At 39.8% G+C, this 144,179-nt stretch overlaps 1 protein-coding gene across 1 annotated transcript; it reads right to left on the bottom strand.

Annotated features, from left to right (window-relative positions):
* Positions 1 to 23,376: 23,376 nt before the first annotated feature.
* On the bottom strand, positions 23,377 to 122,839 carry LOC116489111 (rho GTPase-activating protein 7-like). Its single transcript, XM_032187228.1, is given in 19 exon segments — positions 23,377 to 25,320; positions 25,923 to 26,096; positions 26,234 to 26,451; positions 27,158 to 27,379; positions 28,523 to 28,637; positions 28,988 to 29,201; positions 31,610 to 31,649; positions 31,651 to 31,809; positions 32,050 to 32,209; positions 34,164 to 34,340; positions 35,406 to 35,547; positions 35,550 to 36,576; positions 36,579 to 36,781; positions 36,784 to 36,827; positions 39,761 to 39,792; positions 39,794 to 39,830; positions 46,763 to 46,844; positions 49,413 to 49,484; positions 122,538 to 122,839. Coding segments are annotated over 19 exon segments (3,354 nt in total). The 5' UTR covers positions 122,653 to 122,839; the 3' UTR covers positions 23,377 to 25,199.
* Between the last annotated feature and the right edge of the window lie 21,340 nt (positions 122,840 to 144,179).

Genomic DNA, 144,179 nt, shown 5'->3' with positions numbered 1-144,179 from the left:
TACTGGAGTGTTGCCTGTAGAACAATCATTTTTGTCTTCCTCATAGCTTGGGATCCTTATGCTTTACCCTTCCCAGGTCTCTTCCAAGTGCCAGAGGCAAATCCGTGCATTCCCCACTGCCTTTTGAAAAAAAACAATGTGGTCAAAGAAGCATGCATTGGACACTTTTGAAATACTATTCCACTGTGTCTGAACCTTACTTCAGAGCAGTGGCAATATTCCCTGCATCGCTGGGTCCAGCTGCTCCCTGAGCACAGCTCAGGGGCTGGTCCTGCTGCATCTTCAAGCTCCCATTTTAGAAGCACAGTGTGAAAATGCCCATGCAGGTGTATTGCAGAGCCAGTATGGGTCATGCTCAGCTCCACACCTCATCTGCAACATCCTCACATCTGAACCTCTAAACCTGAGGTTTACCTCATTTGCTGGAAATTTTTGGAGGAGATTGAGCATTTAGAAGCAAACTCAGTTGCTTCCAGATTAGATATATAGGGGATATTCAGCACCCCTGGAATCTGGGCCGTATGTAGGAAAGAGGTAGTTGGTGATCATCCTGTATCCAATTCTGAAAGTTTGTTCTTAAACTCCAACATGCAGAAGCTCCATTCCAAGCATATATGAAATTTCTTATTGAAAATTATTAATCTAAACTGACAGGTTTATTTAACTGGGAGAATCAACTTTCAATTCTGTTATCTGTACTTCTACATTCTACCTGTACAGTATTCAGTGTGTAAATAAGCAGGCCAGCAAAATTTGGGGTAAATTAAGAAAAAAAAGGCTTCCATTCTCTTTACAATGGAGACTTTCTGCCCCTGTAAAAGGCTGACTCTATGTTTCAGGCTCTACTAAAAACTTCCTGCTCTATTTGCTGTATGAGTAAGATCTGTCAGCCACTAAGGTATTTTAAAATGCTTTTATGTTTGTAGACTTTCCCTGTGTAGTTTGGGTTGAGATTCTTGACTGGAGATACTTTTCACAATTATTTGTTTCTGTATTTCCATTTTTCCTGTTCTGAGCAGATGTCACCAAGCTGTATCACATGAAAGTTTGGGCTGTATTGTCATAAATTCCTTGGTGGGGTGGGTGTTTGGTGAACTGTTTTCTTTTTGTTTTTGCTGTTGGACTTGGTGATCTTTCTAAGTCCTTCTAACTGAACTGTTCTGTTCTGTTCTGTCCTGTTCTGTTTGTAAATTTCTCATTTTCCTCTGAGAATGTATAGTCACCAAGTAACACAGTTTTTGAAGATAGTCATGAACCTCAGGTCTGCCCAGCAGGCATGTGAGTCAGGCCTTTATTCCCATGTTAAGTTTCCCATTTACCCATAAGAGCTGCCTAGCTTTGTAACATCTTTATCATCGTGTAAGAAACCAGATTATCTCTCTCAGAGCATGGTGACTGTCTCTTTTGATTGGTTTCCCTGTTGATGAGAGCCTTCTTAATCAAAATGTAATTCCCAGAAGGATCTGTGAGATCCCAATCTTTAATAGCTTGCATACATCCTTAATGTCTTCAGAAAGGCATGTGTGCAATTGAAAAAGTCTGTAACAAGTGAATGAATAAATAAATAAATTCCAGTTGTCCCTATGTGCTCAGAAATGCCCAAACTACAGGATCTTACTGCTGTAAGGTAACGGGCAAATGTATTCTTGTATTTCTTGTCTGGTTTATGGTCAAAATTCTCACCCTGTTTATGGCAATATCAAGCCCAATGCTGACTTTAGTGGGCCAGGCTTGCTCCTAAGCTGCTCATCTGCCCTTAAGTGGCACACAGAGATGTCTTGATTACATGAGAAGAGATGCCCTGTGTTTTTTTACAATTTAATTTACCAATATTGCCATCAGTCTGAACTGGCTGAACAAAAGCTGCTGCTACGTTAACTCTTATGCACTGTAATCCAAATGCACAATTGCAATCAAAAGGGTGCAACTGAACAGAGCTGTTTCTGAAGCACTAATACAATTGCAACCTTTGATAAATGACATTTAATACATAAAATATTTATATTAGAAATGCAGATGTATTTTTTTTTCCTACTAATGGCAACTAATTTACTTTCTTCCAAGCTTGTGGTGTAGGAACTCAAAAAACACAGGTGAGGTATGAAAGCTGTAAATATTCTAGCAGATTTTTTTTCTGGTACATATTGTTATACAAATTACTTATGTGCACACTGTAAAATCATACCCGATGAAGAGCTGTGTATGTTACACCAGCAGAACAGCTGTAGTGAACCACCTGGGTGGATGCTGAATAGAAATAATGGCTCTGACCCTGGGCCTCTCCCGTGCTGTGTCTCCGTCAAGCCGCATTCGTGTCACCGTTGGGCTGTATTGGTATCGACATTGTGTTGAACCTAGTGGTCTAGCCATTTTCTTGCTCAGCACTTTGACAGGATTTGTGGCTGTTTTAGTATTCCAGGAAAATGAAGTATGTCAGTGTTAAATATATGCAGTCGTATATCTATTTTGTGAGATCAGCATTTCTTATTCTTGAAGTATATTCTGGCAGCTACCCGTGATTTTATCTTCCGACCTCCTTGTCAAAATCATGCATAGATACTGCTCTGTAATCAGCTCTTTGTCCGTACATGGAACCTATTATCTAGCATTTGGCAGAAAATATATCCTACTTGGTTCAAATGTTATTTCCTACAGAACTTCTGTGCTTTAAGATTAGTTAATAAATATATTAGCCACTGGAAACTCTGTGTCTGGGAAAGTTCTTGATGAATGTTAAATTTGAGCAGACTCTGTCAGTGCCATTTGCTCAGTAAGAGGTAGACCACATGGGGCATGGGGCTATGAAGCCAGGGACTCTGTCTTTGCTTTAGATGTTCGTAGGCAGCCTAGCCGTAAATGTGCTCATTTGAACTAGGTAAATAAAGGTGATGAAATGTGATTTTCAGCCACTTCAGTACTATGCGTCATGCTGATGATAGAAAAGGGTGTATCTGATGGGCCAGCAGGGTTATCTGCGACAGAGCTGCACTTCCTGCCCTTCTGATCTATTTACTGTACTCCAGGACTGTGCTCTGGGGCATAAGATAACACTGAAGTATTCCTTTGGGATTGTTTGCAGTCTTTTTACCCCAATTTAAATCAGAAGAGAAAAATACTATTATCAAAAATAGGCAATTTCCTAGTGAGGTTAGAGCTATAGTGAGTTAAAAGTGGTTTTGTGGGTACTGTGATCATCAATTGCTTAGTGATTGCTTATATGATCGCTTATTGTACTGATATGTTTGTCATACTAGTGACTGAGGACCTGCTAGTAATTAGGCACTATCCAGGTAAGCATTCATACACGCCTAGCAGTACAGAGCATGTAACCTAACCGTGCTCAGCTTGTGGGAAAGCTGTGTGAGCACAGACTGGGCAATGGGATGGTAATAAATACAGTTTTAGTGAGATACAGAGTGGTGTCTATGAAGAAAGAATGAATGAAATCTGATGCAGTGTTGAGAAAGGCTAAGGAGAAAAAAGCAAAGATAGGAAGGAGAAAGAGAAATGAAGGGGAATGGCAAAGGTGAGAGCAGTCACAGCAGAGAAGGCACAATCAGCACTGCTGGGTATGCCTAGGGTAAGCAGAGGTCTCTGTTTGGACAGCTCTTATATTTCAGAGGGTCTGGTTGATATTGTCCTGCTGTCTTTACCCATGAGCACATGCAGAGGAAGCAATGCACCGATGCACCTTTTTCCCACCACTTTGAGTTCAGTACTTGTGCACTGTCAAGGCTAGGCATATGCAGAGGAAGATTGTTCGGGATAACAATTTTTCCTACATTTTTATCTACATTGAAGCATGCTCTGTTTTGTCTCAATCAATATGACCTAGATTAAACTCCCTCACAACATGGGGTTGCATTTATTTTACTCTTCTACCATATATTTGCACTAGTGCAAGTTTTTCTTTTAGAAATAGATATAAGGACAGATTAAAAAAAGCATGAAGGAACAAAAAGAGCATAATTGCAGTTGTCAAGGGATACTAGTGGCTCGCTGTGATTACCTGCACAGTAACTGAAGTATATTAATTACCCCAAGTAAAGAAAGGATTGCCCTGAGACTCCCCCTTAACAAAACAGGTACATGTATGTGTGTGCTGTAGAAGACTGTTCCAGGTATCTTGGATAGTTAATTTTCCAGATCCGCCAGGAGTGATTTCCTAGATGCTTGGTTTGCTACTATGGTAGTAAATATACTTAGCATTCTGCATTCAGATGCATGTGATTGCACAGTTCCCCTTTTGCTAAACTAATAATCAAGGGCTCCACTATTCCTGTTTATTTCATTTCTATTTCTTTCTATCTCTAATTTCACTTATTTTCTTCTTTCTGAGCACTCCCTTCAAAGACTCTCCAGTTCAGCCTGCCTCTTTTCTATTCAGAGAGAGACAAAAAAAACCACAGCAGTAGCACCTCAGGATACCACAAATATGTGGTATCCTTACCCTTAAATCATTACCCTTAAACCTTAATCCTTAAATCCTTACCCTTAAACCATTTTTACCATTACATCTCCATTTATGATGACACTTTCAGGGTGTTCTCATACTTCTGTCTCTGACAGCTGAAGACAAAAATGAGAAGATGACTCCTTAATGCCTCAAAGTGCTATAGCAAACCTTATTACAGGGACTAATTTACAGGATTGAGGACAATTTACATCTCCAATAGCGCAACAAATGATGGTATCATCTACACATAATTCCCTCTTCACCCTTTTCTCCTGTCAGCTGTAATTTATCCATCATTGTCTTTGTTTGGGTACCTTCTGAGCTCTTTAGGTTATGCCTACATCTTCAGTGTCAATTCTAGGCAAGCCTGCAGCACCTGCACCTGCTGCTTCTCCCAGTGCCCAGCCTGGCTCCTGACTCTTAAACCTATCATCTACCCCCGTAGATTATATAGATATTATCTAAAATAGAATCCAAATAATCTGTTTAAACAAGTAAACAAACCAAACATGGCAGGGAGGTTGGAACTAGATGATCTTTAAGGTCCCTTCCACCCTAAACCATCCTATGATTTTATGATTCTATTAAAAAGTAATATAAAAAAAAAATGAGCAGGAGGAGCTTCAGCACTTGTGATCATGTCCTAACAGAAGCAGAAATGTGGGAGAAAGAAAGAAAATATGGATATTATGAGTGGTGCTCCTGTCTTTGAAAAGATTCTTGGATCTAAGTTCTTCACCCCATGTGTCATGGTTGACCAGGAGCAATACTCTGCTTTGAGGACGGGTGTGTGGATGGGACCCTGACCGTGGGAGCTGTGAGATGGTATAAGGTTGCCCTCTTCTGTTGTGACAAGGTAGGTTGACTTCTGCACAATATAAACTGCTTTCTGCTCTTTGTACGGCACCTAAAATTCATTTCCTGGAATATCGGAGCCTATGACTCCAGGCATTTTGAAGTCTTCATGAATAAAAGAGATAAAGAAGGGGGATGTAAACAAGCAGATGATCTGGCTAAAAATATCTCTGCCATATCAGTGTGCTAACAGAGACATCTCTGTGTGCACAGTCAGACTGAAAACTGGTGTTTCCTCTTCCACAAGATAAAAATAGGAGTCATCCAGGGGAGTCTTTTGGGTGTTCTTTTCTGTGTCTCTTTCTGTGTCTTTATATAAGAGACTGTGTGCTACATGTCAGAATTACCGAGAACAAATTGACCCATCAGTACTCGCGTTTCCTTACTGTAGACTGACAGTTAATTATGAACAATCTGGAGGGCAAAGTAGTGTTTCCCCTCTACACAAAATCAGGGAAAACAGATAGTTTTGTGGATCACTGGCCAAAGCCACTTTCCAGCATGTGTAAGAGAATGCCAGAGGTAAGATGGTGAGGGCATTGATCAGATCACCCAGCATCTCCAGGCTGCTCTAAATGGATGCTTCAGTCAGTGGCATAGCCTGGTGAGGGCATTGCCTGTACTGAGCAGTAGTGGCTCCCATCAGTATTAATAATGATCAAGAGTGCTCACAGCCTCTTGGGACCTGGCCCTGTCTGTTTTAAGAAGATTGTGCCGCCATTGGAACACCTTAAAGGTTACTCAAACTCCTAACAGTTTTAAATAAGAAACTGCTATTATGTTTTATTGTTTATTTATTTAACTGTTTTATTCAAAAATACATCTATATGTAACATTTTGATACAACCTTTTTTCTGTTTTAATATATGCAGAGAAAAAAAAAAAAAGTTTTACCTATTTTACAATGCAATGGAAACTAGTGCTTGGTGCAACTTTTGAAGGGCAAGCTCATTTGATTATAAGGAAGAAAGGACGAAGGCATGGGTGCGATTGAACTACCAACCAGGTCTTGCTTGGATGGGGTAGCAGGAAGGAAGGAGAGGGTCTTAGGAGAATCATGTTATAACAGAAAAAAAAATAATTACATATATATTTAAAAAAAAAATAATAATTTTTTTTTGGCCAGTGTAGGGAAATGTCTGTATGCAACCTTGCGTGTACTCAGATTCACCTTTGCCTTTCAGTTCAGACAGTTTACAGGAAACATGAAGTGATTTAGTGCTGTGCAGAGAAGCCTTCCAAATATGAGCTGAATTTATAATTGACGTGTCTATGAAATATTAAACAAACCATTAGTGTCTCTGAGCAGGTTACTCACATGAGCACTTCAGTCTGTGCCGGATCATGTCTCTGTGGTAACATATTAGGCTCTGGCTTATTGAGAGTAAAGAAGCATAAATGAGAGCTCACTGGAGACAGACTATCAAAAAACACATTTAAGTGGATAAATACCAAAAAGAGATTTAATACAGTGGTTATATAAACAGCTTTAGCATTCCTACAATGAAGTTTGAAATAAAGAAAAAGTCATGTGCAGCGATAGCCACTTGATGATAATAAATGTGAAGATTTCAGAGATGATTACAGACCGCTGTTGGATGGAGTAGTTGTACGGGGAGGCTGTGTCTCTGTGCACTTGGGTCATTCCCTATGTAGAACAGGCCACAGGACGCCTACATGAAATCATGGGATGGAAGGAGGGCCAAGCAAGGGGGAGAGGCACGCACCTTCCCAAACGCTATGCAGATGGCTGACAGGGGACATTTCAGGAGCTCTGGGACAGTCTCAAAGAGTCTGCTGGTGTCCCTGCCCGGCAGCCCCGGTGTGCTTGAGCTGGGCTGTCCACCAGTCCAGGATACTTAAGACTTTTTTCCAACCTGAGTGGAAAAACAAAGAAACAAACAAGAAAACAATGGCATCTGCTAGCCTTGGCCCACCAGGCACAGCTAGAGAGATGTCCCTCTTGGTGAATGGCTCAGCTGTGAAACACTCATGGTCCCCTTCTCATTTCCTGAGGAATGAATGATGATGATAAGCCATTGGCATGGTCCATAACTGAAACACATCTTTGCCAAGGGATATTAGATAGTCTGTGCTTCTCCGAGATGTCAGCTCACCAAAGAGCACATCGGTTAGCTTGCATTCACAGTATGAAAATCATTGCTGTAGCCTCTCATCTCTACAGACCTGCTTTTTGTTGTTGTTGTTTGTTTGTTTGTTTTCCCTAAATACAAGTGGTAGAGAAAGGTAACATTGAGTGAAATACCAGCACACAGTCTGGAGTAAGTGGCAGCTGGTTTGCTCCCATCAGTTTGCATACACCAAAACCAGCCTTCCCTGCACTGGCTGGGTGTGCACGGAGAATGTATGCTGTAACATTTTTCTGCTGAAGCCAAGGTCATTGCTAACAACATCATAGCAGTCTCCTGCGTTTGTGTGCCAGCTTCCCTTCAGAACAAGTGCAAAGGTCTGAATGAGTAAGTCGGAAGGATTCAGAAATGGAAGAGAGAGAGAAGATGGCAAAGCAACAGCGAGGAATATTCCTAACAGTGCTGGAGAATGTCACAATTAAGAAAAAAAAAAAAAAAAAAAACAAAAAAAAAAACAAAAAAGAAATAGAACTAGTTTTTGAAAAGTATTAAGAGAGAGGAAAAAAAGTATGAATATGAAATATCAGGCAGTGTTTTTCTTGTATGAACCGGCCAAGAGTCTGTACAAGGAACCACAGGAAGTTTCTCAAGATTTTATTTTTTATTTTTTAATTGAGAACTAGAAGCTCAACAAATAAATGTAGTTTCACTAAAGTCTAGACTAAAGACACTACACCGCCTGAGGGGATTAAGTGGATAATCAAAAACATTTAGTGGTTTCTGCTGTTCCCAGAGACCAAAACTAGGGACAGAGGAAAATCAGAGGTCATAACTGAGCCAAACTGAAAAAAATCCCAAAACCCTGCAGAAAAAGATGACTTTCCCATATCCAGTTAGAGGCCAACTTGAAAGTAGCTAAGTATTATGAAAGACAGAATGCAAACACAGGATCTACAGCTGTGATCTGAAGTCCTTTCTTCTCCTTGTAGGAATATAAATACTCAGAAGAGTTTAATGCTCTTTTAAGCAACTATTAATTTTTTAAATATGTGACTCAATACAGCTCTTTGAATTTATTAAAATTGTACTTGGCAAACTGGAATGAGAATATGAAGACTGATTCTATAATGTAACATGTCTACTTAATTATTTTGATAGGTAAAATTAGAAGTAAGATCTACATCACTGTGACTGGAGAGCAGAAGCTTTTATGGGGAAATTAGTCTGGGATTTTTGGTAGGAAAATTACCTTCTGGGTAGCACTGCCTTTAGCAGACTTGGCTTGTAAATCAGGTCTCAGGCCCTAGTTATATATTAAGATCTGGCTATTCAGATCAATCATTGTGTTTTTGTCTGTTTCCTCTAGATCATTGCATCAAACGTAATATTCAGACCTTTGGGATTTGGGTGTGAATGACGCTGTTGGTAGTATCAAGTTGTACTTTCAATTAGTCACTGTAAGACCAAGTCTTCTCCAAAAATGACACGTAAGATTACCTCTAAATGCACACGTCCCACTTGGCTGAGACAGAGGGACCAGCTCACAGGAACATGGACTTTCTGGGTCAGGATCTGACAGTTTAGATGACTTCAGAAATTGTGGGCAGAGGCGCTAGAAGAATGGACATGCTGTTCTAGGGAAGCTCAAACCAAAGCCTCTCAGTGCCACGGAATTATATTTCGAGATTTTGTCCGCAAGAGAATCCCTACTGTTTAATTCTCCTCCAGCTGGACCTTGTAAAGAGATTTCTCAGCAAGGCCTGCAAAGCACAGCATTGCACCAATCAAATCTATTAGTCACAAGCACATATGGGTGATGCTACCTACATCAGGCTGTGGGAACGCTGCAGTCAGCTAAGCTATGTTTGGCATTTGTTTTGTGTTGCAAAATCCCTTCACAGATGCTGAACATTAGGCGACCACTGAGACAAGAGTCTGAAGCATGTACAAATCCTAACGACAAGGCAAAATCAGCTTCACATTCCTATCATTAGTTGGGCTAAATGATACCATAAGATGAACTTCTCTAAGTCCATTAAAAATAAAAATTTAGGGAAAAACTACCTTCCATTTCTTAAATGTTTATGCATAAAACATTAGCAAGGGAATCAATAATTCTGGATTAGTAGAAACAACAACTCCAGAAGGCTGACAGTTTTGAGAATAAATTTATGTTTATTGGTTGGCACTTCAGGGGCTCTCAGAGCTACGTGTTCCTGGTCTGCGCTCAGTACAAGGATGGGTTGTGCTGTGGTCTCATACCAGGCTCATTCATTAATCAAAGTGTCTGCGTGTATTTTAAATGAATTGTTGTTGATTGTCCTGCCTGTGATTATATTGAATATCTGTATACGCTCATAAAATAAAGGTAAAATGCAGGTGGTAATGTTATTGTTTTCTACAATAATAGTAATATAAACTGAGTCAATTTAAATACTGCCTAAAATGTTCCACTCAGCAGAATAAGAGAAAATAAAGCTTGTTTTCCACTAGGTGTCAGTCAATCTATTTCTTTGGGTAAGTAAGGTCTGTCTGCAGACGAAAATTGAGAGCAAAATGCAGATGTAGAAGTGCTCCAAAAATAGTTATTTTTGTGAGCCACCAACCAAAAGTATTTTGAAAGACTGAGACTGAATAGATTATTTTTTTATTTTACTTGTGCCTCTGTGTTTTCTCATTTGTTTTACATTTTCCATTTAGCAGCAGTCAAGAGAAACCCCACAAACTCCAAGCCTCGTACAGCCCATCCATGAGCAAGCAGTTCTGGGAAACCAGAAAGCGGGGAGGAAGAGCAGAGGCAGGCTGGTGTGGTCTGCAGAGCCTCCATTTTGTAATTTAATGTCAGTCCTGAGCCAGCAGCAGCAGGATCTGACCTCTTCACGGGGAGGATGCCTCAGCTACTGCTTGTTGCAATGGAAAGCAAACTCCAGCAATTTTCAAGGGAGAGCAAAGTATCAAGCCTTCGAACTGCCACTGCATTAAAGAGAAGAGAGCACCCTTCAAGACAGTGCAAGGCATGGAAATGTTCTTGGGAGAGGTCTGAGAGTGTAGGAAGGGTGCAGCAGCATAAACCAGAAAGTGATTGCCAAAGGGAGGAGACACTCTAATTTTTATTTTATTTTATTTTATTTTATTTTATTTTATTTTATTTTATTTTATTTTATTTTATTTTATTTTATTTTATTTTATTTTATTTTATTTTATTTTATTATTATTTTTTTTTTTCTACTGCCTTTCCCTCTGTCCCCCAGTTATTTAGTTACTTACCTAAGCCGAGTAGCTCTTGCCTACCCCTCCCTCAAGCCTTATGCTTTTGTTCTTTAGTCTGATGTGTTTCAAACCAAACCCTTACAGTTTTTTTCAGTCAAAAAGTTCTTAGAGATTATTTATAGAGAGGTATTTCTTTGTGGTACTGCGGGGCTGGAGGAAGTGGCTGATGCTCTCAGGATGAGCCAGGAGCACCCACAGGGGACTTCATGCCTACGCTGCCGTGTGTGGCTTCGCCTTTGATAAACCTACAGGAACCCAAACTCAACAAAACTAGCTGATTGTGTTAAAGTTGTAAGTAAGTGATTAAAATAGTAAGTCTACTTAAGAGTGATGTCTTTGGTGCTGGAATCTGTGCTGCTCTGAGGCTGTGCTCTCCTCCTGCTGTTCACAAACATCCCCGATTTCTTCCCAGCTGACAAAAATCTTGGCTCTTATATATGGGAATAAAACTTGGGATCTATGGCAGTCACTGTTGTTTCACTGTTCAAAATTTCACCTCTGTGAAATCATTCCAGAAAGATATTTTTATTTATGAAGTTTTATTTATCTGCTATTTCTATGACACGTACCTCAGAGACTCAAGAACCCTCCTTTGTTTTCCTGTGTGTATCCAGCTCGTTCCCAAGAAACGGAGCAGCAACATACTTATTTGAGAAGGAGGCATGAGGGAAGTGTTGGCTCCCACTGTTCGGCCCCGGTTCAGCAGATGGGAGCTGCACATTTCCATTTGCCTCTGTGGAGCTGTGTAAATACAACTGTTTCCTATAGAGGTCTTCAGGGCAACCACTTTCTCCTGTGGAGATGCTGAGATGGGAATGCTTGCTGGCTCTTCTCCTTCAACAGCTTTCTAGTAGCTTCCAATGAGCTCCGAAATGCCAAGTGGCTGAAAACCCATCCCATGCCTCCTCCTGTAGGGAATATCGGCCACAGGACAGAATTACTGATCCTTAATTACTGTGTCTGTACAGACAATGATCTGCCTGGAGCCATAAGCAGATAGAAAAGGGCTCCGAAACAAATCTATAGAGTGAGTTATGTATTTATGTGAAGCCCTGGTGATGGTGAGGGCATGCCAGCACAAGTTATTAATGACACTGTATGTTTATCATGTGAATATGCCTGTATCGTTAGTGATCATTAGGGTTTCTGGACATAGCCTCACAGCTACACAAACAAGAAGTTATTTCAGCCAGCCGGTTGCATTTGACACAGAATTTCATACTTGCAATTCTGTGGTGAAAGGAGCTCGCTATACTTGAGGGGAAAGAGAAAGAAGCAGCTTTTCTCTGATTTTTTGGAACAACTGCACTGATTTGGTGTCTGTAATCCCCCGAGGAAGCCATGTCTCAGCTATAAATACCCTCTGAGCTAGCTCAGTGGTTTTATCTGGACTGGGATTAATTTATAGGTGTTACATGGGACTCTCTCAAGGGGGTATATTTCTTATCCTCTGTGGAGCAGTAATGAGGAAAAATGACTAAGGAAGAGTTTGGGATATCTTTAATGAGCAGCTTCATCCGTCGTTACTCTGTCCTCCTCGGAGAGCCTGCAGCTGTCCCAGAGCTGACAGCCAGGGGACAGCTAGCCCCTGGGGGCAAAGTGTCACCTGAGAGCTGCGGGGAGGGTAGGAGATGATGTATCAGTATGTTCCTTTGTCACTGAATGCGTCTGGTTTTATATAATAAATCTTCTCAGCCAAATCCAGATAAAGCTGCCCCTGATTATCTACATCCCCCTTGCCATCGCAAAGCAGGAGGAAGGCTCTGGTAATGGTAGACTGGTTTTTAGCTGAAGGCAGGCACCTGCCTAACTTGCTGATATGTCTTCTATGTTGGAAGAGAGCAGGAGAGCGATGCAAAATGTGCCATCTGGGTGTGCAGATATCCGTTCGATTAAAGGAAGTTAGAAATGGCTATGAGGTTCTGGCAGAGAACAAGGTAAATTTAATGTGGGGTCGGCTCTTGCAGAATACTCAGAGGAGAGTTGCTGGTGCTAAATGTCCTATCATGTGTTTTTCCCCTCATTTTAAAGGCACTGGGATTGAATCCTTAGGTGCAACATTATTAGTACATACACAGGACCATGTTAAGTTCAACTGTTGAAAAGCCTCAGGAAGGGATCAGTACTGTCACTGTTCTTCTGAAGTCACTGCATGATCTTGACGAAACTGATGAGTCACTACCAAAAACAGAGGATGAGACAATATGGAGAGTCCATGCCAGTGCCTAAAGAAAGATTATCTCCATCCATGAAGCTGTAGGTCCAGGCTTGTTCATGTTTACTGAGAAAGAAAGTAAATCTTTTCCACCCGTCAGAGCTGTATCATGGGAAATGTCAGACAAAAAGATGTTTCTGAATGCCTAATTCATTTTTGCCAGACCCAGAAATACCATGTTGTGTAGTGGCTGACTCCTTAGAGGATAAGTGGTCAAGTAAGGCTGCCTCATTTGCTTTCTCAAGCACTTCTGAAACACTTGGGCACACGGTATCAGTGGGAAGCAGCTCTGGAGAAATGCTGTGCTGTTGTAGTTCACTCTCTGTATACTTACTCTCTTAAAACCTTATAAATGAACTGAGAACAATAGTTCTTTTCCTGAGTGGGTCCCAGTTCACCAAGAGCAGCTGAGTCATGGTATAGGACACACCAGAAACTAAAGGTTTTATTGATTTGGGGCAAAACCTGTCAAATACCTTAGAAGAGACAAATACTCTTAGATGACCCTAAACTTGTGGGTGCCTTGTTTAGTAACTTAGATCTCTGTGCTTGAGAATAACTAGCAAGGCTTATATATAATTTCTGATCAGGTTCTGGTCGAGTTCTCCTCTTGTCCCAGCCAGGGAAACTTCTGGGTAATTCTCCCTTTAGCAGAAACTCTTGCATTTCAGGGGAGAGGATGGCTGTGGGGAACTCGAGCTTTCCAAGAGGGTGATGACAGGCTCCTTACCTCCAAGTACTTCTAAACACGATCCAATCTATAAGCAATCGAGGCCACCTAGACTGAGCTGTGCGAGTGTCTGTGGAAGGTTTTGCATCACACTGGGGCAGGAGAAGGGCGAGGTACCAAGGACTGAGCCTGGACTAGCTGCAGTGCAGGCCCTTCAAGGATCATCACAAACAGGCTAAGAACACAAGCAGCAGGAAACTGTCCCAAAAAGAGAGCTCACATGATCTAAAAGGACAAAAAGTGCAGATGTAGAAAACATCAGGGCTGTGGCAGCAAGTGATTTCAGGAGCCATTGCTGCTCAGCCGTCTGCCTGCAGCTGCAGTGTTTTACAGTGGTGAACTGGAAATTTATTTATTTATTTATTTGTGTGTGTGATTTGGAAGCTTTGGGGGGATTTTGATGGTTTGTGAATTGTACCTCTTGAAATCACATAAAGCATGCTTGATCAACAGTTAAAGAATAAAAATAGTATTTTTAGACTGGTGAGCCCTAAGGAGGAGCACCCTAAGAAGCATTTCCTTACAATGATCGTCCTGTTGCCTATTCTGTTTCATGACTTGAAACAACTGCAGACAGTATGTATCTTAGTTTATGATCCCTGGATCATGATTATAGGTATAAAATATTAATCTGATTTTCCTAAAAATTTTATTTCCCTCCTCTTTTTTTTTTTTTTTTTTTTTTTTTTTTTAGCAGTACAAATCTGGGCACAGCTGATAACCAAAACGTACCGGCCTTATCTCTTTATGGAGCTTGCTGGACGCGATGCCATCCATCAGCAGTGATGGGTGGTTCCTCAGGCACAGATGTGCACGTATCGCCGTCTGTGCCTGATGACGACCAGACCCCGCTCTGCTTTCTGTCTGCTCTCCTGCACGGCGAGGGCAGAGCAATGCTCTTGACAAATCCTCCACAAATGCTTGGGCTGCTCTCCTGTGCAAGTTTTAAACAAAGTCAAGAAACCTGGGCTGGGCTGGCTGCAGGGCCTGAGTGGAGACTGCAAACAGGACTGCGCTCTTACAGACAGGCCAGGGCTTTGTTGGCAGTGGGGTTTCCCTTAGCATCACAGAATCATTATGGTTGGGAAAGACGTCCAGACCATCTGGTCCAACCATCCCCCTACCACCAATGTCACCCACTAGACCACCTCCCCAAGCGCCAGGCCCAACCTTTCCTTGAACACCCCCAGGGACGGTGACTCCACCATCTCCCTGGGCAACCTGTTCCAGTGCCTGACTGCTCTTTCTGAGAAGAAATGTCTCCTATTTTCCAACCTAAACATCCCCTGCCTTCTTTTGGCTGTTGGGAAGCAGCCCTGAGGGTTGGAATGCAGTGACAGCCCTGATGGGCAGAGGGCACCCACAGGGGCCCAAGGGGCTCAGCCTTGGGCCCTCCTCCTGCTGCCACCTGCTGCCTTCAGGCTCAGTAACTGCTTTGAGGTAAACATCCACCTGTGGTTTCATCAAGCTGGGACGACTGTGAATAGAAGTTACCAAAGAAATGGGGAAATACTTTTAAAAACACCCTCATAATCTTCTGAATTACTGTATTTTCTTTCTTTACACTGGTGCATTTAAGCATTTTTTAAACGAGGTTTGTGGGCTCTGACATGTCACAACTCGTTCCTGTGATTATCATGTGATATTGAGGTTGTTTTTCAAATATTATAGTTGCATCTGTAGCTCCCAAACCTTTACCTTTATGCTTGAGCTTCCCAATGGGGTTGATAGCACATATGTTTCATCTCTTGTCTATCAAAATTAATTTGATTTAGAAATCCTTTGGAGTTTTGCATAGGCAAGAAGCAGCTCAAAGGCAACATTCTCAGCTTGGCCTCTAGGTATTTTTGTTCCAATTTCTTGTAAAACCTGAAGTTTTTACTCATGATTACTGAAGCAAAAAATGTATTTTTTTTTTTTTTTATGCCTTGAAGAGCTGGATAAATCTAAGTAGGGAAACTGAGACACAGCAGGACAGGAGGTCCACCTGGGAAACCAGACCAAGGGATGGGCTTAAGCCTGGAGCCTGGGCTGGGTTCCCACTTATGCTAATAAATGGGGTTATTCATTCATGTTTAACTCGGGAATGTGTGGCAGAGCAGTAGGAACAGGAGCTGGTGGGGAACCGAGTGCTGCAAAACCTGGGAAATACTGGAGTTTTGAGTGCCCAAACCCCTGGGAATGGTTCCTGTAAGAACGCGGGAGAAGAGAGGGACAGAGAAGAGCAAGCCTGTTTGTTTAGCTACACAATGTTTGCCTTTATGTCCCTCCATCTTTTCTAAGGGCCGTGACGGCACTTCCTTCCTAGTGCATTTGTGTTGCTGCCTGAAAGGGATGTGTCTAAATAGGGGTCAGAGTGACTGTGGGGCAGCTTGCTTGTTTGTTAAACAATATGGGAAGAAAACAGAGGCCATGAAGGATACTTCCCGCCCCCCTGTGCCCCGGGGAACATTCTTTATAAAATTTGGCAGCAGCTCTTTCAACAGAAGTCAGAAAACCACTGCATGGAGCACCCGGCTCTGGAAACTGTTTTAGCCATTTAGCAAAGAGGAAGAGGAGGCACAGGAAAGAAGCTTAAATAAAAAAGTTGCACAAAGACTCCAAAAAAAAAAAACAACAAAACAACCCCAAACTTCTAAATCAGTAAACATGGTGTATAAATGGTAAATAAATAAATAAATATGTATATAAGTTATCAAGAAATTAAAAGGAAAAGCAGTCTTTGTGCACACTGCATTGCAAACGGGAGCACAATATTTATCACGTCCTGTCCCAGGTCATGCTGCCCATCAGCTCAGACCAGCCCTGTCTCTGGCAGTGACCACTGCAAACCTCTTCAGAACACAGCAAAGGAACCCTCCTGAGGCCTCCTGTGAAGAATGTGGTCATAGGCAAGCCCAAGACACTAGTGGCTAGTGCAGAAACTGAAGCATGAAAAAAGGAGGAGGAACTTCCGTAAGTATATTTGTCTCTAAGCTCTGAAAAAAACAACCCTAAAACAAACCACCACCTCTGAAGACTTAAATAGTGAGTGACAAGCGTTAATGATGATCTGAGCATAATTACTGCTGTAGCAGAGCTGATGGGTGACCTTTCCAGGAATCAGCTTGTGTTGCCTTCGTTCCTGAGATGACTTGGTGCAGCTCTGCCTCTGTGCTTCTGGGCTCTGCCCCAAGCACTAAAAAGGGGTTAGGGTGGTTCTATCCAAGTCTAAAACTTTAGATGCTTCAAACTCTCCCAGGCCTGCCAGTTGCTTGTGTTTTTCTCAAATAGGTGGTAACAGCCTGTTAGCCATGATGGGCCTGCTGAAATCCCTGCAGCTCTCAGTGGCGCGGCCTCTGAACTGGATCACTGCCATGGATGGGCCATCCCTGCCCTCATCTGTCCTGCCTTATCCAGGAAGATGTCTGAGGCTCTGCGTTTTCTCTGTCCCTGGTCCAGTAAGTCTGATAATTGAATGTAGTTTGGTAACACTTCGGCCTGATGCAGGTCATAACTAACACTGTGAGGCATGTGCTCTACCTAGAAGTTGGATGCTATTTTAATACACATATATTCTTGTAGACTGGAAAGGGGAAGAGATCAAATATTTTAAATATATATATATATATATATATATATATATATATATATATATATATATATATGTATATATATATATGTATATGTATATATGATATATATATTATATAAAATATATGTGTATATTAAATATTTATATATATATATATAATATATGTGTATATTAAATATTTATATATATATATATTTAGACTATGGTTCAGGCACTCAGGAATAAGCAAGAAAACCTCTCTACTTTTCTACTTGCTCAAGGTCATTCCTAAAAGGCCTCCAGACATTTTACTGTGTTTGCTGAGGCTTCCAAAGCCAAATCAGGGAGGCTGAAGACCAAGCAGTTTGTAACATCAGTGCTGCTGAGCACTTTCTTCCAGTCCTGGAATCCATGAGCAGTTATGCGCCCTTCTAAATGAGGTTTATTTGCAATTTAATTGAATACTTTTACAACGCCATAAGAAATACGTGTTTCTATGCCACATGTAGCATATGATCCAATGAGGAGTGTGGCACAGATTTCTCATTTCAGTATTTGGCATGTGCTCCTCCCAGGTGTTAGGTATTAGCCATGTAATGACTATGTAGAGGGAGAGCAGGTGCTGTTTTCCAGACACATTACCTCAATGGACCTCCTTCTCTCTTCAAGAAAGACTAATAAGGTTTTCAAAATTGTTTTTCAATGCACTACAAAGCAATTTTCAGTGATATCTGCTGGTGAACAAAATTGTACATGGGTTGCAAAATTTCACTATTTTCTTTACTTAAGTAGTGCTTTTAATTTAATTCTAGCTTTGTAGGCACACCATGTAGATGGGATATTCAAAATTAATTTGGATTAGTATTTGTATCATCATTACTGAATGCTTTATTACTTGTTGTATGCTTTAGAAGCCCCAGCTGATAAACAAAGTGACAAAGGCCTCATTATGAATTTCTATCCTTTTGGCAGTGCTAGTAAGGACTATACATTGTAGAAATGTTAAGGGCATACACTGCAAAGTTCCCTAAAACCTTTTTATATTCCAACAAAAAATACATTCCTATAGACTACTGAAAACCCCATGGGTACTCTTCAGAGATTCTGTTGTAATGTTGTTGTGCTGGCAGGTACTTAGAGAAATGGAAAGAGTACATAAATACTGCTTGAGACTAAATGACAGAGGAAAAATAAAGATTTTAGTGTCTCTACATTTTAAATGTTTAAATGGACTTCTTAAAATATGTGCGGTTGTACAACTTTCCCAAGTGGGAAAAAGGTGGCCTATAGGGATTTCACTGAACATGCTCTGTGTTTCCATAAACTTAAACTAGGGTTTAGCAGAAGGTTATGTGTTTAATCAGATCACAACAATGCCCTGACCTAAATTTATTTTCATTGAACTGTTTTCTTGAAACAATGGAGAACTCTGACCAGGTGACCTGTGGTTTGTTATGAATAGATACTCCAGACTGCTGTTCCACTTAATGGGATGCTAGAAATGTCAGCAATGTTTGGCCAACTGGCTCCTCATCTTCCTTTTAGAAGAGCCCCTCTGCTACTGCTGACACCCTGCACACTGTCTTAGTCTGGGCTGTGCTATGAACGTGATCTGTTTTTGCTACTAGCTGGCTTATTTAAAATGTATCAGTTTCCTAAAGTGACATTCAAGTGATTTAACTGAAGCCACATTTTCCTCAAATTCTCATTTCACTTGCTAGTGGTCTTCCAGCTTCTCCAATAATTGAGGCCCAAGCCCCCTCAAACCTTTACCATCTCTGCTCTACCACCCTGCATTCATTCTTGCAACAGGCTTATCTCAACAACTTGTGGAGGCTGGCTGTCATATCATGGAAAATGTTATTTAATTTAGCTCCCTGGAACATGAGGAATATAATTCAATTGTACTGGCACTTTTAACATGGCTTCTTTATATTTGATTTTTGGAATAGCAATACTCTTTTAATGTGGGGATGGCAGGAAGAATTCTGCTCCTAGGGGACTTCTCCCTTTTTAGTATTACAAAGTCTTAAGAAATGGGTAAGAAGCAACGATGGTGTTCAAACCCATCACATCACTTTTTTATTACTTGAGCTAATGGAGACTTGTGTCTGGAGAAGGCTACACACCTACAGATAGGCTTTTTCTTCTCCTTCTAATAACAAAACAAAAGATTGAGCCTGTGGAATAATGGATTTAATACTCACTGTTCTAGGGAGATTGTGATTATTAGTTATGGGTCTTCCTGCTGACTTTCAGCTCCTGATTTTAGCTCCTTTTCCCACACCTACCCCACCTCATTCACCTCTCCTCTCCCTTGCTACCAGACTGCAGGAAGGAGAGCATTACAGAGAGGGACAGACTCCCTCTTTCTAGTTGCTGTGCGTGCACCATCCCACTAAGCTGAGCCACAGTGGGGAGATTTCCATTCAGCCCTGAATAAATCAGGGTGGGATGGCACCTTCTGCCTGCATGGCTCAGTGTGAGTTCCCCAGCCTGTAGTGGGTATGAACAAAGCACGCTAGCAGAGCTTCCTAATTGGGCTGAGTTGCAAGTAAATGTTAGAAAAACAAAAGACTGTCCCAGTTCTCAGGCAATGTTCCCACCGAATCACAGGTTTATTTAGGATGGACAAGACCTTCAAGATCATTAAGTCCAACCATCAACCAGACCTACCGCGTCCCATGCCAATCTTCATGTTCTTGACTCATAGCACGTAGGCATTGTATCTTATTAAAACAAAGAGCCACTTCTGCAAAACATAAGGACACTGCAAGCCACAGCCTCCAATGTAACTTGTACAGGAAGACTTGCTCACTAGCAACTTCCAAACTAATTGGTTTACTTCATGGTGACTTTGTTTTTGACACCATGTTGTTTCCTACTTGGGAGGGCATCATTACCTGACACTTGCAGATGGAAACCAGTGGTCCGTAAATCCCGTAATCATGTCAAATGATGATGAGAGGATTTCTTTTAGGTGTTCATGGTGCTTTATGGAAATTAGCACAAGAATGATTCCAGGGTATTAGCCTGTGATGCTTTAAATGACTTATGCTCTTGCTTCTCAGGGAGAAATTGTCCCACAGCCTCAAAGACCTCTTGCTGTGTGGAAAATGTCTTTTCCTTTCCTTCTGCCTCAGATTTTCCATTAAGAAATTTTTATCCCAACTTGTACACCCACTCAGCCTGTCTGAACTCTTCCTCTGTGTTTTTATGACCTTCCAGTGCGAGTAGACATTTACTACATCCCTCTTGTCTAGTGGCCAGATTATGTGTATTGAATCTTTCTGTATAAATGTACCCCTTCGATGCCTTAATCTCTTTTGATGGATTTTTTTCTTTTTTGAATCCTTTCCCATCCTTCACTGCTCTTTACAGTCCATGGCCTCAGCTTGGAAATTCATTTCCTGCAAGCACTCTGGAAGCCTCAGGCAATCAGGAAAATAGAGTAGGGTGGTAGGGAGGGTAGGGGAAATTGAGCAAGCCTGAAGTGCCTGGGATAGTGCTCAATGCAAAAGAAGCATGGATGCAAAACTGCATATTATCATCAAGAGTAAGAACAGCACTTCAACTCTAGTCATCATTTTAGACTTTGATACTTTTTTTTTTTCCCTAGAAAAAATGAAATAGCTCTGGACTGACAGATGAGAAATACCCAAAAATAATTTTTCTGAAATATTTCCTTGTATAATGAGTGCAGTCAATGGCTGTATTGACGAGTTATGGTATAACATGAAGGAATTGGCATTTTGCCTTTGTGAATTTAATGCATTGGTCTATTAAACCATTATCCTGATTTCATATGATCGTAGGGCACTTTGCTTCCAGCACTCAGCAGGAAGATCTGTGTAACGTTTCATTTTCATATGTATTAAGCAAAAGTATCTACCTTTTATTATGTAGCCTTGATTATAGTCGTGGATTGCATGGGTTGCATACTGACTACACCCTTGCACAGACTGTTGTGGATATATAGTAGGTCCTGCTTGCTCTAAGGTTTGGTGGTACTGTTGTGAATCATTTCTAAGTTTCACTTTGGTCCTAGACTGTGTGTGTATTAATGGCATTGCCAGTGATTATTTATGGCTTCATAAATATTTAACTGTGGGGTGCAATACTTGAGGAATGATGAGAAATGAGTGACAGCAAAAAGATTACTTTTCCCATTTCATTTTTTTTTAGAAAGCAGTGCTGAATATCAATGTTAGGAAGCACGCAGCAGGTTGGAGCCCTGCCACATGTAGGACTCCCTGCGTGCCATGGGCTACACCAGCAATCTGCCAGAAATGAACAGGGACCCAGCCTGTGCTCACCCTGCAGCAAGTGCTACTTCATGCAGGGGACTGTCCAAGCAAGAGCCAGTGTGAGGGACACCTGGCAAGAAACACAGACACAGAAATTTGACTTAGATTGTCCAACTGCACCATGGACATCTGCAAAAAGATTCCCCAAAATATTCAAAACTTTCAGGAGCTTGAAGCTATTTGGGTAAGTCAAAATTAACTTATGTTTTAGACATTTAGGTAAATGGAAATTTGAAAGTAACCTAAGCACATTTTAAACAGAATTCAGAGTATTAAAGGACCTGAAGACTATGCAGTGCATTAGTGTGCTTAAAAAAATTATTTTTCTTTATAATGATGACTTTGGATATGTCCTTGCTCTTCTTGCTCCAAGGATCCAGGACTGTGAATTAAGATGTGGCTTAAAAAACAAAAAAAGTTATTTTATTTTATTTTTAGTATTGACTTGACAAGAAAAAGAGATCCCGTAACAGCCAAAGAAATTCCAGTCCCTTATCAGTCTTTCTCTAAAAGACACTTTGGTGTGTGAGAAGCAGTGCAATGACAGCAAGGGGTTTATTTTTTTACCAGCCTGTGAAGCAGCCTGTCTCACTGCTCCTGCAACAGAAGAGGGGAACTGACAGTGATCTGGACTTCAGGATGCTCAGGTAGAGAAAGAGTACGATGGTGTTGCTAACTGAAAAGCAGCAGTCTCATTCCAGTGACTATGTCAGACAAGCCTCACAAATCAAAATCCTCTTTCAGATGCCCAAATTATATTTCTGTTGGCTAAGACTTTAAAAACTTTCTAAAGTTGCTTGAATTAACAGCTGTCTTTGGCTCAATTTTTCACCTTAGTCAGTTGTTTGTATATCCTCCTGGCCTTCTCTTTGGCCTCATTTCACTTTCTCCAATTACTTTCACACTTGTATTTTATTTTACTTTTTTACGAGAACCTGTGACTGCAGAAATCTCCCTGCCCGCTTTCTCACTGTAAGAAATAGGAAAGTGGTGAATTATTTTTCAGCATTACATATACCTGTTTATCAAGTAGTTTACTTTGCTTCCTGTTAAATCGAAGAGTACGTTTCTATACAACAGTAGAAAAACAGGTTTCCTTCTGCTTTGAAGCACACAAATCTGTTGACCAGGGACCATTTTTGTCCAGCTGTCCACCATCATGGAGGCAGGCATGTCTTCCAAAACTTTTAAAATTGTGCTGGTAACACAATTTTAGTAATCAAAAATAGTGGTCTGGGAGAGGGCAGAGGAGCTTGGGATTTGCCAGCAGTATCTATAGAATTGATGGCAATCAAAGTTGCCTTTCTTAACAACTATGAAAAGTCAGATAAAGTACATGTACCAACCCAATATAAAATAGACCTCTGAAATTAAAGACACTTTTGTCATTCATCAATTTTCTTTAAAAATATTGATTTCTTTAGGTTACTGATTGCTATTTTTTAAATTATTTTGATGTATTTTGCTAGTCATGTTAACAACCTACATGAAGCTGCATCCTGGTGCCTACAGCTCATTAAATACAAGAGCCCTATTGTGGAAAAACACAGGCTGGAAGTTAAGATGTAGGTGCAGGTCAGTTATTGATATGTGAAGACAGCAAACTTTCCCAAATGTGTCTCACCAAGGATGGTTTTCCCTTTAACCTGTCATCCTCAAAGTCTCGACAAATACAGAGTTCCTTAAAAAACCTAAGAGCATCTTACTATGCCATCTCGAAGTGACTCCCATTGGTGTGAACTACCCTTTGCAGGCTTTGAGCCTAGGCCAGGGGATGCAGTGGAGTTCAGATAAGACTGGAGAAATCATTGAGGGTGTTGATTCTGCTGGTTCTGCTCTCAGAAACAGGCTGCAGACATGAAAGGGGAAGGAAGGATCAAAAAAAAAAAAATTACACTTCTCCAATTTTAAACATTTAATAGTGCACTTATTGAGTATATTCTGTACAGACATCTATAGCAAGTTAAACATCTTCCTTTCTCTCACTTAGATCATAGTCATGTAAAGCACATTTACAATAGAAAACATACTTGAGGTACAAAAACCCAAAAAGAATATCTGAGGTATAAATACAGGTATATTTTAAATAATCTTTATCATGCTTTATCTATGTTTGACAGTACACTGTGGGCAAGTATACATGTTTACAATAGAATGGTATGTACAACATACAATTTTACAAATTCAAAAGTGTTTGATGTAGAAGAATATACAAGGCTTTCCTACTCATGAGGAACATTGTTACTGGAAGTACTACATTATTTGCCATAATAAAAAAATCTTCTTCAAAAAGCTTAAAATAATACTGACAATGGTAACAAAGTCTCAGTCAAAATTCCATCTTGCAACTCATTCATACCCTAGCCACAAAATACATTTATCACTTAATACTGCACCTCGAAAGCAAATCCTTACGTTTACAGTAAACCTACAGAAAGACACCTTTCCAGAGGACCTCAAGACTTCCTACAGTTCATGTAGTTTGGTTGTCGCAGAGGGGAGAACATCCCAAAGGGTTTAAAAACAAACAAAAACAAAAGAAAAAAAATGTCCCACCTTCCTCTCTGCCCCCAAATACAACCCTCCAAATTGCTAGCATTCAGGTTCTGTTCACATTAATGTGCAGCTATAGGAAAACAAGCAACGTAGAGAGAGAAAGGGCACAAACTCTTACAAATCTTCCCTTCCCACCCGCCACAGTCTGCCTGCTGCTACAGGAGTCCTGCCACATCCCAACACCAGGACTCCAGTGTTTACTTTTTACTCTGTAGTGTTAAAAGACAGTAAAATATATAAAAGCTCATTAAAACACATAGTTAACACAGATAGGAGTAAAAGCAACAAACATTTTTTGGCAATATAGCAACTGACATTACTGGCTCTCTTGACCATTGCATAAGCATTTCAGTTCTAAGCTGCAGTGTTGCTTGGAAATATATTTACTTAAAATTGCTATAGAATTGCTAATCACTCCCAAAAGATCATCTGGATAAGGAGTGAACACTAACCAGAGCAAGCCTATTGTAATATCTGCGTAGGTGTTTTAAATACATTAGAGCTGAGGAAAACGCAGAACTGGCAAATGGGAAGGATGGCAACTCGTGGTCCACGGAGGAGTCAAATTCTAGGTTCAACTGTATCCAGTATATTAAAATCCATCCTGGCTGCCTATCAGTGTACCAGACACATTTCAAATTCAACTTCTGCTATCCTTTCAACCATCAACACACTCATTCACACTTTAATCTCTGTGCAAACCTTTCTTTGCTTATCTCAGTGAGAACACATTGAAGAGTACCAACTATTCCAGTGGATACACCAGTCCCTCAACGCACTACACATAAAATGACATGGGTATGTACATAAAGCTAAGTATTTCACATGGGAATGATGAGCCTTCACCATATTTCATAATATATTTTGCATTTAAAGAATTTTGCTTCTCAGAAGCAAATCAAACCATCTAATAGTACAATACTTATTTCTTTGCACAGTCCTCCTATGTATTCCAGTCGAGGCCTACACTATAGGCCTTACACAGACAGGAAGCAGCTTTAAAGTGTATGGTATGGCCACAGTCCTATAGTAATGCTCACAGTCAAGTTCTCATGCTGTCATCCCTTCATGACATGACTTTCAGATGGTCTGCAGCAGACGAGCCTCAGTTTTGGGTAATATCTGTGCTGCTGAGGTGTGGAGCGCACGGCTGTTCCTCTTCAGTAGTCACCTGGATTTTACTTCCTTGCTCTCAAGACTCTGATGAGTGAAAGAGTCTCGTATCTTAACTACTTCAGATGCACACAAGTGTCCAAAAGACTTGGTGTACCAGTCTGGCATGTGGCCCCTGATGGGTGGAGAAAAAGGAAAGAAGAAACAAGTATCAGTAACATTGCACGCATTTTCTTAGTCAGAATCAAATATATATCTACTTGGTTAAATTCCTGACTGGGAATTTATTACTCTTTATTACTTTATATCTCTCTTTATTACTGCTTACTGCTCAGCTCAGCCTTACTAATACACAGATTTGCTCAAAAATAAATCTGCTGCGGTGAGGAAAAAGTTTCTTTTTTTTTAAGTTTTTGAGAGCTTGGTCTGCTTTACTAACTTCTCATTAAAGTTAACAAGTCCTTGCATCTGAATACATCTGTTAGATGAAGGAGTGGGGTTATAGTACCAATACCTGTGGTGGTGCACGTATCAGGAGCTTCTAATGTAGCAAACCATCCCCACTGTTAGACATGCACTGAAGGCAATTTTGATCCTTGTGGGTCCCTTCCAAATCAGATATTCTATGATTCTATGATTTTATGACATCTCAGAGTCCTGCGTGTATGCATTTGAAAACTATGTACTACTGCCTAAGCTGTAGTCTTGTGAACTGTCAAAATTTTGCACTCTAAAAGACAATTTACTGTTGCAAAAGGACAAAATGGAAATTCATACCTTAAATCAATTCTGCACATGTAGGTAAGCTTAGATTTTCCTGACCCGCAGGGCTCAATCAGATACCTAGACAGGAGCACATTGACTCTGACACCTGCCACTGGAGCACGGTCATGATCCACTGAAGTTGCTAAAAGCACACAAGCTCCTTTTGGGAAGTTTGTTCTCCATGTTCTATGAATAAAACGAAGAAAAAAAAAGTCTCATCTTTGAAAAACAGGAATTCAAACATCTAATAAACTTTAAATCATACATAAATAAGCAAGGTTGCTGGGGGGAGATAATAAAACTACAGCATATAAAGATCTTACCTTAAGACTACAAAGTCCCTGGCTGGATGAGGTGCCATGCTGTTCTGGACATATTGGTAGATATCTGTCTGGCTGTCCAAAGGTTCAATTACTTTTGAATCTATAAGATCTTCATCCCAAAGATGCTGCTCCTTAAGTAAACGATTTAAAACTTCCTCTGGTGTGGCAGCGATTTCGATGGTAGTTTTCCATAACCGGAGTGGGGGTCCTTCACATGCCTGGGGAAAATCAGCGCAGAGTCCTCAGTTCTACATTTTCTCTACATTTTATATTATTGGATAAACACAGCAAATTAAATACACGCACACATACACACAGAAATACACACATATATTGTACTAAGGCTGTCGTAAAGTTCAGACTGAGGTTGTTTTCGTAATAGCCAAAGGCATCTGCACACTGACTTCCAAATGGTTTTTACATTATAGTTACATTCTCCAGCATGAACTGCTATTAAATTGTGATGCTGCAGAAAAAATGCCCTTGTTTTCCAAATTAATTTTTTAAAACGTCCTAGCTCAAATTTCAATGAAACAGTTCTCCCTTCTCTAGCTCTGAACTGTGCGAGATTAGAGCAGAGAAACTTCATTCCTGCTGCCTGCATAACGAAAGTGCTTGGAGGCTTCAGTCAGCCTGTCAAGGCTTTGCACAAGTGAGTGAGGGCGTGTAAATGCAACGCAGTGAGCATTCCTGGGCTGCATAAACACAACAACTCAATTCAATGCATGTTCTCTGACTACTGCTGAAAGACATGTTGTTTTTAGACAGTGCACAACTATGTCAAAAGATCATTATTTTTTCTTAAATCTATCCACAAAATAAAGGTGTGATATCCTTCTGTAATATCCCACGTCAAAAGCTGGCTTGTATTAAGGGAAGATAAGCTAAAAACCAGAGCAGCGGACAGCGTTACAGGATGCATACCTTCTTGTAGGCCAGTTCTGCTTGCTCTGAGGTGGAACAGCTGACCCAGCCTTTAAACTTCTCCTTCATTTCCTTCAGTAAATCATCCACGCAGTCCTGGAGGTAGCAGTGGTAGTCGGAGGGCTCTGTGGTGCTGCTGTTGCCCCTGAGCTCCTCCAGGCTGAGGGGACGCAGTTCCTGCTCTGTGTACGAGTTCCGGCCCCGGCTCATTTCTTCGGGTATCTGAGGGGTGACAAGGACAAATCATCCTCTTGCAGCTCTCCCCCCAAATCCCAGAGTTAGCCTAGCAGCTTCACAGTCACTGTAAGATGGGTACACTAGTTTGCAAGCTGTGGGATATATGCATTAACACGTGCTTTAACATGCAGTTACTCTTTCATTTTTCTTTTTAAACATCATCTTGAGACTGCAGCACTCTTCTGTTGATAAGATGCTCACTGCCTACTTCATTCACTCTGAAGTTGGCAGTAGTCACATCCATTGGTAGAAAAGGAGATGCCTAGAGAGGTTTACTTGCCTGTGGAATTATATCTGCAAGTTACCTGATCTAGTATGCAAATGGTATTCTAAAAGATTTATTTGTCAGGTCAAGCAGTCAATGTGAAGAAATATCAAAGTCTGTGTCTTTGTGACCTTGATTTGACACAGATTAGTCCCTCAGTTACAGTGTGTCTTTTGGTTTTTAGTTTTTCTGTGGTGTATCCCCTCTTTGCTCTACAACTCAGACTCATTCCCATAGCAAAGCTTATCCTGCAGATTGACTGAAGGAGAAGCCAGCTGTCAGCTGCAAGAAGAGAGACAGGCATGCCTTCAGTTGTGGGCTCTGAAAAGATTTGATGACAGTGAGGAAAACCAGGACGCAGACTTGTCTGGTTCTCCATGCTGGGCTCTAGAGGGAGCGTGCTTTAGTTGTTATGGAGCCTTCAGTCGCCAGTCTGATAGTGTCACGTTCAGGATGCTTTTGTGGCCTAGCCTTGCCTTCCCTTGGGAATTTCAGTATAAAGCAAGCACTGAAATTCTTGGAAATATCTTCTTGCTTTGTAATTAGAGCTGAAGCTCACAGATCCTCATGGCTGCACAATAGAAGTTTGAACACACGTTTCGAGTGCAGCTGGGATGTCACAAAAATGCCCCAGACCCCACAACTGCTTCATGTCTTTTGAGTGCCAGTGTCAACAAAACATATCTGGCACCACTTCAAATTCACACATGCACTCAGATAAGGATGCAAAGATTTTTAAAAAATTATTTACATATACTAATCTTTATTAAAATAAAGAGAAGTTCCTAGGTCTGCTGTATAATGGAAAGCTAAGTCATGTTGGCCAACATTGCACCCATCAGTTTTGCAGATCCGTGTTTTACCTGGAAGAGTTTCTTGCATTCAGCAATCATATGGGCTAGCCCCTGGGTTGCAGCCAAATTTTCATTTAGGTCTTTCTGATCAGGTTTTCCCAGGCTTGGTTTTCGTTGCATCACCCTTCACAGGGGAGAAGAGCACACACACACAAATTCAGTTATTTAACACAGAGCAAGAGAGACATTTAGTAAGAAAACAGTAGGATTCCAGAAGCTGCTGGTGATTTAGAGCAGGGTTGCTTGGGACTAAATCTTGGCATGCTGTTACTGACTTCTTTTGCTACTCATACTAAACTTCTATGGAGTCCCCCCATTTCTTCCCTTTTGTGAGCTAACATTTTAACAAATCTGTTAAAAAAGTAGGGTCACATAACCATTCTGTACCTCGTGCCTTCTGAGGTGTTCAATGGGATCAAAAGTGGCAGGGTCAACAAGACCAGCAGCAATGAGCTGTGCTCTCCTGAAACGTACCTTGGGGAGGAATTCTCTCTTTTGAGAGTGTTTAAGTGGAAAAGAGAAGGTGCTAAGCACACCGCCAGGTTTGTTGGTGTCATCTGGTTCTCCTTCACTGCAGCTGTGACATCACTCAGGAAATAGAGAAGAATCTGGAGGACCTCCCTGTTCTCATCAGGTAAAAGCATAATGGCAGCCTTGATAGCCTGGAGACGCTGATCCTTTGGCACATCTGCATAATATTAGTAATTCTCTCATCAGCCCATTGATTTTCCACACACACAGCATGAATACATCCCAAAGCAAACTCCAGCTTCAAATACTTGACTCGAGTTTGAAGTGATTTCCTTCAGGATGCATACCATTCGTAGGAAACATGAAGGATTTTTTTTTAACCCGCTAGTTTAACTGCCCTCAGTTATTTCCTGCCTCACAAGAAATGCAAGCAAGAAGAAGTTGTGCCTAGGCCAGAGTTAATTTTAGATTTAATTTCAACAGCTACTTGCACTAAAATGACAGAATCCTGGACTCAGGCAGCGAACAAGCAAACACAGTCCAGCCAATTTAGAAATTCTTTGGCTTTCAAAGAAATTCAAAACAAATGCATTTGAGAATAGGTGAATTAATTAAATAAATTGGCTAGCAGACCTTTTTAACAATGATGTCATAAAAGAGCCAGAAAGTGCTTTACCAAACACACAGGGTTACTTTATTGAGTAGATCATTCAAAGTCATGCAGTGGAAAAAGAAAGTCAGTGCTGTGAAGCCCCATACCATTAAACAGCTCCTTGGTTACTAACAACAAACATCCACTGGAAAAATTTGACGTGTGTCTTTATATAAGGCCTTCTCCTCCAAACTTGAAGGGAACAAATAGTGAAATAACCCAGACCAGATCTGCTTCTTATAAAGGGATTTCCAACAGGCCATCCCTGAAGACAACATGAGAATTTGACTCCTGGAGCATTTATATCATCATTAGTACCATGCTGCCCTGGCTGCATGGCTCATAATACATGCGTTGCTAACCAGATATTTAACTGGTATTTACTCTGGGCTTCAGCAATTTCATAAGGCTGGCAAGTGAGTTTAGAATGCAATTTTAAGAAAAATCTACTGTTCTCTGCTCACTCCCTTCAATCAGCTCAAAGCACATTTAAGCTTTGTACGGGCAATTCCAGAGTGCAGCCTGGTGCATAACTCTAAAGCAAAGAGAAATTTTGTCCTTTGCAGGGAAGCAAAATTTACAGCTGCTTTAAGGCTCTTTGCTTTGCATGGAGATAATACTTCCCGACCACCTCTGGGGATTCCTCAGACCTACCAGCTGTGAAAGGAAGGGAAAGGAAAATATACTTCTGCAATACTGTGTCAAACTTTTTCTGGCACTAAATCAGAAAGAGTTGCTGTTTAATATGGAAGTGGAAGGAATATGCAAGGAAGTGGAGAGTCTAATTCATTTTTTCCGTAAACTTTCTTGGGAATTGAAACAAACAAACAAAAAAATGTGCTGTGAAATAACAGTACATATGTTCTTATTTTAAACTGTCACCTCCACCTACAGAGGTCTGAAGGAATTTCCTGGACAGAGCATTTGCATCATCACAGGGAAGGCACAAAATACAGTAATGGCTCAAAGGAAGTATTTTTGTATCAAGCTGTGTTGTAGCTGTGCCACCATGGGAAGAATACATGGGGTGGTGTTAGAGGATCAAAGTGCCCATAGTGCATCAGTTTGGACCTCCATGAATATTTCAAAAAGCTTTGGGGTTTTCTGGTCACCAAACATTAATTCATCTTTAGCAGTTTAATAAAATGCTTTTATAAAGCATGCAAGTATTCCTAATGAAACAAAAATGAAAAACTTTTGAAGGGCAACTGATTTGGAAAGATCCAGCACAAAACATCCACGTATACAGAACTTGATTTATCTAACTCACAATAGGGAATGTATCTCTAGCTGGAGTTGAACCTGACATCCCAGCAAGATGAATTCTTTCTTTCGAGGTGTGTTGATAAATTCATGTTTTGATGTTTTTTATTCTAAGCACATTCTGTTTATGGTACCTACCAGTAAAGTAGCTAAAAATTAGTAACAGAAAAGTTTTCAACTTAAAAGGTTGCTTTCAAAAGTTGTGGTGAGAGATAGAATAATATGAATTTTAAGAAAATACAATTCCTTTGGTAATCTTACTCTTTAAACCAAAAACAAACAAAAAACCCCATCTCGGTTATTCAGTGGATTTTAATCCCCTCAAAAGTCCCAAACTCTGTGAACGTAATGTTTGCACAAGCCCTCTACTTAGCCACATCAGACACAGTTTATCTTCAAACTGTAGTGTCAAGTATGCTCAAAGAACAGAGGAAACTACAGCAAGTGATGGAGGATTTATTTGTTCCTTGAGGGAAACTTGAGGGAAAGGTGAAATTAAAAGAACTTGTCCTGTCCTATGAATCATTATACAGTCAGAATATCAAAAAATCAGTTCTTTATGTGGCAGCCTGAAATATAATGGCTGCTAGAGAAAGAGAAAGACCAACACATGCAACATGCATAGTGCCCAGGGGAGCAGTGTTAGAAAGTCTCACCCTTGCTACACAAATGACAGTTAGCCATTTAGCTTTAGAAATCTCAGTACTTACACTGGTATATCTGTAAGAAGGTCTCAGAGAGTTTGTTGGTCCATGAGGGGCTCAGGTAGGTCACGGAAGAATTGCTTTAACATGTCTGCTACATCGTAAGCAGACTGGCCGTCATAGTTGACGCTGTCTGCTGAACTCTCATTCATTTGACGTAAAGCCTGAATTCTTGATTTGACTCCAGATTTCCTAAATAGTCCAACCTAAGGGTAATTGTATATGGAAAAGTAAACACATTTACATTGAGTATAGCAAAATTGAAATATAAGTATGTTCTTTAGCCTCTTACGTATGAATTCTAATTTCATGGAAAGCTTTCCTTGAATTATTCATTTTGTTCTGAGTCTGCTTTTTCAATCTGACCCAGAAACAACAACAAAATCAATGGAAGGCTGGGCATTGGGTACTGAATGAGAAGGGGATGAGAGTAGAGAAAAACCTACCTGATCCAGGCAGTGGTTGCGAAGGTACCGCATGGCTTGTTGAATGCTCTGTGGAAGAGGCTGCCCAGTGCGCTGCACATTGATTTGTAGTGGTACTCCAAATACGTTTCGGTCTTTATAGTCTGGCACCTTTATCCTTTTCATAAATTTTGGTACTGCCCTATTTAAGCAAAGGGAATAACAAAATTAGATTAAACCTCTGTCGACCATTTATCTTATAGATTTCCAGTAACTCACGAAGTGAAAATAAGTGAAATATTTTAGTATGCTGAGTAATATGAAAAGTAGTGAGAATATAAATAAGCTAATTCATTCAGGGATGGGAGGGGAGAGAGGACAGAAAACAGTTTCTCTAAGAGAAAGGCTTAACATTCAGAGCTGTATGCTGCCTGTACGTATTAATGTGGTGCTACTCTATCAATATTAGTAGGACAAAAGCTACAGGGAAAAACTGCAGGGGCCAGAGTGAATTGCAATGGAGTCAAAATAAATCCTGTGGTCAGTGACCCCTTATAACACTGCTTCTTTAGGTTTCAGGAAAGATGGGCATTTGAACAATGAGCTTTTGTATGTCAACTACTTGTTCTGCAAAGTCCTCAAACTGGGTCCACCACCCACCAGTGTGCATAACAGCAGGAAACTGATGTAATACATTTGAGATTGTCAGCTAAAAACTTCAGCTCTATAAACAACCCCTTTGAGGGACCCCCCTCCTTGTCAGGCAGTTACTGTTGTTACCCCTACCTCCCACTCCAGTTTCAATGAGAGGCCTTTCCATTTGCTTTTGACTCCAAGGAAAAAGTTACTAAATACAAAGGAATGATTTACCCTGAGGTCCCCAAGTGTTGCTTTCATAAAGGAAAAAGAGCTATTAAAATGTGAAAATATTGAGATCATTCTCCTAAACAAGGAGAAAAGCTAATGTATGGTATAACAGCTCATAGGACACAGTAACACTGGAGAACAGGGAGACCTATTTAGCATTTCGATATATACAGTACAGCTATACAAACAGTGCCTTGGATTTACAGCTGACTAATCTGTTACATAGGAAAACAGAACCAATTTGTATTGCCATACAGTTAAGTTTAGGGCATTATTGATATATGCACGAATAATACTTGCTTTGTCAAAAAACATGCCAATGGAATGTGAAAAAACACATTGCGATCTCCACCGAGAATCTGAAGCATGCAGGGATAACTGGTCAATACTTATTTCTGTCTTTCAGAACAAACAACTTCTGTATTTAGAAAGGCTGACATAATAACAGCCTTTGAACAGGAGGTACTTTGATGCTGAAGCTAAATACTCTCTATGACTCCTGGGGAAGGGAGGAGGCTGGCCTGTGGTAGGGAGAAGAAAAATTTTACTGCGTCTTTTGCATCCTGAAGGTTACACAGGCTGTACTGCAGATACAATAATAAAAAAGCTTTCTATTTCATTCTTCCAACAAAATCCAAACAAACAAAACAACAACTTAGATACAAACACCTGGCCAGAGCAGATATTGCTGCCTACAAAAAAATTCATGATTCTCCCAACCTCCATACCCTCCCCCTTTTATTTTCAAGTTAAGTGGATCCATAGTGCTGGATTTATAGTCCTTTAAAGAAGGGAGATAGTTGTTGGATAACAAGACACTAGAACTAAACGACGCTTATGTTATTTAATGACATGATTAAATAGAGAAAGCTATGCAGGAAAAAAATAAGAATAACTGAAGCATCTTCAGATCTATTGAGCTCTGTGCCACCACTCACTAACTCTCTCAATATACCACTTGTCCTTCTCTTGCTACAGATAGTGGACATCTTGCCACGCAGAAAGCTGGCCAGCTGGCCTGGACATGATTGCTTTTACTCCCTCACATGCCTCCTTGAACATAGCCCTCAATCCTACTGAGATTACGTTTATGTAAAGGGTTAGTAATGTTAGTTAGCACCGTCTTAGGAAACCACAAATCATTGTTAGTGCAGGCTATAGGAAGAAGTGCAAATATGGAAAAAAGAAGGATGGAGGGATTTGTTGTATCTTTCCAAAAGTTAGTTAGGACTAGTGAAACTGTTGTGCTTGGACAGATGGCCTGTCTACACCTGGCATTGTGCCCTTACCAGCTGAAACCGTGCTTGTTGGAAGGTGTGTACTTCTCCAGCAGAGCTGTTAACTTGAGGAGCGAGTACTTCTGCAGCAGGTTCATCTGTGCCACGGACTGGCAGTTGATCTGCAGAGACGCCGAGCTGAAGCTGGGCCGGTGGGAGCTCTGGAAGCTGTGCCACCTCAGCCTGTGCCTGCAGAAGTGACAGGGAACAGAGCAAGGACAGGTCACTGAGACATTCGCCTCACTCCCTGCAACGTGTGTCAATAGGAACATACACTCTGAGCTGACCTATGTGGCCTTGCACTATCAGACATCCTCAGAGGGCTCCAAAAACTTTTTTTTTTTTTTCTCCCAGAAACCCTTTCAGTATCAAGTCAGTCAGAATCAAAAAACTCCATTAAGAAAAAAAAAAAAAAAAAAGCCTCAAATTTCAAGACACATCAAACGGGAACTAAGCTCTTCTAAAAGACCCATTAAGTTATACAAGCAGCTGTAGGCAACTAAGGGACAACAGAAACCGAGCCCAAAATGATTTGCACCAGTTTTAAAAGAAAACTGGAAACAAAGTTAGAAAGAGTTCAGCCCCTTGCTCTATTCACAATATAAAATACGTGGTGAAACTCCCAACAGAAACTGTTGGGAGTTTGTTGAACTGTTGAAGCCTCTGGAGCTCCCCCAAGCCCCTACTGTGCTACAGTGATCAAGAAAAAGTAAACAAGCCCCATCTTCCCTGCAGATTTAGTGCCCTAGCATGCTATTAAGAAACAGCCTGCTACTGAAAGTGCATTTTTTTTGAGACAGTCTAAAAGTCCAGGCTTTTACTATACGCTGACACAAAACAGACCATACTTCCACTGCTCTCCTAGCCAATTTGAAAAGTGAATAGTACTACTTGAGGTCCTTCTCCCTCCCACACACCCTTTCGGTTTGAAGAAGTCCCACCCCCCAGACCTGCCTAACATTGCTCCAAACACTGACTTGCTGAGCAGGCTGTTTTTCCAGTGATGACTTGAGCTGAACATATAAACATATAGCTATGAAGTGTGGGAATCACTTATCTACAAGTGTTGTACAAATACTTTCCTTGGCTATAATGGTTTTTGGAAGTGATGGGAACAGCACATGTGGTGCTTCAGTGGCCCTAACTTCTATTACAGGAAGGCCTTAACCGGGTGTGGTACAGCTACTGCAGAACCAGTGGGTCTGGAGAGGACCTCAGTGGGGCCACCCCAAGCCCCAGCACTCATGAGCTCACCTGCTAGACCGTGTCAGAGATGCGCCCACCCCAGAGTCCCTTCTGTCTTGCATCCCTGAAGGCTCTTCTGTTTCATTAAGTGAATTCCCTGTGCTGTCAAGGTCACTCGGTGTTGTTCGATCATTATCTACGTCAAGGTGATCTGCTTTGGGGAGGAAGGACAGGGGGAGATGGAGTCGAGTGCTGAGTCAGAGTCCCCTTCATCCGAGAACTTCTCTGACCACTGGTTTACTATTCTCTGCATCCCTTTCACGTGGTACAGGATGTCGTCTAGTTCTGGGAATATGTCTTCGTTTTCAAGGTCGGCCAAGTCACTCGTACTGGAATACAGGATCGAGCCTGGCACGTTGTCATAAATACTCAGGCGGCTGCTCACTGAGCTAGCGGAGTTGCGCCGTTTTCCCATGCTCAGCTCTTTGGAGCTGTCTCCACTGTTTTCCCTCCGGAGGGTGAGATGGCCATGGCCATGGAAACTCCCTGTCCTCCAGTTCACGGAAGCATTGCTTTCTGTTGGGGAGAAGTTGCCATTGGAGAGTGCTTTGGGAAAAGTGCCGGGCTTGTGATCTTCTGGGATAAAAAACACGGTGTCTTCTGCAAAGCTTCCCCTGTTCTTGAAGTTCTGCTCCATCACATCACTGAAGGTCGACTGGTTGAAGGGGTCAAAGCCTTCCAGGTACATGCCCACCCTTTTATTGTACGCACTGAGGCTGCGCGTTCGCGTGACAGGGCTGGGTGTGCTGACGGCACTGCTTGTCTCAGACTGACTGCTGCTGCTGCTGGTCTGGGTGGAATTGGAGACACTCCTTTTTCGTACCATGGGGAGGCTGATGTGGTTGCCATTCAGGGCAGAAATCTCCACACAGTTAAGTTGCTTCAGCTTATCTTCGTCCATGCCCTCCTGCAGGATGGGCCCGCTAATAATAAGGCCGAGCTTTGAAGGAGCTTTGTTCTTGCCATGGTGAGAGCTCTTGATTTTCAGGCTCTCCATTCTCTTGAGCAGGCTCTTTGTTTTAGACTTGGTGTTCTTCTCATTTGCTTTTGTGTTGAAGCTGAAGCTGTTCAGTTCCCTGGGGGAGGGCAGGCTGCTGAATGAGTCATCATTTGCTACGAAATTGCTTGACGAACAAACGCTCACGACGGAATTTGTCCTGGTGGTAGATGCCTCACTCTGCAGGTTGGTTGGTGGCTGCTGGTGCTGCTGATGCTGAGAATTGAAGCCACCTCCTGCCGCTCGCTGAGGTCTGTGAGCACGCTCTCACGGCTGGCCGCGTTTGTAAGGTGGGGAGCTTCTGGGGAGGAGGTATTCAAGTCTGGCTTTGGAGGGAACACATCGAACTCCTCAAGCCTCGACCACCTCTTGCTGTCCCTTTGAAAGTCCATTTGCCACTTATTGCACACGGTTCATCTTCATCTGAGTCTTCACTCTGCAGAGAAAAAGAACCCTGGAAATAATGCTTGCAAACTGCCAACATCACAAATGCAGCTGCATTTAAATACAATGCCTACTAAACTGAGTTAAGCACGACCTGGTTCTCATGAATTTAAAGCAAAAACAGTCTCTTACTTCAGGGAGAGGAAGTTTAGGCCATAAAGCCTGTCAGAAGAAAAGATTACAGAGGACAGACAGTACTTTTTAACAGTTTTTAAATACAAAGGATATGTGCTTCGTAAAAAGAAACAAACAATGCAATCTGCTTTAAATTGCTCTTTTCTGAAAACCTTAGTATCCATAGACTTTTAATTAATTGGTCACAGTGGATAGCCCTCAGATCAATGGAAATTCCTGGCATGCATAAAATTTTAAACTGGAGTCAGTCCGGGGTTGGGGTCCCTCTGGACTCTCTCCAAAGTTACACTCTTTTGATAGTGGCTCTGTGTTTATACTCCTCTTTGCAATTAAGAGATGTTTCTCATACATTGTGAGTTGTTGCAGCTTAATTCCTTACCCATTCTGGAAGTTTAAAAGGTCTCCTCACTGTGACTAATGAGACAGCAAAAGAAACTCTTGCACTGCTACAGTCTGATGCCTCCAGGCTCCTACCTGGTCCACTCTTCCTCCCACAGGCTAGCAGCTAACATTTTAAGAATGTCCTGTGAAGTTTCTACTTCAGTCTTGCTCCAGGCAAACTTTAACACTCATAGATAGCGAGCAGCAAAAGCTCACTCGCGGTATAGCACGTAAGTAAATTGTAAATAGCATCTTCCCTGATTATGTTTGATGTATGACGAATGCTCGAGGGCACAATTACACGTACATCACTTATGTCTAAGTCTTTTCATCTAAATCCTGAAAGGGAAGGATCCTGGAACTGAAGTTTTTGGTCTTCCAAGTATCTGGAAAATTTCATGTTACACGCAGCTAGAAGAATGAAGCCAATGAGAGCTATTTGAATGTGACACCATTGAAACCACAAAATAACCTTCACTGTTCAGAGTAGGGAAGACTAATTGCCACACAGCTCCATGGGTGCTGAAGTTTCACTTAATTTGTTTAGATTGCTTTAATTTAAAAACAAGTACACATGCACACCTCAAACTGTAACTATTTGTGTGCCAGGAACACAAACACTCATAGTCTGAAAAATAAGTAAGTTATTCATATTTCAAGTATTTTATTTATGCATACTTCAGTTCCTTATCCTCTCCTGGTGCCTTTTTTTTTTTCTTTTCTTTTTTTCTTTTTTTCCCTCTTAGCACATTTCATCAGCTCAGGAAGATAAGTGAAACACCATATTATTTTTTTATAACCAAATACACACAGGAAACAGAGCAAGTTTTATTCTCTTTTTTTCCCAGCTAATACAGCCAGTGTTTCTGTCCATTACTCAGATGAAAACCTAAGAGGACTGGCTTGCTTTATTTAAAGTTTTCCAGAGGAAAAATGTCACCTGAAACTGTCAATGGATAATAATGATGGTTTGGTGGTGAACGTGGTTTGACTGGAAAAAAGGAACAGCAAGGCAGTCTTAATTTGCAAAGAGTCGATGCAACATAAACAAGCATATGTTTCTGTCAGCACAATTTTTTCCCTAGTATTAAAAAGCTTTAAAGGCTAAGAATTTTAATGAAGTCAACAGCAAATGGGAATGGTATCAAAGTCCATCTGCCAGACATGAGTGGGTGAGTGAAAATCAGGAAGAACTGAAACAAAACGTAACATCCAGACTCTGGAAGAAGTTGGGTCTGGTCTGACATCTTAGCAGCAATACTGATCATTCCAGTGTTAACAGGATTGAAAAACAAGGAGGAGAAATCTTCTGGTGGTCATAAACAGGCAGGTCAGTGGTATACCCTACTTTAAAAAAGTTCATATATATGCTGCCTCAGAGTGTTATCTTCTGGGACTTGGGTGCTGTTTCCAGCATACCACAAACAGATAGGGAAAGAGGGGATTAATTCCTGGTAAACAACCTCAGAGCATTTGTATGGCATTCTTCCTAAGGGTAGGGCCAGCATTGTATTGCCTTAGTTCAGTCATCTTTATCTGCAGTCGTCATATCCCAGGGGACAGTATCAACTACTGATCCCTCCTAGGACACCCACATAGTTTTAAGACAGCTATCAAATGGTACCCTACTAGCAAAATCCAGCAGCTCAGCTTTCAGTCTGTACTACCTTACTGAAGTTACAGTAGGTCCTCTCTTCTTTCTCACTACGCTCCACAGGGATCATGAAAAATCAAGAAACCCTTTTAACTCCTCCTAAACTCCCTGGAGATGTGTAAGCTTCCTAAAAAGGTAGTCAATATATTCTTTAAATATTTTGCTTTAATTTTGAGCTGTAATAAAACCAAACAAACCAAAAAAAAAAAAAACAAACACCACCAAACAAACAAGGAAACAACATGCCAAATCCTACAAACGGTCATCTCTTTCACACGCCAGACACAAGTCACACTGCCTATATTGTAATAAAAGAATACAATTCCAATTTAATGGCAAAGAACCAAAACGTGAAGATTACATCAAGGACAATGTTCTAACATTCAGGTCAGCTCATTGTGGCTGGTCAGGATCCCCTCCATCATGCCTATAATTACAATCCCGCCTGAGAGCAAGTAATAAGCTACAACACAAACAACTCCACTTGCAGGCAGACAATCCCAGTGTTTTTCAGGCTGAGAGCTGCATCTCATGGAAGAGTTATGCTAGACAAATAACCTTTATGCAGGTCCAAGCCCTGCAGTTTTCACTAAGTGAGAACATAAGATGAAATATAAGCAGAGTTTTGACTATGAGTCATTGGCAGGTTCAACTCGGCTGTCATCCTACACTACAGCTAAACAATCTGCTAGGTTTTTTTTTTTTTCAGTTTTTATTAACGCACAATGCTGTAACAGAAGATGTCAAAGGTACTTACCCCTTTTCCTGTGGGGACTGATTTCTAGACTTCATCACTGCACATTTGTTTAAAGTATTTAAGCGCCTGTAAAGCAAAGGAAACCATATTAAGAGAAAACTCCAGTGTTTTGGCACAGACTATTTCAGTTCAAAAGCTCTTGTGAAGGCTATCCCCAAACCGCTTTGCATACAAATAGCCACAAGCAGAGTTTCAATTAGAGCCCTAATTATACTTAACCATTAACCCATTACATTTGGCTGTATTCTAACTTCAGAGGGAGGGATGGATGACTATTTGTCACTATTACCTGAATCAAAGTAAAGAAAAGTAAACAGAAACTTAGAGTAAGTTAAGAAGCGCATTGTAATCAATGAATTGTAATAATTACATTTATTTAAATACCAAACATTCAAACCCTGAAACAATCCATCTCAACAGCCTGTAAATAAGAGAATAGGCTTATTTGACACTGTACACATCTGTACAAAACAGCACATCACTTTAAAATTATACCTTATAAGCTGAAAGCTCAAACAGGAAAACTTATTTTCCACTTCTTAGGGGCCCATTTTGTTTGTGAGAAGTGTAATATAATTATTCTCAATACAATCCTGGGACAACACAACTATCGTTTTTTAAAAAAGGCACATACATGTACCTCATTTTCCTTCCTAAACTAAAGTTTCTTTATGTGTAATAATGTTGGTCTTGAGGACTAAAATTTAAACAATAAAAATAAATTGCTGCAGTAACAAGAATTAACCAGCCTCCCTAAGACATGCAAGAGCACTCTGCATGCACATCTCAAAGTACTGTATGAATGTATATAAGCATCCCTGTATTCTCTGATGAGCTTGTGATTCAGCATCCCTAAAATAAACTAAGCACTCTTTCTTATTCCCCATCCCCTAGACCCGTCCATTCCTTCTGACAGTCATGGGAAACATCACATCCAAAGAAACCTCTCTGCCCTCCTTCTGTCCCCCATCTTCCTGCCTCCCTCATGGAAAGCTTCCACTTGCGAGGCTGTACTGTGGGCTAGAGGAGCTGAAAATTCATTTTTTCCATTTTTTGGGGGTGTTGAATTTTGCCCATGTCAGCTCCCTGAGCCACGTGAATGGTAACATGTGAAGGGGGGAGGCAGAGGAGAAGAATTGCCCCTTTCATGCAAATTCAACGGGCAAGGCTGAGGTTTAAAAAGTCTGCTTCATTCTGAAGGAAGTGGTGTAATTTTCACTTACTTCATTCAAGCAAAATGTAAAGAACCTGTACTGGTAGCTTTGAAAGAGTTGGATAAAAAAAAAAGAGTAAAAGGATAAAAACGCTGACTTGTCCTGTTGCTTCAGATGAGTCTTTTCAGATTCCTGAAACTTGTAACTTGAATCTAGAAAATGTGTGCACAGGAAGGATTACTAGTTTCCTTCTCTTTCCTCTTTCCTTTCATGCACAGGATTGGTTGCAGATGGTATTTACACAGGGGCTTGATCCTGAGGCCATCAAAGAAAATGGAAAAGCTCCTTACTGGTGCTCTTGCTGCAGTCGTGAGGTAAAAAAGGACGGTTTGATCTATAATTAGACCCAGCCACAACACAGCAGAAAGAAGAGAAACAGGAAGAATTGCCATGGGTCAAATGGTAGGCCAGTGGCAGGGTAGGAAGTTTATCCAGATCTCTCCATTTTCACCTCTGCTCTGACTTACAGCAGGCGCCAATCCTTCCTGCTGCTACTGGTGGGTGCGTGACCTTCCCAGCAGTTGTGTTTATGGCATGGGTGAGGAGTGAGTGCCCCACATACATGCTACCCAAGTATTTGGTTTCTAAGAGGCCACACAGCAGCAGAGAGCTGCTTCCCTTCCCCTGCTTCACAAACATTCTCCTTCCAAGCTGCCGGACCTCAATGGCAGGGAATACTGCATCATTTTCAGTCCTCTACTGTGTAATAATTTACGAATTTCAACACTGTGGCAACCTTTGACTTATGTGGGGAGCAGCTATCACTGAATCCTGCATCAGGCTTTATCTTGCTGCAGCCTATCCAATCGCTAATAAAGGCAATCTCTGATTTCTCAAAGATTACATCCACAGACTTTTCTCCTACCTAACTTAAAACCCTGAAATAGGTGAAAATAGGGACTCTGAGAACAAAAAAAAATCCCCTAGCACACAGGTCACAAAAACGAATATGAAAGCAAGATAACGTAACCCCCTGTGAGCAAGGTTAAACACAAACAGCAGGGAGGCAAATAAGGCTCCCTTAAACATCTGACATAATTTCATCATAAAAACCAGTTTCCCTTTTAAAATCCAAATGCTCTGCAGCAACTGCCTCAGGTCTGTAAGTTTCATTATATACATCACATGTCCCGCTTTAGCTTTTACGGTGGGTTCAGTGGTGCCCAGGTCCTGGAGCTAAAGGACCCTGAAAGCACAGCATGGCATGCAGAGCTGCCTTCCAAACAAGTTATTGAGTCTGCACAGCTAAGCATGCAAGGTTCAGGCTTTGCCAGCACAAGAATTACCCATACAACTTTCACTAACATTCACTTTGTGTATGCTTTGCAATACATTTTAAGCATGCAAACGCACATTCATTTTTCTACAGATCTCATCAAACTGTACTTGTTAATGAACCTCAATTTTCTCTTCTGGCTCTGGACCTTCTCTCCAGATAATTCTGCTCCCAGGTATAAACTCAGCTCATAATTTCTCCACTGACAGGTAGCAGATTCTCATTCTTTAGCTCTGTCTTACTCTGCCCAAACCTGTCTCAGTGACACCTTCACATGGACTTCTAGAGGAGACAGAGTGATGGGGCAGGAGTGCTGCAGACAGTGGTTGCAGCCACTTACACCGCCTTGCTATCTCAATCTCCATTTCTGCAATGCCTCCTACCCTGTCCACTGTCTTTCTGAATGACTGCCTGGATGACAAGATAATGTTCTTTCCCATCATTTAGGTAATTATCTTTGGGGTCGGCCCTCTCTCTGTAGGCCTGCACATCCAGGGGGTATCTCACTGTGGAGGAGAACTGTGTTACACCTCCACCACATCCCTTCTCCTTGTCCTCCATACTCCTCTTACCTGGGCTCTGCAAAGCCCCTCTTCCTAGTGGTGACAAACATGACAGAGCCTGCTTTTCGGTCCCAGTCCCCAAACTGTGACTGGCCCATATCAGCCCAGGGCTATGTGGAAACCTGTACCAGCTGGACCCTAAACATGAGGCACCAGACCTTCTCCAGGAAATGAGCAAACAATGTGCTCTTTCCAGTCATCTTCTCAGAATATGGCCGAAGTAGCTTAGCTTCAATTTTTATTTTATTTTTTAAGAAATGCAATCTGGGTAACATGCACACTACTAAAAATTTCAACTTGCATGGCTAACTTCAGCTATTTTATAAATTAACCTATGGCCTTGTAATAGGAAGTCTTTGTTATACCTAAGAACCAGTAAGTTCTATATCAGCTATAACCACTTGGTAATCATTCTGGTGGTCATTAACAGCAGAAAATTCTCATCCCACACACTCAAGAATAGTGGGAGCAGCACAGTGCATCAGATAAAAGCATTTTATGATTTTCAACGAGAATTTTCCATCTCAGTAAGTGTATATCTAGCTTTGAACTTCAGTTTAAATATTTTTCCTAATGGATTAAATTCTTCATTCCTTACTACAGGGCAAACTCCAGCTCCATTATACCTGTAACTAATTGATGATACAAGGGCTTTTTGTGTCTTGCCGCAGTGGACAGTCCCTGTGCTTGGCTCCCAGGGTTCATCTGCATGTTATAACCTGCAAAGGAAGCCAGCTCTCCACAGACCAAGCCATACGACCAGTGACTGCTGCTCGTTGCTAATCCATTACAATCAATTTCTTGGATGAGAAATCCTGATGGTACAAGATTTGAGAAACCTCTTGGGTAGACAGTGTGGCAGTTTTCTAGTTACGTGTGAGGAGATTAAATAGGATTTCCATCAACAGCTTGCTATGTAATTCGCACTTAGCAACAACAGCCTTTAGGATAAGCATGTTTCAGTACTTAGCTTCATGAGCGCATTATGCAGGCAGCTGCCCTCTCAAGATAAATTCCCAACCATTAATCTACACGGAGGCTTACGAAACCCAAGGCCAGCAGCACTTCATATACAGTCTCTATGTGAAGCATCCCAGCAAATTAAAGCAGAATCATGACTTACATTTTTAACCCTACATTACGTGATACAATCACTAAATGACATTTCTTAACAATTTATCTTCTGCTTTTACCAAGTACCATATGCTATCTCTGTAATTCAAGTCTCAACTTGCTTTTTACTTAAAAATTTTCAAGAAAACCCTTCGTGGGGTGGCCATTGAAACCCCTTCCATTTAGAAATGAATTTTGCAAAGCACTATTACCAAACTGTTAAAGTCATGTTAATATTATGGTTCAATAAAATTAATGTAAACAAGAACTGACAGTACTGTTCAGATGTAAACTATTGTTTTAAATGCTTCAAACTTAAAAAAAAAAAAGAAGTCCCTGTCATTGTGACTTCTACAGTCTTTTTAAAAATGATTTTTTCCACGTGCAGTAATTAGAGCAAGGTGATTAAAACTGCTGAGAGAAGACTGCTGGTTATATTGAAAAGCAGATTCTCAGCATGGAGAATTTTGTTACCATTAACTGCATACAGCATTCATTTAGCTCTATGCTGAAAATGCAAATAATTCCAAAACTACTCTGATTTTTAGTCAAAAACAGCAATAGACTTATGGTTGTGAAACAGCTCTAACTCCTTTACTGAGCAAAATCCTCTACTGTTTACACACTGACCATGGCATGAGTCAAAATAAACCTAGGTTTCAGGAAGAAACACAGCATTCCACATGACGTAGCCTCTCCATGTTTTTTAATGAGCTTTACAAAATTAAACAAGGAGATGTGAAAAAAAAATAATAAAGGTGGAAACGTGATAATGAACTGCTTTTGTTTAATACACATGACAAAAAGCCAAATTCAGACATGCAGGATGATTTTCAGTTTTATGTTAAGGTAGGATCTGAATGCTTCTGGAGAAATTTTAGCTTCAGTTTTAAAATTATTATGTAAAAAATAAGCCACAGGCTTCAGAATGATATAGTTTTGCCTTTAAAATCTGCCTCAAGCTACATGAAGATGCACACTTCTTATGCACACTACATGGAAAACAATTTGAAAATAGAAGTGAACAGGTTATTTTACAATTAGCAGACTTGTGAAAAATTTCCTAGTTTCACAAAATTTGTATATACCCACATCATTTTGGCTTGCTTAACTTTATTAGAAGGCTTAAAAACACAAGATTCCATTCTTAGGACAGATTTTTTTGCTGTCCTCTAAGTTCAATAGAAGTGGTAACTGCTTTTATTAGCAGCAGGTCTCCGAGAGATATGGAGGACATATTCTTACTTTTACCAGTAAGAAACGGGCTGTTGTCTTTTTCCCCCATCTATCTAAATAAGCCCAGGTTAAATAAAAAGTATTCTTGCAGGAGAGCACTAGATCCAAAATATGCTGGCTTGACTGTATTCTGTTTTCCTGGCAAGGGAATACCATGCTTCTGGGAACCAGCATTTATTCACATCGCTGTACTTTCTGTTCAATGACTTCACAAGCTCCAGAGCACACAAATAAGCAGACCAATGTATCACATTTTAATGCTGACGGAGTAGGCGCTTTACACTGCATCTTGATTGTGAATTTACTGTGAATAAAATTTTTCCCCTCTCAACGACTGAACAACAAATCTGTTTCCTTAGTCTGAATATCCTGTAAATATTTCTGAGGAACTTTAAATTCCATTTTCTGTCTTTTCCTTCCAAGCATGATGGCAAGAGAACACTATAAACTTAAAGCCCTTCTTAAAAGGGTTTTGTAATTCATTAGAATTATTGACATTTAGAGTTGCGGCCATCAGGCATGTAGCATCCAAAGCGTTCATTCAGACGACCATTTGGAAAGCTGCTATAATGAAGGACAAAGGGAGAAAACTGCACTTATTTCTAGGTAATAGAAGATATGAAAAATTACTGCATTTTTTGCAATTTAAGATTATAAACTCGCACTAGAGGAGGCAATCGATGGAATGGATAAGTGTAAAATGGGGCCAAAGTAATTGCTTATATGATAAAAATTGGTAATACTGGGGCTGTAGTTCTGGTAAAAACAAGCTGCCCCACACAGCCAAGTCTTGCTCTCTCTTTTTCTGCCCACCCCTTGTGTCCTGCCTTTGCAGTTGGCTCTGTGGTCATCCTCTGCACCCCACTCCAGAGTCCATTACTCCTTTTCATGTGCTGATCCAATTTCTAACCCAGCAAGGACTACTGAGGCTTTTTTTAGCTGGGTAAGCAAGTTGAATTGGTTCGTTGTAGGAGCCCATAAACAATTAAGATAAGCTATGGGAGCATGTGGCTGAGGGCAGGCCAGCCTTGGAGGTGGCGGTGAAGCCTTTAGATTCACTCCCATTATCCTTTAGAGCCATCCACATTCACTTCAGTGATCATGGTGTACATAGGGTGATGCCCTGCCCTGAGGTCAGAGGGTAAGAGAATGCAGCAGCATGGCTTTGTGAATACTGCTCCCAGAAAAATAATTCCTGCATGGGAACTGATGCTATAGTTGTATGTACAGACTGCTGTCACCTACACAGTTCTGCTTTCACATAGCTTGCTCATTTGGGAATCAATAATAAAAGCAAGTAAATAATGAATAATAATAAACGATACAGCTATGAAATAGGTACCAAAGACTCTTGTTACAAAGACTACTGCCATTTTCCTCCCAGCTTTGATTTAAATAAGATCCCCAAACACTACTTAGCCCAATATACTGTTTGGATTAAAAATGCATACCAATAATGGATAACCAAAAGGCCTCAAAGCAATGATTAAGCCTATAGTACATAATTCAGTTGTGGTTATGCTTTTCTCAGGTTACATTTCCCATTATACAGGAAGAGTTTTGTTACAAGATGCAGTGTGATTTTTTCCCACCTACCTGCATAGGGCCTCAATAGCATCTCTGTCCAGGAAGTCATGCTCTCGCTTAACTAGAGCGATGTCAATTGGAAAGAGGAGATCTGTAGGAAACAGAGGCAGATGAGGAATCAAAAAAAACAGTTATTCCCAGCAGTGAGGTTGTTTCAAAACCACCAGCTGCCTCCAGATGAGCTAACCAAGATGCAAATGATTGGCATTTCTCAGATAAACATGCATCTCACCAGCTCAGATGCCAGAGATGCTTGCTGTCTGTCTATAAGCTTTGACGTGCAACTTTGATAACTGAAAGCTGATATGCATAATAGGGAAAAAATGAGCAAAGCAAAGATGAAACAACAGGAGAGGGAAACAAGGCAAATGTGAACTTCCTATCCAACATCAGAAGCTGAAACTAATTCAGGCTAGCTTTATTTAAAATAAATATACAATCTCCCATCAAAGTACCAGTATCTAACATTAAAGAGAAAAGGTCAGTAAAACCCAAATCTCTGGAATGAAAAACAGAATCTCCTTGGCTGTTAATCAAGCAATTTAAATGCTTGACTCTGTTACAACATTGATGAGATATGGGCTGAAATGAAAGAGCGCCAAGCTGCGTGGAACCCCATACTGCCTCCTTTCCCTTAAAAGATTATTTAGATAAACAACTGGGAGAGTGAGGGGGAGGAAACAATGTTGGCAGAGAGCTGAAAATTTACTTCAGCTCTGAAGCAGTGACTACATATATATTATTACTGTCCTCCACAGATTCCTGACTGTCATATAGGTCCTGATCTAGCATTCCTTGCAAACCAAAACTCCCACCAAAGCCCCTGGGTGTTCGTGGCATGCAGCAATACAAGGACAAACTCCCAAGTACTGCTGCAGTTTCATACAACTTTCCTGGTCCAAGTGATTGTCTATAAAATGTTTTTAATCTCCACAGACAAGGGAAGAGTGAGTTGAAATGAAGAAAAGAATAGGTCTGGTGTTAATTTACTGGAAGATATATAATATTCTTATGTGACATTATTCTGTGAAATACAAGAATTTCTGGCTTTTTCAATAGAAAACTGCAGTTTTTAGAAGGTAGAGCAACCATGAAGTTTCACAGATTAATTCCATTTTAAATGTGTACTGCCTAAACGTGACTTTCTCGTTTTATACCAAACAGATCCATAGTTTTCCCCTTTACTATTTTAAGTCCAAATGCAAGCAAAGGAAGTGAGCACATTCAATTGGTACTTTTCAACAGTGCTGATCTAAGTTTTTCCTCTAAGAGGGCTTGCATACTTATGTTCTCTCAGATGTTTTCTTGTGGGCACACTAAATGAGATGGGTGACAAGATGTCGATGGTCTGCACAAATCCATTTTTTGTTATGCTAATTTATGCTGCTGCTGTTTTGTTGATGTTGCTGCTGCCAAAAGGGCCTGAAAAGGACAATGGCATATTGTTTTCATATAAGGACAGCTGGCTTTTTCAATGGGAATGGCTGGCCTTGCTCTCACATCTTGCTCTCACCTCTGCGGTTCTTTTGATGTTAGGCAAGAACATGGTCCTAAATTAGAAACTTAATAAGAGTTTAGAATTTCTAGATAGGACAATTGCAACCATAGGTAGGGCATGTTTTTTGAATGCAAGCAATTTCTTAGGAGATTTACAGCTCAGCATAGCACAAAGCCCACAAGCCCACAAGCCCACATATTCAGCTGGCAGTGTTGTCCCTGGTTTTAACAAAGACTGGAACCACAGTCCCAGATCTGCATCCTAAGAAAATCTTGGCATTTCCATTGGCATCACTCCCACTCCCCCAAAAAAAAGGAAAAAAAAAAAAAAAAAAAAAGGAAACTGCAAAGGACATTTTTGCCAAGTGCTGCTTTTGAAAATGCTATTATCATCTCATATTGCCAATGCAGCTGCCAATCAAAGCTCAACTAGATCATTTTTCAAGAAGGTCAGCTCAGCATTTTGCTATAATTTTCCAATGGTTATTCACTGTAAATAATGGACTTTCTATGCTCATTCTTACAAGCAGCAGCTGGAGTTTGCTTTATAAAAAAGAAAACCAGATAAGAAAGCACAGAATAGTTTCACCACGGCACAAATAATTTCATGTAGGAGGAAAAAACCCTCTGAAAGTAACGTGTATTAAAAAGGATCTCTAAGATGTCATTCTTTAAAAACAAAACTTAAGTATGTCATTCTGCATCAGAGCTTAAGGGTTAGTCTGCCAAAACTGCAAGTTCCTAGTAGGTCAGAGAGGAAGACAGGAGAAAAGTTTCCTTTTTGCTTGATGGAAACCTTTGTAAAATAAATAAATAAATAAATAAATAAATAAATAAATAAATAAATAAAGGATTACTCAAACTAAAGCAGAAACCTGGAGCAAATATAAAACTTTTTTTTTTTTTTTTTTAATTAAAAAAAGAGTGTTTCAGAATCTCTTTTGTTTTGGTAATGTCTATGTGCGTGGAGGGTAGCAGAAAGCAACCTCGTCTCCTAAAATTTATCTTATGTGCCACCATTCATGTGTGCCCCCAAACCTCCTTTAATGGTGAATATTATATCTTATTGTCCAAAAATGAAGCTGCATGTTTGTTTCATATTGATGCCTTGAATGATCACTTTGCGAGCTGTGGTGCTGATGGGAACAGCCCCGGTGCCTACCTTCATAGAGCTGCGCATACTGCGGGAAGCCAGCAGCTCTCAGCCAGTCACAAGCTTCTTTGGCCTCGATTTCTGGAAGAGGACAGAAACAAAGCACCATCTGATTAGTGACTTGCAAAGTAAAAGCTCCCTCCTTTCTAACAGCTCTTCTGTTATTCCTGTTACAAAGTAAAGATGCATCAGATGCTTTGAACTGAAACTGAAATTTGCTCATCACAGTTTACTTCTTGTCTCATTGTCAAACGTATCGTAGCATTCACCTGTGATTTATCAAGACCTCAGACACAGATGGAAGCTATAGGATTTACAAAATACTTTGCACAGGTTTTCTTAACACTAGAGAAACCAGCTCTGCAATCAACATGAGGTTTTGTTCAACAAATCTTATGATCCTCGTGGCACAACTATTCTGTCTTGACAGAAATTCCCAGCAGGGCTAATAATACTGTGCTTTAACATCTTGTAGATAGTACTGACAGACCCAAGACCAGGAACAACTGACACACTGTATTGCCAGCTCACTCAAGCAGGTATTTACTTACCCAACAAGAACTTGGTTTCTGGAGGTCGTCAAGGCATTTATGAGTTCCTTGGTATATTACAGGAAATTCAGCTAACTTTCCCCCTCACTGCCCAAACCAGCATGCCGCAAAATGAGATTATTCACATACATATATTATAACAGCGAAAGAAAGGAAAACATTCTGAACATGGGCTATATTAGTCTGTGAATAATTGTACATGAATTCATTTGTTACCTAATAGATACAGAAATAAAGAAAGTCTCATTAGCTCACAAATCAGGAAATGTTTGAGGTTATTTAGGATACTCGCCAAGTGTTCAGGAATCAGACTGGGTTAATTCTGTTCTAAAAATTCAAGAAAGTGCTACTGGGAATTTAGCTCCCTGCTTAGAACTGATCAAACAGACAGCGAACAATCAGAAACTCTTTATGTTCATCTGGCTTTGATTATATTCACTCTTCTTGATGGACAGAAAAGAAAAGCTTCATTATGTCCAACTGAGTAGACAATTTTGCCACCTACTTAGAGAGGATACTATTGCTACCTGCTGCAGAAACCATCCACAAAGAGTTCAATACAATCGCTCAGAAAACAAGTTACTGCACATAGGTGAAGAGCCAGATATAACATAAGCAAAATATCTCAAGATTTTGGCATGTTACAAAATAGTCCCTGGGAGACATAGGTACACAACCAAAATCAGATGAAAGAGCAGACACCTTTTAAGGTCTCCAAAACGCCTGCAGTCCCTCCTGATTTTCCAAACAGCTACAACAGGGTTAAAATATTTGTGCTTTGCCAGGCTGCTTTGCTAGGACACACATCCAAATCAAGGGGTTAAGGTGAGCCAAAGCACAACATTCCAGATAAATAAACAGCTAAAAATCCACTCTCACTGAAGTCAGCACAAGCAGGCATTTGTGTAACTTGTGTTTGCTTCACCTTTGGGTTATGGGACCACATGAGAACAAGCACGTACAGACAGATTGACTTAGTTACTCTTTACATTCTTCAAGTCCAGTTGCAAGGAATTCTAAAGTTTTGCTTAAAGTTTTATTTTAATTTTGCCATTCCCAGGAAGTAGCTGGGAAAGGTAATAAAGGTTTAAAAGGAAAAGGGGGAAAACTAAAATGTATTTAAAACTTCTACTGCTAATAGCAAGAACAGACAGCAGAGTACATATTATTCATATATATCGGATGCAATAAAAATATTAAAATCTTCAAGTAATTTTTAAGAGTGGTTAAAATAAAATGCAAAATTGTAACAGGTCACATCAAGCAGAAGCAGCTGGATTGAAAGAGAATTTAACTTGACTAAAACCTGAATAAGTGATTCCTGATAATTGGTATTTGCCTAAAAATGCAGGTATATGCTTGTAGTGCAACTGAAAAAAGCGTCAGATTCCTTACTCCACAGGGGCTCTTTAATGTGTTCAAATATTTGTTTCATAGGTCCTTTACCGAGCACTCCAGGTGTATGACCTGCAGAGTATTTCTAAAGCTAGAAAATATGAATATGTATTTATAAGACTTTTTTTTTTTTTTTTTTTTTTTTTATGGTTCTCTGTAGCAGCTTTGTGTATCTTTTCTCCAAATATATCTGCAAGTTACATGGAAGTCATATTTCATGGGCACCTTGGTGTCAGTTGCCTGGGGATGTTTCAGAACATATTTGCTTTCAAAATGCCTTTGAGAATCCCCCGAGAAGTCCATGTAGGCAATGAAATACCTGAGTTCCTCCTGGCTGGCCACAAGAATTGCAGAGGAATAAAAGCCAGTGCACCTGTCCATCAACTAGGCTAGGTAAGTGCCTAGGGTTGGGCACAGGACAGCACCCTGGGTGGAAAAGCAGAATTCATTTGCCTCCTTTTGAGCTCATTTTGGGAAAGGCAAAGCTCTACCCCTGCTGCAAGTCCTCAGAAGCATAAGGGGTTTCAAAAGCTGTCTAGAAGAAGAGGCCAGGGCATCCACCCATGGCCAAGGCTTCCTCCATGTCCCCTCCATCCCCACAAAGCACAGGCCAGAGAGGGATTGTGGGTGACTGCAGAGCACTGTAGCAGAGGGAGACAAGGCTGGACCTAAAAAGCAGCCCCTCTAGCCAATGCAGTTGGCCACACACTTTCCAGATATTGGCTTTTCTTCAGCTTGGTAACATCAGTTCTCTGAGTCTTGGTCAGCCAGCTGTCTTACTTTCACACCCAGGTGGACATGAGCAGTATGTGCAAGTTCTTGTCCTCCAGATCAACAGTGACCGGGTTGATGAGGGACAAGAGGGATGAACTAAGCTTCTGAAGCTAGATTTTTCCTCAGCTTCTGCCCTGGCAAAGTTTCAGAAGTGACAGGACACCTAGAAGTATTCATGACAGATCATTACCTGAGGTACAAACTCATCGCCCAGCACAGAATGTTCTTGGCCAGGACCAGCTGAGAGCCACCAGGAGGACAGGCAACCCATCCTAGGAAACCCCACTTTGGCTCTAATTAATCAGCTATGATGTACATGGCTGATACACCATGATACGTACAAAATACGCCCATGATACACCATGGGCGTATTTTAGATGAAGACTTGTCAGTCTTCATCCGAAGCTTCATACGAACTGATACAACTTGCTATGGGCAAGGGACTGGTCTCACTCCCTCCTCACTGCTCCACCCCTGTGGGGCCGCTTCCTTTCTAATGCTGGCCACAACAACTGAATCAAACACCCACGTCATTTAAACCTTTACAATGAACTGCAAATCAGTATACATGCCCCACAAGAAATGTATGCACAGCTTTTCAGACGTATGTCCTCTGCTGCCTCCCTCCTCCAACAGCAGGAGGTTCTGGCACAAAGCACTGCCGGCAAGAAAGAAATTGCGCTATATTTTCTAAATGTCCTGATACACAAGAAATTCTCTTAGAAAGTAAAATAAAACAAAACAAAAAAAGGAGTACAATGAAGTCTTCTATTCTTGGTGTCATGTAAGCAAACAGCAGGCAAACGTGTTTAAGAGGAAACAGGAAATTTTTATTGGAAACAGCTTTATTTGTTAGTCTGCTTCACAAAGCTGGCCTCCATCTTCAAACCAAGGGTAGGAGTTCCTTTTGTGTATGGTTGGGAACCATTAGTCCTATTTACCCACTTCCTGGGGGGTTAGGATGACCCAATTCTTCCTCAAACTAATGAGTGAAAATGGGAACTTCTAACTTTGTTTTGTTTAACTTTGGTTAATCTCAGTTCCCAACGCTTCAGATTTGCAGATTTGAAGCTTCATAGCAAAAATAATTCACGTCTTGTTTGATACTGCAACTGCAGAAGGGAAAAAACTGTAGGATGCGTATCATCTTTCTTTGGATACCTTCCTTCCCACAGAAAATAAAGAACAATACAATAATGACCTTTCATAAAAAAAATAAAATATCATAGCAGTCTAGCTATGAGTAAGATCTACTCAAAAGTTAGATTTTTCCACCCCTCATTTAATGGAAGCAAAAAGCAAGGCAGAACAACACACAACTTAAGCAACAGCTCTTTCAGGGTCTTCAGGAAGGTGCAAACCAGATGTATCTTTGTACAGTCACACACTGGCTCCATTTTCACCTAAGTGCTAAACATCGTATGAACAGTTCTTCCAAGCAGATGGTTTCCTCTTGCCTCAACTCAGACACCTTTATGACCGTATTAACACCTCCACACACCAGTTCTACTCATCTCACCTTTTGGCTCTCTGAAGAGAGTGGATTGTAAAATTCTGCAGTGGGACTGGTCAAATCAATGCTGTTAAAATTTAATCTCAGCAAAATGGACTTCCATTGCTGAAGGTCCCACTCCGATGCCATACCTAACAACCAGTTTGGTTCGGGGTTCTTCTAGGTCTTAATTTTTGACCAGGTTATTATAGCTGAAATTAACAGTTTTCTTTTTCCAGAAAAGAAAAAAATATATCTATTTGGTAAAATTTGAATACAAAATCATCTTCCTGCTTTAGCTTGCAGGAGACACTCTCCTACGCAATACAGAGAATCTGATTTCTCACCATGAATGCTAGAGATGAAACCACATGCTCCTTGCTGCAACGCATTAAACTCCATCAACTGCTTGCTTGTTTTCTAGGGCACAAATAGAACACAGAGGAGTTTGCTCATCTGGGACTAATGCTCCCATTTAATGGTTGCAAAAGGGCTTTTATCCTTAGAAGCTTGTCCTCTTTTTCTGTCTGTATCAGAAATAACATGTTCTTATATATCATGGTCCTCTGAAATTTCAGGTGCTTCACAAAATCTATGCTCAATTCTGAAACATGGTCTGAAGCCATTAAGAATCCTGAGACCATTCAGGATCATATTTTTTAAGGCCAGCTGTGGCTCAGATATGAGAAATGTTCTTCCCTGGGTAGAATTCCACTGCTGAAGCACAAGCAATCATTTTTCCAAGTGCTTGAATTACATCCCTGACATGTGAATTGTGGTCCCAACACAAGACTTGATCAAACTATTCCAATCACTCTGACCATAGCTACGTGAACGTGGATGTGAAATCTGAGATAAACACAGAACAACGGCACTATGGCAGCTGTCTAAAAAATGAACATGGTAAATCAGCTCTGTGTAATTTGTCATATGCCTGTAGCCCTTTAAAATTGGGACTGTATGGTTTCCTACAACTTAGCCTGTTATGCGTCCATGGCCTCAGATGGTTTTCAGTTTGAAGATGTGCAACTGTAGCTTTGAATATAATTCAGTGCCTTTTCGTAAGTCTGTTTTTACTCAAATCGATATAGTCTATATATTCCTTAGGCACTATTATTCCTTATTGCTCCACACCTTTCAGGCAACTAGCACTTAACAGGCCCTAAAGAAAGTAATTAATTGAAAAACAGCATTCTACCAGGATAATGACCTTAAAACAAATACTGTAGCTTGGTAAATTTGTCAGTAAATACTCAACCACTGAAAGCCACAGAATTCTGAAAATCCTATTGAAGGTTCCTTGCCAATTTTCTAACACATTTGGAATTTCTTCTTGTTCTATATAATTACACCACTACTCTAAAATATTAGTCAGACACATTCAATCCATGAAAGTCTCATTTCTTGAAGGACCAGCGAGTCACGGAAAATACATAATAGGCATGGCTTTTGAACTGATGACAAGCTCGCAGGTTTTGAAGTGTAAGCTAACCACCTTCCCAAGAGGGTCCCTTTTTCCTTTTTGCCTTTAAAGTTCAATTTGCACTTTGCAAGAGTGGCCACCTATTTCTGTATCCTCCTCTACCTCTCTGTGCTTCTATTTACCTTGTACAGTCAAATGACACATGCTGTAATCTCCACTTAACCTCAATGCTCAATTCAAGCAAATATGACTGAACACAAAATATAAAAAAATATTTCTTACCAAAAAGTTTATGGGAGGAAAAAGCAAGCTCTTGAAAGAAACCTTATATGGCACCAAATATATATGCTGCTTTCTAGTCACAGAAACCCTTGAAAGAGGTGGTGGTGGTGAATGTTACTCAAATATCTCTCAACTATGTGATGACGACTGAAGAAAACACTCTCCTTGTGTTACGGCTGGCTTTGGGTTAAACATGGGAATGGTTTTTCAAGTTACGGAGCCTTGCAGCAAAACAGTAACTATGCTGCTGATGTTATGTATAAACCACAGGACACTGGAGAAGAAACAGAATATGTTTGGAATTTGTGTAGGGAACAGATGAAGAAGGAGTAAGGAAACAGATGTTTAAGATCACATATTGATACCTTCTTTGAAAAAAAAAAATCAGAAAGCTTGAACACCATTTTTTCAGCTGAGCTTTTAGAAAGAAAAAAATTGCTTAACTCCACTGACGAGGTTTTAGATTTATTTATTCCCTTACTAATGAAAGGTAACTTAAATAGATATATTTTATATATACATTTATGACTGGTTTCCAAAATAATCTGCATAGGTGTATGTTGGCTTATTTAATTCTCCCCCCTACCAAGTATACCAGGTTACATAATGCAGTAGCTCTTAGAGCACATCAGTCCTCTTGGCCAGCACAGGAAACACAAGGACTCTTTTGTGAATCAGACCTAATTAACTTGAATCTCCTTTTCATAGTCTTCAGCATATTGAAATCAGGCTTACAGTCCTCCTCACTATTTTTAACAGTAACAAAAATATTTAAATTTAGACTTCTGCTTTCTCCAAGTCCAGCTGTGCTGTCAGCCACATCCCCAGCGCAGGGAGCAGCCCAGGTTTTCATCAGAGAAAGAGGAATGGCAGTACCCCATGGCAGGAGAACAGAGAGGACACAACTGCTACACATAGCCCACCATCAAGTACACTCTAAACCAGGACTGTAAATTTAAAACAGGATTGTAATTTATTTCTAAATTATTTTTGCATTTTTAGTATATAGAGGAAGATCAAGAAAATAATTTTAAAAAATAGTCTAAAATTAAAAACGCTGTTTTAAACAAAACTAAAGCTTCACAAGGCAGTTTTCCTGCCATAGAACAACTCTTTTTATACATTAAGGATGGTCTTCTCCCATTCACTTTTTAAGAAGATGAGGAGATGAAGAGGAACAAGATGTCAAGTGACTTTAAAAAACACACACACATAAAAAAACCTTGAGAAATAATTGGGCACGTGGGTTATTTGTCTGGCCTGATAACACAGGGTGGTCTTGGAGGAGGATTATTTGGGGCAGAGAAAGCATTTAGTCAAATCCCTCTGAAGGAGGTCATGTTGACAGATTCCAGAGTGAGAAACGAATCCTCCTCCAAAGATTGGGAAACAGAAGATGACTTTAACTGCCTCTTCTCTCAAAGATGACTTGGTTAGAGTGACCTTTGAACAGGCATTGACGGGCAGACCACTGTGACTCCCCAAAGCCAGCATTAGCGCTCTCTTACAGCACCCTGCCTGCAAACCAGTAAGTTTGTGTACTGCAAAAAGCCTAAATCATGGCTTGTTGAGCTCTGGTGGAGGCAAAGTGAGTAGGTCCAGCATGACAGACATGATTTAGGATATCATAATGGTATAAGGGATGATCCGAGCTGTCCCAATGGCTCAGGCAAGAAAATGGATTTATACAGTTACTTCTAACTTGTTAAGATTCAACCTCACAACCATCAGCACACACAAGAAGAACCGTATGGGAGAAGGACTACCATCATAAGCCCTTGGTGCTTACCTCACTGATGACCAGTTCCCATCCTGCACCCTGTGGGGGTGATACAACACCAGATACACCAGGTCAGAAACCCCAGTGGCAGCGAAACAGATCAGCTCAAAGCTCCAAGAGTCCCAGCTGACTGCTTATTTCCCCAAATAAGAATAAAAGGTGCAAACCTGGATTTGCCCAAAGCAATTATTACTATGTACTTTCCACTTCCACGTATTACAGAGAGTTATAGCATTCTGTTGGTGATGCAGCATACTTGAAAATGCTCTTCTCAGTACCTGGTCACACCTTGCACCTTGAACCTCAGGCATAAGAGAATGGTCTAGATACAGCAGAGCCATTGCAGCACTGCAGACGAAAGCAGAGAGTATGAAAATGCAGCAAAGAGACCTTAACACACACCATGAAGCTTTTATGCTGGAAAGTTTCTTGCATCTTAAGATGCACAGGAAATCTGTTAATGAGAAACGCATGTGGAGAGCAGAGGGAAGGCTGGCCACGAGGGCATCCAGAGCCATCAGGGTCACAGAATGAACTTCCCCAAATGCAAGGATGTGAGGAATATATTTTTCTGAATTCCAAGTCTTCAGTAGAGAACAAGAATAGGTTTGGGAAGGTCAAAGTGTCCACTGCTGGCTTTGGCAAATGTCTTTTATGCATCTCCTCAGGAAGCATTCTTTGCACAGATTGAGAAAAGCATGTGAACGGGGAGTTTATAGATATATATATAAATAAATACATTAAAAACAAGTCTAAGGAATTCTGCACCATTTTGGACTTAAAAACAAATAAGAAATTTCCCCCACTAGCAATAAGAAGGCCATCATATTGTGTCTTCTTTAGAAGAGGGACTGGATAATGTTTTTCCTGATCCTGTCTTTAGCACAGTGCTTCCCAAGGGAAACGAATACTTGACAATAATTGAAAGAATATTCTTCCTTAAACCAACAGCTCTCAGCACACTCTTGTAGACACTGACATGCTTCAGAAAGGTGTGTAGTATTACCAGTACCTGTCAGATAACTGACCTCAGAGAATTGCAGCCAACTAGATAAGTTGTGAATGACTTTAATGGTACCAGTTATGTCAAAAGGCATACTGTGATAACAAACCTACTCATTTCAAAGGTGTGCTGTTTAGGACAAGGTATTGCTCAGTATCAGCAAGCAAGCAGAATAAGTGTCCAGCAAAAAGAACCAGAAAGCTCCAATCACAGTTCCAGCTCTGTGCCCCTTTCATGGACTTGCTCACCACTGGTGTAACACAGACTGGGTATTTTTCCTTAAAACAGGAGAAGGGGAGGCAATGGAAAATAAAATAAAAAAGAAAAAAATGTATCATTTCAGACACACAGGCTCTTTTTTTTTTTTTTTCCTAAACCAGAGAAAAATGTATTAATAGCAGTAAACAAGAACAATCTACACTTTGTATCTGTACCCCTGTCCTCCATATTATACACTCTACGAACTCAGTTAGTGTACACTGCAAATGCAACACATTCACATTTATCTCCATTCTTCGGTTCAGAAATCAAAGCACAAAGCAAGACAATCCTGATATCTTGCACCAGTCAGAATTACCTATGGCACAGGAGCAAGCAAGATATATGCCCCTGGAACTGCTGAAATTACCAGAATTACTGGACTTCTGCGCCTCACTACAGGGCTTAGAGAGGATACAGCAATCTGTACTTCATGAGACACCAAGGATCACCCTGTATGCCAAACAATATGATAGCCAATGAAGACACAAAAATTATATGGGGGCATCATCTCTTAACTTTGTGGAGATCAAACCATCAAATTTTCTGTGAACTGCAGATCATTCAATTACAGTATTTCTATAATATGCACAGGAAGGAAGGGGAAACATCTGAAGTTATTTTTATTTCTCCAAGTCTTCTGGCTAAACTGTATGAATGCTAGGGTGGGTCTGGCATTGTCTGAAATGTGTCAGGGTCCTTTTGCATAGCCTCATTTCCTTCTTCCTGTTGCTAGGAAGGATAGTTAAGCATGAAAAGCGCTTGTTTACAGTACAGGACCATCCTGTTAAGCACATGAGTTCTCTTCCTCTGTGTCCTTTTAACCAGCCAAAGGTGCAGTTGTGTTTATACTGAAACCAACAGAAAAACTCCAATCAAAGGAGAATTATGAGAGTAATCTGAATCTCTGAAGAAACCCAAACATAGCATACTGTGGTAGGAAAAAAAAAAAAAAAAAGCACTTTATCATGCAAACTGCATCTCTAAATATTTGCAGAACTCATAAATTCTCATGCCTCAAACAAACCATTGCCTAGAATGTAGTGGATAAGAAGAACCCGAAAAGTAAAACCAAATCACTTCTCATCTCCTTCTTCTAGGAATCCTAATATAAACAGTTGAGATTAGTCCATAAGGACAACTGGGGTACCTTGTTCCTCCCCCCACCAGAGGCAAAGTACACAGGGTCCTTGGGGGTCTCTCGTGACCAGCAGCAGCAGGCTGGGAAGACCCCGACTCAAGAATTAAAATTTCCTAGACTGAACCTATGCAACTGAGATTTAAAAAAAAAAAAGTAACAAATACGAACATGGTAGGATACATTCTTGCTTTTAAATTCCACTTCTCAGTAATAGTTAACATCAGCTCCATGTAGTCTAAAACAATGTATCTGCGCTTCCGCTTCCTAAAAACCCAATTAACCAAGTTGTTTTAAGAGAAGATAAAGAGATCAGAAGTCCTGGAGGTTACAAAGGTAGCACCGAATGCTTTGATTCCAGTGACCTTGTAGATGAAAGGAGTTTTCCCCAAACATTTTCTCTGGGCTATGCCGTGCTCCACAATCAAAGAACCTCAGCCCTAATCACGACCTCAGAGGCAAAGCGGAGCAGAAACCTGAACCCGTTTGTCAGAGAGACAGCAGCCCCACTTCCCGGCCACCTCAGCCTCCCTGTTTTTGTGCTGCTTGTGCTGGGGAGCAGCTGGGGCACCTGGAAGCCGAGACAGGAGGCTGCTGGCAGCCGGTACCAAACCCTGCGTGCCATCGGCCAGCTTGGGCCTGGCTGCCAGCTGGGCACTGAACCACTGATGGATTCATGCTCCGAGGATGAAATCTGCCTGCCTGTCCCTTTAGTTCCCTACAAACAGCATTAAAATACAACCCAGCAAAGAGCTGCGCCTCTGACTTAGTTCTGGGAATGTCTTGTCAGGGTAATTCCAAACCGATCACGCTCCTCTAAGAAATAAAAGCATCTACAACTGAGGGCTAGGATTACAACTACACCCTTCAGTCTTTTAATCCACACGTTTTAAGTACTGTGACACACCAGGCAAACCCCTCCGAACCAGCTCGGCGCAGGGCTCACGTGTAGTTCAATTAGTTCAATACTTGGGCAGGGGGGACCCCGACCGGAGCCCGGGGGGCTTTGGGGGCCGTCGGGCTCCTTGCGCCCCGCTTCACCGCCAACGCGGCGGCTCCCACTCCCGGGAAGGAGAAAAAATAAAATAAATAAAAAGAGAGAGAAGGGAGAAGCGTGGCCGAGGGGATGCACGGAGGGGACAGGGGCTGCCTTCACCGAGGCTCCTCAGCACCCCGGGGGCTGCGCCGTCCCACCTGGGGCTGCCGCCCCGCACCGAGTCCAGCCAGCCTCCCCTCGGTGCTGCCAGGATCAGGGACCCCCGCAGCCTCCCCGTCCTCCCCTATCCCGACCCCAAATTCCCCAAAGCCACCCCTCGGCGGAGCTTACGCGTGAGGATCATGGTCTCCCGCCCAGCCTCCGCGGGGCGCCGGCCTCCCTCGCTGCCTGCCTCCGCGGCGGCGGCTCGCAGCTGGCACCGCCACTGCCACCACCGCACTGCCACCGGCCACCACCACACTGCCACCACCGCACCGCCACCACCGCACCGCCACCGCCACCGCCCCCGGCCGGCCCCCTTCGGCCGCCCCCGCCGCCGGGAGGACCCGCCCCGAGGCCCCCGTCCCGCCCCGGCCCCGGAGTGCCAACCCCACCTGGGGACGCTTTGAGGCCGCCAGCCACCGGGGTGGCCTTGTGGGGTGGCCAAAAATGCCTGCACAGCACCAAAACCTCACTTAAGACCTTGGAAAAAGACCAAAGCCTTCACTTTGGAAACCCACAAGGGTTTTCCCTATGTAGACTGCGGCATGACCATAGGCATGGCGTGCAGATAGGCACTGCTTGGCTGTCTTCATATCCCTGCACACACTCCCAAACCCTGTATGTTTATATTTAACCCCCCTGTATGTTTCCTGAAGATCATTCAAACGCTTATTCCTTGACTGATGCTCAGGGCTTGAAAACGGCACCGAGTCCGCACAGCGCCTTTTGAGCAGCCGCCAAATTGTCAGCGTGGAAAAGAGTACGGGGAGATTTTGGAAAGAGCTGGGGCCCATCAAAGATTACGATTGGTTCGTTTTCTTCCAAGACAGCCTCATATTTTAGACTCGCTGTTGTTATTTTAAGTTTCGGTTGTTGTTTCTGCGCTATGATCTGTCAGATATAGAGTATATATAGTGTGGTGCCTGAGCAGGCAATTTGCTGAAGAATAAACATCTCCCCTTCTATAGGCTGCAAACTGTGGCCAGTTGGCTATTACAGTGTTGTTTCTGGAAACCCCTACACAGCTCCAGGTCATTAATTTACTTTAATAGCCCAGAAGAGGACGGAGCTGTACTATATCTTCAAGCTTGGCTGTACACGTTACCCACTTAATCAATTACCTCTTCATATCTCGACTCACTCCAGCTCTTTTTGGCATCGTCAGGTTTACCTGCATTTTTCAGTGCTTCTTGTAAGGCAGTAGGTTAGATGTTGACATGGTAGGTCAGACCCATAAAATGTGAATTCTTTACTCTAACACAGGAAGGCAGACACACGCTAAGACCCAGCTGCTGAACAGACAAGGTAATCCCAGCCTAATTGGCTTTCTGTCTGCATTGTCTCTACTTTTAGGCACTTGGTAGACTAGGAAGTGACAGAATAGTCATGACAAGAGATGGCAAAGGCTGGTTGCAAATTGTGTGGGATTTTTCATGGTCTGAATTCCAGAAAAAAAATAAATAAAAAAAATCTGTAACTCCAATAATCATTCTCAAAAGGAAGAAAAAAAGTAACAGAACAAAACCAAACTGTCCAAAAAAGTGGGAAAGCGTGCTGGTGGTGTTAAGGTGTTTCCATCACAGTGATAATGCTGGAACCAGAAGCCCACAGTATGTCAAGTTAATACCCTTGGTAAAAAGCAGGGTTTATTATTGTAAACACTGACTGCCTAGACCACTTCCTGGACCAAGCCTGCCTCTCTGTATAGGAAGGTTTTGTTCAGGACCTGCAGGAAGCTTTTGAAGAAGGAAGGAATGGACTTTTACTTTGTAAAATACATACATACATACATACATATATATATAGATAGATACATAAAATGGGAAGGGCCTGGAGGACTAGGCAGTGTGAAAGAGAACTGGAAACTGAAAACAGCTTGGAATGAGAGGAGGAGGCGTGCGTGGCAGTGAAGGAAAATACGAAGTGAGAGGGTTGTGTGATGGAGGCAAAACAAGAATTTGAAGCCGGAGAGTTTTTGTTTGATGATTCTGAATGGGGTGAGCGCAGAGATCGTGAAGACAGGGCAGATGTGGCGGAGACACAGAAGTTGGGAAGCTCTCAGTAGTTCAACCAAGGGTTATCAGTCTCACCTCCACAGCTTTGTAAAATAGCAAATGAATGATAATGATGATAAAATGTTTTGTGCTTTGGTTCAGCCCTCCTGTCCCGCTTGCAAAGCTAATCAGCTCCCACAGCAAAAGGGGAATCTCCATCCTCATTTGGTCTTTGTGGATGCTTACAGCAATGTCAGAGCCAGTGACTTCTGTGATGGAGCAGTCTGTCTGCTGGGATCATCGCTAAATAGATGCCGGAGGATTATCACTGACCTGGATTAGATGCTTGCTGGTAATATGAAGGAGAAAGGCTTTGATTCTAGGTTGTTATCAACCCTTGAAGACATGCAGTCTCTCTGGCTTGCATTTTAACTCAGAATTCTATAGGGCTGCTTAAGCAGGCGTATTTTCAGAGCTGAAAAGCAAGGCACCAGTCTGGCATTAGCAGTAAAACGTGCTCCGAGAAGCATTCCACCTGAGGCATGGGTGTTTAGCAGGCAACAACCACCCCAATCACTCATTCAGCTTTAAAGAGTGTTGTGAAATCAGCAGAGCTTTGGCCGTTAATATTTTTATTTCTTTAACTCTCTGACTATTCAACAAGCAGGCAGATGCCTGACAGAGACATGGGATTTTATAAGCAGTCTGCCTAAGAGGATTGTTTCTCTGGAGCACTGTTATCCTTAATGCAATCAATGAGCTCTCGCTGGATGGTAAAGTAATTGTAAAGGCTTGCCCGACAGGCAAAATTATTCACTTTAAAAGGTGAATTCTCCTTCTGTTGTAACTGCATAAGAGAGCGAATCGCAGGACAGCGTCTTGTAATAAGGGCTTGATTGTCCTCTCTTTTCCCTCCAAGGCCCGAATGCCTTAATAGTTAACTGTACCCTTGTCATCCTTTTGTGTCTGAACAGCGCAGTACACAGAGACATCCCGCTCACAATTAGTCAACTGACCTGCTCATACAAACGCAGGATTGTCAGACCCGTGATGGCCACTCTGCACACTGGTATTAATATCCTCTTCACAGCAGCATGATAGATTATAGGGCTGTTTCAGCTTGAGTTTCCAGGCCTCTGGCTCTGGGCTTGGACTCACTGTTGGTTGGGGTTTTTGTATGTAGCATTTCCCCAGTCCCAAGGACCTCCCTGTTCCAACCATTGTCAGGGAAATAATTAAGTTTGCATTTCTAGCACTTGACTTTACTGAAAAGTAATTATTTAAAGGAGTCTGTAATTGTTCGAGCCTCTCGACAAAGAGTGTTTGCACTATCACTTCTCAGAGATAAGCAGTATTACATGCTCCTGGCTTTCAGGGGAGGAAAGCTATTGTTTTACATACAAGAGAATCACAAAATAAAAGAAAGTATCTTTCCATGGCACTTTTTAACAAATTACACAGCAAAGTGCATACTGCATAAATATACGTGCTGCTCTGCTGCCTGTAACTGACAGGCTCTCTGTTTTAGAAATCTTCACCTAGAAATAACTACTTTTAGAAATATTCCCACCTCATCATGTATGGGGAGCTGTTACTTATGTTTGATCCCAGGAAAAACAAACAAACAAACAAAAACAAAAAACACTTTGGGTATTTTTTTCCTTTATTTTACAAGTAAATAATAATAATAAAGAAGTAGCCTTGCCTTAATCTTTCTGATGCATGTACCTGACTATTTTTAAAGGAGGGATCACTGTGCTCCATATTTCTGCCTGCTTTTAATGCCCTCAAACACCATGAGTTCAACAGTTCAGGCTGCAAATGAAATCAGCAGGTCCACGCTGTACTTGAGAAAGGCTCTGTTATATGGATGCACAAAAGGATAAGAAATAAAAATTACAGTGATGACGTAGTTTGACAAAGAGACATAATTTGATAATGTATAAATACAGATAAACTGAAAAATGAGGAGGAAAGAAAATAAATACTTTCACTTCCTTTCAAAAAGAGGGTCAGCTCCTTAGTGTACATGGAACACTGCAGGCTTACAGAAATGAGTAGAGATCTAGGATGTCTTTTCTATATTGTTTTTAAGACATTGTCACTGGTGATGATTTATTTTTTGAAGGTTGAAGAATTTTCTACTGTTTACGAGGTTGCCTTCCCTTCAGTTAAAGATACATTGATTAGCTTAAAAGTACAAACCCGTTAATTTGCTAATAAAGATAGCATTCATAATCAATCACTGATGAACTTGAAGTTATCAAGACTAAAACCTAAGGGCTGAAATCCCAATTTCAGGCCACCTCTGCATCTATGTGGTGGAAATGGTCGTGTCAGCAAGACCTAATGGGTGTGTAGGTCTGACACAATTGGTTAGAGAAAGCTGTAACAAATTTTTCACTCTGCCAAGGCACCAGCCTTAGGCCTATGATGTGGGAGCTGCCTTGGTGACCTTGTGGCTCTGTGACACCAGGAGTCATCTGTGACCCTTCCCTCTCCGCGTGTCAGTCGAATGGCAGAGACCATGCCTGGGTCCCCAGCCTGCTCCTCCTCTGTGCATACAAGTCACTCTGTGCAGTCAGCTGGGAGAGCGAGACAGTGCAAAGGGATACTATTACTCAACATAAATATTAAATAATGATCAAAAGTTGAACGGTTTGATGATGGAGACAGGTTATATACCTCAGCCTTGTGTTGCCTGAGACATGTTTATTTCAGACCAAAGCTCTTATTTTCACTCTTCATGTTCCTGTGACAGCAGCTATATCATTAATAAACTAACCAGCTCTCCCCTCTTCATTTTTTAAGTAAACAGACTTTACCTTCCACCTTTAAAACCACTGGTGTCAAAGGCACTTCAATGGTAAGATGCATTTTTTTCTACCTCACTGTGTTCATGCATGACATCCAGTCTGATGAAGAAAAAAGGTCAGCTTTCACAGACAGGCAACAATACCCTCCACTAAAACAAGATGTGAGATGCAAATTGTCCACTAAGGCAAGTGAAAACTGAAAGACTGCTGCCTTAAGTATGTCAAAACAGTGGTTAAAAAACGGTCTATGAAGCAGCTGTGTTGTTATAATGCATATGAGATGCTAGTCTTTTCAGCAGGGTCCCCTGAACAGATCATGTCAGCCACACAGTGCCCTGCTGGGGCTAAAAGGAGCAGAAGGAAGGAAAAAAAAAAAAAAAAAAAAAAAAAAAGTTTTCTTTTAGTTCATAGTATCTAAAAACATTATGAACAATTGAAAAATTCCTTTCAGAAACAATGTTTTTCTTACTTCCATCTTCCATCTTGTGTGATCCAAGGCTTTTTAGTTAAATGAACTCTATATTCATTAAACTTATTTCCTCTTGAGGAAATAGGCACATGCAACCACCTGGACCAGTTGACCCATTATGTGAAAGACTGCTGCTGTTTTAGCCTTGGGGAATCTCCAGGACTCAGGAAATCATTTTAAACCCATGACTCAATAAAGCACGATAACTATGGCAACTGGAACACATACACTGTGATGCCTAATTGCACCTCAGCGTTCATCAGGGGAGGTACTGGCTTGATACTATAGCCTGGAGAGTAGCTATTGTTAATGTAATGTGAAGCTACAGAGAAAGGAAGAGGGAAAACACATGTTAAGATGCCTGGTGAACAAAGTCAGGCCTGGTGTAAGTCAGGACAGATCGTAATCCTTCTCAGCCCTGTTTGTGACAGACCGCTGGACTGAGACTCAAAGCATCTGCAGCCTTGTCTCTTTTAACTTATTGGGCAACCTTGGTCTATCTGTTCCCTTTCTCATACCTCATTTTTCCCACAGATAAATTGGGAGCATAATACGTGCTTCTTTTGCAAAGCCCTTAAAATGTACAATGGAAAGCGCTGTACTGAGATTATTATGCTGATACTGTGCTTAATAAAAATGCTCTTGCAGATTGCTGGTTTGACTGCTTCTTTCATTGTCCGTGCCCATGTTCTTGCTTATTGTAACTGAAAAACAGCTTACAGCAGCAATTACCTTGTGTTGTAGTGGGAGGTGAGGTAGATGCACACATGCAGACGGTTACTTAAGGGCACCTTAAGTAACTCTCTGGAGTGTCAACACCCATAATGATGTCTGAGGAAAGACGAGAGAAGTGGAGGGGGAAGCTAGCTGTCTTGCCAGTAAGAACAAACTGAGTTGGACAAGATTTATTAGGTGTATATTACCCAGATGAATGTGATCCTGACTTGAATGAGAGCCAGCAATAGCAAGGGGAGAGGGTCAGACAGAAAGAAGTGGCTGTTTGGCCTTCGTCAACAGACTGGAGACCTGGCGGGGATTAGGAAGAGTAACAGAATTGTTGGGGTGTTCATTCTTCACTCCAGAATTTAAGATTATAAATTCTAAATGGATGGCCAGTTCAGCTGAAAAAATGCTTATTCCTCCTTCTCCATGCCACATTTCTCTTTCTATGCCAGTGTGTTACAGAGTGAGAGTACGGTACCATTTGTGAACACGATATGATGCACAGAAATGACTGACAGGTTAATAGGAGCTTGCATGTTTTAAAAACAAAGATGCATATTCTGTTACACGACCACAAGAAAAAGAAACATGCAAAGCGGTTGGTTTGCTTTAATATTTCAGCACTGTCACCTCATGACAAGCTACCTCTTTTAGCTCGCTTTTTTCTGAGGTTTTAGTTTTGCCTTGATATCATTTTACAAAGAGACATGGTAAATGAGTTTGCTCCTGAGAGAGCAAATCTGTTCTATCTAACCCTAGTCCAGAGTAGTTTTTAAATATCTAAAGTCTGAGTTAGGGGGGGGCGAAAAATCTTGAGAGCATCCTCTCATATTCTGAAATGCCACTTTTTTCATCAGACTTCAAAATGTAAACACAAGCAGTAGTGACTGGAGAATACTTTTCTTCTTTGTCTAGTACACCTGACAAATTGAGCTCCCCTGACTGTTTTTTAAATGTTACAATAGTTGGTTCACTAAAGCAGCAGAGCAAACCCTTCACTCACTTTCTATTATTTTAAACCCAAACTGCAATGAAGCAAATTCTCTGGTGGTGTAGATGAACATTTCAGAAGCCTGTATTTGGACAATAATTTGCAAGAACCAAGAATCTGACCTTGTAACTCTGTAAAACAAAATTAATTCCAGAATATTGCAGATTTGGCTTCCAGATAATAGGCTTACTCATACTATAGCCAACTGTTCACAATTTTATCTAACACCATTAATATAACTACAAAGGCACCCTGAAGGAACCCCTTCTCCCTCCACCACCACCAAGTGTCTAGCTGTCTTGCAAATGTGATGTGGTCTGTGGGGATCTGACAAATTGCATACAGAGAACAGACACAGCCCTGATGTTTTTCAAACCTTTATGCCATTGGATTCTTTGAATCTTTTGTTTCTGACAGTTTTACTGAAGAATTATTAACATATATGATACATAGCATGAAACATAGTGGGTGAGTTCTGGTCAGCATTTAATCGATAATAGAACCTAATTATTTTTTCATGGGCCCCAGCTATATGTATGAACAGCATTATTTATAGGATGTGGTGCCAACATGAGTATGGCTGTTTTCTGGTCTCGTACTTCTAAAATGAGAAGGATCTCTTCTGAGAAAAGTAACACAGGAAAGGAAGACATCTGATTCAGCTAACCTGCTTTTTGTTTGATCACAGCTTCAGAGAGTTCAGGGCAGCTGGGGGCATACCTGTGCTAGGATCAGTGGGGCAAGTGATTAACAGTGATAGGGCATTCTGCACCTTTCATGCTCAAACCAGGACTTTCTCTCCTTTGAAACAAGAGCCTTTGCATCACTCAGTAGAATTATGTTTCTTGTGAGCAGCATTAGAGTACAGAAATAGTGTCTATTTTCTTTGCTGAGGAATCTTTATTTTTTCCAGATACAGAAGGTCTATTAAACATCAAGATTAACAGTGCTTCTGGCATCTGATTTTTAGTCAGGAAGTATAAACAATGACTTGAAAGGTGTATATGCAGAACTTTCCATCTGATTTACCCATAGCTCGTTAGAATCTGTCATGCATGTCATATTGACCTTACAAACTTAATTACCTGAGCTCTAAGAAACCACACGCTTGCCTCTCAGCTCCATAATGTAAATCAGTGACAGCACTAAGAAAAAGCTCCCCAAGATAACAATAAACATTCTGAAACATCCTGAAAACTGAAGGTTAGAATATGGAATTTCTCAGCTGATGAATAGGATTCTTTAGAAACTGCTTGGAAATAAAAGCCATAACCCACTTTGCTTAAGGTACATGTAACATTTGGATACTGTGAATCCCACGTGTCAAAAACAATAGAAGCCAAGTATCCCAAATCATAGTCTATACCTTGAAAATAAGACGTTTTAAACACACATTTTTCAAACTTTCTGTTTTTATATGAAAGACATGAATTTTATGTTATTGCCAATATATAAAAACTCAGTCAAACCTCCAGTCTGCTGTTCAGCGCTATATTGGAGAGCTATCTGAAGAGTTCAGTTGCTTATCTGCTATTGCTATTTCTATTGCTTTTCAGGAAGTTGACTGACTTCATCATGAGATTTGGGAAACTTCCTGCCTAGTGTGCAGAATGAGAACAAGGATAATTCATCTGCAGCTTTACTCCTGAAGTAGCAAGATATTGCCCACCAGGGCAGGCTTCTAGCTAACCTAGGATCCTAGGGTGCTCAATCTGTTTCCAAAGGGCAGCGTGGCTTCCAGCTGTTTGTTCTGCTAATGCCTTTTTCCCCTAAGCCATGTAAAGAGCTGTGAACCTGAAATAATAAGAGCTTCTCATCTTTATGCCTGTAGCACCTGTGCTGGGTATTTCTTTCCCAGTTTCTTCATGTCTTCCATTTATTTTCCTTCTCTTTCTCTCTTTGTCTTCTTTCACTCCTCATAGCTGGCTGTTACTATAGCAATTACAGAAGGTGGAAGAACCCTCCTTAGTTCTTTTCCTCATCTCCTCTTCCTTTTCCCAAGCAAGAGAAGATCAGGTGAACCATTAGATCCAGGGCTGTTGAAGATGTTCCCTGAAGAAGGAAAAGGGAAAGGCACACAAGCCAAAAGAAGAATATAGGTAATGCCTAGGAACAACTGGGAAACTAGAACTCAAAAGGGAAATGTAAGAAAAGGCTGAGAGACATGAGGTCACTGGTAGATTAAGTGAACATGTCTGCAATTGTACAGCTAATGCAAATCTAGCATTTAATTTAATTGTTCCATGGAGCCAGTTGATAGCCAATGCTTGGAACCTTCTGATAGGAGCAGATGTAGTAAAAGAAACAGGAAGGAGAATGGTCTGCAAGCATCTTCCTGAATGTTTGCTAGAATTACTCTATAAAGCAATTGTTTTTTTAGTAGAAATTGTGACAGAGCACATAGAGCATAATGCTAAGACATTTGAGAGCTACCTGCTATTTTATAGGTACTCTATAACAAAAATCCACAACATAATGGAAAGCTCAGAAAATAAGATGGGCTGGTTTACTTGTCTTGAAATAGTATTTCTCATCTTGCATGATCTTTTTTTTTTTCTTGATTAGAAGGGCTTTGCTTATTTTAGGATAAAAACGAATTTAAACCTTGTTCCTACAAAATCATGTATGCAACTCTTTTGGAGTTGAAGGGTATATAGAAATTTGAGTACAAAAATGCTACAGGATCATGGCCTTATTTTTTTTTTCATGATAGATTTTAAGCTCTTTCACAGACTATTTTTGTGATCTCAACCACACTTCATTTGAAATTCTTATACTCCTATTAACAGCAGCTTCCCAAGAATGAAAAGCTGATGCTTTATCCTCTGGCCACTTGTACCTACTATTTCTGATCTGGCTGATAATGCCAGAAATCAAAGTACAGATTCTCAGAACAGCAAGGCTTTTCATAATGGTCTCTCTGCATGAAAAGTCCATGTGTCAGCTAAGAAAATGAATTTCTAATAATACTTGGCACTGAATGAGTGGCTTGTCTCAAATGAGTTCACCAAGCACTGTTTATCTGATCTTTGTAACACTGAAATAGGTTTAACCTATTTGAATTATCTTTGCCTTAGCCATCCTCATATCAAGAAGCTTATACTGGACATGATAACCCCAAAATCAACAGAGGAATTCTTCTTTTTAATTAAAGGAATAAAAACACACTAGTGATATTGGCACTGGTGTGCTTAATAGTGCTTCTTTGTTGGACAGTGAACAAAATTTTCTGTGCCTGTTGAAAATTCTGGAAATTTTGTTCTAGTGAAAGTATTTATTTATTTATTTATTTATTAGTCGGGCAAATATTAGGCAACTTTCTCTTTGCACAAGTTTAGTGTATTTTTGTAAAGATGTTACATATAAGTGTCCTTTCCATTCAAAACTTACTTACTTGGTATCATTTTCAGAACATACTACTATGCAAACTCTATGTGATGCTACAAATTTGGTGTGAACATGGCTCTGCAGTTTGCAGTATTAACAAATATCTGGCTCTCAGTCAGATTTCTTTGTAGTAGTAAGACATAGACTGTAAAGAATCAAATATAGACAAGAAAACTGATTTAGAAATGAATTCCTCTATTTTGCTTTAGATTTGAAGTAGTAATCTTAAAAAATAAAAGTGTGCATTAAAAGGCTCATTAGTTTTCCTTGGTTCATACAGCAGCAATTTTAAAAGCATTCCTTCACAGGCTAAAGATGAATCAAAGTTCTCTGATTGCCGTAAAATTGTGTGCCTCTACTGTCATAGTTTGTTCTGGACCATTTCCAGCGCATTGTGACTATGGGAGCTAGAAAGGAAAACTCAAGAGGGTATTTTTAATCACTTTTACCTCTATTAACAATGTGATGCTATTTCCATTGTTCCTGTTATAAAAATAAGTAGCTGACATGTTCCCCAGAATTGATTATTGTGTTTCAGTCAACAGATCAGCCAGCAAGACATTGCAGCCTATCAGGAAAGGGAGTGGAAAGGAGCAGACAGAGAAACCTCAAAGGAAAGGACAAGACACTGTGTCTTTTGTCCTTTGTTCCAAGATGGAAATAAACTGTCTCCACTTTTGATAAGCCTGTCTTTTGATCTTTGCTTGCAATAATTACGGTTAGACACTAAGTTATTTTATGAACTCTTTTAGGTTTACGTCCTTCTAATTTAATGAGTTGTTTTCTACAAGCAACCACGTTAATTAACTGTTTTATAATGTATTTTTATTTATGGAGATTCTACCTAATATGCAAATGAACTAAATATTGGCAGACTTGGAGATGATGAGAAGTATTTCCTGCAGATTTAATTTTGCTTCACTTTACAAATATGTGAATACATAAAAATAAAGACATATGGAAATATATGAAGATCTCTATACCTATCTATCTTCTGCCTGTCTGTCTCATACAAATATATCAAGATCTATATATCTAAAATTTGGGGAGGTGGGTCAATTTATGTATACCAATCACACCGCCCACCTATATACCTCAGATTGCTTGAAAAATCTGTCCCCTACATAAGGCTATAGATTTGTGCCCCCTCTCATGAGTATATAGGTAAATATAATGTCAGGTACCTTTGGCTGCAGAGGGGAGCAGACTAACAAGTCTAGTTCATGCTAGAAGACAAATTAGATCCAGTCACTAAAGGACATAATGGGAAAAAAGAATTTGGGCTTCAGCTGGAGTATGTGAGAAGCAGAATCCACAGTGTTAGCTGCTTCTGGTGCAAGCATAAGAAGGAATTCAGATATAAGCTTAAAATGGGTTTTTCATTGTTTGCAAAGCCAGATTTTGTTCCAGTCAAAACAAACAAACAAAAATCTCCAAGTGAAGGTAAATAAAATTAATTGCAGTGATCTAAGAAGCTAAAAACATCGTAAATCTAGTCTTTTTTCACACATATGATGAAGAGCCAGCATACTACAGACTAAAATAAATGTAATGTCCAAAGAATGCAGACAGACAATGTGTTTATGTATAAACATATCTGTCATATATAGTACACTGTACTTTCAAAAAATATATCCAAAATTAACGAGTGTATGTATAGTTTTATATCACTGTTAACTGATAGATTTTAAGGATCATTGCAATCATCTAATTCAAATTCAAATTCTAATTCAAATTCTATGATTCTCTTAGAATCAAGACCTAGTCTTTTGATCCTTTCATGCCTTTGTCTTCCAGCTCAGGTTTAAGATCATGATCAAGCTGGCATTGTAATAAGAATTACATGATGCAAAGCTACAATATACCTCCAAATGTCAAGGCCAAGAAGATTACCTATGCTTCCCTGAGACATATCTTTGTAACAGTGTACAGTTTTGTGCCTGCAGATTTAAAAAATGTCAATTTTAGCAACTCCCTGCAGCATGTAGATCCATAATCATTTATTGGAAAATATATTTTTCTTAAGTGATCTAAATTGCTGAATCTTTGTATCTCCAGTGGAGTATTCTCTGCCCTTATCAGCTGAATAAGTGATGCAGTCTAAACAAAGGGTAATAATGTTCAACTGGAATTCCAGGAAAGGAAGCTTAATGCGAACTTCCTGATTTAATCTTACAAAAATAGAAAGGTTGATAGGATAAATGAATCATTCAGAAGAGCAGATTTTGCTTCAGTTAATTAAAACAGACCATAAAAATGTCAAAGTAACCCTTTGTAACATTTAACTCCAAAAGACACAAGACTACTTAGAGTATCATTTTCATGCATAAGATTGAGAAGAATCTGTTTAGAGAAACAACTCAATTTTCTGAAAACTTATAAGAAGTTTCTTCTAATTTTCTATCCTGGAAATAATGTTGACAGCTACATGCACATTTCTCATGCGATTTCCTGGATCTTCTGCTTTTGGTGGACCAGGAAAAGACTCTTTTCAGAAGTAAATTTGGAACTTCTGCTCCTGGAAGATATCAGCAAATTAGAGATGCATGGAAATTAAAGAAAAACAAAACAAATGAACTATTTTGAGCCCTAAGAAAAGGTTTTGGTTGGTTCAATTTCAGTTCACTTTGACTTCCTAGAAAGGGATAATCACTCAAATGTGGCATAAACCCACAAAGAAAGTGGAAGGACCACTTTTTGGACAAGATACCTGGTAAGTTGCTAGGAAATGAGCAAGAGAGATGGTTCTGCACCACTGGGAGAATGGAAAGGATAATGCCATAGGTCTCTTCCATCTCTAACTTCAGCAAATTCGTCACCCATCAACACTTTTAAATATAGGCAATATGAAAAGTGTCTAAATGCAAGCCAGGCAAGTGACACACCCTGATTATAACCTTCTTCTTTCCCCCTACCAAGCCAGTAGTAAAGTGTGTTAAAATGTGCATGTAGTACCATAACCCTCATAGCAAGAGCAAGCAGGATATCCTTGGGGCTGCCAGAGGCCATCCATATCAGAGGAACTGCTATGCATTTCCCAAGGGTCTGGCATAGGCTTATGCTCCACCCGTCAGCTATCATTGCCTTGGGTGGAATATATTTTTTCCACACTTGGACGTGGACATCTCATCTTGCTATAAAAAGCTTTTTTTTTTTTTTTTTTTTTTTTTTTAACCTCAGGCTTTTGGTTGTTTGGTTGGTTTGTACCAGTTCTTATTATCTTCCAATTCATTACTTTTTAAATTTTGTTTCTGGGGTTGCAGGTTTTGCAGCCCTTCTTTACTAACATATGAATTTGCTAGGAATGGGAGATCAGATAATGGCTTGAGGATAGGGCTGCTGTGTGCTTTTATGGTTGAACCAGGTGCTAGCAGAAGAAAACAAGAGGCAGATCTGGTGAAACGTCACATCTGTGCACATAAAAGACCTTATGAAACTGGCTAAGGGTGGTTATAGATGACTGACAGCATCTACAGTTGGAAGATGAACAGCTCCAAGTTAATATTGAATTCTATTTTATTAACTAGCATTGATCTCTATTTTACTGATTCCTGATCCCATGGATGACTCAAAGACAAAATTAACCAAGCTCATTTGCTCATTTAAACCCTTTGATTTTTCAAGATGGCAAGAGGTGAAGAATAATGTGGGGAAGAAGGAAGAGGTGAAAGAGTGGAACAAAGGAATTCTAAACCACATGGACGATCTTCTCCGGGTTAGAGACTCATTCTGTACTGAAAGTGAGAAATTATCTCCCACTACAGATTTAAAAGGGGATCCTGAATAACACTGGGAATTAGGTCAGTATTTTGTGCAAGTGAAGGTAGGAAATAGATATCATCAAAAGCAAGGTCACACTGATCAGCAAACAATGCAATCTCATCACTCCCTGTTGTGCCTGAAACATCAGACAGCTGTGAGTGATGAGGCACCCATCTGTGATGAGCTAAGGATGGGATGCAAGCCTTCAAGTCAAAATGAAATTGCCTACTTTTGACCAAAATGTTCTTTATGGGCGGGTGTGCTTTGATTGCCAACTATCTGTTTTGCTTTGGCACTTGAAATTAGTCTTGGATACCTCCCTTTGGAGGTTTAGCTGCAATTACAGATATGTTGCAGAAGATTCTTCCATTTCACAGAAAAAAATGATGAGAAATAGAAAGAACGTGTTCATCATCTGCCAGACTTGCAAGTTATATTTTTTCCTACATACTTAGTAGTTTGGGTAATTATTTTCTTAATGAGGAGACTTGTCAAAACACATTATGGTGACTGATTTCACATCACCACTGTTTTTCCCAGCAGTTTCTGATTACTGATTATATGATATAGGAAAGCATTCATTTTTAATTACTGCCAGTAATTTCTTAGAGATCATTAACCACCAAACTGCTATAATCTACCTAAGTATTTTACAGCTTTCCTTGGGAAAAGAAAAATAAAATAAAAATTAAAAAAATCCAGTTTGGTTTATAGCTATAGCTTGAGATTGGAAAATAGAGTAGTTCTGTATTTGAGTGTAAATTATGAATTTACAAAAGACAATGAAAAACACTATTTCTATCAGCACTATTACTGAGTCTACAAAAGTACTATCACAGAGCCTACAAAACTGTATGAAGAAACACACTTATCTGCATTACTGTGATACCTTTCAGCTGAGGTTTGCAAAGCATGCTGCAAACAATATATTTAGTCTCCCAGTCATTTTAATGCATAAGCTTTCACTTTATGGTTAAAGAAACTGAAACGCATGGAGGTGATAGGCATTTCCATGTAGGCATTTCCACAGCTACATTCTGAACTGGCTGAGAAAACTGTGAACAAAACCTGGAAGTCTTTCCCCCCTTTTTAGGGGTTTACCCTTAGGAACCACTCACAGTGCCCTACAAGTCTCCCGGACACAGCTGGCTTATGCCTTGTTTTTGCTCAATTGTCACAGGAGTAAAAAGATCAAAAAGTCCTGGCACAAGACCCAAGATTGATGGAAGGTCCTGGGCAGTCATCAGACTTGTACCACACTTCCAGGGACACACAGGCCCAGAAAAAGGAGCATATTCCTTGTCTTGGAGAGGAGAGCTCACTTGAGTTACTGAACATTGCTCCTAACAAAAGTCAGTGTTTTGAGGGTGCCCTTAAATGTACTGGTTATTTCTAGGATGCCATGAAAGATTTTAAGTTCTGGGTTGTTTCGGAGAGGAAGGCAAATACAGATTGCGTTTGATGTATAGACTTGCCATTGGTGTATGGTATGTGTTCAGGTATGCATCCCATGTGGTTTACTTTTACCTTATCACTTGTCACCTTATTCATAGTCTTCTTGTCTAGGAATAACTTTTGTGGTTATGTTAGTTAAAGTTCTTGATGAAAGACATAATCTTGCCAGCATAGCTATACCATTCTGTACCACTTTACCAAAGTAAAGTATTGAAGGATATGTATTTCTTTGTCATTTTAATACTACAGTTATCTGCAGCTTGCATTCACAGCTAACAGATGTTTTGTTCCTTGTGTCCAACATTATGCAATAAGACAGTGAGTCCCCAGAACTCCCTGTCAGGAACACAAAGTACTCCAAGACAGATCACTTTCATATTTTCTGGCATTCAGTGATGGGTAAACCTCCAAATGCTTTGGAGGTCCATGTAGATTAAGCTAAATATCCAGAACTCAGATTCCTAGAGCTCAGTTTTCTCAGACAACAAAATGAGGCTAGTTATCTATTTGGAGTAGTGGTACCAGGAAGAGAAATGAGAGAGAAAAAAAAAGTTTTTTATATTTTCTAGAACTCTCCTGGTTCAGTTTGAAATCAACAGAAAATTTCCCTTCTTTTTCCTGTTCCCCTTTTCCCTTCTCCACTTAGTTTTTCACCTTCTGTATTTGCTGCTGTTTACAAATTTAGGCTGGAGTTTTGTCTCAGCAACTTCCACATAACTGCTTTGACTGCAGCTGAAAGAGCTGCATCTTTCATTTACACCTGCATAAGTAGTCTGACGCCAAAGATTTCTTCGACAATAAAATAAGGATTGTCTAAGATATACAGATTTCAAATCTTCCCTGATGATAATATTTCTTGGGAGGAAAATTAAACAGAAGGGACTTCATTTGGGGTCTGGTTGAAGAACTCTTTAAAGTTACAAAAAACTTCCTTTGCTCATTCACTCATGCCAACTGGGAGAAACAGAGGCTGCAAAAGTAGATTTATTTTTTTAGTAACAACATCAGAGGTATCAAATATTAGGAAAATGGGAATTGTTCCATTTTGCAAGCATGGGACAGCCAAACAATTTCATCTGTTTTGACTGATTTTATCTCCTTCACACAGACAGATAGTGCACCATCTTTAATGACTAAGCGGAGATAAACTGGTTCTTCATCACAGGTTTATGAATGTATAGTTGACATTTTGATGCTCACAAAAAAATCCTTACTGAGGTAATTACATCTGAAATGCTGCATAGCCTTTTTTTTTTTTTTTCTTCTCCTAATGGAACATAATTAAACATTATAAAATGACTATTTCCTCATAATTTTGCAATAATAACATTTAAAAGTCTGTGTCATTTGCTTTTTGCAGCTGTTATTTTGCTCAAGGAGTCAGTGTATGACTTGATTTTTCTGTAAAGTTTCCAGGGAGAACCACTTTTACTTCCTTTAGCCCTACAGTATTTGTCAGGGCCAGTCTCATGTGAATAAATCAGCAAAGAAATTGCAGAAATTTAAGTGAAGTTGCAAATAATTATTTTTTTTTTCTTGGAACTGAACTGTTAAAAACCATCAATGGCCATGGAGTAACAAAGAAACCAGTGGTCTAATACAGTGCTGAAACATAAATGCAGCACTCAGAGCAAATACTGCAGAAACCCTATAGGGTGTAAGAAAGGGCAAAGGCGTGATGGAAGCAGCAGAAGGAATTGTAGATGAATGCTTGAAGGACATTAGGAAGCATGCTGAAAGCATTTCCTGTAGCACAAGCAGAGGAAGAGGCTTCCAATTGCAGTTGCACTGACTGTGGGGACTGTGTGCGAGGGTCAGCCATGAGAACAGTCACGCACGTTGCCTGCACAGCGCTTTCTGGGGGCAGGCACCTGCACTAAGCACGTGCAGGAGGCACTCAGAAGAAAAAGCCACGGGGGAGGTTACAAGTGTTGTTCGTTTTCCCCTGTCATTGCTAAGTGTACTGTAAACATGTGCAACATAAGGGCAGACAGAGCAGAGTTTCTTTGCTAACCCTTTGCTAACCCTCTTTACCTTCAAATTCTGTAGGGAATAAGCAGGTCTGCCTCCATTGCCTCTATGATCTACCATGGACTTCAGATCCTGACTTTTAATTTGCTTCGAGCTCAAACTCTTTCACCTCCAGGCCCTGCCTACCAACCAAATTTGCTTTCTAATCCATCTCCATCGAGTTTTCCAGCCCAAGTGCTGGAAAAATCTTCTCTCTTTCTGGACTTCTCCCCTGCCAAAGGTAGAATGACGTATTTGTACTCTGTCTTGTTTTCCAAGCAGGTTTTGTTGACACCATGCAATTCCCACTGAGCCCATGGGGCAGCCTGTATCATTGCACGGGTTCCTTTGACCCATGCAAGGTCTGGGTACTGTGGCAGCCAGAAGACTTGCAGAGGAAGAAAGGAGAGACGTTGCTCAGCGGACTGATTTACGGAGCCTGGACTTATGATCTTGGACTCGTACCTCCCAGCCTTCGCTCTCCACCCTCCCAAAACTTGGCTTGTAGGAGGAATGCCTTTCTCCCTTACCGTGTATGTGCTCAGGGTTGTATATCTGAAGCCATGCAATTTCCATGAAGTCATTTCATGGAACCTAGCTAAATACTTTGATCAAATGTTGCCTCCTGCTTAAGAAGAGAACAGAATTAAGAACTCTCTCCTGGGACTGGTGCACAGCTGGGCTTGTGTGGGAGCTGATACATGAAAATCAATGCAACTATGTCTGTTCTCCAATTAGGTTTAGCAGCATAAGGCATATACATAACAGAGTTGGAAAAAGAAGAGTGAAGAAAGTACGTGCTGTGGTTATTCTGCTGTTCAGAGTAACACTCGGGGTTACTCTGCCCCTGATCTATCTATTCCACTCAACTCCTAAATTCAATTCAAATTAAAAGGGAGATTTTTTTAAGCGCTGGGAAAGGCCATTGAACCCTTGTCACAAGTCAGGAAATGGCCAGAAGTTAGGAACTGAATTGGCAACAGAGCAGGGAAAGAGAAGAAATCTCCTGCAGCCAGTTTTGTTTGCTGAATCACACTGATGTGGGCTCCTGGTGGCTACAGCAAAATGCACGTGGGCTTACTAATTATTGTAATTTATCCTAATAAAGTCCAGAATTAAGGGATTTAGTTGTACTCCTTTTATGTCCCATTGGTTTTGGAGAGGATCCAGCTCATACTGTTTTTACTTGTCTCAAAAAGAGAGAAATGAATGCAATTGCTAATAGAAAAGGTTGACCTTATTATTACTCTGTAGCTTATGCTCAGTTTTACTGTTTTATAAGACCAAACAGAAACATTTAGCAGGAACAGACAAACGAACAAAGAATTTATTTTTCTGGGATACAGACCCCAGAAGGCAAACAAGGAAACTGTTTTAATGAATAACTTAGATGGGAAGTACTTCAGCACATATCCCTTTTCCACAGCTCTGCTTTCTTATCTTATGAAACAGACAGATACTGGAAAAAGTGGAATGAAAACGAGTTTCTTAAGAGCTGTGCCAGCCTCTTCCTTGCTGATATATTGGTAAGTGCTCCAGAGGAAGCAGAGCCCAATTCTAGTTTTACATCCAAATTATTGCAGAAAAGCCAAGGGCTCTCTCCTTTTATGCAATGGGAAAAAGAAGTAGGCCGTGAATATTTTCCTGACAAGCTTTAGCCATGAACAGTTATAAATTAGAGAAGCTGAAAACAGTACATTTGCAAATGCACATACAAGTTGTCAATATACCCTCTGGAAAATCTGCTGCGGATGGCTGATAGTCTTACAATATTAATAAATCTGGGGTTATTATTTCACTGTGTTTAGGTCACTTTTGGATGCAACATACAGAAGAGGCAAACACTGGCCATATTATATTAAGAAATGAACTTTCCATATGTTGGAAATAGCGTCATGAAAAGAAACTGCCCAGAGAAAGAAAACTTGGTATTTATGAGAGGGAGTACTTAGTACATCACCAGCGATCCCACCCAGTGAAGATTCTCAGACTCTGCCTGTTACCATGCTGCCTGATCTCAAAAAGGAGAGGGATGTTATTTCTCTTGAAGAAATAAAAAATAGAAATAGTTAGCCCATCCATCAACTAAAACCAAGACAAGTGTTTCGTTCTCACTGTTGAAATGGGATATTATTATTCCCGTGGGATTAATAAGCCTAGCTGGAGGAGTCTGGCCCTTCGGGAGGTCAGTGGAGGAATGCTTATGATTAATGTTTTGGTCCATGGTCTATCTCTATGCTAAGCTAATAAAGCTACGTCGCCTTTTACTCTCCCTTATTAACACAACATTAAACTTCTACTAACATTGATGTTGGAGATTGCCCTTGGCTCCATGAAGTAAAATAATACTTTGTGGAAAAGATTTTACTGTACAAATAAGCAGATTTAACATCCCAGTTTGTTCCCAGCTCTCAGATGTCAGCATTGCCTGTAATTAGCTGTGAGCTGGAATGTGTGTTGCCATGCAATAACCACACCAAGCATCTTCCTTCACATCTTGATTTCCCATTTCAAATATCCCTGTAAAGTTTAGAAAATGAGTTGAGGAAGAAAAAGGAAGCAAAAGAGAGGAGAGTCAGAATCAGCACTTAAGACTAACCTAACATAGAATCAGCCTGTTAAATAAATACATTTTTCAATTTATGTGGCTTTACAAAAAAATATAAAACTTTGTAGGAAAGCATTGCTTAAACAAATAGATGCCTTGAAGAAAATAATCACAGCTATTCAGCAAATAAAAATGTATTTCAAAGGACAGTTTCCACTATGATGTTTAAAACTCTCAAAAAGAATGACACGAGATTACAGTGACATATTTGCAGAAGCTTTTTTTATTTTATAATCAAGATTAGGGCTCTGTGAAAGATGAATGCCCACAAGCTCCACACAAAGTCCTGCTTTCTCACCTGAAGATATGGGAGGGCTACGTAAGCCTTCCCAGAAAACCCAGTCCTAACCAGTCACTGTCACGAAGCTGCCAGAAACAGGCTCTGCTATTCAAAGCAAATGTAGTTTTTAGGCTGCTGTCATTCTACTGACTTTCACCGAGGTGCTCCATATTCACAGTGATCCTTAGGAGCAAATCCAGCCTCCCTCCAACATTTTATGCTGGCAAAAAAAATGTCAGCCACTGCTATCAGTAAACATGAGAGCTGCTGGTTAAAGTCCCAGTTTTATTCTGCTACTGGCCACAAAATAAATGCATTTGTTGCTTACAGAGAAATGTAAACCTTGTGTTGTGGGCTTTCATTGCTTTCTGACTGTATTTTCCAAATGGCAGAAATATATTCCATGAACTTCAACTAGTCCAGGAGTGGCTCTGTGGTTTCCACATGACTTCTGTGTGCCACTGGAAGTGCTCATTTAACCTTTGAGGTTTTAATTGCTATGACGCTGGATATCCCAAACTCTTGCACTTCTGTTAGATGCAACTACTGCTGAATAAAATAATTAAGGCAGTGACAGTACTAAGCATTGCATTTAATCATGTGAGAGCTGTAGGAAAAGAGCTGTCTGTGAAAGCGTCTTCCTTCCATGCTCTCAAGAGCTTGGATAATTTTTGAGGTATCTCTGCAAAGCCCATATTTTTTTCCAAACTTTATTGGAGACTTCAAGAAAGGATGAAAGGGACAGGAGGTAGGCAGACATTTCCTCTGAACTCAGTGTCCCATTGTACCAATCCATCCTCAGACTGCTACAACATATGGGTTTATTAAACAGAAATGCACCATAAAGTAAAATCATTACTGTCTCACCCTTAGTAGTCTATTTAAAATGTACTTCTATAACCGTCCAATAATGCAAATCGTTTGGGAAAAAAGGGGTAACCAGGAAGCAACCGCCAGGATTACAAAAGCCCATGATGCTAAATACTAAAGCAAGCATCCACAGCCTCCAGAAAAAAAAATTGCAACAATGTTCAAAATGTGTTGGAAAAGGCGTGTGTTTTCCAAACCCAGTCAGGAGCTGCAGGCCAAGCATTCAGCAACTTTCCTGGGAAAAATCGCTGTCCGAGGGCCTGCTGTTTTTGTAATCACAACAACCCCAGAAAAAGCTGCGGTAGTGGGATATATAAATGCATGGCTGCAAATGATCCCCCAGCCTTAGGGTGGAGCATCACCGATCTCCCTGGCACATGATGCTAAAGCAACACTCTGCATCTCCACGCAGGTCGCTCTGCCTGGCAGCGGTGGTTAGTCCCAGGGCAGTCGTGGAGCTGGGTTCGCCCCACGTTATAGGACTGGAGCAAGGCCAGCGTTTCTCCTCGTGCTTCTCAGCAAGTGAGTCAACACACCTGCTCCAAAAATCTGGAGGCAGCCAGCAGCCAGCGATGTCATTTTTGGCACACGCGCCAGAACTCGATCTGAATTATGTTCTCTAATTCAGGTTTTAACGCTTTTAATGCAAGACACTATAGGGATTTTCATGACCTAAAGCTTTCTCTTTTTCCCCAAAGATATGCAGTAAGAAAGTAAAACCACTTGCTTTAACTAAAACCTTAATCTTTCTTGTGAGAACTATATTCAGTGCTAAAGTTACAAATTAACTCTTTTATTTGGGTAGGGTAAAGAAAAAGTATTTTATTTATTTATTTTTTAATTAGCGTTATTCACTCAACAATAGTATGACCGTATTTTGCAAAGATGTGTTCTTATGAGTAATTTGAGTTCCTTAGGAAGGAGTTCCTTAGGAAGGAACTCATGTGAATAATGGCTTGCAGGGCTAGGCCCATGTTTTTTGCATGATTTTTTAATATGCACAAAGCAGAAACAGAATTTTAACTGAGGAATTTATTTTTCCTTCCCAACAAGGAAACAAAATGTCCACAAAATTGTGTAGGTTTTCTGACCTTAAAATAAAATTGCTGCCAACCTCCACAGAAGTATAACACTGCAGATTATGGTGCAATAACACTAGCAATGTCAGTGTGCAGGTTATATAAAATGCCTCTGAAAACATCTTTGTTGCAGCGTGGAGGGATGTGCAGCATTATTTATTTGCAAATAAGCTCAGTCTGCTCCAGAGCTATGACCTAGCTATTACCAGCAGATATTTTGCTTACAGACTGGTTTGGAAATGCTGAGCTCTGTGTTCTTCCACAGCCAGCCATTACCAGATGCAGCCACTAAACTTTTCTTTGTTTATTGGCACACAGTCGCCAAGTTTTTCCAACTTTCTCCTCATGCAGTAAGAGAGGTTGCCAAATAAACTCTGCCCAATGCCTGAAGGAAACTGCTCAAGTAACCTCTGTATCTTCCCACTGTTGTATCCTCCCACTTAATTGGTCACACTGGGAACTAGACCAATATGCTGATGGAGCTCTCCAAATTTCAAAGCCAATAGAGAATTTGGAGCTCTTCATGAATGTCATCTATTATTTAATGTTGCCAAAACAAAATTAATTAAAAAACAGAGCAAATGATATCACAAGTGCAGAAAGAAATCACCTACTTATCCAAAACAGCACAATGCAGCTCCTTTAAAAATAAAAGTCCAGCTTTGCTTTAGATTTCCAGACAAACATGCCACAGCTTCTATGGGGTTTTCTTCAAATGCAGTATTGGCCATGCTATTCCTAAGAAACATTTCAAACAAAGCGACAAAGACATCAAATTCTCTATACTCATCTGACGTGTTAGCATACAAAAGCATTAAAAGACAGCTAGTGTCCACAGAATCAGGAGGCTTGGCTTCACTTCCATCTCACCCTGGAATAACACGTAACTTTGAGAAAGTCAAGACATTGCCACTATTTCTTGTTTCCATTGTCTTGCCCAATGTAAGCTCTTTGGAAGAGGAACCGTTTCTTAATGTTTGTAAATAACCTGCCAAATGGACTATCATTTTCTCTAGAGGCCACAATGAGGAGTAGAAAGCTAATGTAGAGAGAGAAGGTTTATCTAAGGATGAGTCAAGCATTGTCTTCTTAAATATAGAAAATACTGGATATACAAATGAACATAAAACTCAGAGCTTAATATCCTACCAGTTAAAACACAGCTGTACGCCTCCTAATCATTGCGTCAAGATTTTCTCATTGTGTATTGGTTAAAACCTTGCTTTCCTAGCACTAAGATCCTCTAAGACCTTGCCTTGTCATTGGTTCATACTATGCACCAAATCCACAACACCCCTTGAAAAATAGGTCATGCTGCCGTCTGGAAGTCTTCATCCAAGTACTGACCCTAATTTTGAGGGTATGAATGAATGTGTGCAGCATACACAAACAGGCAACTAAGAGATACCACGTGAACCTGACAGTGGAAAATCTTCAGCAGTGCTGTGCCCAAACTGCCTGAGGAAGAGGTTGAGAATTCTGTACTCAGCCTAGAGTATTTATTTAGCCAAATTCCTCATTTAGCCATTCTAACCCCTTAGAGACACACCAGTGTAGAAATTGTATGCATGTAGGCTACAGTAAAGAAAGAGAGAAGGAATGGACAGGACATAAAGGAGGATCAGGTTCTACAACCTCATATTTAAAATGGCTTTATTTATTTATTTATTTATTTTTTAATCAATCCTTATCTGGTCAAACTTGATACCAACACTTATATACCTCCACAGAAAGACCTATCCTTGATTTACAAATGCAACTAGACTAGATTAATTGTCACAGCAATAGGCATCTTCAGAGAACTACGTATTTCATCACATCCCCATGACATCTACTGCTCCTCTCCACTTCCATTTACCTCAGTTTGCTCCCAGATCTCCTAATAACCACCCAAGGAACAGACGGCACCTATTCTGGCCAGATGCTAAGCCAAGGTGCTGCTTTTACTCAAACAACAGCTTTTTCATTTGTGGGTACTTGTTTGAGTCTCCACCATCTAAAAACATTTATCTTCCCCCGTAAGTTTCAAGAGCCTCCTCTAGTATCTCAGAAATATCTGCCTCATACTCCAATTCAGTTAAAGACGGGAGAAAAAGGTGAAGATGGATGAATGAAGGGGCAATATTATGTCATAGACCTCATTCCTTTAGAAAACTGTGTTGACAAAGTATATGCCTAATATTTCCATTGGCATCCACAGCCTTCTGTCCAAATACCAGGTTGATTAAATCTTAATAGTGCTGTTGCTGCTATGACATACGGGAGAATTCATGCTCATTTCTGTGTTTGGCCAGACTAACTGGTTTCATTTTAATATATTTTGTATAAATAGTATGTGGAAAAGCTAAAAACATTTCATGATTGCTATTATTGGTTGAAAGAAATGTATTTAGTATTAAAATCCATGTAATTGAGACAAAACCTTTAACAATTTCATCTGAGATTTTCAAGCCACATAATAAACTAATAAATAAATCGAACTTGAGCCCCAAGCACCTGTCTTTTCTTTATTTAATACAGATTAGCAGCTGGCTTGGGCTTTTGTCAAGACTGTGGGAATGAGTTAACATGTTTAAAACAAGCATTTCCACGGCTGACTTGCAGTGCAAGTTGTCTTCCATAATTCAACAGCAGCATCAACAAAATGAACACTAGCAAAACAGCATTAGAAAACGCATTCCTTCTGAAACTGCTGGAGCAGGGAGTCTTTGGGTCAAGGGTCCTTGGAGAAACATGGGGCAACTTAACAGTGCTTCCAAGTGAATCACAAGCCACCTGCATGTTCTTCATGGAACTGAGAATCGAGTTTTTTTTCTGTGGAAAAGTAAGTCTCACAGCTTCACATATATTTTTTTTTCTTGTTTCACAAAGAATTATATCATCATGTAGCATTAGGAATTAAAACAGAGAAGAATGTTAAATAAAATAAACTGAGCGGTTTTGTTTAGAAATTTCAAGCTTCCCTCCACAGCTTCAAAGTTCATTTTGTCTATCCAAGTATCAAAACCTCCCTTTCCTAATTGTTTCTCAGTCAGTAACTTTAATATGTGCTGTTTTGGTTAGGACATGGCATGACTTTTGAACGTAGGAAAAGCATGGAGATGTCACACATTATACACCGTCCTCAGAAGCTAATGCTAACTGGGAGATTTATATAACAAGCGAGGGTTATAGATGAGTAGAGGGTTATGGATGAGTAGAAGCAGGATAACGTACTGTTAAGCTGGGCCAAATGTGTGTAGAAAAGTCCATTCTGTTGCTGAGAGGCTTATTTAAATGTCAGTAGGGCTATGAAAAAGAACTGCAAGCACCAAAATATTCATTACACCATTAATTTGTGGTTGTGCTTATTGTATATTAAGATGAAGTGGGACTGATGTCAAATTTCTGTTTTATTCTGCTTCCTTTTATTTTTGCTTCCTTTAAAGAAAAAAGGAAATGCCTTCCTCCCTTTCTCAGTATACTTTTCTTGTAACGAAGCAGTCGTGCAATCTGTACCAACCTGGATGCCAATGCTGAGACCCTTACTCTTTCATCCAGTTATCTAATACCTGAATACTAACTCCAATTTACTCTTTACCAAGATGACTGCCATTTGCAGTTTGGGGTTTTCAGCCTTCCAGTCATTGCTGGACTTTGGTAGCAAATCTATAAGTGTCATGAGAAGACAGCTCTGTATGGTTGAGACTACCAGTTTGGGTGGTTGGTTCTTTTCCCAAAATTTGTAGCTCAATGCTCAACACAAAAAGCTCACAGGGCTAGTCAATAAAACGGTACGAGAAGCAGATGGACAACATATCTAACATTCAGACTTTGAGCGTCAAACGATTCCAGGATGTGCAAATTCTGCAGCTTTGACTCATTGTGTACATTTCCACTCTTTTTTTTTTTTTAAATGCATAATTGTCATGAAAAATTCCCACAGAAATTAACATGATGCAGAGCTCATTGTTGAATGAGTGGTCTATTAATTAGATATCTTTTAAAAAAAAGGCTGCTCTATGCTCAAGAGATTAAGCTGAGCCCTTGAGATATTTGAAGTTTGTTCTGTCACTATCAGATAAACACAACAGAACATGCCGACCTGCAGAGGTCCACGACTAAACTGTTTGCAAGGTTAAAAAGAAAGGGAGAGGAAAAGCCTTGTTAATCTTCTTCATTCCTAATTTAATAAAAGTAAATATTTTTTTTAAAAACTTTTTCAAAGGCTTCCACTTTCAGCTATGTGGCAGGTCAAGATTAGGGAAAACCCAAGCAACTCCTAAGGTTAAACACACTATTTGTCTCTGTCTTTCAAACTGCATCTGAGTATATTTTGCAGATAAGTTTAGATAGGGTAGAGCTCAAACTCCTTTCCGTTGACTTTTTACCTAGAAACTATACAGATAGAGATGCAGAAAGTCAGAGCAGTATTTTCCTCTCATCATAGATACTGACTCAGGTCTTAGAACTAATAAATAGTTTATTACATGAAGGGTACAAAGATTTGAAGCTCTTATTCCATTATGGATAGAAGACTTTACAACTGAAAATGTCTGGCAAATGGGATTTTAGAAAATTGGAAAGATTTTAAAGTGCTATTAGGTATGCTTTGTGGATTCCATATTCATTAATAGCATTACATTTATTCATCAGTCAGGAAGAATCTATAACACCGCACAAGAAAATAGTATTTACAGCTTTGAGAGACCGATCTGTTCTACTCAATGCAGGAAAAACACCCTGCAACCCCTTTTTAACGTATTCAGAACTCATTTTGTATTTTAAAATCTCAGCCTGGGAAAAGACTGTGTAAACATTTGTATCTGTCTTGAGTAGTAGGCTCAGATCTCAGCTGCTGTGAACTGGCCAAGTGCCAGCATCATAAAATAAGACACATTTATTTATAATGATTGACTTTCTGAGCCAGGAAATCTCTTTGATTTCCTTCACCAGCAAGAGAAACCAAGTACAGGTGAAGGTGGGCAGGCAGGCAAATCTTCCCTTTAATGATACTGAGAGACCTGTTGAGATTTCTCTCCCTTGTTGGGGAGACAAAACTCCAACAAGGCTTCTTCGTGCAAAGCTGTAAGGCTGATGCCCAGCTGTCCTTCCTTGCTCTGGGCCCCCAAGAGCCACCCAGCCAGAGACACTCCTGGTGTGGTCACTCTGCAACCACATCAAAGTTGGGTTTATACCACAAAAAGGAAAACAACACCAACTACCGAAGGCAACATTTCCCTGTGGTGGGAAGGGAAGAAATATCTCATCCAACTCCAAGAAGGCCAGCAGCAGTGGTGCTCCCCTCTCTCTGCAAGGAAAGGCACCACAGCTGGCTGGTGGACCCCAGGAGACGATCTGGCCATACGACCCAGGAATGTGGGCAGCAGATGTTGGGGTGTCGAGTGCTCCACAGATGGTGCACATATGTTTTTTACCTCCATGCCCCAGTGCTGTGCTATAGCTGTCTCGTCACTGCATTGTCCAAGCAAGTGGGGTAAAAAGAAGAAATGAGAAGGAAATATGGCACTCTACAGGTGCAAACCCTGTAAGATTTAAGGGGATTACTAGAGAAATCCTGTCAGATAATCCAGGAAGGGTATATGCTGCAAGAAAGACCATTCTCTACAGAGCTTGTTGACTGGCCCTGCAGTCAATCCACAGTTTGAAAAAGGGATTCCTTCCCTTGGACATGTATCCAGTTAAATGTTCCTACTGCCAGCGTCTCAGTTTGAAATTTCTTTGTCAAGAAAGTGTTCACTACTAGCTTCTTACAAAAACACCTATGTATTATTTCCAATCGTTGCACAAATCTTTATTTCTCCCCTACTGTACCTCCATCCATCTGGGACGTGATATCTTTCTTTTTGCTTTGTGCTCGTAGATGGAAATCTCAGGTTCAAAAATGCGGTTTATCCCAACTGTAGGAGAAAGCAGATTCCATGGCCTGTTTTTTTTCTTCCATTTTTTTTTTTTTTCTTTCTTTTTTTTTTTTTTTTTTAGGGAAGCTCTTTCTGCAGAAGTTGGTAAAATGTTATGTTCATTTACCTACAGATACTGTATGTGGTTCTCAACTCAAGATGTAGTTACATCCTGCCACAGTGTGGTCAGGAAAGATGTCTATTCCTTTCATCCAAAAGTTTAAAATTAAAAGCTATTTGTCACCAGCACGACAGCTGTGTTTCTTTCTGAATGGAAAATAAAAGTTGAGTCTGCATTTTTTAAAACTTCATATAAATCTATATGAACTCCTGTCAGGGAAAATAATCCTGTGTGTATGTCAGCATTCCACAGCAGGGTTTTAACAAAGATCACATGTTGCACACTGGAAAGCCAAAGCACAAGAAACACTGCAGTTAAAAACAAAAACCTTGCATATCTGAATAACAGCCTAAAAACTAGTAATCTGAACAGCTGTCCTGTGCATGATAGGCAATAAGGGACAAGCTCACTCAAACAAAGCATAAAATAGAAAACCAGCTACAGGAATACGCTAAACTACACAGAACTTCATCTATCTTTTGCACAGCATATATTGTTCTTTGATCACAGCAAATAGATTCTTCCACAACTTTTACTTTCTTGCTCTCCTAAAGTGTTTCATTTGTTGTGCTCTCCTAGATTTATAGAATACTCTTTCCAGAGTATATCATTATGTGATATGTTCCGATTTCACAAGAGTAAGAAATGCCATTATTAGTTCACAGAATTACAGAATGGTGATTTACAATGCTAAGGACATTTTTTTGCAAAGGTTGGATGATGGCTAGAGTGATGCATGGAGAGAACAGTAATTAAAAACATGTTTATTTTTTCTTCAGTTGTGAAATTTATTGTGAAATTTATTGAGAGCTTTGGTATCTGAATTACTGTATTTGCTGACAGGAGAGGAAAAGCAGGGGCAATGGCTATGCATGTTTGTTCAATATGCCCTGCAAATAGTCCTTTTTACTCTGTTTTGATGGCTTTGGCAGTAACTCAATTCACCGATCCATACCTCTTCAGCCAATCAGTGCCTGTTCTGGCAGTAGGTAGATGTTTGTAACGCTAATACCAAACTGTTAGGGTGGATCTGACAGCACAGATCATAAGAAAGAACAAATTCACAGCCATCACCTAATATAACTCATTCCGTAACCCAGTTTTGCATTAGTACACATTTGCCCATAAACACAAAAAAGCTGCAAATGGTCAAAATATTTATTTTGTTCCCTCCTCAGGATAAGAGATACAAATCCATTAATAGACTGGATGGTCTGGCAAAACAAGTGACCCACATACTGGAATCTGGCACATTTATCCCTTGCAGCAGCAAATTTTGAATTAGTGAAAAGCTCTTGGCTTCAATTTCACTGCTTTTCGGAGATCATTTATAGTCTGTGATTTTGCTGGTGCAATGCTATCTAAAGGCATAAGAATTGCAAAGCATGATTTAAAACAAAAACAAAAACATAGTTATGTAACAAAATGGTTAAATTCTGAAAGCTTTATTCATTGTTTAATCTCAATTAATTAAGTGAGAGATCTGAGGGAACAAAATCTGCATAAGGATTTTGGGATTTAGGTTCTGAGTATTTTCCCCTCAAATTTCTCTTTATACTTTTATTCATGTTTGGATACTTAGTGAACATCTGTGTTTGGACGTTTGTTTTGGTCAAAAGAAGAGGATTATTATTATTATTATTTTAAACTGTAAAACGTAAGTAGTGTAGTGATAAATAACATTCCTGCTCAGTGAAAATGCTCTTCTATTGCTTCTTGTACGTGACTTGGCCCAGGACTGATTATATTCTCTCTGCATCACAGAAGTGTGTAGCAGATATTTTATGGTGCTTAGAACAGGAAAAAAAAAAAAAAAGGGTGGAGAAGGAAAGGCAAAAACATCTCTTGGTGACTTGGACACTACTTGGACCTTGAGGGTTTGTCCTGAGAACCAAGAAGACTGGATGCCCTTTGAGAGGATCCACACACTATGTTCATACGAAGAAACCTTGTGCTGGTTAATCATTTAGCAGAGTGAGAGCCACACTTCAGCCAACAATAAAAGTAATGCCACTCAAGGGAACAGAGGCTTCATAAGGAGCTAAGTTTGGGATGAGACTTGCAACAGAGTGGGAACTGGGGAATAAGCAAGTGAATAGATGACCAAACTCTGCTTAGAGCTTGATATTAGATTTGCCTGGTTTTGAGCTACAGATAAAACCTAGAGATTGCTACTCGCCCAGTACCCATCTTCAAAGGAAAAACAGCCAGCCTCAACATAAAACAGGAAAGTCACAACACAGCATTTACAGCTGCTGCAGATTCCCTGTAAACCCAAGTCACAGACCACGTGAAATTATTGATTTGAGAAAAACAATAACTAGTCCTCCACATCTCAGGAGAGAATATTTAACCAATATTCCACACGGAGGTGCAAAAAAAACCAACACAACCCAGCAGTACTCATCTGCACCCATCTCCACCATTACAATGGATGTGGCACAAATGTGTCTCAACTTACTCCCTCATTCTCTCCATGTCCCCTGAAGAGGTTAGGACCTACACCTTTCAAGAGTAACACCAGTGAGCTTGAGTTTTGCCATTATCCACACAAAGACTAAACTTGCACAAAACAAGTACAACTTGTCTCTTGAAATACTATCACCTTATCTGAGTTCTACTCAATAGGTTGGGAGTTAATGAAGTGCAACTGGGAGGTGGTGCAGAGATGTGAGCAATGCTGGCCTCAGCTACTATAAGTACATGGCACAGTGCAAAGAGCTGCGTGTAAGTCTGAATTATCTCAGATTAATACCATAACTGCTGAGCTACTGACTGAAAGCACTCTGGAGTTAACACCACTGCTGTCTCCTGTTCTGCATTTCTTCTTGTGATTGATGCCTAAAATGAAGCTTTTACTAGCATGGTTAAAAATGTCTACACCAGAAACATAATTGTTTCCTGATTCTAAGTGGAAAACGTTTTTCTGTTTTAGCATAAAACAGATATTTCTCCCCAGACTCTTAATTTGTTTCATTCAAAATCCATTCCCCTGCTGCTTTGCTTTGGCTGGTTAAAAATCATCACAAGTCTTCAAGATTGTGGGAAACACTGGAAAAAGTGGTGTGGGATGATTTTTAGGCTAGGCATGAGAAGAACAGTGTGAGGAGAAAGACTTCACAATGGTGTATGCTGCTAATGAGCAGTTATTTGGGGTAGAACAAAATATTGCAATGGATACAGGATGAGTTCCACCCTGGTGTCACTCCCCTACTTGGTAAGAAATGAATTTTGAGACATTTTTGATTATCATATCTTTTCTACCCCTGGAGCCAGGAGCTTCATTCTAGCCAAGCATGCAGCTGACATTCCCATCTGAAATTAATTAAACTCCTAAATGTTCACTTGTATCAGTGAACAAAATCAGATGCTGACATTTTATTTGGCTAATCCTTCCAGGTAGTTCAGAATGCTGTGTAGCAGCAACAGCTGAAAACAGGAAAACTGTTTACTTAGTAACTTCTCCTATTTAAAATAAAAAATAAAAAAGGAAGAGGCAAAATATTTCTATTCAATTCTCTTGGAAATACATGGAAATAGATGGGAAATAGATGAAGTTAGAATTTGCTAGTAAAAGGCATGGTTCTGTTTTATCCAAGAAACTAAGTCTTCAAGAATAAAGAAGGAAACTCTGCAAGCTCCCTCCTCCTGAAATCTGCCAATGCAACTGTGTGCCTTTGTTGTATCTTTTAGCCAAAAATATCTTAATACAATATCTGTCCAATCTGAAGCAGGGCTATGAATGCATATTCAAGATGCATACAAAAACAGAGTTTGCCATTAATGAGTATTTTATACTTCAGCCTCTGGAATAAATCCTGTTTCTGTTATTCACTCTTTTATTCAATCAACTTTAAAGTGGGTTATGTTCCCTTTGAGTGAGATCCTCAGTCATCATCTCTGTACTCATTTTCTTATTTCATGCTTGACTGTTACTTCCTGGCCACAAACCTGAAGTCATTTCTTCTCAGAGAACAGAAGATCTGGGGCAAAATCCTATCCTTACTTCAAAATATTCAGCTGTGGTTTTGAGAGCTACAAACCTGGTCTGAATTCTTACTCTCTCTCTTTTTAAAACAAACAAACAAACAAAAAACAACAACGAATAAAACCATAAAATCTTGGAGCTTAACTATATTTGCTTAAGACCCCTTCAGAGAGGGGAAACAAAGAAGCCATTTATGCCCCAGAAGCCTTTTGTCATGGCTACCAGGAAGAAGAGAGAGCCTCCAGACAACTGATGGAGGCATGATCTGGGCGTACATGACAGCAGTAAAACTGTGAAAGCTCGAGCAGGAACCAGAAGCCTGCAGAAGGGAAATGGTTTGCACCGATTCACAGCAATTAGTGGAAGCCCTGTACTGCTCAGATGATCAGCACAGATGATCTCTCCTGGTTCTCTACAACAGCCAGGGAGGCAGTAGTTTTGTATGGAAGTTGTATCTGGCCACCAAACCTCAAAGCAGTGTCGCAAGGAGAGGAACACAAACACAGGAGTTTTGGTTGTCTTTGGGCTTTCTGCTCACTGTGTGGAAGAGAGCTCAGAGCTTTCTCCAGACAGGTACTTACTGCTGCTGCCAGATCCTTCGCTAGCTGAATCTGTCCCACAGAAAATGCCTGGGGCACATCAAACTGCAGGAGCTGAAAGAATAATTGTTTCAGAGGAGCCTCTGTGGTCCTGACTGATAAACAAATCCTGTTCCGTTCAGCAGCTTGGTGTGCAGACGTACTTCTTACATGCCTCGGGCTATGCGACGCATTGTTAATAGTCACTTCAAAGTACTCTATGGCCATTTCAAGTTGCTCTCTGTTTGCAGCCGTTTCTTTGGTCTTTTGGACACTTTTGAAGTCCTGGCCAGTGGTATGCCAGTACTGCCAGCAATACAAGCTACACCATTGTGTGGCACTGCCACGGTGTCTCAAATACTCCAGGCCTCCTGCCCTGGTATAGCAAGTGTGTTTGTGCATACAGATTTACTAAAACTAAAACGCCTTGTACTATGTGTTGAGTGTTGGAAAAAGGTCTTTGGCAATATTTTCAGTAATATAAGCACAGAATGCTTGTGTACCAGACAACTGATTAATGGCCACTTTTGGGAGGTGGGGATTGTAATAACGAGTGTTTCATTTTGTATCTACTTACATCATCCTTCTCGCCTGGCAAATTATCTTAAAAATGATGAGGACTTCTGAGGAGTCTCAAAGGGAAATGAGCTATTTGTTTTGTTTATTTGAGAAAGAACATTTTAAAGCATAGATCATATCAAAAAAATCCTTGGCTCATATGACAGGGCTCATAGCTGCCTGACAGCAGGTCTCATGTATTGCGTTACATTGCAAAATCCATTGTGAAGAGCTTTGCACCAAAGCTACCAACATGCACTTTTAATGCTTTAACTGCCAGGCAGTGTAATCGTGGATCAGCTTGCAGTGAAGACTTTACCTTGTGTAATGGAGGTGCTGTGTAATGCATGTATAGAGGCAACATTAATGAAGAACATGATATGAAGAACATGATATGATATGCAGCATAGGAGTTCCTGCTCCTTCAGTACAACAAGTCCTGCTGCAGATCCTTTGGTAGCAGTGATGCCAGGGAAGGGAGGGGATACTTCGTTTGTACTTCTGACCAGATGTTTTAACATCTCAGTGGTGCTCATGTCCTGCATTTTTTTTTTTACCTGTATAAAGGCGGATGTGGTTTCATGGCCATTTAAAGCTGATATAAATGAGATCTGGGACCAAAATGTTGCCTCCTTCCTCTGCTTTCCATCCCCACCTATGCACTCCCATTCCTGCCTTTGTTCTGCCACAGAAGTTCACAAGGCCACACAATGACTTGGATCAGGAATCGCCAGGGCTGAAAATTAACCTGCCAACAAACAAGCAAACAAACAAAAACCAAATCAACCCTGCCTCCAAAAACCCACACTGATTTTCACCTAACTCATTTTCCTGCTCCAGCTCAGCACCTGGCAGCATGAACTCTATGGCAGCACAAAGGCAGGAATGGGAAGGATGCAGCCCCTTGATTTACCACCGTTACTAATCTTCCAAGTCAATGGACTCTGAAGAAGCACAGCATGTCAAGTCAGGGGTGAGTTATAGGCCATTTCTTCACTTTCCTGCTCCTCCAGCTAACACCAGCCAAGAAAGCATGTGAATTTGCAACGGTAAAACCGCCCTGGATTATGTTTATCAGTTAAGATCTTCTTCAACCACTTCAGCATATCTGTTAGCTCATAAAGTGATCTACTTATCCTTCCCACACTGTCTTAGATTTTAGGCTATTTTAGAAATACATCTTTCTTCTTTCTGTCATGAAAGGTTCCTTGCTGGACATAGAAATATGAGATCCTCCTTCCTCTTCTGTTTCCCCGAGCTGTAATGGTTAGCAACTCTTCTCCTTCTATTACAAAAGCTATGCCCCCATATCTTCTGCAATTGGTCATTAGGATATATTAGGATGTAATTCAAGAGACTGTCATGCTGCTCCCCTTTTGCTTCCTTAAACATTCTTGATTAATATTTTTCATTAATTTCCATAAATATTCCTGACTCCCTAGTTACTTTTACATCCTCCTACAGTAACAGTCACTAAACCGTACAACTGCTACCTTGAAAACCTGTAATTTTGTAATCTAGTAGGTTTCTCAAAAGAGCTATATTCAAATACAGCACAGAATACAACAACTTAGATCTCAGAGGAATGCCTACCATCGTTATGATACTTTTCAGAGGTCTAACAAAATAAGTATCTGCTGATAATGTGAAAGCCAATGTTACGAAATACATAAACATATGCCTCTTTGTTTTAGGTCAGCATCTTGCAAGATTAAGTATTCTGATTTCATACCAGCTGCTTGCACTATTATCTCCTCTCACCTGCAGATGGGACCAGGAAGTATCTTGGCCGCATTTCAGGCAGATGGTGGCTTCCCTCTGCAAAAACATATGTGCACCGGTGTGCCATTTTCAGCTGCCAGTTCTGGCCTCATCATAACAGTTCATTCAGCAGAAATAACAATTTCTAATCTGTGCTGAAGTGAGGGGATATGCAGATGCCCTGACAGACTTTTAGTAAGAGGAATTTGAGGAAACATCAGGCAAGACTGCTCATTCTGACTAGTGGGCTGAAGCAGTTGGTATTTATTAAAGGAAATATTTTAAAGGAAAAGTCAGAATCTGGTTATGTTAAACATAACAAGAGCAGCAGAATAATAAATAGATAGGCGAGAATGATCAGTGAGAGACTGTGTTGGCTGGATTACTTTTGATTACACATTTGACAACCTGATGGAATTTTTTAGTAAACTTTGCTGTGAAATGTTCTCATTCTTCCTGGAATTATGAGGTAAAAATAAACAGAAAATTAATAATAGCATGATAGCAAATATAAAAAATATATATATATTAAGAAACAGTCCTTTCTTGAGACCAGAAATTGTGCAGCACTGAGGGAAATGTTTAAGCAAGACAGCCGTAAGTGCAATAGAAAAGGTTTTGAAAAGGAAATTGGGAAGAGGAGGTGACCCTCAAACGGGCATTTAGTGACTCGGAGGTGTTGAGAGACAGGCAGATCTCCAAGTTCTAGGGGGTAAGCCTCACACAGGTGGCACAAATAAGCCTTTGGAGGAGCATCTCTGCCTCTTCAGAGTATGGGACACTGAGGGTACCAGCTGGGTAAGTTACGTGACTTGAAGTGCCTAAAGATGTGTGAGGTGACCAAAATCCTCACTAACCTAGTTATTTATGTTTTATGTACATTCTTTCCTCAGATGAAAACTTTAAAGACAAGTAACAATACCAGGAAATATTATTATTAATAATATCAGGAAAAATACCAAGAAATATTAGACTGAAACTTGTGACCTCTTATTCCTTGTGCTTGTATTAAAATCATCAAATCTAGTCAATGTTGAGATTTGCTCCTCCAAAATCAGAAACATCTCTCAGTATTACTGCAGAGAATTTTGAGGTTTCATGTTTTTCATCTTTTTCTCCCCATAATGATGGTACAGGAATGACACCCTGCATTCTTTACATAGACTAATTTATGAGTAATTCAATGAAACAACGAACGCATAATATGTTTGAGTTTTCTTGTCAACCTCTGATTCATAAAATTACTACATTTCTTTCTAAAATATATAAAAGCTGAAAAAAAATAATAAAAGCACTGTCAGCTAGTACTTCAGAAGCTGAAAAGCGGGGCTGGACTGTGTGAGAATGCAGCTGCTGACTGACACACAAGTGACTGCAAGGAAGGTGTGCCGGAGAGTGTTAGCAAGACCAGAAGGAAGCTGAGTGATGAAACACAGAAACCCATGGAAAGGTGATAGCTGATTACTGTGTAAGCCTAATAGAGGGCATTGTGTCAGGGTGGAAATGTCACAGAGGAAAGTGCAGTGAGTGTCTTTTGTTTTTTCTGTTGCACACATGCGGAACACGAACTGCAGAAGGTATTTCAAAATAGATTAAATGTTCAGCAGCCTGACATAAAGAAGGTCCCTTAAAGCACAGATGTTTGGAAAGCCATTTCTTGAAAGGCATTGCAAAAAAATGAAATTATATTTCAAAATCCTGTGATAATGCAGGGAGGATCAGATTTGACCAAAATAAGAGTGGTGGGAAGAGGATCTGCTTCATACAGTTACATCTGAGGGGCGCACCGGCACTTCTTTCAGATTAAATTAACCTCAACCTATGCTATGAAAAACAATAGAATGACAGCTAAACACATGGCCAATATGCTATCATCAGGTTCAGCCTCTGTTCAGGAAAATATATGAAAAACGCTGGAAAATAATCAGATTTTCCAAACACTTCAGGAAAATGATAGGCTAATCCTCCTGTATCTAAAATAGGACAGTGCAGTTTTCTGTGGAAAAAAAAAAATAAATCAATAGTCTGGGATTATAAAGGAACACCTCAGACTGTGTAGTCAGACCTTTTAAAAAATGTATACCAAAATCTTACCCCGTGATTTCTCTGTCAGGCCTAACTTCCAGTAACTTGTGTAGACAAAGTTATGCTCACTCATTGAGCAAGCAGTTCATGGCTGTGGAAAGCTTACTCATGTTCGGCACTGGGTATTCTGCTGACCCAAGAGAAAAATCTGTACTGCATCCAAAAGGAGTTCTTCAGACTAGTTTTTTCCTGAATTTGTTTGTTTAACATCTGGGACATCTATGATACAGGTTTAAACCTGGTTCTCACTCTGCCAAGCAAAACTGGAGAATGCTGTACAGCCTGAATGTTGGGCTCTTAGCTGAAATACTGAGGGGGCAATGGAAGAGGCAGAGTGTGCCTTTGTGCTGTCCTTTACCTCTGCGTCTCCCTCGCTGTCCTCTGTATCACATCCTCATTTGGATAATGAGTTCATGTTTTATATTTCCTGTGATGTTCTTATGTGTGAGAGAAGAATAAAAAGTCCCAATTATAAATCCAACTTGCTTTCAATAAAGGGATATTCTCCTTTATCTTTCTGATAATATTTTATCCGTATCCTTGTGTACTTAGCATACAGCTTTTCAAGAAGAATATCAAACGCGTTTTCTCTTTTCCTGCTTTTGCATGCCATACCCTATCAGTTTCAAGCTATGTCTAAGCTGTTTTGTTTGTATCATTTCCTTTTCATTTCAGATATGGCCATCTGTTGGGAACATACATAATTTTGTGAGGAATGCTAGTTCAGTTTCAGATGGACTTGTATGGGCAGACAGACCTAGGACACAGCCTTGCCAGTAGCTGAAGACTGTGGGTCAATGAGAAGATGTTTAATGATTTTACTTAGCTTTTGAACCAGACATTACATGATATGTAATTAAAACTGTAATTAATTGCATGACTGTTGGTGGAGGGTTTCTGAAGACTTTACAAATTTTACCACTAAAAATCACAGCCATATGAATATATAATAAGAAATATGCTTTTGTTGAACTCCAGAATTGCCACCGAGGGCTTACTGAAATATTTACATTCAGTGATTCACTACACATAATAAAAGTCCTAAATTAGAGTTTAGTTTATATGACTCTGAACTGCAGTTCCAAACACCTACATAAACTGACACCTTGAGCACCCATTTTGTCCTTTTAAAACCTTTTAAAAGTGTTTGGTAAATCACTGAATCACTGTTTAACACTCCCTCCCCCCCCCCCCCCCCCCCCCCCCTTTTTTCCTTCTTCAGATAAGAATCTAAATTACTGAAAATGATGCCATACACTTGATAATTTCTGTATCAAATGATGATACTGAATATTAACTGTAAATAAAAATTTGATCCTCATTATGCACAGTTTTTTTTTTAAACTTTTCTAATAATTTCCGAGTATTTCAGACTATGTCTGTTCTTTATTATGTAGTCAGAGCCTGTTCTTTATTATACAGTACAATAGACAGAAAACAGAAAGATTTCCTACTAAAAGTTGAGACTGTCTGGAGAAATCAACCTACTGAGAAGATGTTCTTCATGCAGTAAGATCAAGAAGCAAGTTTTGATTATCTGTGTTTTACCTTAGATTTCCATGATCTGACTTTTTTGGAAGGGCTTCAGACTGTGAAGGCTATGAATTACTTGACACGTGGAAACTACCTTATGTTACAAATATCTTGGGACTGTGAAGCCAGACCATCCAAACAGACCATGGAAAAATTACTTTCGGAAATTGTTTAAATCCACTAAAATGCAATTCTTATATAAATATCATGTTGAGAGGAGAGATTTAAAACCTAGAAAAGTTTTTTGACTAAGAAGACATGAAGATAACTAAATAAATCAGTTTTGCTCCTTATGCTTTGGCATTTGCACTTAGCTCTCCTTGTGTTCAGAAAAAAACTGTCCATGAATCAGTCATTTACAATCCCAAGTGTATGGAATATTTTTTCTTCTTGAGGAATGTGACATTCTTTGCAAAGTAGAAACAAATGGTGCAAATTCATCTGCTTAACAAGGACTGGCAATCTGAAGAGCGTCCGAGAATGCTACAAATGCCAGTACATTTTAGAAATAAATAGATTTTTGGTGCAAGCTGAACCATGTTTGACATGTGTTTTGCTGTGCAGTATTGGTAGTATGATGGCAACATGATGTGGTCTAGGTTAATGCTATACTTGGAATTTTTTTGGTTTGTTTTCCGCATTCCCTTGCTTCCTTCCTCAGTGAAGCTATTTCCTTCCAAACAGTGTTTAAATTGGTATAGGCTAGCCAGAGCACAGTCTGGGCTGGTTATCAGCAGGCCTCACAACTGGAACGAGTGTCTCTAGATTTCCTTATCCACCTCCCCAGCAGTTACTGTCATCAAAGCAACTGATCCTAGGACACAGATGAATAGCTGCTCTTAGAATAGAAATCTGCTGCAAGGTCAATGGTGTTCAAAACAATCTGACCAACAGCAGGAAATTCCCTCCAAGATTGCTAAATCTTGTTTACAAGAGATGTCTTTCTGCAGGATATACCCTACCCAACACTGTGCTAAGAATGTCATGTGACATAGCACATTTTCATGGGGAGTCTCAGAAAGCAGATAGGATGAAGTCCTGGCAAAATTCCCACTTCTTCAGTGCAACAGGGTTTCACATGAAGTGTTTCATTAGAGAAAGAGTAGAAATTTTCAGTGTGTAAAATCAGTGTTGTCAGGTGATGTCAAGGCTGGCAGATATAAAATAAATCCTGGACTAAACAATCTTTGAATAATACTTCCCAGAGAAGGATGAGCGAGCACTGGGACACTGGAACAGCCACATGCCACTACCAAATTCTCTCTTAGCAAGGCCAGCACAGTGGCTAACCACTCATCCTTTGTTGGGAAAACAAACAAACATACAACATATTTTCACAAAGTATGGGACCAAGAAACTTAGAGGATACATAAACCTTCAAGAAATAACTGTGTTTCAGAAAGCATTACTTGGTCATGGCTATTTTACAAACAAAACCAAAGGTGCAAGTCAACAGCTGATTTGTCAGTTCTACATACCCACTCTGTCCCAGATACCAGCAATAGTTTTCTCTAACTGAGAAATATAATTATGGTTAAGGAGAAGGTCAAAACAACTTTTTTTTTGTATACATTCAGTCTGTACAATCATACATCAGCTCTCATAAACCCAGCCAATAGTTCTGAGTTGCCACATCTCAAGTAAGTCCCCTACACTTTTCAGTCTCTTTGCAGCTTCTCAAAGGCCATTGAAATGCCTAGCAGAAAGCGTTGACAGACATGCTCTCTATATAACCACCAACAGACACTTTAGCTAGTCGTGATTGCTTGTCACAATTTTCTCATTGCCTGAACTTTAAAAGGTCTGACGGTTCACATCCATTTAATGCAAGTATTAAACCTCTGAGTGTTAGTGTGAGAGCATGGAGACTAAATGCCTTATTATCTGAAAGTGTGTTAAATGAATATAATCAAATCCTTTTTTGCCATAACCAACCTCCACATATCCTCAATATTAGGCTTATGCCCTCAGTAAAAACCTGTAAGAATTGACCTTAAAAGACACACACACACCTCGATGTTCACCTCAAGTGGAGAGAGGACCACCGATAATGGACTTCAATACTGACACTTTTTCGTGATGCTTTCTCAAAACATTTGCAGAATCACCAAAGGTATATGATGTAGGACCCACCTCCGATTTCGTTCTTGTTTTTTAATTCTCTTAAGATCTTAAGAAAAAAAGAAATCTCCAAGACAGAAGTTCTCAAGCTGTGGCCTAAGTACCAACACAGGAATGCAAGCTTCTTCAGAGCAATACTCAAATGCTACCCCAAAAAGCTGCACACCTTTTTCTGCACATGTGGCTCAGCAGTATGGATCTAGGAACTTTTCCTTTAACAAAGTCAACTCAGTGACATTCACGAAGTCTTGCTCTACCATGAACACAGAGCCCTCTTTTTATTTGGAATAACAAGAGACATAAGGTAGTATTTATAGATTACAGACTGTGCCTAACAGAGGTGTCACGAGTTGCCAAAGGTCGGCCTGACTTCACCTTTTGTTTCTCATTTATGATTACGTTGCTATGCAAGGCAGACTGCTAATCTGTCATGGGGATTAGTAGCCTCAATTGCATAAAACACAATGACATCAAAAGCCTTATGACAATAATATCTTGCTATTTGTTAGTCTGTTCTAAAGACAAAATATCCATTAGTGCCATCGTATAAGATTAAGTAAGAACAACCAGTTCCGAAAAGAAAATGTAGATTACAGAAATATCATGGATTTAAAGTAATACTCATGATATAGCTGAAGAGAAACAACCCATTTTGTTGGGTGATACAGATTTTGTACTTTCAATGTATAGACTATCAGTTGACTTCATCTCATTCTGGCTTGATTATGCCAACAAATTTAATTGCACTGTTTGTGAGAAACCTTTTTCATGCAGAATGTGCTCAAATTTATTTGTAGGACAAGCTTGTGCTTGTAAGACATTACCCTAAATATTCAGATTCACGCATTCTGGACTCATTAAGAGACAGACATGTAAAATGAAGTTAGAATCTGCTTGCAAAATTTAAGCTTACGTGCCTGTAGCTTCAATGCTAAGTTTGTATTGCAAAGAATATGTTTTGCAAGATCTCCAAAAAGTTTTCCATTAGGAAGGTCTTTGGCTGTCATTTTGATCTTTGGAAGGAAAATTCAACTCTATGTATACATACTCGCTCTGCTATCCAAAGTCAGCACTAACCAAACAGTTGTATAGTTTTCTTGAATATGTGAAACAATGAATAGGTGAACAAAAGAGAGCTAAATAAATGAATGAGCATTCTTCGTGCATCCATTTCCCCTGTACATTTTTAATAGATGTTTTTGCTATTTCTAGGCTGTTCACAGTTTGTACTTAGGGCATATGATATGTAACATTCGCTGCTGGTCTAAAGCTGTGGTTAACTTGTCATGTGTACTTTGTTACAGAATTGGAGACCTAACCTTCATAAATAAGAATGAATAAGGATATCTCAAACAAGGATAGGGTGGAGAGCACTTTGGAGAGTGATATAGACAAGAGGAAACAAGGAGACCTATTTAAAGTTACTGCTTGTCCTCTTTAGCTGAAGAAATATATTAGGTTACAAATAGAAACACTAGAATTAAAATTATCTGTTTTCCTTCCTGATTAGACAGAGAGGTTTCTTGACATGTTTTATATAAGAGATTTATTTTTCTCAAATTATTCAAATTTCTTCTGTATTCTCAAAAGTAAACACGACTCCTTTTCGTGAGTGCTGCAGTTGCTCAGAATAAATACTGTGAAGCCTGATCATAAGGTCCCAGAGCAGAGCTGACTGAAGGATTTACAGTATTTCGCCCCCCTGTAAGTACTGCTGCACCCATCTGCCAGAGCAGGAGGAAAGAGCTGGCCTCCAACAGGCATTGGGTCATACCAACACCAGGCACTGAGCACTGTCACTGATTGCTTTTGTGCATTACTATGCAAAAATATGTGGCATTTTTCACTTCATTTGATTAACTTCCCCAGTTCTGTATGCCAGATGGGAGGTAGGGAAAGAATTTAAAGGGCTCCTGTTACTGTCCTCTCAAGCATCATTGGCATAGCCCATTTCTCATTTTCTGTCACCGTTCATCACAATTACTGTCCATCACAACCAGAAGTGGTCTTACAGTTTTGATGGGCTGCTCAGCCACATGTATAAGACCACTTTCAGTACAGATTTGCCTACAGAGTAACTTCTAGTGAATTTTCTATTTGCCAGGCTACTACTGTGTGGCGGTCTGTGCTTATGGCATAGAGACAACACACACTGAGGCAAAGACTCCTCCTGGGCTTGAAACATCTGTCTGCTATTTTTCCTTCTCAGTGATACCCATGACAACATGGCATCTGTCTAGCCAGATATATGAGACTGCTGTTTTCTTAGTGTTTCAGAACTCCTTTCACTATGCATCCAGGTGCACATGCTAGCTGAATGCCTTTTAGCGTGTTAACACAGGAGTCTTCATAGCCAAATAGGTAAAGCCCAAGCTACCACAATAAAAGGAAAAGAAAGAAATCTACTGCAAAATCCTACGTGGGAAAATATACATAATAGAGCAAGAATGGTGTTAGGTAAGTAGTGCTTCAATTAAATAACATTTTTTTTTTTCCTATTTGATAAAAGTAGAAAAAAAAAAGCATCACCTAAAAGTTATTTTAAAAGACCTGAAATGTTTTCAAAACATTTCAATATTTAAATTGATTCTCTTGATTCCAAACAATGGAAATCAATAAGACTTTTTGGCCAAGTAATACCTAGCTTTCTGAATTTGGTCCCAGCTAATGATGATCTCATAAAATGATGATTCTATTTAGGTTTTCTTAAACTACACAAAAATTATGCCCTTCTTTACAATTTACCTCTCTTTTTCAAAAGTGAGAGCACACCTACTGTTATAATAGAAGATCCAGTCCAAGGCTTGTTTGCAGCCAGATATAGTTGCAAAAAATCTCAGCTTTTAGTGTTATTTTGAAGGAAAGTTAAATCTAGGTCAGTGCTATCCGATCTTTTTATTTACATCTAGAATAGGCAGATAAGGATACCCCATCTCTCAACACCCTGGTTAAACTTAGACACCGCCTATATCAATCAGACCCATAACTGCATGTTAAAACCCTTGAATTGGTTTAGACAAAGCTGGGTTGAAAACTGAAGTCAGCATGTATTAGAAAAACAATAAGAGCAAAAAGCTTTGCTGTTGTCAACCAGCAAGCTTAATCGCACATTCGATATAAAGAAAACAGATGTGCAGACACTGCTGAAGGAAACGGGGCACCTTTGATCTACTGCTGGCTTCTGCTGCTCACTTACAAAGGACAGTTGCTTCCATTAATGAGGCTTTTCTAGTTTATTAGGTTCACTGATTTCATGTGCCCAGAGCAGGAGGGAAATTGCACTACTCTGTAAGAAAGCAGTTTGACATCTCGTTAATACGGAGCCATAAAGCACTCCTGTCACTTATTGCCATAAGTAGGATACATTTGTAAATAGTTGGTATGACTGCTTGATGGCGTTAAAGACAGTGACTGGTGAGAAGGGACAAAGGTAATGCACTGTTAGATGAGCTGATACTTGCTTATCTGTAAGGGATGAACTCAGGTGGGAGAAGAAAGAAATTGTTCTTCTGAATGAGTGCAAGTTCTTCAGAATTAGTTTGCAGAAAAAGCTACCAAAGTAATTTTGGTAAGTTGACCAAAGTGAATATGATTTCTAGTTTACTTAGAAATACTTACAAAAATCAGAACAGATGGCTAAATAAACTAATGATGTCTTATTTGCAGAAGTCAAGGAATTCCTATTTACTCCTACTATACTTAGACAAGTTATTGAATATACTGCATGTATTTAACTCACCTGATTATGCAATTTAATGAGAACTATACTGATTGCACAGTGTCTGACATTCATGATAGTCCTGACATACATACAAAATGCTTTTTGAAGACAAAGTGCCTAAATCCTGCTAATTTTAATATCCAGAATTTTAAAGACGCTTGCAGAGCTTTAAAGGTCAATCTCTCATGCGTGTTATTTACTGTAGCACCTGGTAAGTATCTGAACAGGCATGCCAAAAACAGGTAAAATAAGATTAATTTACATTGTTGCTTGTCTAGTTTACTAGCTATTGCTGAAATACTAGGTTATTTAGATTCTCAGTTTTATTGCTATTTCACAATGTTTTATAGAAAAAGTTAAACAGTGAGCTCCTTTCATTGTCCTCCAATGAATGTCACGCAGCATCACTTTCTTTAAAGTACCTTGTGTTCCTGTGCATGCCATATTGAGCTTCTCTCTTTAATTTCCCCCTATACACTTAATTTATAAGCCTGTCTGCTGAATACATATGTCTCAGCACAGTTTGTACTTTTATGCATTTATCCGTAGTGACATTTGAGTTTGCTACAATTTCTCTAGCACAGCAGTAATATTTAAGGCAAACCTCCAGTTCAAGTTAAGCTACAAATGGCAAAGGATTTATATAATTCAGAAAACAGATCTTAATTCTCCTGGAAGTTTAATTGTATTGCCTCATAACAAAATTCTGGCTAGCAAACTTGATTTTCAGCCCCGATCTACCTTTTTATGCATGATTATTTGCCATCTTTAATTTCTCATTTGTGCTTACACCGAGTGGAGTGTGGGTACATGCATTTGGGGCTAAGAAGTTCAGTCCTAACCTCCTCTGCTCATGCTGAGTTTGTGGGGGAAAACCTGAAATCCCACCTGCAAAAAGATGTAGATCAAAAAATCAGAGGTGGGTGTGCTGCAGTGTGCTTGCTGCCAGCTGAGCACATCTGTGAGCAGCTGGGGGGGGCTTAGCAGTTGTTCTCTCTTCATGAAAGGAGCCACACTGCCCAAAATTCAGTGGTTAGTGGTGTGCCTCCAGCCACTGCCACCACTACGGCACTTATCCTTACCGTGGGCAAAGAGACACAGGGTTGCTAAAGTATTGTTGCTATTTATACCATCATACTGAATTTAAAGGGACTTCAAAGAGCTGAATCTTACCAAGGCACTGTTAAAAGGGTTCACACACAAGAGAGAATATTTTTTGAAACCTTTCACTATCACAAACACACACACACACATATATATATCACATCAAAAATTTCTCTGAATTAGTTTGTGTAACTGCCAGTGCCTAAGAATGGAGTTACACATAAGCATTAAGAAAATTTCCTCTACCCCCAGCTGAGACCACCAGTGCTCTGGAGCTGTGTCCATGCTCAAGCACTGCACTTCCACCAGGAGCTGATTGGAGCTGGGAGAACTTCTCTGGGAGGACGTCTCTGCACATAGACTTTGCTGAAAAGCCTTAAGAAAGGAGATCCTGCTGTCCTATATGAACACCACATGACACTTTTCCAGAAAGGGCAGTTTGATGTTAGCTCTAGGAGGTCAAAAGTGCTGGATGTGCAGATTTTTCTTCTTTGCCTTTCCATGGACAGCTGCATTTCAAAGTTGGGATTGTTTTTTCTGTGCACATGTGTAGAGTGCTGGAATGGCAGCAGATACACACATGGAGCTTCAAACACCAAAGGACTTTCTATTTTGATTCCGAAAAAGGAATAAGGAAAACTTGCTCATGTATTTTGGGCCTTTTCTAGTGTTATTAAAACTAGTGATGTTCTTTCTGATGAAAAATCCAGTTCTGCCAGTTTGGTGTATAGCGTGCTTCAGACTCATTGTGGGACAAAATGAAGAACATTTTGGAGCAGGACATTTCTGCAATAACAAATATTAGGATGTTTGGTATTCTCACCCTCACTTAGCTTGAAAATTACAATATGATCTGCTTATTGTTGAAGAAAAATAAAATATGATTGAAATTGGTGTCTCCATTATGGAAAGGCTATTTTAAGCATACGTCCTGCATACACTAATTTACCAATTCCAGGCACTAATTGTCATATATCCATAAAGCAGGTACTTTTATATAATGTATTAGGACTTTTGATGGAACAAATGCATCCAGAAAAATAAATTTAACACATAGAGAGAGAGAAAAAGTGGATTTTTTTTTTTTTTTGGTTAAAAATTAGTTCCAGTATACTGTTTTATTTTAGTCAGAAGCACTTTTTTCAGGATGACTTCAACAAATTCCTCTAAGACAGTAGTTCTTTTGAGAGGTTGCAAATGCTATATGAGATTTTTTTTTGAGAAGCTTTGGGTAAATGAGAGAGTATACCTCCATCAGGCAGATGAGAGCCAGTCTCAGTGTTGGAATCTGATTTTCATTTCTTATTTTTCTGAGAGTCATCAGTCCTCTGTTCTTCTGGCTTCCTTCACAATCCTGTGCTGCGGCATCTTCTGACTGCAGCACCATGCTTTTGCCACATCCCAGCAGCAGTCAGAGGGCTTTTAATGCCCTCACAGTAAGAGACAGCTGATGGCAATTAACAACATAAAATTTGCAAATACATTTTTATGGGATTTCCCATAAGAGCGATCATGAACCTTCTCACTTTCTTCAAGAGCAAATGCTCCAATGTGCATGCTTTCATCTCACCCTTATCTTAATGATATTCCAGCGGTCACACAAATAGGAAGAAGAGAATCCATGTGGAGACTTTATTTCTGTTGCCTAATGTAGGAGAGAAGCCATACACCAGCTCTGATGGTGATTTACAAATGTGGAAATAATTGAAAAGGAAGATAAAAAGCCCCCACTTGCTGGGTGTAAAATGAAAGCTGTTTTTCAAGAACTGGTGTAATTTTTTTCTGGTCCCATGAAGTGATTCCTGTTTATTTTTCTAGTTTCCTCCTATTTTTCCTGAATAATAACTTGTTATATGTTTCATGTTTTCTGCTAAGCATTTAAGATAAAACCGGCAGGTGTGCATTCAAGTCTAATCTGCTTTGAAAATACATGAAAAATATCAATGGAAACTCTTGTGTATTCCCACAGGTAGTTAGCCAGACATACGCTCCCCTTCATTCCTACCCAAGCCCTTTTAATTCAATGAACTGTGACCCGTAAAACAAATAACAACAAAATAATAGAGAAGCTTAAAATGTACAGAACAGTAGTCTTAGTCATATCTTAAATTTGATGCTTTTTTTTCAGAATATTAATTTTAATAGACGTAATCAGATAAATTTTTAAGCACTAAGAAATAAACATCAAAATATGCTTGTGGTTTTCTTTTTTTTTTTTTTTTTTTTTTTCCTATGTCAACTGTGCCACTGAAATTGATGTTTAACTGCATTGTACTGTATTGTTTTTAAAATGCAGACCCATAGAAATATAATACGTATCTACAATTGTTTCTAACATTTTTACTTAGCTAATTTGCTTAAATACAAGATAAATTTTCTTTCTGGTCTAAATATGATTTTTTGTTTACAACACATTGTACAGTATAAAGGATTTCTCCTATTCAGGAAAAAAAAATGCTGGCTTTGCTCATTGCTATGAACCCTCTCTCCTCAAATAAATCTTCATTTATAGCACTGTCACTGTATGCAGAGCCGCATTAGTTAGAGGGTGCTCAGCACCTGTTCCAGGCACTGCATGAACATATGGCTGTTGTCAGTCCTTGTCTCGAACAATTTTGTACCTAATATTGTGAATTGGCCCCTGGCAGAAAACTGAAATGATGGGAATGAAATGATGTGATGCACTGAGGACAAAGGGAGCACTGGAGTGAATGATCTTAAATACAAGGGGCAGAGAAGAGTTAAATCCCTGTGGAGATTTCCCCAGGTGGTGGATACTGAAACCTCATGTTTGAAATTACATCTTGCTGTGGCAGCTCCAAAGAAATGGAACCAGATGTGCTCATCATTACCCATCAGGCCACCATGGTAAGCTAATTTTGCCAAATAGCCCAAATATACACAAAGCTGTAATGACCTTTAATTCCTAACAGCTTCAGTAGATCTTATGAGAAGCAGTGGTGGGCTCAGGGATCAGAAACTACTGGTTTCAACTTTCAAATGGGCTGTCTGAGGATGCTAACCCCCGTGACATTACAATATAACATGGCTTATAAGCAAAAGAAGTATTATAAATACCACGAGTTAAAATATGGAAGAAGAATATAGACTTGTGAAAGCAGAAGTAAAACAAGTTTCTTGGTAATCATATTTGCTTTTTGCAGTCTGAGGAAAAATGATGAAAGGATATTGTTGCTATTTCTGTTCTTAAATACATAGATCTGATGGGAAGATAGTGAAAACAATACAGGAATTCAGATGATAGGATAGTGGAAATAGAATTAGATTTTATAGTCACCCATAAAGTCTACAATGACAGTTCAGTGCAAGAGTACAACTTACAAGCTTTTTTTATGCAGACTTGCTGAACTATTTCTTCTTCTCATGGTAGCTGCAAAGATTGAGAAATGTAGACTATCTTTTTATTGATCTTTGAAATCTCATCAAAATACCTATCTTCAACTTGTTCATATTCTTCTCATGGACTACATTCTTTCCTTAGCTAAGTTATTATTGCTTTCACATCAGCAAAATTCCTTGCTCCTAGTAAGACAAGCTATTTAACTTCAATGCAATGAAAAAGTATTTCCATTTGAGATCATCTAACTTTGTTGCTTCCAATCCAATAGGACATTACAAGATAATTCAAAAACTTCCCAAGCTACGTTCAAGTCAACAATTTCAATCAACAAATCAAGATGGTTCATTTCTAATCTTTTTTTTTTTTTTTTTTTTTTTTTTTTCCCAGCTTCACTGACTGTCCATCCTTTCAGCTGTTCTGTATCTGGCCAGTCAAAGAAAAAAAACCTCCAGAGAATATACCATCGAAGCACACTGATAAACACTCAATAAGGCGCAACACGATGCACACTTCAGTAAGATTAAAATACCATGATAAAATATCATGAAACAAAGCCATACATATACTTCGTGACACTTCTAAATTTCTTACAGGTACCACAGAAGGTTTCTTTCATATTGAGACAAAAAGATGTTTAATGTTTTACTATGCCAAGTTGCAGGCCAAACCTTTAAAGCCTACAAATGACAACATATACCCATAAGAAATGGAACAGATTTTACCAAGTACTTTCAAAGAATTCAAATTGAAAAGTGGCTTCAAGTTCTCTTAAAACTGCCATGGCTGGGAAATAATCCAAGGAGTCTGTGTTTCCATAATACTTGTACAGATGCCCGTGATAAATATTTGTGCAGTCATTTTCCCTCCTGCTGGAAGTATGAGTGCTAGCTTGAGGGTCCCAACTTGACCACAGAAAATTTTATCTTCCAATGAACAAAAGACTCAAAGAAATCAAATTATAGAAGCTATTACTAGTATATGAAGATTTAGGAGATAGATATCTGAACTCTTTAAATCAAATACATAGGCTTCTCAAATACTGTGCAAGTTATTGTGTGAGATTTTAGGGCATTTATATAATGCAGAAGGTTAGAGTTGTTGATCATGATAGTCTTGTTAGCCTTAGAAAATGAACTGTGGCTGTTCCATATAATCTGAGAGGCAAAAAGATGAACTCACAATCTACCAACAAGGAGCTCTCAGTGGATTCTAGAATGATCTCCAAATTACATCTAAAGGTAAGGAAGAATCAGCAGTAGAGAACCTTAAATATTCCAACCACAGGGTTATTATTGGTTAAGAATGCATCTTATCTCATTCACTTCACCCTTTTAGAGAAAAGCAAAAAGCTGATCAACAGAGCAAGAGTCATACATATATTTGTGTATGTGTGTATTATATACACTAATATATACTAGAACAAGAACAAATCAGACAGAAAAATCATCTTCCTTTTCTTACTTGATACAAACATAAGAAAAATCTCTGATGCTAGCTACAAGACTAAATGTCAGGGTTCTACCAATAGCGTACATCTCATTAGGTTCCTAGGCTTCTAAAATATGTGGTGTGCAGCAGAATGTAGTCAGCACTTTCATAATAAAGAGCTAGAATTGTCAATATGTCCATTCAGCAAATTCTTACAGCAGACAAACAAACAAATTCATCAACATAAATGCCTGATTGCAGTCTGGTTTCATCTGGTTCTGCAGAGTGAGAGATTTATAGGAACAAGATTAGAGTTCTTTGAATCTGTTGCATGAATCTGCCGCTGCATCAATGGTTAAAAGCAGAAGGAGATAAAATCAGCGTTCTGCTTGACTTCTGCAAATATTCTCAAAATGTCTGTCCAAGGCTTCTTGACATGCTTTTTAAACCAAGCATTTGAGTTTGTCCTCTACTCCTTTTGGCGTGATCACTTAATTTTTTTTTTTTTTCAAATTACTGATTAGTCCTTAAAAATCTAGTTGAGAACAAAACAAACCTCTCCATGCCACACTGCTCAGGAAAGATGGTGTTTTCATTTGCACCAAAAAATGTCATGCTATGTAACCACTTTAGTACATGGTTGTGTACGCCAGTGCTCTCTGGAGTTCAGCTCTGTGTGGGGTTCAACAAAACCCAGAAATATTTACAGAACTACTGATCAGCAGAAACATCATGGCAAATGAAGCTTTAATTTGCTTGAAGCTTTAATTTGCCATTTTTTAATGAAAGGCTTCAGGATGAAAAGTAGGAGGCATGGCTAGAGTTAGTATATCAAGGCAAGCACAATGTACCATAAAGCTGCGTACCTGTCTGAGGGCAAAATAAAGATCACAGAATTGTAAATATTCCAAGTGGGAAGGGACCCACAAGGACCACTCAATCCAACTCCTGGCTCCACGCAGGACCACCCAAAAAACAGACCATGTATCTTGAGAGTGTCATCCAAACATTGCTTGAACTCTGGCAGGCTTGGTGCTGTGACCACTGCCCTGGGGAGCCTGTCCCAGTGCCCGACCACCCTCTGGGTGCAGAACCTTTCCCTAACCCCCAGCCTGACCCTCCCCTGTCCCAGCTCCATGCCGTTCCCTCAGGTCCTGTCGCTGTCCCCAGAGAGCAGAGCTCAGCGCCTGCCCCTTCGCTCCCCTTGTGAGGGAGCTGCAGGCCGCCATGAGGCCTCCCCTCAGCCTGCTCTGCTCTGGGCTGGACAAACCTAGGGATCTCAGCCGCCCCTCATACATCATGCCCTCTAGACCCTTCACCATCTTCATAGCCCTCCTTTGAACACTGTCTAATTGTTCTATGTTCAGATATGGAGAGAAGACAAAAATTAAGGCCAGACTTCATTTGTATGAGCCTTCTAGGAATACTTCACACTCCTGTCACAGTCCCCTCAGCTCTGAACACTGACAACAAAGATGTGCAAATGGCATATGTGTGGATAAGAAGATATGTCACGTAAAAAACAACTGTAACAGAACTGCTTAACCTAGCCTTTCAAACTGTAACTCTCTTTAATAGCTATCAGCTGCCCTGAAGAATATCAGACTAATGAACCAAGTAAATGCCAACAGCCAATCTCATACGTTTAATGTTATAAGAAATATACACCAGAAAACACACATTCCCATTTTCCTCATTCTTATAGACCAGAGTCAGTTCAATGCCTGGAGATTTTCTGCCATGACTGTCAGCAACAGGCAAAGGCACGTGCCAAACCCTCCTTGTCTGTGGCTAACCAGGGCTGGCCAGTTGTTATTTCAGCTCCGGTGGCAGACACTTTGCTACTGTAGGGTGTCTGCCAAAATGCAGCCTCAGAGCATCAAGTAGCAAGAGTAACATGGCACAAACTCTGAAAGGATGCTGAGACATTTTACCATGAGCTTTTCAGAATATTGATAGAAGCTGGAAGCCTTTTGGAGCATTAACAGAGAGAAAGAGATTAACCTAAACTGAACACAGGTCTGGTGTTGGTTATCTCCTCTGCTAAATGCAGCTGTAATGGTACACAATACAGACCTGAAAAATAAAAAGTGAAAGCACAAGAGAAAAGCAGAATGCAGATTTTCCTTTGTCCCTATGCCTTTTCAGCAGTAGGCTTTCCATTGGGTAAGTTCCCACACAGGAATGTGTAAAACTCTCACCCCTGCTTGCCAGAAACTGCAACATATAAAATGCTCTAATTTATTCATTAGTGCAACTGAAAAGCTCCAGTCATGGATGGGCTCTATTCTATTATCACACAGGAGAATATGAGAAAATAAAGATGCAACTGAATTCAAATCAAACGAGATGGGGAGTGAAGAAAAAGATAATACCACAAAAATTAATACCTTGCAGCTTCTATGCACATCTGGTCATGACTTTATTTTCAATATGACATTGAAAATACTTTCTCAGATCTTACTACCCACTTGTGCCACACTGGTATTTTTTCTGCTGACTTGCTAGCTGCTTTCTATTACTTTGTTCATTCTTTTTTGGATGTTTGATTTACCCTTTGAAAATAAAATCTTCCTAAATATTCCTCTCCCATTATTTTTATTGCATGCTTTTGTATAAGATTGACACAGATAGGTGCACATTGAGCACACTCAAACAGAGCCATACTTCAAAAATAAACTATACTGCCAATTCTCCTTCTCACTGTCTGTAAATATCGATACCAACGAACAACCTCTGGGAGATATTTTCTGCATTAGAAGAATTCGGCTCATTTTGTCTCTCCTCTATGCCTCCACACAGCTCCAGCCCCTTGTGCCCCTGCAAACTGGTAAACTGGGCACTGCAGGAGGAACTCAGGGAACTGGAAAATTCTTTGCCTTTGCTACTCTGAGTGACCACTGCATGTTTTGGTTACATAATAAATGCATTTGTATGGCTTCTGAATTTATCTCCTCCCACTGAGCACTGACATTGTTTTACCGGTTATAATCCCTTCTAAATAGGACTTTCTTGATCTCATTTTCTTACACAGTGCTAAGCACATTGTTATGCTTTGTGAATAATAGTATCAATCAATCAATGTGTTGTTTCTTTCTCTTCCACTCCCTTCACCAGAATTTACTGAATAGCTACATAAAATGCAAAATGCATGTTCAGACACAGTTTTTAAAAATCCGATTCTGCCTCTTAATGAGATGTGCTCTGCCAGGGAAGCTGTTCTGCCAGCACGAAGTCTGTTTTCAGTGGGAAAAAGCTGATGGAACTAACCTTTGGAAATTGCTGAAATTCTTATAAGTGGAATTCTATAATATAAAATTAGCAAACGAATAAAACATTTATTACCACAGAGATACTGTACAGATGGTTGGATTTTTTTTTTTTTTTTTTTTTTTTTTTTTTTTTGTACTCTGTTTATTGCCAACATTTCCTTAAAAGAAGTATTCAGAAAGTTCCTAATGTGTAACCTACAATATAACTGGGCTCCCCCCTGTGTCTGCTGCAATAGTGGCATTCCTTCTGAGTAATAAATATTCTGTGTATGGCAATTAGGTTTAGGCATGATTGTAAATGCAAAGTTCAGGAGGTTGTCATTAATATTATCTTATGTCCTTACTTCCTGTTGTCTTCATAGCTTAACATGTTTACTGTTAAATTGGAACATAATTAGCAAATCATATAGCTCCTTTTTACCGAAAATAGCAACTAGGCAAAATGTTTCCTATCATCTGGGGCTGACCTTCCCACAGGCTGCATATCCTGGAACAGCACATGGTAATAAGAGAAATCAGTTACCTTGGGTCTCTGCCAAGCACTAATTTCATTTCTCTGGCTGCCCCTCCTTTCCAGCTCTTCTCCCTGCTTTCCCCCCAGTAATGCTCACATATGAGAGCTGGAGTCAAGAAGTTGCAGTTGGTAAACAAAACAAAGACAAAACTGCTAAGAAGTTAATGAAAACATCAGTAAGTCATGGCATCTGGATCTCATCATCCCCCTCTGACGTCAGGAAGATGTCCAGATGTTAGCAGAAACGTAGCAGTTGAAATATTTTTTGAGCAAGGCTCTTCCAAACAATCAGATGCAGAGCAGTTCAGCACTTTCAGCAGTTTTTAAGGAATGTTTCAAATATATAATGGTCTTTCAGATGTGTGAAACGTCTGCTCGGTGCCGAAAGAAGATAGAGTCCAGGGAGCTGTGTCTGGGACTCAGAAGCCCTCACTTTTGAGAGGCGCACGCGTGTGTTCAAAGAGCAGGAGACCATGCGGCCTCTTGGTTGTCTGTCACAAGGAGACACTTGTAGCAGAGACATAATGCTCATCCTGCACTATCCAGCATTTAATGCTAGAGCTTAACAATATCCACAATGATGAATTATGAAACTGGGTCCAGAGAGAGCAGGCTATAATTTTCATCTTTCTCACTCGTTTTTAATCCCTGTCTGACAACCTATACCTCATACAAGCCTTGCATGCTGAAAGGTATAAATGATGAGGTTGGTTTCCTAACAGGTGGCTGCCAGGTGTATTGCTTTTTTTCTTTCCCCTCATGTTCGAGTGTCCTGGCAGACCGATGACATTTTCCACATTTGGGTGCCCCTTCTCTGATTGTAGAGAAACGTTTCTGCTCAGTTCCTCCCAGACATGTTTTGCAGGCTGCTCTGGGCACGTGCCCTCCCTGCTTGGCCTGTGCTTATAAAGAATCCACTTGGAGCCCCCAAGAAAGCATCAAAGTCATTTCTAAATATTCCTAATTGCTGGAGTGTCCTGGGACTGAATTCCTCCTATACACATCCCTAACATCTCAGGCGCAGGTCAGGACGTGGGATTGCTGGCTGTTTGCTGCAGCCCTAGAATTGGCTAAGATGACTGTGGAAAACCAGAATGCTGAAAAAAGGGTGTATTTCCATAATCCCCTCCAGCTGTTGCAACTTGAATGCATGAGGGTTTTGTAGCAACCCACTTTTATAATATGCTTAGCATACTGTGTACTTCTCATTGTAAACTTGGACAAAACATTTCCATTGTTGTACTTGGATTCCAGAAATGACAGTGGAACCCCATGAAATAAATGTTTTAAGTTTCACTAATGGAGGAAAATGCGAAAGTCATAAATAAAACTTCCTGATTGTTCAGTCCACCAACACTGTAACTGAGTGCTGCCACAAGGAAATACCCATTACAAATACGCAAGGCAAGAGACTATGCACACTTTCTTTTCTCTCTCAGTTCTTCAACTGCCGTTGGTATCAAACTTGAAATTAAAAGCATGAGTGCATTGGAAACAAGACATACCAAGAGCTGAAAACAGACAACACCAGAATCATGCTATAAGCAGCTATGAACTTTCTAACACTTCTCTACATATTTATATGGAGAGTAAGGAAATAAAAAATAGAGCATGGAATAACAACTCGACAATGCATTTAATTCTGAATGCCATTTTGAATGAGGATTTCCACTTGAAAGACTTTGCTTTAAATAAACACCAGTCATCCCACAATAAAACACCAGTGCTAAAAGAGGCATATAATACTATATTTTCATATATCTTATTGAAATTTAATGTAGCAAAATTGTCAAACAATAGACAAAAGTATGCTATTTATGAAATGTATTATTTCATGTTATATTTTTTGTTTGAATTTTAAAGATGTAAAGAATCATGAATCGCATCAATGAAATAGGTGTTTTCTCCAAGAATTGCCTTTACTACAAGCTTGTTTAGTAATTCCATGGATAACAACAAAGCTTTTGAGGGCTGTCAAAGGCAGGAAACTTTAACATGATAAAAAGTATTTAACCATTCAACCAAAATAAATTATTACTGTGTTTTGCACTGAATATGCTACCTCTGCTTTATTATACAAATGGCTTCTGTTATCAGGCGACTCCTGCATACTGTTTTCCTGTTTGCTATCTGTAAATTACAGTCTATTTACAAGTACATATCAAATCAATATTTGATCACTGTCTACCTTATAGTGAGTGGCTCTTTTTAATATTTATATAATAGCTCAAATGAAATATCAGACCTGTAGGAAGTTCTCTCCAGACCAGGGGTCAGTCTTTTACAAAAAATGTTCATATAGCCAAAGTACATGTTTAAGGCTATATATCAGGTCGTCTCAGGTTCTACAAGATACCATTTTCTAAATTTTTATTTAACCTACACACACTGTAAAGCAATCAAAACAACCACTTGAGGCAGTAATTTGTCTTATGCACAAGTATAAATTTTATAGATACATGAAATGTAATGCAGAAAAACTTTACCTTAACCTGGAATTTTAATAGTTTCCCAAGAATGACAATTCCCTTATTGACTTCCTTTACTTCCTATACATGCCCGTACATTTATATCTATGCCTATTTGTATACATATATATATATATATATATGGAAGTATAAGGAATAGCTTTAAGAATGAGGAAATTCTATACTCACAGATTTTGCAATCTACAAAAAGGCGTGTTTTAAGATATCATAGCTAAGGGAAATGTATAAATGAAAGCAGCAAGTAATGGAAGCACAGGAATGCTTCAAATGGAGAACAAATTCTCCATCAGCAAGAGTCAATAGTCTGCCTCAGATGATATGGCAAGTAGGAAGAAAAACTATGTAATGATAACCAGTTATTAAAAATTATAAATAAAAGGTTTACTCAAAGGAACCTGCAAGCAAGATCTTCATAAGTAGATTCAAATTAAGCCAGCCTTTATTAAAAGCATAAAACCTAGATGAAAGTTAACTGATAGTCTTCTGAAAGGAATCTAAATGGAGAATAATTTAATGGAATTACTTTTTCTGCAGTCCCAGATTTCTTTCTATGTCTATAACTTTAGGAAGAACTTGTGAGGTCATATAAAATCCTTCCAGATGATTCAAATTCTGTTAAAGTAGGCATAATGAGAAGTGGTCTGTAACAGATCTTTGCAAATGAGTGATTTTTCATTTATTCTGCATTGAACACAAAACAAAACAATGAAAAACAAGAACAGCAAGAGCCTGCTTCATCTTTAATTTAATCTAAAATGAAAATTTTCTAGTGAATGAAAAGATATATAAGAAAATTAATTCTGGGGTGAATGACATATTGCGAGCTTTTAGAGAAGTTTAAGAAAAGAATGACATAAATATCATAAAAGGTAAGTAGCTAAGTAAATGCTAATATAATTTTGAATAGAAAAGTTGAAGGTTTACTTTTTAAAATATCAAATAAGTGATTTTTTTTCAGGACTTTAACTGACTAAGCCAACACAGCAAAGCTGGCAATAATTCACAAAATCCTAGACTTTACATTATTTTTTATTGGTAATATCAGATGTTTCAGAGCACAATTTAGCTTTCTCATCATCAAGAAAAAAGGTACATTGAGTAGTCAGTTGTACTCAGTGTCTGACCATGACTGTTAAAAAAAGCTAGTGAAAATGGAAAAAAAAAACACGGATGATGTCGTATGATAGACATTTATGTCTTATACTGTGCAGAAAAATGCTACATTGGGTCACCTACAGTCTATTAAGCAGATAATTCAGACAACAGTGGAGGCACTAGGAGAAATCTCACTATGATGTTCTGAGGATATGAATGATTCAGAGCTGAGAGTCCTGCAAACCAGCACTGGGAAAGTTCACCCTCTGTTGCAGTCCTTCTTGCACATACAGTCCTGGTCCCTACTGGGAGGTCTGTCTGCTAATTGAACCAGAGTGCACTTCCCTTCCCTGCTGAGGATGTGGTCTGACATCAGTATGGGGAACAAACTGCATTTGGAATTCCCAGGGACACATTTCTATTTCTCATGAATGTAGCAACATGAAAAGTTATGATTTTTGTATCACCCATTTAGAGAACCTGGCAACTTGAGTCTCATTCTGTCCTCTTATTCTTTGCTGCTCATTCCGTTGCCCCAAATTATATCCCATCTCTACTGGGCATATTTGATGTCCCTGCAATTGAAAATGCTTCCATTGTGTTTAGTGATTTATTTAGTGATTCATTTTCCACATTTTAAGATCACCAGACATGACTATAAACATGTGTCTAGATTTTCTTTGTGCAAACTGCGAAGAAAAGACACCAAGTGGAAAATCATGAGCTGCCATCAAAAGCCTGACCATGATGCGACCACATTGAGTTGCAACTCATCTGCTGCTCGGGAAAGGTATTTTGCCACTCTACTACAGTGCCTTATCATATTATACAAGTGTGCTTGGCCCAGGCTTGCTGAAGCAGAGGTCATTAGGCCCCATGAAGAGAGGCACAGACAGGATCTCAGCCCTGGTATTAGCTTCAAATGTGATGTGAAGGTGCTGCTCTGCATTACTCCATCATGGCCATGGTGGGACAGCATGCAGTGGCAAGCTGAAAAGATCATTTTGTTCATTTGCATCCCTTTACCACACCAGCTTGAAAACAAGTTTTTTTTTCACTAAAATCTTTTGGTTCTGTGCAATGTTAATAGCCTCTTGCATACTTTTTGTGCGAGAATAATGCTCTTTCATTTTTGTTGTTCAGATTACATTATCTAATGGAAAAGATGTACCAGAAAATATTCCATTATATTTTCCCAGGGTATTTATAGGGCCAGATAGTACTGCCTGTTTGACGATGATATCAGATTATATTGCATGATTTGCTATTCCTGTGCAGAGGCTAGCAGCTTTTTTTAAAAGCCACACATTTTTCGGATTACTTTTTCTTGAATATTCCACAAAGAATGCATATTTCCCATTTTCTTCTTTCTTTTGCTCATATCAAGTTCTTTTTTTTTTTTTTTAAAGGTGTGTCCTGATAACACAAATTGCTGATCTAAGCGGATTTCTTATTTCAGTGTCATGACCCTTCTTTGCCATTTTTTGGTAGTCAGCAGTTTAAACTGCTGATATCCCAGGGAGCAAACAGAACAGCAACATAGTTTGTTGCTGTTTTCTTTCTCTTCCTCACTCTCTGTTATTTATGAAGTACTTCCAGGAATACACCCCACTACCTCCACTCCCGTTGCCTACTGTACTGCTTATTGGGTGTTCAGCCTGATGATTTTCTGCCCAAATATACTAGTGGCCTGACAACCCTACATCACCAGCAGAGCCTGGAAAATGAAACTGTCACTACTCTAAGGGTCCTCTAACATCTAAGCCTTGTTTTGATAAAAACTGTGACGGCTCATAACCATCTGCCAAGTAGAATAAAAACATGCCGCCCCTTATCAGCACAGTTAAAGAGGCTAAAGGGTTCGTGTTCACTCCTCATTTCTAGGAATGTGACAGAGTCTCAAGAAATATAATTAGCAGTTGTCTATCCCTCAAATATTCAAGGTTAAATATATATACATTTATCAAGGTCTTTTCGTATCCTGATAAAACCTACATATTTCCATATGTAGGTCACGTACAAAAGGTATAAAGTACACATCAGTTTATGCTTTCCCATGCGAACTGATAAGAGGGAAACAATTTTACAGAAGACGGTGGTAGTAGTAGCTGACTTCTGTGGACACAGGCCAGAAGGTATTTGGAATCTGTTGATGTAAATGCCATCCTGAACGTAACTATAAATTAAAAAAGCTCACTTCAAAGCAGTCATATAAACATCTCAAGCAGGTGGAATGGAAGCACATGCCAAGGTAAACAAGTGTCCAGCTGACCAGGCAACATGCAGATTAAACAACAGCTCACTTGGCCCCACCAGCTTCCCTTTTATAGGTTTGTGCAACATCCATGCCTTTTTATTCAGACTTTCTTTCCACTTGGTGCACCTTCCACTGGAGTTTAAAGAATGTCCCCCACAGCAGGAGCTAATTGTCTAACTCTAACATGCCTTTGAGCCAAGAATCAGACAACATGCCCAGTTTGGTTTGTCGTGGAAGAGGTTAATGCCCAGCACATTCACAACACTGGCATGTTGGTGACTAACTTCTGAGCACTGAAGTAAATCAGTGGTGTTCCCATCTCCTCAGACACCTGTCCACGAGGCATTACTGGAAGAGCAGTGAAGCTGAGGTCTTCTCTCCAGGAAACTCACAGTCCCTTACCATCTGTGGGACCAGGTGCAGAAGGCATCCAGCCACTAACGCACTGCACAGAACAAGGTTTTTACAAGGTGCACTAATTCAAAGCATGTTTCTGCCCCTGTTTCTCTTTACAGGCCATGGTCACTCCTTGCCTAATTACCTGATGTAATCAGCTTTGGGATCAGTGCACCATCACAAGCATCTGTGACGTACTTAGCTGCTCTTATTCCTCCAAAACATAAAGTGCGGGAGAATGATGTAAAAGTTCAGTTTACATTAGTGAGCCCTAACGTCTGCCTCTTGGTCATCTCATCCTCGATCTTATCGTGGCTCACATTTCTCCTCCCTCCTTCCCTCCCGCAGGACAAACCGCCCCCACTGTAAGTATACAAACAAACCTCCGGCATGTCACACCCACCGTGCAGTTCTGCTGCCTTTTTCTCAAGCCTTTAAATGCCATAATAAAAGTAACAGTCCCAGCAGGGTGAATGAGAAGCATTCAAGCTAGCAGACAGACAACAGAAGAGGAGGAAAATCAAGTGAGTTAAATTATCTTCTCCTCCAGCCCTCAGTTATGGGTTGCCTCAGGTTTTTGAGTCCTAGCAAGTCAAAATAAAAATGCAAACTGTGACCATATAGTTGGTGCTTAATTTACGTCTCAGAAGCCCAGCTCTGGCATACCTGACACTCTCTTGGAGCTCATGGTGCTGGAGCCCTTGCCAGAGGAAATACCAGCAGTGGCTCAGCACGCAGCCCAGATATCCCGACTGACACACGCCTTGGCTACAAAACGCCCGAACGCAGCGCGCTGAAGCACATCACAGCACCGGCTCTGACCTAGCAGCAAAATAAAACACTTCAGCACGCTTCAGGGCTGAGGAGTTTGCACCACAAGAGCAGACCAAAATTGTCTGCTTCTTTTCTTTTAGCTGATGTTTATCTTGTCTCCTTACAGCAGCCCTCACATCCCGCCGTAGGCGTAGCACACAAGTAATGTGACACAGAAGCAAAACGCTGAAGAAACGCTCAGTGGCGACACCGACACATTATGCAAAAGATACTAATTACCATTATTGATTCCGGTCCCTTGCCAGCCTTAAAGCATGCTTATTTAATATGCCCCCCTCACCTGCCAGCCGTCTGTCTCGTGTGTTTTTCCAGATAACATCCAAGGCTCTGGCAGTGGAGTCCCTGATGTGATCACTGAATGATCTTCTCAGAGGGGCTTTCACTGGCTGATTCATAATGCAGATCGATCACACATCCAGAGGCAAATGGCTGCAGCTCGGCCCCAGGAAAAAGGGCATCCTTTGCCCGGGGATCTGTCTGAATAGCTCTCCACCAGGCAGGCAGGTTGTTACTTCATATAATTTGTCGTCAGCTCCGTGGAGCTTTTCCTTGAAGAGTCAGGCATTGCAGTTCTCACTGCGGATGCAGGAAAGCTCAGACTGCAGCCAGCCTACTGGAAAGCTGCCAAAATCTTACATCTGGAACAGTTTACAAATGAGCTAACGATACAGTCATTTAGATTTGGGGCTTTATTTGTGGATATCTATAGGATTCTAGCTTCCTGTTTAGTCAAATAACTTACTGGGCACATACTTGCATGCTCATTTATTAGGATAATATTCCCCTGCTTAACTGATATTTCAGGTAATCTTTTATGTTTTGACAAGAAAAAGGTAAGAAATAGAAAAAAATCTACAGTCATTTTAAATATCTGTGGTTTGAGTATTTTATTTTTTTACCCCATTTTTCCTGCATATCACTCTATCTGTAGCACAGAATTGGGCCTGATTCTGAGTTCCTTGTATGTACTACTTTATGCCAATACAGTAACAAAGTGATAGAAATACAAAATTGGGAAGAAAAGAGGAAAGGAGAAAAAAAGGAAGGGAGAACTAGGCATCCCCATCTCTGTTAAAGATAAGATCCCATGTGTAAAAAGTTCATTAGGTAACTCAGATGGATAGTCACAGTAAAAGAAGCCATTTGCCCTTGCTTATTTTGCCCTTTTTAATAGACTACTGTGTCCTGTGACTTCCCTGAGAGAGGAAGAAAGGAGTAAAGGGGTAGCTGAAACTTTTCTTTTCCGTCTTAGTATGTATGAGATGCCTGTCCTAATGTTTGAAGAGGTGAGAGATCCCACCCTTACAAAACTAATCCCATTTGACATCAGGAAAGCAAGGACTACTGAAGAATAAAGTTGTCCTCAGGTTAATTCAAGGTGGAGTTTTGTTTTGTTTTGTTTTGCTTTTTTTTTTTTTTTTTTTTTTAAGCTGCAACTGCAGTTTCAAGTCAGATACCATTACTTTCTTGTGAAGGATTATGTTATCATTAAATTGATTGATTAAGTTTTCACAAGGTTGGCACACAGAGATCAAAGTTCAGAATAACAAGTTCCAGCCTGTGGATTTCCACTCCCTTTCAATTCACTCCTAAGAACAAAACATTTTTTTTTCTTTTAATTCTAAACTAGATCATTTATTTTACATTTTCTTGTTTGTTGCAACTTTTCCATTGCCTTCTGAGTTCCCTTTATTTTCCCTAGTCCTAATTTCCTCTAAGACAAATCACGATCTCACTCCAACAATGCAAAGAAATTTACAGGATTTGCAATAGTGTAACTGAGGGAAGAATTGGCTTACCATCTACTTAACGCAGATCATAATTTATTCCCATCTCTGCCTTTGTCTTTTATCTTTACAGAGCATCTGCAAACACTAGTGTCCCGTGTACATCTTTGAAGAAAACCAACAGCAGCAAGGGATCTCTAAAGTTTGCAATTGCTTTCCCCATTATACCCCCCCTACTTTTGGAGGCCGGATGGAGAAAACAGCAGCCAACTCTCTAGAGAAATTCAACATGATTACACACTCCTTAAATACTTTTTTATTTATTTTTTCTTTCAATTCTGGCAAAACTTCCTTGTAGATCGAGTGACAATGCATACATTGGCAAATGCAGACATTACGACCACAGTGTAGTCTATCTAGCTGGAAACTTAGAAAACACATACCCCCTGTTCAGGTGACATCTGTCATTGCTTCTGTTAGTGACTAGCTCAGAAGACCACTGGTTCATTTTTAAGTGAGGTTACAGTAAGCTGGAGGAGAAGGAGCACTATCTACATCTTGCAGTCAATATGTGTACCTCTGTATTTCAACTGAACACCACTGCCAGAGGACAACAGAAGGCAATGAGGGAGAAGGCAGTCTCCGCAGGTTTTTAGCTATCAGTGGCTATGTCTACATAACCAGCTATGTGTCCTACAAAAAGTGCATTACATAGCAAAAGAGATGTTACCACAGTTCTGAAACATCTTGGGTGGGTTACTTTGAACTAGGCCTACGTGGGTGTCATGGACTGAGTGAATCCTCACTAGGAGGTCTCTAGTACATTACTAGCAAGTGTATTCTGACCTAACTTCATCTGAAAATCTGAATTCCCATGCTCCAAGACTTCTTAGAGATATGAACTAAAGCATCAGAGATATGAAGGGGAGATTCTTGTCAAAGACATGCTCCTGGTCCAGGCTAAAATGTCAATAACAACACATCCACTGGTATTCATTTAAGCAGCTAAACCAACAGAAGAGCAATGGATATTGCTGATCAGGGTTTAATTCTTTGAGTGCTTTTGTGGGTTCTCTTACGCATGTAGGCATGTCATAGCTCAAAATATTTAAAGCTGTGCAACCAGTTCAATTAAACCGACAGGAAAATGTCAGAATGACCCCACAAAGGGCAAAGGAGGAGTAAAGATAAACTGTAACAAATCGGAGGAAGATGGTTAAGGGAGTCTGCTTGTCTGATGTTACTTGACATGTAAATGGATAATCTAAGCAAGATTGTGTAAAGAATTTAATTCCATGTCAGAAAATTCTTAATGAGCCATGTACAGGAAAAGAATTAGGTGTAGACAGGCTAGAAATACGGATAGGAAATAAAAGCGTACTCATTTTAGAAAAGGAAAGGGTAGACTGGGGGATGTAGCAGGGAAAATAGTTAAAAGAAAATTTATACAACCAAAGAAGGAAATTTGAGATGCATGACATTCACTGTGGCTGTAAAATGAGCTAAGAGTTCTCTGTGCAATGTGAAAGCACAAAGTGACTTTTAAATCGTGTTAGAAGGAGGCATCAAAGCAGAGCTGTGTCTCAACCTCTATTGCTACATTATTTAAGGATCATTCCTAGAGGATCAAGGCACTCGGTTCTGGTCTGAACCTCTCGATATTCAAAAGATGCTGAACCACATCCACAAAACCAAATGTGCCGGGAAACCAGCAGTTGGTGGCAGCAGGGCAGCGATGGTGGGGGCTCTTAGCTCTGCGCTGGGAAACAACCATGCACAAAGAGGAAAGCTGATGAGCTGCCACTGCTGCTGTGCCATTATCTGATGGCTCCTTTCCACTCCTACTTAGAGCCCTATGCTGCATCTCAGGCAAGCCCCTACACACCACATTCCCAAACGTGGCTCTGTCTTTGGAGAAACACCACTGGAACTGCACAAAGCCAGGCCCTGCCCAAATGATTATTGCCAGTGTAGAGATACTCCTTTTCAGCTCAGACATATTCTCTCTCCCCTCACAAATGTACCTGTCTGGGGAGAGGTATCTGCCTGAATCACATGCCTGCCATGAACTTCAGGTTGTTTGGGTGGGAAAGCTTACTCTGTTACTCCAGCAAACTCATGCTCACAGTCTGAACTGAGAGAGGATGCTGCTGGTGCCAAGTACCTGCATACAGACCTCAGCTAGTGAATCTCTGGTGTAGGTCAATGTGAATGTCTTAGTTTATGGGGAAAGCTGTTAAACTGGATCACTGGGATTGACATGAAAGAAAAAAAGGTTTTAATGGTGAGATTTACAGAGTGGCAAAGAAAAAGTTTTTAAAGGAAATGGCAAGACATTTGGCTGCTGTATTCAAAAACGTACTGGAGAAGATCTGGAAAACAAATATGCTGCTTTAGTTAGGAAATGGCCTATGAACCCTGCTGTATGTTACATCCACAATTTAATTATCTGTACACAGGTAACACAGCAAAATGCATCCAAAAAAAAGCAAGGTCCGAACCTCCCAGTCAACATCTACATAAAATGTATGATGCAGCTCTGTATCTTTGCTTCACTGTGCCTGGAAACTTAAGGAAAACCAGCAGCAGACACTTTTCTTTCTTTCTTTTTCTATTTGTTTTTTTCTGAATAGCACTCATGGCGATCACAGCCATAGTGCAATTAGTACTCCAGCTATCCACCAAAATTATTTTATTTTTCCTGCTTAATGAGAAAAAAGATGAAATAAGATGAAGAAAATGAAGAAATAATTATGGTCAAAAGGTAAACTGGATGGGCCAACAACATGTGCTCTGGACTAAATATAATGTGAAGGGAATCTGAAGGAGACGGGTCTGCCGCTGACAGGAGAGGAATGCAGTAGCCAGCATTTGGAAGAAAGGCTACAGCACGCCCTGAGGAAAGAGGCTGTGGCACACACGTGTAGAGCAGCATGCATGCCCGGGAACAGCTTCTGTGGAATTCCAGAGGCAAATATTTATATGGGCCAGCTCCCTACCTGCCTGCCCAGCCCTCCAGCCAGGAGTGGCCCCATGACTGCTTCTCCCAGGCCACTGTCTCTGCTCTCACCCTGCCAGCCTGCCTTTGGGCTGTAGTCACTTGATGTCTTCTACTTTTCAGAATTTTTTTTTGGAAATGCCTTTTTAATAAAGGCAATGTTGTGCTTCTCTAATCTTCCTCTTGAGGCTGGATATACTTGTAAAGTGCTGCTCGTCATTCTTAAACACGTAGTTTGTAAACCATCTGAGGGCAGAAGGTAATGCCTTCTAACTTTACCACTCATCAACAGTTCAAGCTGGAGGATCTCAGCTTGCCGAACATGTGTGTTTTCTGCTCCTTCAGTGGTTCTGTCCTTACTTCAGCCTGTAAAGATAATCCTCAACATCCTTTTTTTCTCCTCAGGGCAAAGAGCAGACACAAATGCATCAGGTACTGGGATGGTCAGGAATGGTGATCTCATTTTTGAGTTCTGGCAACGTCCAGCTTCTAGGAAGTAAACAGTTATGCAAGCCTTGCTCTCTTCAGGCTTGCTCAAAATGCATCAACTTCCCTTCTGAGTGTTTACGAATGGGCAAATTCTTATGTTTATCTCTGGTTCATCTATGTGATTCTGGCCTCTTGAGTCTGGAAGGCTGTATGCATCCAAAATATGCACAGCCAGTCAGAAACACGTCATTTTTTAAAATGTGCTGCCAGTTCGAGCTTTTCTGTGACTTCAGTGTGGGCTGCAACAATTGATATGGCAAATTCAGACCATCTTCCTTGGGTGGTCTATGCAGCTTCCCTGATCTGATGCATGAAACCACCTTTCCCCATGTTACAGAACCAGAAAGGCAATGCCATAACTCTCCAAAAGTATCACAAAACAAAAGAATAATTCATAATCCAAATTTTAGGTCTAATAAAAAACGTCTACTGGGCACATAGCACGTGTCATTGTTTCATCTCTCAGCAGATGTGTCCAAATGCTATCTAGGAGACCAGACTGGGAAAGGAACCCTTTGAATTGGGCTTTTACATATGTTGCTTTCCAAAAGAAAATCTGGCACTGCAACATATGCAGTATCTGAGAGATCTGATACGTATCCGATCTTTAGAAAAGCAGCAGCTACCAATCAGAGCAGACAGTAAAGATTTAGAGAAATTCCTATGGAAAGACATGCAAATAAAATGTACTTTGTTGAAACAGAAAAGTTTCTTTCAATAGAAGCTTGACAGACCTCAACAAAATGCTCTATATGACAAAGCCATGTCTTTGTTCAGTTTGATTGGGTTTTAGAAAAGATCTCCGTTCTTCAGTCAGATAAGGCAAAAAATAGTTAGAAATGTCATTTAGCATATAGGTACCTTTTAATAAGGGTGGAACAGCTTGGCAGCTTATCTGTCCCATGGACTGCTTGCTGGTGCTCAGCTTTCCTCCAGACCTTTTTAGGGAGCAGTCCTGGGAGCAGGCTGCAGGTGGAAGGACTTGACCCAGCAGTGGCAGCCACTCTTGTCATCATCAATTCCTCCCTCCCATTATGGGCAGGAGCGGGGTGGGTATGCAATGTTGTGGTATCTCTAAACAGACATTTTAATGATAAAAAGACATGGAAAGTTTTGAACTTTTTTTTTTTTTCTCCTCCAAATTGAGAATAAAAATGTCAGAAGGACATTATTTTCACATTTCTTGCAGTAGGAGTGAAAATTAGCATGTTATGGAAGCCTTGAGATCTGGGAGGAAGGATAGAAGTGTAGGGATCCTAGTGACGAACTATATTCTCCCCTCCCACGTTTCAACCTCCTACTTATATGGTACTGAGGGAGAATATTAGGATTCCTTCTTGCATCAAGAGTCACTGCATGATATAGATAAAAGAAAGGAAAAAGGAAGCTTATTTGTTGAAGGAAGAAATTGTAGAAAAGGTCACCCCCCACACTGGATTTTTCTGCTGATTTGAGCATGATGTTCTCTTCTTTTCAGCCTCTCCATTTCTTTTTATCCTTTCTAAGCTCCCTGCTCCCTTACAAGTTATTTCTTGCTGCTGTTTTTCTTTTCTGCCTTCAAAATCCTGTTCCATCATGCTGTGTACATTTTCTTCCACATCCCTGCCCTGACTACATCATTCTCCATCATCTGACCTCTGGTTCCTATTGCTGGCTTCTCTGCTCCATGTTGTTCCCTTCACTCCCCTCCTGGACATGGCAGGCTGGAGCTGCTCTGTGTCCTGAGCTCCGCTGGAGCTGCACCTGAGATAATAAATGTTTGAGTGGTGCTTGTTGCAAAGGTGCTGACAATGGGAGTGCACAATCCAGCCCCATATTACTGCATGTCACACAAAAAACTTCATTCTCAGAAAAGTGTCCTGTGCTGCATGTCAACACCGTATAGTTAACCTCTAAACAGCCTAGGAGCCAAATGGATGCAATCTGGGGAAGAGATAATTAACCATGCAACTAATAGAGAAAGTTCCCTGAGCTGCCTCTACAGGTGGGAGCACGTTGCTTTCATGGACTTCTCAGTGTCTAAACAATTAGACTTATTTTGGTGAAACACTGAGAAGGTCTTGTTGAAATATTTACCTTTGTTGCCTTTTGTTGTTTGATAAGTACTTGCTGGTGGTAAGCTACTTTACTAAACCCAGTAAAGTAGCTTAGGCCTTCTATTATATTTTTATGAGTTTCAAATTAAACATGATCCCAAATGAACAATATTTAACAAACCTCATGATGTGATTATGGCCCTGCTTTACAAACAGTCCCATAGCTTACTTAGAGTTTTTTGAGCTTCAAAGCATGAGCTTATCTGGCTGTTTCTGGGCTGCTGTCTCACTATCACAGTGTGCTCCACAAAAGATAAATAATCCAATGTAGGAAAATAGAAAACATTTCTAATCACAGCCATAAATGCAAAATAATATGAAATGACTGAATAACATGCAAGATGTATTTCCAGTTTCAGTACATTGGTCCATATTAACCTGCTTTTTTAATGTAACTAAACTATCCTTACATTATCAGAAAATCCAGCCTTGTCCCTGCTGTCAACTTCTTTTTGAAATACTGCATATTAATGAAGACATTTAGTGAACACTGGTGCCACAGTTTAAAACTCAGATCAGAAAGGAAGTGTTAATGCTTCATTCTGTTTAGCCATATGTGAGGCACCTTCCTGGTGAAGTTTATGGAAACATTAACCTACAGGGTTGTCCAAACACCTCCATTTACCTAACTTGAGGTGCTGATACTGAACAGCTGACAGTGATAGGCTGTGAACTAAGGTTTTCAGCATTAGCCATCTGCTATACTTTACCAAAGCAAAATAGTGTCACGTAGCGTTGCTTCTTCCTCCATCACAGTGGCCTGTCATGGAAATGGGTCATACCGAAGTATCTTTTTGTCAGCTGAGTAATACAGTACAGTTTGAGGTGTCCTAGCTGTGGGATTAGGGCAGGATGAATACAATTTCATAGATCGAGATACATGGTCTAAGTTAGTCCTTTTCTTCCAGTGGTTGTGGAAATGTAGCTATATACAACGCTGCAATAATAACAAATTGCATGCTCCACAAAGAGAAAGGGAAAAGGGAAAGGGAAAAAGGAGAAAGGAAGGGAAAAAGAGCCCAAGCAGCCCAGCACTTCTGAAACAAATCCTTGTTGTTGCTCCCTGTTATATAGTCTGTATGATATTCTTTCGCAATTAGCAGCTTTCCTTCCTTGTCTTATGTTCTCTCCTGTTCGGGTCTATCCTGTCATTCTAAAGTGGTGAGTTCCTTGGGTTAAATGTCTTCCTGTTTAGACAACCCTTACACAAAATGGCACAATCTAAAAATATATATAATAGCAATAAAATCTTTGAGCTCGTCTGCAATAACTAGCACAAACAGTGATGGTGAATAAAGCCATTTTTCTCTAAAACATGGTTCCATGAGTTTAAAATAATGTAACAGTGGCTGGCTGGTGACTGTGTGCATAGCAGTGACAAGGCTGGGAGCACGGGGAGTGTTATGTGAGCCAGACTCATCTCAACCAGAGGGTGAGCAGGGAGATAATTCAGACTGCAGACAGAGATCAACCTGAACAGAGAGATCAAAGAGTAACTAGAAACTTTAAACCAAAGAAAAAGTCATAGTGCTTGATGGATAAGATGGAAAAGGCTCATTCCCAAGATTTAGTGAGGTTTAGGGCACTCATGTAAGTCTGCTTCATTAGTACCGCTCTGTGTAATGTGTGTTTTATTAAGCGATGTAGAGACTGAGCTGTCCTCCTCCCTTCTCATCCCTGCTGCTGCCACTGTGGCAGCCTCTGAAATGCAGTCTCTGCAGAAGGTTTGTTTGTCATGTGAAAACAAGCAGGATCTGAACCTTGCCTGAACATTTGTGACTTCACTGACAGAGAAAAGGGGAGAAAAACAGAGATCTTCATGAGAAGTGATGCCATTTGCATAAGGAAGTAGGATCCAACCTGAATCAAAGCTTTACAAAGTATGGACTCCCAGTAGGTTTTGAGATTTCACTAACTGAAGCACTGCTGAGCAGTTTGTGAATGGTAGTTTTTCCTTGCTCCATATTTTAGTGCAAATATTTATTTGTATAGGTAGATTGTTGATTTGTTTTTGATACCATCTCACTTCCTCAGACTCCTGATTTCAGATTCTGTTATCTGCCATGCTTTGTTTGTCCTGGAGCTATCTGTGACATAACATCTTTGAGATACTTCATTTCTATGTTCATTTTAATTCCAGTGTTTAGAGGAAAAAGAATGAAAGAATACGTTAGCTTCCCAACATTGAAAAATTCAGGCCAGCTTAAGTGCTTGATTATATTTTGGTACAAGAATTTGTAGAGAGAGTCTTTTTTCATCTTTCTGAAAGTCCATTTGGCATAGCCATTGACAAGTCTCTACGAAACTGTTTCACAGCAGTTCAGCAGCATTGGAGTTAGCTGCCAACAGACTATGAAATGTTTTTCTCACCTGGGGTACATGCAGCCTGGGAACTCTCTGCAAGCACAGCCCTGGGCTGCTGCCAGCCCTGCAGCAGGTGGTATGAATGAGAGAACCCTGGGTTTTTACCAACCCCATTGCTTCAGCTCACAGCAGGGTGGAAGATGGTTCTTCATATGTAATCAGGCATGAGAGAGTTGTGCTGGGCTTGGTATATGCAGCTTTGTGAAGCAGAGGCAGGAAGAGGGAGAGGGAGGCAAGGGGAGGAGAGGATAGGTGTATGTGCCATCTACTGTTGTTTTACTTGCATGCCTCCAGTTGACAAGTAAATTTTTGCTACCAAATCCTTTTCTTTGTTTGTACTGTCCTGGTGGATTGAAAACACTTTAAACAATTGTCCTCTTTGCTCTGAAGAGAAGACTACACGTTCGGGGTCTTTTCTACTTCAGATTCTTTTGTCAGGGTATTGGCTACAATTATATTATTATTATTATGTAATAAAGGAGAAAAAAAAAAAACACACAATACCTTATGAAGAATCACACACTATTTTGTAGGACAACTTTCTTTTGGGGTTTGTTATTTCAGCTGAAGTCTTGCAGTAATTGCTGATTGCAGGTTCTAATGCCTAATCTTTCAGAGATAAAGAATCTAGTGTTTCACTTCACCTTTTGTAAGCTTAATGCATCACAGACACAAGTTAAAGCTTTATGGGGAGTATCAAACCTAATTATCCAGAAGATTAAAGCAGTCATCATATCAACTGAAAGATACATTCCGTTATCCATAATAAACCTTTTGTGAATGATGAATGTACACACAGTATACCTTAAATAAATACAAAAGAAATCTAAAACTGAAACTGAGGTTATCATTAGATGCTAATGTTTCATATTTACTCCATGAAGTTAACAACTCTATTAAATGAGGTTTTAATGACACAGTCTGGTTTGCTATTCCAGGAATTGAATTTCTTCATATCTTTCCTTAATTTACTTCACAGGTAATCAGCTAAATTTGCTGCTGCATTCACTTTGTTGTTCCTGCTGGCATCTGGTTTCAGACAAGGCATATCTGCCCTCCGAAACATCACTATGCTCCATGGAAAATCTTCCCTTATGTTCAAGTTACTGCAGAGGTATTGAGGGCTGCCTAAAGGATAGTGAGCTTGGACTGGTTTGGGGACCAGAACTGTGATAGGACACAGCAGTACTTTACATAACCTCTGGATATTGAGACTAGCTACTGGCTGGCAAGTTCCCCTAATTTATCTTAGGAGGACATTTTGTTATTAGGTGCTCAGCTAATTGTGCACCCTAGAGGCCAAAGAGTAAGGTAAAAATATGTAACTAACAGTTATGTTTGTAGGACTAACACCCTGACCTTTGTTTTGCTATGGCTCTACATCTGACCTAATGATGTTTTATGGTCATTTCAAGTAAATTTTTTGAAAGGTAAGAAGAGATATACGGTGGCTTTTGCACATTAACTGGTTTTGAAATGTGGAATATCTGCTCAGATCTTCTTCAATCTAAAAAATCCTGAAGTCATTTGTTGCTAAAAAGATGTCTAGATGATGTGGCGGGTTACACAGGAGAGAATTAAAATTCTGTTTATGAGTGACATTATTTTCTGTGAACTTAAACATTCAGTTTTCAGAACTGATATTGAACTGATAAAGTAATTAAAGAAAAAAAAAGCAAGTCTTGCCCTCAGTTTCAATGCAAAACAGTAACGTCTCTGTACTAATCAAAATCAAGCCTTGAAAAAACAAAACAAACAAACAAACAAACAAACACAAAACAAACAAACCCCAAATATCTAAAATAGCACCAGTGAAACATACATAGAAAAACTACTTATGAATCTTTATGTACATTAGAAGCAAGGTAAGTACAAATGTCTTTCTAAGTACTTCATAATAGAAGGGGCGAGGGAAGCAATTAAAGAGATAGTGAAATAATGGAGAAAATATTTCATATTTATTAGTAGATGATGTAGAAATTCCTAGGAAAAATACAGTAATTGGACAAAGGGAATAAAACACTCCCCAAAGAAGACAAGGAAGCTAACAAAGAAGATGACAAATCTCACATCTCAGATCGATAGGTTAAAGTAATGTTTTTAAGGAATATTTATTGCAAATAAAGTAATTAATGATGAAAGGTGTAATTCTCAAGTACTTTTCTGGAAAAAGAAATGTGGTATAAATGTATGGTATTTCTTTTTTTACTATTCCTGATGTTTTAATCATAATACTTTTTTTTTTTTTTTTCTCACCTATATAATAGAAAGAACAACAATTTACATTCTCAGTATGTCCATAGAGAACAAGCTCTATTTGGCACAAATGAATCCTTTCACAAATGCAGCATGTAGTTTTAGCCTTTCCAGTACCACAAAGATGTCAACACGTGTTGAAGGAATTCAGATAACAGCAACATAAATGATTAAGGGGCTGGAGAGTTTGATTTATGAGAAAAGATTAAAACATGTTCTTCTTAGCCAAATGACAGCTAATAATGCAAAGGGAGAGTAATGATAACACCTTACAAGTATTTAAAGCGTGAGCACATCAAGAAAAGGGTGGAAGTGTTTTAAGGTGGTACAAAGGGTTCAAAATACAGAACTGAGATTGCAGAGATTGTTGTTTGTATGTTTTTCTTCCAAAGCAGGACTAATTCACTTGTGGAGCTTATGTAAGGACAAGATAAAATACATTAGTACAAAATCAAGGAATCAAGGAATCAAGGATTCAAGGCAAATGTGAAACTGAAGGATGCATATATCAGCTATGGCACAAGTCCTCAACGTAGCAGAAATTGAAACATGCAAGTTAGCAAGATCAAAATTGAAATAACAAGATCTAATATGTTACACAAGCAGGATGTAGTACTACAGAAAGTGTATATCAGCATTCATACTATCTTAAGAAAGAACTGACCCTGAAAGTAAGTTTTCTTTGCTCAGTAAGTTGCACAACTGCTTAATGACCTTCTACCCCTTAAAACCCTAAGATCCCCACCCGTGGAAAAGGAGCTGGTACTCAAGTGAAAAATTTGTCATATCAAATATGATATTTCATGTCGAATGTTGACACAGTATAACTGAAATAAGGTTAGATAGGGTACCTGCTGTACTAAATCTTGGTACTTGCATACCAATCAACGCCTTATGGTTAAACACGGGTATCATTGCCTGTACAAAACAAACCACAGAAAGACACAGCAGACATCCGTTGGATGCTTTTTCAGCCCTGTTTGCTCATGTTGGCAGCTTTCTGAAGGCATTGCTATGGAATGAGTGTGTTTGGGTGACAGCTGAAGGAAAACCAGATTTTTTTCATAAGTCAGGGACAACACAACACTTTATGCATAAGGACCCAAATTAAAGAGAAACTTAAAGTTCCTACAAGATGATTGATCCTAGACTGCTTGATTGAAGTTTGGAGTTTATTATGGAATAAGTAGCTGTCAGCATACAGCTAACAAATCTGAACTTGGCTAACAGGTCATAAAAGTCAGAAATGAAGTACAGTTACATTTTGAATGGTCAAAAATTAAGTCTATACTGTATATGAAAATACATATTGAAGACCAAATGGGAAATTATAAAACACACTTTAACATAAGCCCTTTGATATTAAAAAAGCTTCGAAAGTCTCTGTCTTTATAAAGTCTTGGCAGCTCTGACTTTCAATTAATGGGATTAGATTCAATTATCTAATTAACCTCATTTTAGCCAGAATGACCAATTATTTGATGTTGAAAACTAAAAATAAATAAACAAATAAATAGCAAAACTCCTCCCCTCCCCTGGAAGATTTCAGTACTCAGACAGTAAAATTACTAAAGAAAAAATTTTGGCAGATAGATTTATGATGATGTAGAGTTTAAATAAACTTTTAAATATATGTTATTGACAGATACTGAAAATTAATTTAGATAAAATTACCTTAGCTAGATCTTGGACTTGCAGGATTAAAGATTTTGTATTACAAAAAGGAAAACATACCCTTTTCAAAGATTACCGTGCTTTTTGGGTGAGAAGACTAATGAAATATTGTCATTCTACTTTCAGATCAAGATCTCATCTACGCACATGCTCTTGCTACACTGTCTTCAGTGACGTGATCACCAACCAAAACATGGTGTATACATATAGTTTTCTTATCTACCTGTGAAATACTAAACATATATCTTACCTAAATCCCCTCTCTATAATTGGTTCCACAGCATTCATATTTTTCTGCTACGAGGCAGTGCAAAGTAAAGTTAAATATATCCCAAATGAAATCTTTGCTATTTTACCAAGAAAGTCTAGGTTATCTCTAGTCTTCTACGTATCGTCGCTTCTTAAAATCCTTCCCCACAAAGCCCTGCTAATTTGTCATGTTTAATTTCATACTTGTTGGAAAGTGTCATATCATAGAGCAGTTTAGATGTTTCTGCATAATTTCATGGAAAAAAGTGACTTTTTCTCTTTCTGACTTTCACATTTTGGAGCATGGTGTGTGAAGGCAAGAATGGATGTGTGGAATGCAGTGAGAGTCATGCACACACTTGAAATTGCTGTATTTAGATTATCAGTGACAATCACCCTATGAAAGGAGCTCTCGGAAAAATAATGGGAGACCAGCTGTTAACTCCTAACATCTACCAAGCAAGGAAGTTCAAAAAAAGCTAGGCAAGTGTGAGGCTAAAGCGTGAAACAAAGAACTGAGCTTTGAATGTATTTAAATAGAAAAGCTGCTCTCAGACAAGTACGTGTAGGGGGCAGCTGGAATTCTGTATGCTCACAAAATCCACCATGCTAACAGCAAGCACGTGTTGACCTCAGGTCCATTCTGCTTGTCCTTGCCTGAGAACCAACATGCTGGACTCTTATTGGGCAAAAAACGCTTATTCTGAAATTACTGTAAAACATATGCTGCTTTTACAGTTCCCAGCAGAGCTCTGTCTTCACTGAGGTGACACGATCTTTATATTCCTGACAGGAAATAAAAGATGGTAGTGGTGGGGCCTCTGTTAGGAACAGTGGTGCTTAGGAAGAAGACAAAGGACTAGAGCATGGTAATGTGTCAACAATCTATGCACTAAGACATGGTTTGCATTGTGGATATGTGACATATTTTTGGAACTGCTAAGGGATCCACAGAAAATTCAGCCTACCCAGAAAAGTTTAGGGGACTAATGCAATGGAAATTGTACAGGTGGGACAGACCCAAATGGAGGCAGAATTAAAGTGATTCATGTGCCCCATACCAGGGAAGTCCAGATGAGGATAGCTACATAGAGGATACCTCCTGAAGATGCTACCACAGCAAACACAAAGGTGGAAAGGGAGATGTAAATAGACAGTCTGTAAATAGACAGTCTGTAACAGTCTCAATCTCTGAGGGAGTCCATAGGTGCTCTTAAATACCACAGACTGTCATAGTTGTCTTGCATGGCTATGTGGCCACTTTAAGACCTAATTTTAGGTCAGTTAGAATTACACCTTCTTAGCATTTAAATAAATCTGCTACGCCAAATTCTCTACGCCTGTCTTCATGTTGCACTGTCTCCATAAGGCGTTTCCTAAGACACTAACAGGACAAAGCTGCTACAGGAAGTGTCCCGTTTCTTTCTTCAGAGCTTATTTGGCCATGCCCACTTCACTGTTCTCTCAATTTGTTCCAGGGCGACCGTTTGTATAGCTCGCTGAAAGCCAGCTCACTAAGACAACAGAGGTTAAAAAATAGAAAGGCTCGATGTGAATCATTTCAGTGATCTAGTTTACAGCAAATGCTGGGATCCCTGAACTTGGACAACAGCAAACTACAGCTTGGTGCAACAGAGAGTGACTCACCTTCAACACAAAGCTCTCCAGCAATTTCAATTGCAATCTATCTGTGCAAAGGTGATCCCTGGCTGGCCCACAGAATACATGAAGAAGGATATATATTTTGCAGCATAGCAGATTCATGCAGAATGAAAACCAGGAATTATTGCCTGTAAGCCAGGTTATAAATCACTTTTAAAAATTGACAGCATGCATTGAGCACAAATCCATGTTGAGGTCCACAGCTAAATAATTTCTATAATTTTTAGGGATTCACATTCCCTCTCTCAACAATTCAGGTAGGCAGATTTCATACAGTGGCTGAGCATACTACAGCTCATTGCTGTAATGCCAAGAAATGAAAATGAAGTATAGACACAATAAGAATGTGGTGAAAGTACTCCATTCCCACTGAAGGCCTGCTTTGTTCTGCAGTTGGGGAGCTTTTCCTTATGAAATATGAGATAATTAATCATGTCCCCCTGGCTACATATTGAATGAGTACTTTAAAAGAACAATGAAAAAATGTCTTCGCATACAAGAGAGAAAGACAAGGGACACAATTATCCCGAGCTAAGATATACGGCTCACAAGAAACAGTAGAATGTATTAGTTGGTATATATGCTAACAGGAATGTGCACATTGCTTGTGGATCCCCGTAGGTGCTACTGAATAATGCAGCTTCATTCCAGGCTTTGATTCAGACAGTCACTTTGCTTTTTGGTTGGCTCTTGTGGTGTGGATAGTTCGTGACAAATAGCACTGGGAAGACTAGAGTTCCTTCCTATTCGTGAGGAGAAAGCTTCAAGAAGTGGAAATTTATCAGAGAGGAACAATGAAGGAAATTAATTATTGAATAGGTGTCAAGGAAGTTTTAGCAGAAGGTGATAGCGATGAACTTAGTTTCACAGTTTGTTGTGGACCGAGTCATCATTTTCTGCTGATTATGCTGTTGAGTAGGAAAATGTTCTGGAAAATGAGCTGGAAAGACTCTCCTATTGAGAGGACATAAAATGACCTACGATAAGAGCCTAAGCTATCCAAGTTCAAGATGACCAAACGCTGTGTACCGGTGCAGTGAGGAAACACACAGGAAAAAATAATTTTGTATTTGCTATTTTGTGTTTCACACATATATTGTGTTTGTTAAGTAATTATGCTAAAAGAAATATTATTAAAACAAACAACAAAGGCTGCGCAAAACTACTCAGATTACAAAAAAAAAAAAAAAAAAAGTGCCATAGGAGAATTAAATTAATTAAATGGTGATTAATATGAAGCCATGAGCTGATGACCAGTGGTATGGGAAGCTAGTTGGGGTCCAATCTGGACCTGGAAGCCTGAAGCTATACAGGTCTTCATTGGAAGAGCCCAGAAAACACACAACATTTTGGGGGCAGGGCAGCAAAAGCAGAAGGGCTTAGAGGGAAGTTGAAGGGCACAGCAGGGTAGAATCCACCTCAACCCTCAGAAGTGCTGTTGAAACAGGGGATGGAGTCCCTACTTGTAATGAAACTAATGAAAATCATATGGTTATTAAATCCTGGAAGCTCCATAATATTCAGTAAAAGAGTGCACAGGAAACTTAACTGAGTCTCATTAAAAATGAATCTGTGACCTATAAGATTTGGCACATTTCTTCATTAGTTTATACTGCTCTCAACAGGAAGCATTGCTTTCTCAGCTACAGAGCAGCATATGTTCCCTAGGGCTAGATGTAGAAGCAATGTACTCACTTGGGTCTGCAAGTTAGCACCGTGTTTCTCTCCAGAGAGCCAGAGCTCACAATTAAAGAATAAAATTTGCATTGCATTTCCAAATCAGTTAACTATAATCAGGTTATACAGATGTGATGATAGATTAACCCTTAATTTAAATTTTGGCAGCTTAAATTTTTTTTTGGGGGGTGATAACTGCTCTTCTGGAATGTGTTTTATCCCTCAGTTACAGATATGTAGGGTCAGTTGGTACATTTTCTCCACATAAATGTAGAGATTTTGTTTGAAAATATGAATTAGCCTTTTCTTGATGAGGGAACTTAGTCATTCATTTAATGAGAGATGAAGGCCATTAATACTTCATGAATTAAGCTAGTCCAACTCAATTTCTACTACGATTCACAACTCCAATTTTTGCTCCAAATAAATTATTCAGTAATAAAGATTGATATTTAACCTATTTAACTTTTTTTTTTTTTTTTTTTTTTTTTTTTTTTTAAGCACAATGACCAGAACATTCTTGCTACAGGCTACGTAATTCCTTAAACCTCCTGAAAACGGAAATGCTTTAAAAATTGTAAGAGAGGAAAAAGAACATCCTGATTCTATGATAAAAGTGTACTCTGAAATTTGTGCTATTTAGAGCATGAACTAGAGTTGCTTAGAACACACCACGGTTTCCTTGTTTCTTTAAGGGCTGTTTTATTAATGGGTAAGTGTCTACTTGCTGCAGGCTCAGGAAAGCATCGTGTCTTTGAGTTCACTTGACTGAATCAATGAAATCTGCTGTTCCTTATCAGCCCAATCTGCTGTTCAAAAGTCCATCAGGAATAAAAGCAAATCCTGACTCCTGCTGTGTGAGGACACTGGTAGGGCAATTATTGCTCAGTGTGGATAGGTTTGGGATGTTAAACAGGGCTGGTTTTCTCCCAGATTAACTTGGAGCCCAGTTCCTGAGGTTCTTTATTCTTTGCCACACGGATGTGTGGTTTTCTTTAGCTTCATCAATTTGTAGTTAGGTTGCTTGTAGAGTGAGCGCTCACGGAGATGACAACTTAGTGTTCAGGCTATAATTATGGCTACAGTGACTTCCATTTACCACTACTAACACCACCCAAACCGTGCTTGGTATTGATACATGAGCAGCAAAGTGCTAGAAGCAGCTTGGCGTAGCTCTGTCCACACTAAAGGCTTGTCCCAGAAGAGGGGAAGTGCTGGGACAGCATTGTCTGGTGCAAGGAGCTGCACTCCAGTGGGCATGAGATGGGCTAGCCCATGTTTCCTGCCAGATGAGTCTGCCACCCCTCCTCTCTACAGCCATGCCAGAGAGTACCTGGAACTGAAGGAAGCATCAAGGCAGCTGAAAGTCATTTGTGTCCCACACCCCAGCTATGCATAATACAGCAGCTGGACAGCTAGTTTTCTGGCTGTTTTTCCTTTTTCCCTCCTGCATTAGTTACTGTTGGGGGATAGCTAAACTATTAAAAGGCAAAAGTGCAGAATCGCTGGGCCCATTCATCTATAACCAAAATTATTAATTTCCAGGATCTCCTTATTAGTAAAAATCCAGATTACAACCTGGAAGAGAATCTGTCAGAAGAGGGGAAGTGAAGGGAACAGTTAGTGGTTAGAAAGCAGTGGCTTAAATCTCTATGCTAGAATACACACTGGGGCAATTTTTCCATGTATTACAAGATATATAGCCCTTCCCAAACCTTAGCTGAGAGATGCAAAGCTAAAGGTGTTTCCACTGAGAAAGTGACCTGCTCATAAATTCATGCTTGAATCCTTCAAGCAAGGACTAAACTTGGAGAAACTAGTGATAGACAAAGGATATCAAAATTAATCAATGTGACTGATCTTTTTGAAGAAAATTATGCAATGAGAGCAGATCATTACAACTCCTACCACTGTTGGTATCAAACAGTCCCTAGTCCCAACACATTCAGGGGTCTTGTCTAGAAAAGTTCCAGATGTCCTGGGATAAAACTACAACAAACATGATAGAAGTAAACAAGCCGGATAACTGAATGTCAGGGCTTGAGTCAGTGTCCTGTCTAGTTTAATTGTTCAGATGCTGCTGTATGACTGACTGCTGGATATATGCACTCCAAGTTTGATTATTACTTAACCTACACATCCCCATCTGATTCAACCTAACACTCCTCCCCTCCCCCCCAAGGAGTGGACACTCCCAATATTGGAAAGAACTTTGTCCGTCCATCTCCTTGATTTCTAAATGGAGATGGAAAGAACTCATGTAAGCAATTGCATAGTGCTATATAGAAAACAACTATAAAGGAATATTGGAGACAACCCTCTTCTGTTTGTCTTCACTGCTCTGTTTGTCTATGCTGTATTGGTTTGGCCAATACAGTTCAGATTTTAAGCAGTGCTGTTCCTGCATAGCACATGGCAGAGAGGGAGTTTTTGTGCTGAAGTTTCTCTCTCACCTAGTAGTGTTGTACTTGCTGCTGCTGGTTGAACACTGCTGGAAGTTTACAATGACACCACATTTGTCAAAGATAACAGACAAGCAATTACAGTTCTCCATCTCACTTCAATCCGTTAAAACTTTTGTCCATAATGCAGAACATTACAAGATAACTTATTTTGTCTTATTTTACGTTGTTTTATTTTTAAGCATTTATTTTGCTTTGTTTATGGAAAACCGGTAAGGAAGCTTAAATAACATCTCAGGAAATGAAGTGATCACTACGTCTTTCGTTGAACAGGAATGCACTTAAATAACACAGTTTGCTGTAAAGAAAATAAGACAGGTTTCAGCCAGAGTCATGGGAACTGGTGAACAAAGCACCAAAAAGCATGAAACCCCAACACAGATGTAGCAAAGACTTTCCAGATGTGGAACTCTTTCTATGGATCAGTAGCGTTAGCTCAACTTACTTAGGCTATAATGATTATACTAGGAGGAAAGAAAAAAAAGAAAAAAAAAAAAGTAAGGTTAATTTCTTATCTCTCACTCTTTTAATTTAAATAAATGCAATTTACTTTGCTGAAGATATTTATCTAGATTTGCTTTATGAGAAGATGTCTGTTTCTTATTCCTCTTAGTTTGTCTAGTGTGGCATACATGTACATGTATATTGCCTCTCTGGAACACCTTTGAAATGTACTGCAAAAGTTAATATATGCAGCAACTTCTGAGATTGGAACTTCTTTTTTGGCTAGTTTTTCCACCAGCTATACTTGGTCATTACAAACAAAACGATGCTTAGGATATACATCTTTACAGTTGTTAGTACAACTTTTGGTTATACTTGTGTTTTTACGTTCATAGATCTTCATGCATTTTTTTCCTTTGCTGTTTACTCTGCTGATGAATTGCCTCCACTTCCTGTATTCTGGACATTGATTGATGTTTGCAAAGTTTGAGATACTTCTAACTATTGCTAAATCTTTTCTAATGTGTAGAGGACTTCTACTGTATAAGTTACATAGTATTCTAGATTTGATAATAGATAGTGGATATTGTTTTCTGTAAGAAAATACTAAGTTTTACAAACCTTAAGAAACACTCATAAAATTATATTACATTTAGTAATTACATTCAACTTGGGCTGAACATTCAACACTTTTTTTGTTTGTTTGTTTGTTTTAACTACAAAATACCACTGATATTTTTAAAAGTATTTCAGATTTGGATAGTGACTCATCTACTGCAATCCCAATTTGACATGTTGGGCAAGTTTTGAACTGGTACATTAGAGGGTTACAATTTGGGTAAATCTTATGAAATCAGTAGTAGGACTATCGTTAATTTCAGTGAGGAATGGATTATGCCAGTCAGTCTTTGCCATTAGTTTGTCTAGACTTCTGAACGCACATAAACCTTTAGCATCCACAATATATTCAGGCAAGGAACCCTGTAGTTTAGTTTTAGAATGTGTGGAGAAATGCCTCACCCTGCTTGTTCTGCACCTGTTACCTTCATTTCATGTCCTATCATACTTTTACAGGAAGAGAAAAAGTAATTGTATCTAAACAACAAGTGGTTATCAACAGAGTAATCAAACATAGGTACTGTGCTGAGAGATGACCAAAAAAATTTGCAAAAACCTTTACTACTCTAACCCATAGGCCAAAAACACTGTTCTTCTTGACCCATTGTTCTCATTGTTGATCTTGCAACAGTTATTTGAATAGCTGCTAAAAGACATTTTTCCTACCAATGCTTGCCTGATCAATTATTCAAAACATGGCATCAGCCTCACAGTGAAGTTTTAAGGCTGATATAGAAGCCTGAGGTCTTCCTCTAAACAGCTGAAAGAAGTTTTAGGAAAATGTAGAGGTTTTTCCCCATGAGTTTTTCAACTTTCCAACCAGTTTCCAGCCACTCATGCCCTTATAATGACAATATTATAGCTGATAAAAATAATTTGATATACCCTTTAAAGTTTTGCCAGATCAGGTATGAATGTGAAATAGAGCCCTGCTGAAGAAACACTCATGCTGTCACAAAAAAAGTGTTTTTTTGGATGATATGTTTTACTCCACTCAAAGAAATAGTATGAGCTGTAGTGCCAAAATAAGTTCTTGGCACTGTGAGTATTTTGGAGTTTCACCTCTACTTTGAGAGCTTCCCATGGTAAATACAAGAGAAAAATGGTTTTAACAGTAGACATCACATTTGTTCTATAAACAGTGCTCAACTGACAAGTTGAAAGTCTTGACAAAAGTCTGTCTTTTTCTTCTTTGCAACATGAAAA

Source organism: Aythya fuligula, chromosome 4 (assembly GCF_009819795.1).
Source record: "Aythya fuligula isolate bAytFul2 chromosome 4, bAytFul2.pri, whole genome shotgun sequence".
NCBI lineage: Eukaryota > Metazoa > Chordata > Aves > Anseriformes > Anatidae > Aythya > Aythya fuligula.
This window is presented reverse-complemented; position numbering and strand designations above follow the sequence as displayed.